This window comes from Typopeltis vanoorti, chromosome 1 (genome assembly GCF_054136105.1).
Source record: "Typopeltis vanoorti isolate ZY-2024b chromosome 1, IOZ_Tvanoo_1.0, whole genome shotgun sequence".
Lineage (NCBI taxonomy): Eukaryota > Metazoa > Arthropoda > Arachnida > Uropygi > Thelyphonidae > Typopeltis > Typopeltis vanoorti.
The window spans coordinates 10,138,479-10,282,657 of record NC_143549.1 but is presented as its reverse complement, the minus strand read 5'-3'; the positions used below and the strand labels follow the sequence as shown (position 1 = coordinate 10,282,657).

The following is a 144,179-nucleotide window of genomic DNA, read 5'->3' as shown; positions in this document are numbered from 1 at the left end:
AACTAACTTCAATCGAATGCTTTCTTTTTTTTGATTTATACGAAGGGAGGATCTTACTTTTGGCAGAAATTTATCCAACGTCCACCCGCTCAAATATTTTAATAAAACCCATTGTTAAGTACACAATGCTCAGTGATAGTTATTATTTTTTTCACCAACTTTCATCAAAACATATCCTCTTGTATTTATACAAGAGGATATGTTTTGATGAAAGTTGAATTCTAATGAACCATCCTAGTCCCTTCTAGGATGGTTCATTAGAAGTTATCATTCAATAATTCTCATGCGGCGGCCACAAGGTTTTTCGTTAGTTGTTGGTGTTTCATACCTCACACATGCAGATCAGAAGAACACGTTTAATTCTTGAGATAAAATAAATGAGAAAGCATACACTGACCTTCGAATCTTAGTTGCTTCAGCCGTAATTCGGAACATTTTATTCCTCCAAAGTTAACAAGTTAAATGAAGAATTACGGAGGCACCCTTATTTTGATGGCTGTTTTTTCTAGTTTTGTTTAAGAGTACCCCTTTTATAATATCGTTGGCTTTTTACTCAATTTTAGGGTATTTCTGATGCTTTAAAGACAGAATTTTTGTACATATTTTTACGATGTTTCTGGTCGTCATCTTGTTCAGAGGCATTCGGCGTATGGCGATACATTTATATTACTGTTGAAGTATGACTGAAAGGATGATGGGGGTTGGATTGCGGGTGAGGCAACGGGTATGTGAGTTTAAAGCACGGGTTTTTTAAGGGTGGGCTGAAAATTCTTTTCGAAGAATGCGAAATTTTGGGGGGAAAGGAGAAGGATAAAAGATAATGGAACAAGATTAGGGGGTTGGAGTAACGGGGTGTGAGCCGTTTCGGCAGTGTGTCGTCCTCGGAGCTCGTGGGAAAAGTGGAGCCTATGTCATGTCAGCTTGGTGATTTTGTCTTGAGTGTATTTGTGTTGTATTCCAGTGGTCAGAATCGTGACCTAATTTTTATGTTTTGAAGCTTCCAACTCTCGGAGATATATAGGATCGTTTATTGAGTTGTCACATTTTATGGTTTCCAATATTCTAAGCATTGTTTCGTTTTCCTGTATGTCTATTATTATGGCTTTGTCGATTTATGGGGCGTGTTTCTGTTCAAAAGCGTGGACTGCTATTTCTGTTTTTCCTGTATTTTATATTCTCTTTTTCTTTTGGTTATTATGTTTCTTATTGTTTAAATGTTCTGAAATGTACTCCCACCCAAAATCTTGTTCCATTATATTCTATCCTGCTCCTTCCCCCCCCCCCCCCCAAATTATATTTTTCACCTTCTCCCCAAAGAATTCTCATCCCACCCTTAAAAAAACCCTTAAAATTCACATACATGTTGCCTCACCCGCAATCCAACACCCCCACACCATCCTTTCAGTCATACTTCAACAGTAATATAAATGTGTATCACCATACGCCGAATGCCGCTCAATAAGAAGACAACCAGCAACATCCTACAAAGGTATGTACAAAATTACTCTTTTCATATATTCTTCTTGTATCTGTCTTTAAGACATCAGTAATGCCCTGAAATTTGAATAAAAAGCCAATGACATTATAAAACCTCCTAAACAAAAATAGTAAAATACCCATCAAAATTAACATTCATTTAAAGGAGAAACATGGACATTTTCCAGAAATAATATCTACCAAAAAATAAATAAATAATAAAAATAAAAAGACACGCTAGAAAATTATTATTATTATTATTATTATTATTATTATTATTATTATTATTATTATTATTATTATAAAAACCTCCATGGAGTCAAAGACTCATCGTGGGAGGTCCACTGTTATACACACAGTTTATCATACTGTGCCTTAAATATATTCACTGTCTCTGCACTCACCACACTCTCGGGCAAAGCATTCCAATCACTCACCACTCTCCATGCAAAAAACCTGCTACTATGCAAGTTTTTTGCATAAAGAGTGGTGAGTGATTGGAATGCTCACACCCTCCCTATACAGCTTCCAGGGATGACCTCTTGTTCTTCTGCTATCTCACGCATTCTGTGCAAAACCTCCCCCTCCTCCTTCTATCCACCAATTTCTGCAAATTGCATTTTGTCAATCTATCTTCATACTCTACATTCCAGAGACCAGAAACCACCTTAGTCAATCGGCTCTGAACTTTTTCCAACGCAATTTCATCTTTTTGAAAACCAAGTGATCAGATTTGTGCAGAGTAATCTATATGTGGTCTGATCAAAGCCTTATACAAAGGAACCATAACATCCTTACTTCTACAAGTCAATGTCTTCCACATCATTCCCATTATCCACTGTGTTGTCTTCACGATTTTAGTAACATGTCCCCGAAATTTTAAGTCTTTGTCTACAATCACTCCCAGATCTCTCATTTCCTCTACCTCTTCCAAGATATTCGCACCGATTGTGTACTTTACATCCTATCTCTGCTTCCCAAATTTCAAAACCTTACACTTTGAGACATTGAATTGACATCCCCACTCATTTACCTATTCAGCCAGTGTATTCAATTCTACAGCTACAGCAATAATACTGCAAAGCTACAGCATCCACACTACTCCTGATAGCTCTCCCCAACTTTTCATCATCTGCAAACAACTGCGCATCACCATTCAGACCTCTTCAAATATCATTTACATATTTGGAGACCCAAAACATGGACCCAAAACAGACCCTTGAGGTACACCACTAGTAACTGTCCTCTTCTGGGATATCGCTCCTCCATAGAACAACTCGCTGATACCTATCAGACAGCCAATCTCCAATCCAGCGAACCAATCTACTGTTCATCCCCATCAGTTTCAATTTAATTACCAGCTTGTCATGTGGCAATTTATCAAACGCCTTTGTAAAATCTAAATATACCACTGTCTATGCAACACCGTTATCCAACGCATTTGTCACTTTATTATAAAAAGTAAGCAGGTTGCTAAAGCACGATCTTCCTTTAGTAAATCCATGCTGGCCGCCAAAGAGTATTTTTTAGTTGTCAGCCCAATTCTGAATCTTAGTCCTAACTAATTTCTCTAATACCTTGACCACAACTCCAGACACACACAGACTAGTCTATAAATCCTTATGAATTGGGAGGTGATATATATATCACCTCCCTTATGAATTGGAACAATTTTACCCTCTTTCCATTCTTTTGGAACTTGACCCAGTGAGAGACTCATGTTGTAAAGAAATACAAAAGCTGTTGTTAAATCCCTGGCACATTCCCTCAAGATACGTGGAGAAATAGCATCACGTCCCGCGGCCTTATTTACATCAAGTCTATTCAATTCCTCATATACCTCCTATTCACTTACTAATAGTTCCTCCCCTCCTCCTTTCCCACTGCTTTCAAGTTCTGCATGATGCCAATGCCACATTCACAAGAATAAAATACCTTTAGAAATTGATCACTAAATATCTCAACTATGTCTTCCGCTGTGGTTATCATTCCTCCGTTTTCACCAGTCAATCCCATCTTACCATAGTCATCCTTTCTTCTACTAGCAACATATTGAAAAAACTCCTTAGGATTTTTTTGGCCGCTTTAGCTAATACTGCATTTTTGCTACCCTTATCAAGCTAGTTACCTCCCTCGTCTGCTCTTTGTACTTCTCATGCAACTGGTTGTTATAAGTATTCATTTTGTGTTTCTTCCATAATAACCTCTTCTTCCAGATTGCATACCTTATCTCTTGATTCATCCATTTTACACCCACTATATTTACTCTTCACTCTTGGAATACACTCTGATATTGCCTCCACCAAATAGTTTTTGAATATGGCCCAAGTAGCATTGATATCCTTTCCATCCAGTTCCTCTTTCCAATTTATTATCGCAAGCTGTTTCCTGAGCTTTTCGTAATTACCAGTCTTATAATTTCACATAAATCCCTTTCTAACAGACGTCCTCGAATGACTGGTCACCCTGCACGTGATCACCTCGTGGTCACTCTCACCAACTGGTGGAAGATTTGATACCTCATTTATAATAACATCATCTGATGAGATGATCAAACCCAATGCTCTTGATCCTCGTGTACCCTCCGTTACATGCTGTCTAAGGTAATTATCTTTCAAAAACTCCAAAAATTCATTTTCTTTACCCCCAGATGCAGTCTTTTGCTTCCAGTCTATATTACTATAATTAAAGTCGCCCATAATGATAACTTGTTTTTTGCTAGCTACGCCAATTTGCCTATACATTTCCTTCTCATTACCCTCCATATTACCAGGTCTATAGCAACAACTAAATATTTCATCCTGTTTACTTCTGCCTCAGACCATACTGCCTCAAAACCGTGACCACTATTTGCGCCATACAAATCTACCTTATATGGGCACAACTCATCTGCTACCATTAACAGTACTCCTCCTCCCTTTCGTCCCTGTCTATTTTCATGAAAAATATCATATCCGTTCATCTTTATTCCTGTTAGGATGACATCGTCATCTAACCACGTCTCACTTATACCAACAATTTTGGGGAGAACAGACTCAAGCAAAGCAACAATTTCGTTCCCCTTATTTCGAATACTTCTATCGTTAGTGAATAAACATAAGAAATCATTACTGGTAGAAGCAGTAATGATTCATAGGACTTGTAGAAGTCCTACGAACGTCACTCCTACGATGTGACTTTCCTTAGTCACTTCCTCTATATTACCACCAATTCTACAACTTTCCTCACCTAAACTCTTCTCACCCATCCCATGCCACCTCAATCTGCGTTTTTTCGCTTACACATTCATCAATTCAACATACGCATGTTTCATAAAGTTTCTCCCGGTGTACCCTGTTCTCTGTTCGTGTTGCATTGTACCTCCACTCTCTCATTTACTTCATTCATAATATTCATCTCCCCATTTGCAAGTGAACAAATACCTCTCCCTACGCTACTTTTTTGCTCTTTCATATCACTTCGCACCACCTCAGATATATACAGTCATTACCTCTCCTGCCAATAACAATCTCTCCAGCAGCCTCACACCAAAACCATTTAAATGCAGCCCATCTTCTTTATACATTTCCATCCGTCCCTCAAATTCCTCCCACACATTCACAAAATGCACTCCATTCTCCTCACATAACTGCGCTAACATGTCATTCATAATCTTTGTTCGCCTCCTCAATTCATTTCCTACCACACTGTTATCTTTTACGCTCCTTAATAATTGTCCAAATCCAAATCATTTGTTCCTACTACAAACACCAACTCTTGTGCTCTCTTATTCTTCATGTCCAACGCTTCAATCACTCTCTCTCCATTCTACCACCAGGAAACCAAACCTAATGCATCTTCTCATTCACCAGACCTCTAATAATGGAATCTACACAGACAGCCACTCTCGAATCATTTGATATATCTTTCTCATGGCCATCTTTCCTTCTGCTCTTTTTCACTCTTCCATGTATGAAGAGTGAAAAAGAGCAGAAGGAAATCTCTTGCCACATCATCATCAACTCTGCTTTCATGTCCGCACGCAACATATATTCCTCTCTGACATTTTCATGTAGTTTCATATTATGTCTGGATATTTTTCGCGCAGCATCTACAGCAGTCCTCACACTGATGTTCTGACGAGGATATTCAAGGATAATGAACTGACCCGTTTTCCTTCTCTTGAAGAACATTCTGATCCTGTAATGGACGCTGCTTATCATGTATTTTAGGAATGTTTGGCACAACAGTAGTAGGCCTGGATGTATCCCAAGACATCGCCATCATCATGGATCTACTGTCTTGATGTGAAGAACTGGCCCAAGGTGAAACTGCATCTCCAGGTAATAAGAGTGAGACACCAGGTTCGATATCTTTTATCACACTTTGTGCAGCTTGAAAAGAAGTAGATAATTCAGGTGATACAGAACAAGGAACTAATATTTGGCTATCTGTACTTAGCCCTGATTCTATGTTATTTGAGTGAGTTTCAAATAACTCAACAGTATTAAGAATAGGCCTCGTATTCATTACTGGGACTGTTGAGTTATTTGAAACTCAACAGTCCCAGTAATGAATACGAGTCAATCTTGGAGCAAACTGTCAAATGATGTTGTAACCGCCTGTGATTCCACAATTTCTATTATCGTATCTTCACTTTGTTGTATTCATGTTTGGCGTTGTTCATATACAAATCCATTCTTCACCTCAGATTCACTACGCATCTAAAAACTTGTTTCAATTCCTTCTACAGTGCCATACGAATCATTTGCTATCATCGATAATCCTAATTAATTTCCATCGCAATTAGGTAATATACTAACGACATTTACTGTCTCACTCTTCACTCTCGCTTCTTCTAACAATCGTTTCATATTTTAGGTCTCTTATACGGAATTTATCGTTTGTTAAATAGTTTGTGCATACAAGAACTACAAACACTTTTTCTTTTCTTTATTTTTCTGTTATTGAGTTGCTTGCGGTATATTTTTAAATGTTGCATCGTGAAAACATGATGAAAACAGGGCAGCGGTGAGCTAACCGTTCACCACTGCCGTGGTTTATGACAGAGTCACCATACTAAATAACAACCTTCTTTTTACAATCAAGTTCACTTACCAGATATTTGTTATTACGCACAGACTTACCTGATTCCGTGCTTTGTTATTTTCCACTTTGCTGCTGAAGTTTATATATATATATAAATATATATAAACTTCAGCAGGTTGAATTATTTTCAATACTCTCTACAATATCGTTCTCAGTGGAGAACACCTTCTTGTTCACTCCTTCGCTGTCCTTATTAGAGTCTCGTTTTTTCTGCATTTTTGGCGCCATTTTACCTGCATTTAATATTACAATATCAAAATAAAAAAATGTGTTAATAAAGGCACTAAATATTCGAATGACACTGTAATATACTCTAATATACTATAAAACAGTAATTTTCGAAGGAAAAAAATACAACAAACAGATAAAAATCAGCAATTTTATACGAGCGTGTAAGAAAAAAAAGTATATATACAGTATATATATATATATATGAAATCGATATAACAAACTATTGACTGAGAGACGTTAATCACTAAATTTCTGTGGGTTCAACAGTTGAAAATTGGGAAGAGGACAAAACCAAAGCGAGAAACCAAAACCTCACGAAAAAAACCCATCACGGAAGTACGGCATTTTCTGGAATGTTCAGATACCTCTCGGAGTTAAGTATTCGTAGCAACACAAACAGAGGTCCGAGGTCAAACCAGGAAAGACAGGACTATACCATCACATCGCAACCTCCGAATTTCATAGTTGCGAAATTCCCGGTGATCATCTCTTATGAGACGGTCACCGGAAATTTCACACACCCTTACCTCTCCATCTGCTCGAAAGAAGATGGTACAGCGTTATTCGTCTCTTCTTGACACAGCTTCCAGGATTCCAGTCTTCCACGTCTCGCTCTTTGTACTGGTAAGGACCACGCTGCATGTTGGTTCGGGTAATCTTGTGCTTTCATATTGCGGTCCCACATTACAAATCCACGTTGTGAGTCTCGGTGCTGAATATTTTTGTGCGGATTCCTGTTCGGAAACTAACAATAACAAAAGTCGCGCTAAAAAAGGAAGTCCCAATAATTTAATAAATTATGAGAACTTCTAGGTCGAGAGTATATATACGAACGTATAGTCTCTCTACATATGTATAGTCTGAATAATATTTATTTCATTATCAATTATATACAAATATTTCACCAACATTATCACCTATAAAAGTGTTGCGTTGGTGTTTACACGCCTATCACCTTCGAATGCTTCGCAGAGTTTACTTTGCTGTTAATCAAACAGACAGCACAAAATATATATCAACACCTCATTAACGTATGAATTTTTATTTATAAAATGTTCAAAACATTTCTATCAACATTTTGCAAGAAACGCTTGAGAAATGAATGTTTGCCCTTAAAACTATTCAAAGTTACTAGCGTGCTTAAATTTATAAGAAATGGGCTGCAGCATGTGTTGTCCTAAGGAAACTATGTTAAAACGCACCTACGCAGGAACGGGAATATTCATTTGATAATTGAAATTTAGGCTTCAATCCGATATCCTGCAGCATTCGCAGTAGTAAATACTGCAGGAATCGAGCGAAATGATTATACACGAAACCCTCCGTGTTTTAAGGGGTTCTAAATTACCACTAGATCCTGAGAAATTCGCTCGGTTTGTTTGCAGCTGAATTAACCGGGATCAGGCGGAGGTTCGTGGACATTTGTTTCTCGTAGAAATTCTGGTGCTTCATCCCTCCAAACAGGCACAAGCACCAGAAGCCCAAAACCAACATACAAAAGTAAGAAAGATAAGAAAGGCGTATCAATAAACGATCCTATTCCGTCGGAGATCCTCTCTCTTTATATTCCTGTTTTGATGCGATTTACCTGTAAGCATGAGACAGAACAGAAGTGGAGTCTCTCGATGCATTCATTCTGGTATATTGAAGTTATCATTTTGCTCGCTTGATTCACGTTGGGTCTCCGCACACATCGCCTCAGTTCAATGAAAATAAATATACACATATCCGGTTTAATTTAATAAGGTATACAATGGCCTATAATTTTGGTGCAATTTTGCAATAAGAAATGAACAATTCAGGTACCTTACAGTTTTAGTAGTTTAGCAAATTGCAGTTCTGGGTACATTACTATTAGAAATCAAAATTCATTGGAACGTTAGCAGCTTAAAGCAGAAGACGATCAACAATAGCACCAACAACAATGCAATGCAAGAAACTATAGTTTAATAAGAAGCAATGCCTTCAATTACTGCGTCATGATTACGAAACTGAAGGAAGCCACTATAAATACTCTCAGCAGAGGAATTTTTCCAATCCGGCGGACTACGAAGACATAGAAATATACTGGATGAATTAAGAAGTTCTATAAATCTTTAATTTCTCAATGCACCTTATATGTTTCGAAAGAATACATTCAGAAGCTCATTGATATGGAGAATTATATTGGTCATAGTTAGAATCTGGGAGGGTGAAGGTGGGATTTCATCCATGGTTCAATGGCTTCGCAGTGCAGCGATTAATTCGACATTCACTGTGAATGGCTGAATTACCCTGCATTGTAGTTTGGGCGACAGGTCGGTGAAAACTGGACACAGTGACCCTCACGATCGATTGGATTTCGGCACATGTGGGACGGAAGGAGAAATGTGTAATGACCAACTTCGTCCGGAGGAGAGGAAACAGAGGCGGGCACAAGTTGGAGGAATCCAGTTGGGGAAGTCGCTGGACTGAATGAGATGGAAAGGCAAGAGTAGTTGGGATTACGTCGTGGAATTGTTTGGTGTATTAAGTCGGTTACATTCGTGTAACTGTCTGTTTACTGGAGAGTTGCATTTCGAATTCGTTTGCTTTGGGAGGAGGGGAGGGAAAAATAAAAATTCAATTATCAATTTAATAAGAACGACTGGTCATTCCGATTTGGCATCATGATTCAATTTATGTTATTAATTCGCTTTAATTTTGGCATTCCCTTTATTGTTATTCAACCAATTCAAAAATTATTCAGGGTTCCGCAGTTGTAGGGTCCTCTTTTTAAGAACGTTTGGCTAATACATGACGCTTTGTGTTAAAATGGAAATAATTTGAAATGAATTGAGAATTTTGGGAGGACAAGACCTTCTTCCTTATAACAGCAACTTATTGTTTGATGCTTTATGCAAAGACCCTTTGAGTTCATTCTGTTAATTTAAGTTCATTCTTTCATTCTGTTAATAATAATTTTTATTACAGATGATATATACATTAAATACTTGTGATTACACATGATACAACATCGCATACATTTGTTTACATATGATACATGCATTACATCCATTTGATTACATGTGATACATAATTGATTACATATTTTTCTTTAAAAAAATTCAATCCTTTATTTTTTAAATTAAGATTATGATTAATATTGCGATTGCATATTTACAACATAAGATTATCGATTTACAACAGGTTTAATTCTTTTTTTTTTTTTTGTAACAATGGAAATCGTACAGGTTTTTTTTCTTTCTTTCCTTATTTCCCCCCGTATAATGTATTAATAATAATTTTTATTTTATTTTTTTTATTGATCTCTCAATTATTTATATATAAACAATTATCATCTTGAGTAACATTCAGTATATTATTTTACAAGGTTCAGCACGAAGTGTTGCATAAAATGAAATTTCCATAATAATGATGATAACATAGTTTTTTTGCGATCTTTTAAAATAACAATACTTTACAATTATATAGTTCGGATAATAATAATTTTTTTTAATAATAATAGTTTATCTCTCAAATAATTACTTGAATAAACTAAAATTTAGGCAACAATGCAACTTTTTCTTGCGAAATGGTTCAGTAAAAATTATAATTTCTCTTAATATCATTATCATTTGCAGAATTTCTCATTGACACTAGTAAAAAGCGTGTATTATTACCATTAATAATAATCATAGTAACACTTCACACTTAATAACTCACAAATTAAACAATATTACTTATGTTGCAGGTTACATAATAATATTTTAATTTCAATATGTAATTTAAATATATAATTTTAAATTTAAATATATAACTGAAGTGTTACTATCACATTTTCTGTTCACTACTAGAATTCATTACAGAATGTTAAATGAATAATGTTAGGTAAATTCTACTACTGGGATGTAACTCAACTGTATCCTCGAAGCTCTGTAACTGGCTTATCTGAGTATGACACTGGTTATATATATATATATATATATATATAACCAGTGTCATCCTAAATTATTGTGATCAGACCTTTTGAGATCATATTCATTTGATCTCCCAAACACCTGTCTACTCCAAAACAGCAATATTATTGATTTGGTTGCTGTGTTGGCAGTAGGCAGGTGTTTGGGAGGTCAAATGAATATGATCTCAAAGGTCTGATCAAAGTGAAATTGCCGATATATCCTGCGTTGCATCTGTCTTGATGGTTCACATTTTTTTTTATTGTGGGCTTCTTTTTGAGCTAATTAGGAGGCTCTTTATTTCAGAGTGGCAGCCTTTCTATGTCTTCTGAGCTTTTAATTTGTATCGGCTTTGAAGTATGTGACTTCCTTATGAATATCTTGGCATCTCTGGTCCACAAAAATTGGTAATTTGTTTCCAATTTTGCTTTTCTCGCTTCGTACAACAGATTCTGGTTGAATGGTGTTAAATATTTGGATAGGAAGATTGGTGTATTATCTTGCTGTGCGTTCAAGTCCTTGGCAACTGTTTTTTTCTGCCTGCTGGCTTTTATGAGATTGTCTCTTGTGGAATTGCTCATAAAGTGAATTATGACTGGTGCAGGTCGTGACAAACCTTGGTTATTGCTCTTCCTTGGAATCGATTTACGGTCTGAATGTCGATAAGCTGTAGGGGGATATCAATTGCATGGCCTAATTTTAAAACCACGTCTCTGCGGTTTTCTGTAGGTGCAGTTTCAGGAAGACCGTTTATGACAAGTTCTTCTTTATGTTGTTGCTGATTTAAACGTACGTATTGCAGTTTTAGAGAATGAAGTTCTTGACGGAGTTCGGATGTCTCTTTCATCAAATTGTGTTGCCTGTCATTTAGTGCGTTAATGCTCATTCTAATGTCTTTTACCGTTTGCAACACTTCTATCACTGCTAAATTATTATGTTTTACCAAATCTTCATATTCGCTAGATTTTTTTGTTATTTGTTCATTCTGTTTATTAAAGAGTTCTTGCACAAGGTCTACTAAGCTGCCTTTTATGGTCTCTAGACCGTTTCCTATTAGTTTATTTAAAGAGTTGAAATTATAGGACTCAACTGCATTTTTTTGTCTGTTCAGTTCGTTGTCTGATTTTTCCTCTGATATCATTGGCTGCCTCGTAGGTGGCTGCTTTAGGTGCGTTTCTTTGATCTTCCTACAGAGTACGCACTTCCATTCCTCGCTTGTTACATTGGATTTATATTTATGTTGCCCGGTTGTTTCTGAAAGGCCGGCACATTTTAAGTGTAGAATCCTACTGCATTTCGTACAAGTTATATTATTTCCGTTAGACGATAAATCCTCCAGGCATTTGATACACTTCATGATCACCTTTCTTACCTTAGGCAGATTGGCGTGATTGTAAAGATGCCGACGTCCTTTGTTCTTCGCTCGTTGTTGACCACGGTCCTCTCTGTTCACTTTTCAACACTTCAAAATTTGGTTTCTTCTTAGGGGATCTCGTTGAATTTTATATCGCTGTCTTCGGCGTGATAAGCAGGGTTATTTGGGAACACTTTCAACTAAAAACAGGAGTTGGAACAACTTTAAAACTATAAAAAAAAATGGAGCAGCGATATCACCGTGCACCCGTTCGTATGCCTACATAGCGCCCTCTCTATAATAATAATTTTTTTTTTAATTGATCTCTCAAATATTTTACATATATGCAATTATCATCTTGAGTAACATTCAGTATATTATTTTACAGTGCTACATAATATGAGATTTCAATAATAATGATGATAACATAGTTTGTTTGCAGTAATAATTTGCAATTATATAGTTCAGAGTTAAACAAGTTATATTATATTACATGTTGTAATTTACTTATTTTTTCAAGGTTTGAGAAAGCGTGATTATACAACAGTATTTACACATATGCAGTTAAAATATTATATTTCCTAATTCTCATAAACATAAAATGTAATTAATTATTTACATAAATTTTTAATAATAAGAATAATTTATTGCATTATTTTTTTCATGTTAAATAGTAATGTTATATTAATGATATTATCGCAATTTTTTTTTATCATACTGTGCAGTGGCATAAGTGTTTCACCTTAAATATTTTGTGTTTTGTCCGTGCTTCCTGCATAAGAGTGGGTTGTTCCCAGAATATCAGTTTTACCATTTTATCTTGCAACCATTGTTACCTGTTAAGTATACGCAGTATGCGTATGATATGATTGCATATCTTAAAATGTTTTCACATAATGCTTTATAGATTAGTATTTTTATGTGGGTTTGGGCAATGTCTTTTAATCTGTATAGTTTGCTTCCTATTATCCTAAGATTGGTAAGTAGGTAGTTTGTGTGGCTATTCCAACTTTGATCAGCATCGAAGTGAAGTCCGAGATAGCGTGTTGTTTTCACCTGTGTGATGGTTGTGATTTTGGGTTCTGCGCTTTGTGTATAGGAGGATGAATGTTGGATAGTGAGATATTTAGTTTCTATGGGCAGGGTTTGGGGGTTTTTGAATACCATTAGCTTTGTTTTCCCTGGGATTATATATATGCCGTTTTCGGTTAACCAGTTAGTGATATGATTGATGTCGTGTTGAATATTTTTGTAAGCGATATTTGCATTGTTGTGAATGGATACTATGGCCGTGTCGTCTGTGTACTGGAAGATTTTACTTTTTAGGGGAGTTGGCTTATGTCGTGTGTGTATATGTTAAATAGAATGGGAGATAGGACAGCTCCTTGCGGTAATCCACAGGTTACATGTACCTCTTTGCTGTGTGCTGATCCTATGCGTGTGATGTGCTTTCTGTTTTTCGTGTATGCTTTAAACCACTGGAGTAGTTTAAAGCATACACGACCTCCAATTCCAATATGCGTTAGTTTCGTTAACAAGATTTTGTGTGTTAATGTGTCAAATGCTTTTGTTAGGTCAATGAATACCACTAATGTTATTCTGTTTTTATCCAATGCAGCATTTTTTAGATCTGTGAAATCTTCCAGGAGTGTTGCCGTTCCTTTATTTTTTTGAAAGCCATATTGTGTTTTGGGTATGATTTGAAACTTTTCAACGTATGTGCAGAGTTTCTGATGCACGATGCGCTCCATGATTTGGTTGATTACAGACAGCATGGAGATGGGTCTGTAATTACTTATAATGTTTCTTTTTCCCTGTTTGTGTATGGGTGTGATTAATGCAGTCTTCAGTGTTTCAGTTATGTGTCCCGTTTCGAAGATTTTATTTAACAGTTTTTGAATAACTGGAAGTAGGTTGGTAGAGTGTTTCTTGATGTCTTTTGGTTTGATTCCGTCTATCCCCGCTCCTTTGTTAGGGTTAATTTGTTGAATTGCCAGTGATAGTTCTTCTTTTATTACTGTGGGGAATTACATCGACTGGGTTGCTCGTGAACCTAGTGGAGAATGTTCGTTTGTGTGAGGAAAGGTTGTTTTTTGTAGCTTTTGGATAGAGTTCACGAAGTGCTGATTAAATTTGTTTGCCAGTTGTTTGAGGGATTTGTGTTCGCAGGGAAAGCTGTTTTTTATAGTTTCTGAGGCAGTGGTTCTGTGTCTTTGTCCAGCATTTCATTAATCAGGTGCAAGGTTTCCTTTATGTCATTCTGAGCTGTTGTAAATTTGTTGCTGTAATAGTTTCTTTTTGCCGTTCTTATCTGTGTTGTTAGGAGATTCCGTTTTCTTTGGTATTCAGCTTTTAAAGCGATATTGTTCGGCGACTTCTTAAGTTGTTTCCATAGGGTATCTTTTCTTTGTATGTCTTTTAGTATGTTGTCTGTTATCCATCATGGATTTTGTTTCGTTTGGGGGCGTATTTTTATTTTTGATAATGCTTTGTTATATATTTTGTTAAATGCAAATTTAAGATTATTATATATAGCTTCAGCAGAGTCTAAAGATGCTATCTGCATCCAGTCTGTTTTTCTGATTTCATCGTTTACTGTTGTTTCGTTTAAATGCTATAATACTGTTTTGTAGTCAGTGATTTGTATGGGTTCTAGTTCAGTGTGTAACTGCAATGCTGTGAAATAATGGTCTGCCAGTTTGCATGTTATGACGGCTGCTGTGTAGCTGTTTGGAGGGGCCCTTATATTTATATGATCGATGCAGAATGAGGTTGTTGTGTTATATGTTGTGTAATAATAATAATAATAATAATAATAATAATAGAGAAAAATAAATAATTTATGCCTCATATTTGCACTTAATGACGGTTTCTTAATTAGTTGACCCTCTTTTGAATACCGTGTTGAACTATTTCAATCTTTATAAACACATATGCAGAGCTATATTTCTGCACAGGTGCACGAGGATGTAGTTGGAACCCCAGGAAAAATTAGGGCGAATATAAGAACGACAAACAATGAGAGATGAACCCCTGACACTCTAGCATCTCGGAATCATCACTCGGTGAAAGTGTAAGTACGGTCCTGAGTACACGTACAATTCATCGAGAGGAAAATTCATCGCTGAAAAAATTCGCTGGAAGCGTTATTCGCTAGAAAACTGAAATGAATTGCTTTGATACCGATATATGAAAAGTACAAGATAATTTTCACAAAATGTAGTTTTTTATGTATGTAAGTATTATTTGGTTACATTTCAACGGGATTTTCATAATATTTCTATTCTTAGACAAGTAAAGTAATAGATTATTGATCGGTGAGTTTCCTAATTTCTGTTTCGCATGAAAAAGTTTGTAAATATTTTTTATTACTTCATTACTGCAGGTTCTGCTGATGGAATAATAATATTTACAAAACTGAAATAGCTATACGGAGAAAGGTCATCACAATTAAGAATATTTATTCTGTGAACGGTTCGCTGTAATTCTGCGCACTAACACACCTATCCAGATGTGATATATATGCGAGGGTGGCCTGAAAAGTTCTCGGACTAACAATGAAAAAACGAATTTATAATTTCAAAATTATTTTTAGTTTACAACGTAATCTCCGCTAAGAGTAATAGATTTATTCCAGCGCTGCCCTAGCACCATTATCCCGTACCTGTTGTAGTTCTCAGTAAGATCTGCAAAATACCCCTCTACAGCTGCAATCAATTCTTTTTCGAAGAAAAACTCTGACCAGCGAGGAAGTGTTTTAATTTTGGAAAGAAAAAGAAGTCAGTGGAAGCCAAATCTGGAGAATGGGGTGGACTGTCCAACAATTCTTAGTGCAGATCGCTTAATTTTCACATTGCCAAAACATCTTTCTGGGCAGATGCATTGTTCTGATGAAAGATCATTTTTTCATCTGCAAACCGGGTCTTTTCTCATGACTTTTATCGTCTAGTCTGGTTAAAAGATCGGAATAATATTCCCCTAATATTCGTATTAGGGGAATATTATTAGGGGAATAACAAATGTACTTTTGAAGATACTTAATAAACAAAATGCCTTTAGCATCCGAAAACACCGAGGCCTGATCTTTGTTGCTGATGGAAAATCGACTTTGTTTCTTGGGCGCTGAACAACCGGCTTCTGTCTACTGTTTTAACTGCTATTTGGATTCTGGTGTGTATTAGTGAATCCAAGACTCATCCATAGTAACAAATCGAAGCACAAAATCAGTTTTATTCTTGTTAAAATGCTCCCAACACTTTTAAGAGATTTTCGTGCTAGTGCGTTTATGAGCTGCTGTGAGCAACCGTGTCACCCATCTTGTGCAAAGCTTTTTCATTTGCAATTATTCATGCAAAATATATCCAACACTTTCTTTTGAAATGCTTGTAATCTCAACAATTTCACGCACTTTGACTCACTGGTCATCCAATGCCAAATCGTGTACTTGATGATTTCTGGTGTTGTTAGAATTTTTGGACGTCCATCACGTGGATCATCTTCAAGGCTGGTACGGCCATGTTTAAACTCGGCAGCCCATTTCTTAATTGTTGACGAAGGAGAAGAATGCCCATAAACTTTAATGAACTTGAAATGAATTTCTTTTGCCATTAATCCTTCTTTTAGAAAGTATATTATAACAGCATGATACTCAAATTTATCCATTTTGAAGGGATACATACAGCACTTTTGCTTGAGACAGCTGAATTAAACAAACCATTTGATAAAATAACTTGCAATATCATATGGATGCTTTTAACAAATGTACCAACTTAGGAAAAAATAAACTTACCGATAGATTTGATATCTATGGTCGAGTCAGAGAAGGTTTCAGAACACCCTCGTATAATCAAAATTTTGTTATTATTATTATTATTTGACACCTCCAGGAAGACTTTTAAATTTTTTTGAAAGAATTATATTTTTTTAAAAATAATTCTCATGTGGGTAATTTTTTTCGTGATATATATCTGCGATCAAATTTCGTGCGATTAATTTTCCCACACGGTTAATTTTCCCGCGATGAATTGTCGGCGACGAACTCTCCGGACATGTGGTCCTGCACATATGTAGTTTTTATTATTTTATTTCTTCCTGAAATGATATACTCCAATGAAGTGTAAGTTTAAAATGTGTATGTTTGTTCATCGTCGCGTTTTTTAACTTTCGCTACAGCAGTTATAAAGGGTTTCAGGGACCTCAGCTGAAAGTAATCACTCATAGGTTAAGCAATTGGGTTAGGATATGTGAACAGTCTTAGTAAGTAATCACTCATTTCCAGGTTGATAAGAAGGAGATTCCATTGAACGGAATGTGTTTATTGTAGGTGTTTACTGCAAATCTTAGCTAATCTGCCTGCTGTGTCCGCAGTTTTTAAAAATAATGATCAGAAGTAATATCTTTTGTTCGAGTTCAGTATATATACGACAAATAAAGTAGTTATGAATATCTTCATACAAAAGTATTGCTCTGATTTTTCAAGAGATTCGCGAACCGATGAATCTCATGCTAAGAGCAAAATGTGCTGTCTTCAGAAGAGAGCAGAGTGAAATCCAGAGGTTTCGAGACACTGTTCAGAGAAATGGAGACGTTCTGAGACGTTGTTTAGAGACGTGGAGATGATCTGTCATCAATCGTTCAGGAAAACTTCCAGGAAAATACTAACAGGGACAGAAAGATGTTAAAATGGATAGCTCGTACAATCGGCATAAATCATCCGTAGTGACTTCAAGAGTGCTAATAGCGCCATGGTGAGCACTAACACTAATCAAGTTTCCAATCTGATAACAGGGTGCTGATGTAGAGGCAGCCTCGTGAACACTTTTTACCACCGTGTGATGTACCCACACTAAAGTTTGTTATTGGAGGAGTAATGGTGTGGAGTGCATCTGGCTGACTTGGAGTGGGACCACTGGTCGTTGTCCGTGGTTCCATGAAGGCAGCTCAATAACTTGATATTCTGGATTTATCAGGTTAGGAGCTTTGGAGCTTTTATGGAACGAATCTATGCTTCCATCACATACGATTAAGCTGCAGCTGTTATGAAATGGTATGAAGAAACGGGTGCCAAACGAATGCCCTGGCCTGTGAGGGTTTAGATCTCAATCCCATTGACCAACTATGGGACGAATTCGAGCGTCTATTGAGTTCCAGAGTAGCACGTCCTCGATCGTCCACTGAAATCGGTGCTGCTTTGATGGAGGATTAGAGAAAAATTCCACCTGGTGTCTATCGTGGAAATTGGTGGAAAACCTTCCTCATATGGTGCTGGGGTTGATCGAGGCAAAGTCGTACATATTTCGATATTAGCTTTCGCTTGATAGTATGATTTGTAAATTTTCAAAATGTCCCAAAAATTATTGGAAGATAGTGTATATCTACGGTGCATTTCTGCAGTAGTGATGCTCGAACGTCGGTTCTTTTCTGCAGGATGCAATGATGGAAAGTGACGCATAACAACCCCAGTGGGTGTCCGATATCTCGGATTATTTGATCGCTGAATCAGGACTGCTAACCCGAATGAGTTACAACATCAACTCGCGTCAGCTACACGTATCTACTTCCAGTGTGCACAGGAAGTGGCCTGTATTGTGACGGTAGTCTGTGCACACCTATCCCCACTACAACGGAGAAAACATAAGGGGCTCACTGACAATCTGTGCACAGACAATTTGGTTTCAATCTTCTGGATTGAAGACTGTAACCAAAATCGGATCCCGCTAAGCATCGACATTATTCAATCAAAAGCATTAAGTCTGTTTGCAATCTTGGAAGAAAGAGCTATCAATTTGGAAAAGGATAATTTCAGGCTAGTGCTGGATGGTTTGAGCGATTCAAAAAGAGAAATAGCCTACATAATGTTCTCATCACATGACAGGCGAAGCTGCAAGTGCCGATAACGGTGGCGCAACAGATTTTTCAGATATTTCGAATTATCTGTAAGAAGGAGGCTATTGTGACCAACAAATATTTAATGATGATGATACTGGCATCTCTTTTTGAATCGATTGATGTCCACGAATTTTCTGGCCAAATCAAAAAATCTCGGCCTTGTTATAAAGTCGAATGAAGTTGCTGCTAGCAAAATGCGAGCCGTTTGGAAGCACATTCTCCCACTTTGTGTAAAGGATTTTAGCGGCTTTTCAAATGAATGTCAGTTAATTAAATCTCATTCAGAGAAAGTGAGTGATTCCGATCTGATAAATTTAGATAACCAGTGGGAAAATTCTTGAAGAATATGAAGAAAATTTAATTTAATTTTACGCAATTAAATTAAATTACACTTTACGCAATCACTCAAAAACTTGGAATATGGGAATACGACTGAACAGACAGATACATCGAAATCTGGTTTTAGAGTTGCTGTGTGTGTGTGTGTGTGTGTGTGTGTGTGTGTGTGTGTGTGTGTGTGTGTGTGTGTGTGTGTGTGTGTGTGTGTGTGTGTGTGTGTGTGTGTGAATATTATAATGAAAGCGGGGCTCAACACCCGCTGAGGCAGAAGTTCCAGTCTTTAATTATACTACCTTTTAATTATAATAATGCACTTCAGGAGAAACTCACGCTCTCCAGTATAAACGAAATCTACAGAACTCTAATACAACAGTCTATCCAAAAACACTTCATTGGATAATCCGGTATCGATACAATAAACGATATTTCACTCGGACTAGCCATGTTGTGTTAGAGCCACCTACAAACCTGACTCCGACATTCAGTGGAGAAGGTTGCTCCATTCTCTTCTTACCCTTGTTATATTACGCAAATTCAATCAGGATCTTTCGGAAAACTGTCTCTTGCCATCGGCCAAAAACAGTCCGGAATATCTGTACAGAATGCCCTGTTAATAGCAAATTAAAGCGTTCGTCTAGGGCAGGGGTCGGCAAAGTGATCGATATCTACCCCTGGGGGGTCGATGTGGCTGTCCAATGGAGTCGATTAATATCCAGGGGTCAAAAGGAAGTCAATGAACACCGAAAACGATTTTGAGTAACACCTCGAAAACATGCAACGCCAACTAGCTAATCGGCTGAGCCAACGAGGGAGAATCACATGCTTTCCCGATGAAGACATCTAGAACAGAGACTATCATGCCTAATACGCATTTATCGCCGATAGCTATCGGAGTGGTGTTCATTGATCTGATAACTTAGAATTTACCATGTAATTTTTTTAAAGTTATAGTGCCAATAATGGTGGCGCTGATAGTAAGAAGTGCCGAAAATATTCGCAAGAGTATTTAAAATTTGGATTTACACAATCATTTACCAATGAAACTATTAAAAGGGTGAAGGAATTATTATTTTTAAATTGAGAAATTTTATAATTGATATGATTTATTTAATATATTGGGGTCGATGATGGATCAAGGATTCCATGAAAGGGTCGATTGTCTAAAACATTTGCCGACCCCTGGTCTAGGGAATCGGCAGCCTTAACTTGCAGTTGTCTTCTTTCAGAAGAGAAACATGGTTATGGTGTGTACGAATAGCCAGAAAAACCCATTCGATCTGCAACTATTCATTTGTTTATCACTCGTAAAGCAGTGATATGCAGTTTTAATCTTCAACACACAACAGCAGATGTCTTAGCATTTTCACTGAGAGACGCAGCTGTCCTTGCAGTTTTTAATGGGTGAGAAGCCTTTAACATAAAGGCAACACAACACACAGATCTTTTGCTCCATGACAGGGCTCAACCGGACGAACTTCCAGGTGTGCAGGGAGACAGCAACACAGTCTACTTTTCAACTTAGAAGTAACGTCATTGTCCATCACAAAACGGGAAAGGAAAGAAATTTGCTGCTATTTAAAGGAATACTGTGAATTGTAAATTTTCGACCTGGTTCCGAATGGTTAGCGTATCCGCTCTCCTTCTAAAAAGTTGCGGATTCGAATTCCACCTTGGCATAGATGTTTGTGAGTGCCTTTGAAAATACTAGTGGCAGTGGGCGGCGGTAGTTGACATTGGTGTAGATGGTGAAGGTAGTTGAGGTTAGTGAAGTGTGTGCCATCATTCGATAGGTCTTTTCTCTCCCTGGAGGTGTTATATAATAAAAAATTGGAATTTTAGCTATAGTAACTGCTATTTTAATTTTTAATAATATCTTATAATAACTAACGATCTTATGTACTTTTAATAATATGTTATTTAACAAATATCTATCTGCCTGTCTATGACTTTGTGTTCTACATTTGTGAATCGGATCCTTCTATTTGGACAGTTCGGTATATCTTACGATTTTAAAATTGATAATGGGCCCATTTTGAGATTTAGGAAAATTGTCACTTTTTTGATCTAATCCAGTTTACTGCCAAGTCCCTCCATGCTACGTTCAGAGAGAAATACTCTTTTCAATGACGGAGAAGAAAATAATCATTTCTCTGTATTCCCTTGTAAACAGGTTCAACAATTCCTCTGTAGGCATGTTCAACTTTCCTCAAACTTTTTATTGAAATTTAGAGCGAGGTAGACTTCGATGATTTTAGATTTACTAGAACCTCAACTCTGAAACTATTTCTGTCCCCATTCTTTGCCATATGACAGTAGTGCATACTTTGGCTATTTTCTCAGCTTGTCTACACAACGCTTGGAAAGAAATCAGCGGATACCATAGTATGAAGAACAACATCCCTAACGCCCTCTTAATACAATAGGCGTCAGGAATGACTGCAACAATCCTACGGAACATCCCTTGACCTCAGCCGAAGCTGAAATTCATCACACAGATGGTCACAGGATTGAGATCAGTGTTTTTTAGAGACAACTCAAGTGTAGTAACCTTCAGTCCACAAACCAAGCAGTTAAAGCAGAAGCCTTACGACATGGTGTGTTTTCTTGCTGGCGCTTTCGAAGAAACCTCATAATGAAGGAAGCACGCCATTCTCCAGAATGTTCAGATATCTCTCGGAGTTCAGTATTCGTGGCGCCACAAACATGTATCACAAGTCAAACCAGGAGAGATAGGATCATATCATCTCTCCGCAGCTCCGAAATTCATTCGGAGATGTTTTGTAGATTCACTAAACTGGGCTTTTTTCTTTTGAGCTTATTCCGTTCCCATTTTGTGTGATCTATCCAAATCCTCTATCCAAATCTTAATTTACGATAGACTTCAGATGGTCATCTCTGCTTCCACTCTTGCCATTAACATTGTTCCTATGGGGGTGCGGGATATTTAGTACCACGCTGGCCAGACGGATTAGTGCCTTCTATCATAGCACATTCATACGTGTATATGCCTGGAAGGTCGCAGCATTGTTAAGACAGAGAAGAATTGTTAGGCAAGCGATTCAATGCACCATTCATTGCCCACAACTATATATATATATAAACCACGATACAAAATGAAAATGATACAAAATAATTACTAATATTTAACAATATGAATAAGAAGTTACTTCACCTATAAGCAGCTCTTAACCTTATATGAATAACAAATTTGCCCAGCTATCGAATACTGTTCTTACATTTGGAGTGGGACTCCTAAAAGCTCCCTCAAATTGCTTGACTCAATACAGTGCATTTAGACTCATAAATGACCCATCTCTCACCAGCTCGCCCCCATCACTTTCACATAGATATTGGACTTGGCAATCTGTATATTGTATAAATATTACCATGGGAAATGTTCATTTGAAACAGCATAAATAATTCCCTACTCTGTACTAAGACCATGGGAACACGTACAGTTGCTGCCCAACATCCTTTCACAGTAAACCTTGAAACACAATATCCTTTTAATCCTCCTACATCCCTGCTAATGTTGTACTATGGAACAGACTTCCCCTGATGTATTTCCCAATGAATACAATATACGGTTTTAAAACAAATGGAAACAAATTGCTACTTTCCCAATACACTAATCATATGCTGTACTAACGTACTATAGGTTGACCAGCCAACCTCTCGTATATGGGCCCCAACATTAAAAAAAAAGAAACAATATGCGTTCACATCTAAAGCATTCTGCAAGAGGACATTTAATGATAGCACGAAGCGCAGACTCACCCAAAAATTATTCCTTTTCCCTGAAAAAATGCCCAATAGGGTCCACCACGACTTTTGCTACAACAAGAAGTAGGAGAAACATTATTGCGAAAAGCCGGTTGGAATTGCTTACAGCCGAATCATATAAATAGCGTACCCTGCACCGAGGGGTATATAACACGAGGACGAGGATAAGATGAGTGGAAGTATTATTGAAGATCATGATGAAGTCCTCTTATATGCCTTGCAGCAACATCCATTGATATAATCATCTCAGATGTGAAAACTACTTCTTCCGATATTCAGCATAAGTCAGAACTTTCAGTCCTCAATCAACGCGCTTTCGCAACTGCTGTACCTATTTACCATAACACAAATCTCTTGGCATAGACAATTTACTACTGAATATTACCCGTCTTTCGGAACAGCTTGTACATATCCTCAACAGAATACATGTCGACGACGCTGCCAGTGACTTCACACATAATAACATGACAACATCTGTTATTAAGTTTATCTAGAAGACGAAAGATGTTACTAAATTAGAAAACTGACAAATCAACTCCATTGTGCACCGATTGAAAAATAATGGTAAACGCCATGCTAAAAGCCTATCTATTAGGTAATTGATAGGCTCCAGACCAATTCAGTTCCAATCTGACCTCATAAGGGAACAGATAAGCATAGCCAACAAGATCAGTGAAACCTCCTGTCTCTTGCAACACTAAACCAAGAATAAGTTTTGGCCTCGTTGAACATCCCCTAACAATTCGACTGCTTGAATGCTAACATGTGGTTAGTATATAGCAGTGTCTGCCAACCTTTTTGAAGTAGCGGACCACCTCTAGCGAAAGCCAATATGTCGCGGACCCACAGTAGCTAATTAATTCACCGCGACCCCCATAAAATCCAAAATGGACTTTTTTTTCTACTTTGTATTTTATGTAAAATATCATCAAGATGATATTTTACATATCATAAATTTGAAGTAATAAATTATAATTTTACAACACTAAATGAGTCATATATGACAATGCAATAGTTATAATGGAGATGTTCGGAAGAATATGAACATATCAATTAGGTCAGGTGTGCCATAAGATAAAGTTTAATGAAAATATACTATATTGCGAACCCCCTTTGAATTACTTGCTGACCCACGGCGATCCGCTGACCACAGGTTGGGAAACACTGGTATATAGCGACAACTGCTAAAATATAATTTTGGCCAAGGCATCATTCATTCAACCCATGAAGACGTTATATATTTAAATGTCAGCCTGTTTCATAACTTTACATTGAAGTAACGTTATAAAACAGGGATGCCCACTTGTTCATTCTCTTCATACAATACCCACAGAATCCTTTCTGCACAAGATTAAACATGTTGCTTATTGAATCAGGTCCAGAACGTTCGTACCAAGCGATAACCCTATCAGCATGTGCTGATTATGTTACACGTATAGCCCGCAAAGAGGAGATTTTCTCTAACTTCATACGAACAATATCAATTCGAGCTGTGTTATCAATGTAAGCCAGTGTTTTTCATACTGCTTATGTTTGTGTGTACGATAGCGAATTTGGTATTGGTGGAAAAATTGCTGACCATTTCTTCAAAGAGTCAAAGAACTTGAAGTTTATATTGTCTGACTGGATATGTTCGCCTATGTTTGAGATGTCCATTATACAGTTTTTAAGTGATTTCTAATCTTGTTCTTAAGGATGTGAAGAGTTAGTGTTTTATATTGGTAGGCTGTGTAAGTTAGGTTCACTTGTAATTATATAAACTCGAGTGTTTTCATTCTTTCTGATAAATATCTGTGAATCTCCTGTCCACAGGAACTTCTAATTTTCTCTGTTTTTGTTTTCTTTGCTTGTTGTAAAAGATTTTTGAAGTATAGAGTCCAGTGTTCCGTTATATAGATTGGTGTTGGGACTTCCTTGTCATTTAGGATCGATGTTGTCGGCCTTATTTTCTTGCTTGCTGCAAGAATGGAGTCTCTCAGATTTCTGTTGGTAAAATGATTGGTGGCGGTCTCTCTTTGTTTTTTTTTTTTGTTGTCCTCGGTTAATTGAGGTTGCGGTTTGAATCGCGATTTTGCTGCTGATCAGTTGCATTATGTTGCTTATGTCTTCTGTATTTTCTTTTGCTATTCCCTCATTTTGAAGTTCTTTATTTCTTTCTTATTGTAGCATGTGCTCCATTTGACACTTGAGTGTGTTTACCTCTTTTCGCAGTTCTTCATTCTCGCGCTTGAGTGTTTCTTGTGTTTTTATTGCTACGGTTAATTTTGTCTTTATTTCCAAATCACCAAATCACCGAATTTGATGATTTAAACGTCCCTGTCTTCAGTGTGACTAGTAGAATTAAATAGCAGCACTTTCGAATTATAAACATCAGTTAAAAACCACTTTAAACCTATAAAACCAGGAGCAGCGATATCAACGTACGTACGTCTGTCTACTTTAATAATAATAAACTCTCTGTCTAAATGCATAGAAATCGATTTTCGTATTGGCTAATCTTTCCACAAAAGATTATTATTTTTAAAAAACATCTATCTGCCTTTCTATGTCTTTGCCTCTACATTTATGAACCCGTTTCTTGTATTTGAATAGTTTGGTATGCCCCTCAGTTTAAAAATTGATAATCGACCCATTTTGAGATATGTGAAGGGTATCACTCTATTAAGCTAAACCAGTTTATTTCCATCTTCCTTCATGCTTCTATCACAAAGAAATATTTTTTTCAATGATGGAGAAGAAGGTAATCATTTTCTTGTATTCCTCTGTAGGCAGGTTCAAAAATTCCACTTTATACAGGTTCAACTTTCTGAAACATTTTATTGAAAATCAGAGCGAAGTAGACCTCGTTGCTTTTAGATTTACTAGACTCACAACGCTGAAACTACTTCCTTCCCACTCTTTGCTATAGACTAGTAGTGCATATTTTGGCTATTTTCTCAGCTTGTCTACGCAATGCTTGGGAAGAAATCAGAGGAACCATAGTGAGAAGAACAAACAGCCATGTCGCCCACCTTCTTAAACTGCAGGATCTCCTTTCGATCAGATGACTGCATCAATCCCAAGGAACATATTTTAAACAAACCTACGATATCAATCAACGGGAATTTTCGACCATTCTTTTCTATAGGCATGTAACGAGGTTCTGGACAGTTTTGGGGAAGATGTCCCTTGACCTCACTCGAAGCTCGAGTTTATCCCACAGATGGTCACAGGATTGTGTTCTTAAGAGAGAAGTCAAGTGTAGTGACCTTCAATCCTCAATCCACGCAGTTATAGCAGAAGCCTTACGACACGGTGTGCTGTCTTGCTCTCACTTCCGCCGAAACCACATAATGTAGGAAGTACGGCATTTTCCAGAATGTTCAGATACCTCTCGCAGTTAAGTACTCGTAGCACCACAAACAGAGGTCCGAGTTCAAACCAGGAAAGACAGGAATATACCATCACATCGCAACCTCCGAATTTTATAGTTGCGTCTATGAACGTTAGTAAGAGACGTCTGAGGGAATTTCACACACCCTTACCCCTCCATCTGCTCAAAAGAAGGTGATGCAGCGTTATTTATTTCTTCATGAAAACACTTGCAGGATTCCAGTCTTCCACACGCTCTTTGCTGTGGTAATCTTGGGCTTGCATATCGTGGTCCCACATTAGAAATCCACGTTCTGTGCCTCGGTGCTGAATATTTTTGTGCGGATTCCTGTTCGGAAACTAACAATAACAAAAGTCGAGCTAAAAAAGGAATTCCCAATAATTTAATAAATTATGCTAACTTCTAGGTCGAGAGTATATATACGAACGTATAGTCTCTCGACATATATATGGTCTGAATAATATTTATTTCATTATAAATTATACATAAATATTTCACCAACATTATCACCTATAAAAGTGCTGCGTGGGTATTTACACGCCTATTACCTTCGAATGCTTCGCAGAGTTTAATTCGCTGTTTATCAAGCAGACAGCACAAAATGTATATCAACACCTCATTAACGTATGAATTTTTATTTATAAAATGTTCAAAACATTTCTATCAACATTTTGCAAGAAACGCTTGAGAAATGAATGTTTGCCCTTAAAACTATTCAAAGTTACTAGCGTGCTTAAATTTATAAGAAATGGGCTGCAGCATGTGTTGTCTTATGGAAACTATGTTAAAACGCACCTACGCAGGATCGGGAATATTCAATTGATAATTGACTGACAAATGCAAACGAATGTTTGGCTTCAATCCGAGATCGAAGAAAAATTCTAAATAAGAGTATGTCATGTGAAATCTCATTTTCCCTTCGGAATTGATGTTGATAAGTTCAGAAACCATAATAGTTGGAAACAGGCAGACATAATTGTAAGTTACAGTGCACTTACCCCCGTGTGGCATCCTCATATGGAATAATGTCACGATTGTCAGTTGGAAATCAATGACAATAATTTATTCTTAGATTTCCATTGGAAAAGAGACAAACGTAATTCCTTTGCACGGAGATAAAGGATCTCCTCGAGCACTTCACTTAAAATTCTAAAATTTCCAGATATATATACAGAACTATGTCTAGTTCTGGGAGCTCGATTCCTGCAGCATTGGCATTAGCAAATGCTGCAGGAATCGAGCGAAATGATTATACACGAAACACACCGTGTTTTAAGTATTCTAAATTACCACTAGATCCTGAGAAATTCGCTCGGTTTGTTTGCAGGTGAATTAACCGGGATCATGCGGAGGTGCCTGGACATTTTGTTCTCGTAGAAAATCTAGTGCTTCATCCCTCCATACAGGCACAAGCACCAGAAGCCCAAAACCAATATACAAAAGTAAGAGAGATAAGAAAGGTGTATCAATAAACGAATCTATTCTATCGGACATCCTCTCTCTTTATATTCCTGTTTTGATGCGATTTACCTGTAAGCATGAGACAGAACAGAAATGGAGTCTCTCGATGCATTCATTCTGGTATATTGAAGTTATCATTTTGCTCGCTTGATTCACGTTGGGTCTCCGCATACATCGCCTTAGCTCAATGAAAATAAATATACACATATCCGGTTTAATTTAATAAGGTATACAATGGCCTAAAATTTTGGCGCAATTTTCAATAAGAAATGGACAATTCGGGTATCTTAGAGTTTTAGTAGTTTAGCAAATTGCAGTTCTGCGTACATTGCTATCAGAAATGAAAATTCATTGGAACGTTATCAGCTTGAAGCAGAAGACGATCAACAATAGCACCAACAACAATGCAATGCAAGAAACTATAGTCCAAAAAGAAGTAACGCCTCCAATTATTGCGTCATGAATACGAAACTGAAGGAAGTCACTATAAATACTCTCAACAGAGGCATTTTTCCTATCCGGCGGACTACGAAGACATAGAAATATACTGGGTGAATTAAGAAGTTCTATAAATCTTTAATTTCTCAATGCACCTTATATGTTTCGAAAGAATACATTCAGAAGCTCATTGATATGGAGCTTCTGAATGTATTCTGAATATTGGTCATAGTTGAATCTGGGAGGGTGAAGGTGGGATTTCATCCATGGTTCAATGGCTTCGCAGTGCAGCGCTTAATCCGACATTCATTGTGAATGGCTGAATTACCCTGCATTGTAGTTTGGGTGACAGGTCGGTGAAAACTGGCCACAGTGACCCTCACGATCGATTGGATTTCGGCACATGTGGGACGGATGGAGAAATGTGTAACGACCAACTTCGTCCGGAGGAGAGGAAACAGAGGAGGGCACAAGTTGGAGGAATCCAGTTGGGGAAGACGCTGGACTGAATCAGATGGAAAGGCAAAAGAAGTTGGGATTACGTTGTGGAATTGTTTGGTGTATTAAGGCAGTTACATTCGTGTAACTGTCTGTTTACTGGAGAGTTGCATTTCCAATTCGTTTGCTTTGGGAGGAGGGGAGGGAAAAATAATAATTCAATTATCAATTTAATAAGGACAACTGGTCATTTCCATTTGTCACCATGATTCAATTTCTGTTATTAATTAGCTTTAATTTTGGCATTCCCTTTATGTTTATTCAATCAATTTAATAATTATTCAGAGTTCCGCAGTTGTAGGTTCCTCTTTATAAGGACGTTTGGCTAATAGATGGCGCTTTGTGTTAAAATGAAAATAATTTGAAAATAATTCAGAATTTTGGGAGGACAAGGCCTTCTTCCTTATAACAGGAACTTATTGTTATTACTATTATTATTATTATTATTATTATTATTATTATTATATCGGGTCATTGCATAAAGCATCAAACAACAAGTTCAAGTTCCTGACTCATATTTGCAGTTAATGACAGTTTCTCAATTAGTTGTTCCTTTTTTTTTTATTAAAATAAGATTCTAAATGCCGTTTTGAACTATTTCAATCTTTATAAACACATATGCAGAGCTATATTTCTGCACAAGTGCGCGAGGATTTAGGTGGAACTCCAGGAAAAATTAGGGCGAATATAAGAACGACAAACAATGAGAGATAGGGCCGGACACTCTAGCGTCTCGGAAACCTCACTCCTCGGTAAAAGTTTAAGTACGGTCCTGGTTCACGGACAATTCATCGCTGAAAAAATTCGCTGGAAGCATTATTCGCTAGAAAACTGAGAATTGCTTTGATACCGATATATGAAAAGTACAAGATAATTTTCACAAAATGCAGTTTTTTATGTATTTATGATTTGTTTACATTTTAATAGGATTTTCATAATATTTCTATTCTTATACAAGTAAAGTAATAGATTATTGATTGGTGAGTTTCCTAATTTCTGTTTCGCATTAAAAAGTTGTAAATATTTTTTATTACTTACATACCGCAGGTTCTGCTGATGGAATAATAATATTTACAAAACTGAAATAGCTATACGGAGAAAGGTCATCACAATTAAGAATATTTATTCTGTGAACGGTTCGCTGTAATTCTGCGCACTAACACACCTATCCAGATGTGATATATATGCGAGGGTGGCCTGAAAAGTTCTCGGCCTAACAATGAAAAAACGAATTTATAATTTCAAAATTATTTTTAGTTTACAACTTATCTCCCTTAAGACTAATAGATTCATTCCAGCGCTGCCCCAGCACCATTATCCTGTCCATATTGTAGTTCTCAGTAAGATCTGCAAAATACCCCTCTACAGCTGCAATCACCTATTGATTCGAAGAAAAACTCTGACCAGCGTGGAAAAGTTTTAGTTTTGGTAAGAAACAGAAGTCAGAGGGAGCCAAATCTGGAGAATAGGGTAGACGATCAAACAATTCATAGTGCAGATCCCGTAATTTTCCAATTGCCAAAACACTTTTCTGGGCAGATGCGTTGTCCTGATGAAAGATAATTTTTTCATTTGCAAACCGGGTCTTTTCTCATGACTTTTTTCGTGTAGTCTGGTTAAAAGATCGGAATAATATTCCCCTATTATTCGTTTACCCTTCTGAAGAAACTTAATAAACAAAATGCCTTCAGCATCCCAAAACACCGATGCCTGACCATTGTTGCTGATGGAAAACCGACTTTGTCTGCTTTGGCGCTGAACAACCGGTTCTGTTGACTGTTTTAACTGCTATTTGGATTCAGATTTGTAATAGTCAATCCAAGCCTTATCCATAGTAAAAAACTCGAAGCACAAAATCAGTTTTATTCTTGTTAAAATGCTCCCAACACTTTTAAGAGATTTTCGTGCTAGTGTGTTTATGAGCCACTGGGAGCAAGCGTGTCACCCATCTTGTGCAAAGCTTTTTCATTTGCAATTCTTCATGCAAAATATATCCAACACGTTCTTTTGAAATGCTTGTAGTCTCAGCAATTTCACGCACTTTGACTCACTGGTCATCCAATGCCATATCGTGTACTTGATGATTTCTGGTGTTGTTACACTTTTTGGACGTCCATCACGTGGATCATCTTCAAGGCTGGTACGGCCGTGTTTAAACTCGGCAGTCCATTTCTTAATTGTTGTCGAAGGAGAAGAATGCCCATAAACTTTAATGAACTTGAAATGAATTTCTTTTGACATTAATCCTTCTTTTACAAAGTTTATTATAACAGCACGATACTCAAATTTATCCATTTTGAAGGGATACATACAGCACTTTTGCTTGAGACAGCTGAATTAAACAAACTATTTGATAAAATAACTTGCAATATCACATGGATGCTTTTGACAAATGTACCAACTTAGGAAAAAATAAACTTACCGATAGTTTTGAAATCTATGGTCGAGGCAGAGAAGGTTTCCGAACCCCCTCGTATAATCGAAATTTTATTATTATTATTTGACGCCTCCACGGAGTCCAAGTACTCATCGAAGGAAGGCACCTGCTCTACAGCTCTGTTTAGAACATTCAATCACGAACTGACTGCAACTACACCAACGACATCTACCGCCGAATATAACGCGTATTTCCAATAACAAAAAAAAAAAAAAAAGCAATGCTCATGGTCGTGTTCGAACCCGCATACTTTGATTGGAGAGCAGATATGCAATCCACTTAGCCAACCAAGCCATCTATTACTTACTTTTATTAAAAAATATGTCTTAAAATTTTTTAAATATATATTTTTTTAAATTTTATAAAAAAATATGTTTAAAATATTTTTTATAGGAAATATATATTTTTTTAATTTTATAAAAAAATATGTTTCAAATATTTTTTATAGGAAATATTTCTTTTTTTCACATATATCCGTGATAAAAATTTTCAATAAGCTAAATATAATTGAAAAATATTAAATAATGTATAAAATATTTCTTAAATCTTTTAAAAATATATTTCTTAATTCTTTAATTTTTTTTATTTAAAAAAATTTCTTAATTTTTTATAATATTTAAAATTTTAAAAATTTTTTTTAAAAAAATTATATTTTTTTAAAAATATTTCTCATATGGGTAATTTTTTTCCTCATATAACCGCGATTAATTTTGGTGCGATTAATTTTCCACACGGTTAATTTTCCCGCGATGAATTGTTGGCGATGAACTGTCCGGACATGTGGTCCTGCACAGATGCAGTTTTTATTATTTTATTGCTTCCTGAAATGATATACTCCAATGAAGTGTAAGTTTAAAATGTGTATGTTTGTTCATCGTCGCGTTTTTTAACTTTCGCTACAGCAGTTATAAAGGGTTTCAGGGACCTCAGCTGAAAGTAATCACTCATAGGTTAAGCAATTGGGTAAGGATATGTGAACAGTCTTAGTAAGTAATAACTCATTTCCATGATGATAAGCAGGGGATTCCATTGAACGGAATGTGTTTATTGTAGGTGTTTACTGCAAATCTTAGCTAATCTGCGTGCTGATGTCCGCCATTTTTGAAAATTATGATCAGAAATAATATCTTTTGTTCGAGTTCAATATGTATACGATAAATAAAGTAGTAATGAATATTTTGATACAAAAGCATTGCTCTGATTTTTCAGGAGATTCGGCAAACCGATGAATCTCATGCTAAGGGCAGAAAGTGCTGTCATCAGAAGGGAGCAGAGAGAAATGGAGACGTTTTGTGACCCTGTTCAGAGAAATGGAAATGTTCTGTCATCAGTCGTGCAGGAAAACATCCAGGAAAATACTAACAGAGACAGAAAGGTGTTAAAATGGATGGCTCGCAAAAACCGGCTACAATCGGCACAAACCATTCGTAGTGAGTTCAAGAACGCTAATAGCGTCATGGTGAGCACTAATACTGTACGAAAAGAACTCCATTTACTGAGTTTCCACTGAAGAGTAGCAGCACATGACCCGAACATCACAACAACAACAAACCAGCTGACTGGTCTGGCTTGCTGCAAAGACTCTGTAAACATTTAACCAGTAGGAAACGATACTCCTGGCGATGAATCAAGCTTCCAATCTGATATCACGGCGCTGATGTTGAGGCAGCCTCGTGCACACTTGTTACCACCGTGTGATTTACCCACACTAAAGTTTGGTATTGGAGGAGTAATGGTGTGGAGCGCATCTGGCTGGCTTGGAGTGGACCACTGGTCGTTGTCCGTGGTTCCATGAAGGCAGCTCAATAACTTGATATTCTGGATTGATCAGGTGCTGCCTACAATTTCGAGCTTTTATGGAACGAATCTATGCTCCTGTCATATGCCATTAAGCTGCAGCTGTTATGGAATGGTATGAAGAGATGGGTGCCAAACGAGTGTCCTGGCCTGTGCAGAGGTTTGATCTCAATCCCATTGACCATGTTCAACAATATCCCTGTATACAGGTTCAACTTTCTGAAACATTTTATTGAAATTCAGAGCGAAGTATACCTCGATGATTTTAGATTTACTAGACTCACAACGCTGAAACTACTTCCTTCCCCACTCTTTGTAACAGAAGAGTAGAGCATACTTTGGCTATTTTCTCAGCTTGTCTACACAATGCTTAGTAAGAAATCAGCGGAACAATAGTGAGAAGAACAAACAGCCATGTCGCCCACCTTCTTAAACTGCAGGATCTCCTTTCGCTGAGATGACTGCAGCAATCTCAATCAACATATTTTCAACAAACTTACGATAGCGATCAACGGGAATTTTCGACCATTCTTTTCTATAGGTATGTAACGAGGTTCTAGACTGTTTTGGGGCAGATGTCCCTTTACCTCACCCGAAGCTCCAGTTCATACCACAGATGTTCACAGGATTGAGATCAGTGCTCTTTAGAGAGAAGTCAAGTGTAGTGACCTTCAGTCCACAAACTACGCATTTATAGCAGAACCCTTATATAGCATTTATAGCAGAAGCCTGGTGTGTTGTCTTGCTGTCACTTTATTATTTTATTGCTGACTGAAATCATGTACTGAAATCAGGGGTATGTTTAAAATATTTATGTTTGTTCATCTTTGCGTTTTGTAACTTTGGTTACAGCAGTTATAAAGGGTTTTCAAGGATTTCAGCTGAAAGCAGTCGCTTATATGTTAAGCAATTGGGTTAGGATATGTGAACAGTCTTCGTAAGTAATCGATTATTTACAGGGTGACAAGTCAGGGATTCCATGGAAAGATATGTGTTTGTTGTACTGTTAACTGCAAACCTTAGCTATTCTGTCTGATTATATCCGCTATTTTTGAAAATTATGAACCAAAAATAATATCTCTCTTTAGAGTTCAATATAAACAGCAAGTATAGTAGTGATGAATCTTGATACACCTATGCATGACAATTCATCCGTTCGCCCAGTCAGGAGGTTGTGAGAAGGGGTGAATCTCATGCAAAGGGCAGAAAGTACTGTCTTCAGAAGAGAGCAATATTTGGCTTTTATAATAAGGAAGTTCCTATAATTACTATCGCTTGTTTAATTGCCATTCATCTTTTTCTGTTGCAACTGTATTTCAACAACAGGTATTTCCGAAAATCTCTGTTATTTGAAGTTATGGGCCATTCCAGATTTGTTAATAGGCTAAAAACAGGTGTAATTATAATAGAAAGCAATATTTCATCGTAGCAGTTGAATACAGGTGGAAATGGCAAAGCGACGTGGACTCGGTGACTTCGAGAGAGGTGTCATCGTGGTGTGTCACATTGGTGGCATGTCCATACGTGCCATTGCCGTTCAACTGGATCATCAAAAATCAACGGTTGCCTATGTGATCAATAAATGGAAACGTTTTGGCTTCACTTGTGCAGGAAAACATCCAGGACGGCTGCCGAAAACGACTGACGGGGACAGAAAGGTGTTAAAATGGATTGTACGGAAAAACCGGCTGCAATCGGCACTAACCATCCGTAGTGAGTTCAAGAGCGCCAATAATACCATGGTGAGTACTAATACTGTACGAAGAAAACTCCATTTGGTTTCCACTGAAGAGTAGCAGCACATGATCCGAACATCACAATAGCGAAAAAGGCGACTGGTAGGGCTTGGTGCAAAGAGCGTGTGAACTGAACCAGTGGGAAACGATACTCCGGGCGATGAATCAAGTTTCCAGTCTGATAGCAGGGTGCTGATGTAGAGGCAGCCTGGTTAACACGTGTTACCACCGTGTGATGTACCCACACTAAAGTTTGGTGGTGAAGGAGTAATGGTGTGGGATGCATTTGGCTGGCTTGGAGTGGGACCGCTGCTCGTTGTCCATGGTTCCATGAAGTATCTTGATATTCTGAATAATCAGGTGCTGCCTACTTTGTGGAGTTTTTATGGAAAGGATCCATGTTACTGTAGAGGCGACAGTCCTGCAAGCCACAAAGCTGCAGCTGTTATGGAATTTTATGAAGATATGGATATTAAACGAGTGCCCTAACCTGTGCCTTCTTGATCTCAACTCCATCCTCCACCTGTGGGACGAATTGGAGCGTCTGTTGAGGTTCAGAACACCACGTCCTCGATCTATCGCTGATGGAGGATTGGAAACAAATTCCACCTGATATCTGCTGTGGAAATTGGTGGAAAGCTTTCCTCAAAGGTTATTAGCAAAATGTATATTAGCTTTCGCTGCTGGTATCATTTGTAAATTGCTAAAGTGTACCGAAAATTATTGGTAGGTAGTTTATATCTATGGCAGTCGCTGTGGTTGGTTTTCTGTTAGTGATGCCAGAATGTCTGTGCTTTTCTGCAGGTTGCAATGGAGAAAAGTCACGCGTTACAACCGCAGTGGGTGTCCGCTATCTCTAATTATTTGATCGCTGAAACAGGACTGCTAACCTGAATGAGCTACGATCTCACCTGGAGTCGGCTACACTAGGTATCTGCTACCACTATGTACAGGAAGTGGTCTGTATTGTGATCACTAAATTATGTGCTTCCATTCCCACTACAAAGGAGAAAACATTTGAATTTGGCGGCCAGTCTCCAGATCAACTGAATTATTTTGTACTGAACTGTAAACTGAATCCGGATTATGATTTGCTCTACAAAGCAATGGCAGGCGTAATCTGATCTGAAGAGAACCAGGGCACGTTATCGTCTCTTATATTATCGTGAAAGGGACATTTCTGGTTGACGTAAGTGATGGTTTGGTGATGCATTTCATTTCGTTTGGTGGACACACCGACATGTATGTGTTTTCTAGCAGAGACATGAATGCTACAACTTATAAAGACGAAGTCCTGGACTCCTACGCTCGTCCGCATGCGAATGCGATAAGCGAAAACATTTCTCCTACAAGTGGATAATGCTCGTTTTTATTTAAAGTCCAGCCAGTTATCTCCCAGATAACTGGTTGGACCACTTTAAATCTCTATTTTAAAATCTTGAGGGACCTAAAAGAGCTTTGCAGATGCTTTTCTTTACCAACTGAGCTCCAGGACACAAAACAGTATGAAATATCGTTGAAATTGGTGTGTGTGGGGAGTAACCACTTTCCTTATTGCAGCACCTGAATAATCTCATTTTTACCCTTAGCTTTTGACTATTGTCTTCAAGTATCAATTTTTTTTTTTTTTTGCTGAATTCATTCTTTATTTAGTTTCTGTGGAATTGATAGAATGTTTAGAGAATATATGAGAGTGTGTGTTCATTTAGTGCTGCGCTCAATAGTCGCAACACGCTCTCTGTGCCGTTGGCGCGCTCTTTAAAGATGTACAGATAGCGCAGCGGATCAAATTCTTAAGAGTTCTGGTACTTTTACACCGCCCAGTAGGCGAGGCAGTGTGATCTCCGAGAAACTAGCACCTAGAAGCTGTGAATGGTAATTGTGTCAACCAATCCAAATGTCATTTGTTGTGAGCTGACGTTTTTTTTTCTCAGTTTCATCTGTTTTGCTTGCGTGAAGTGTGAACTGACATGGTGGCAAGTTTTTATATATAATATGGACACGTTTTTAATATATACTTTTCCATAGCCATGAAACCCATGGGTGACGTCGCTGCTTTTTAAGCTGAAACCACTTGGGTTTAAGAAATGAAATATACGCAATGTGAACAATGTTTAACCCTTTCAGCACACGTGACATGATTGATTTTCTTAACAAACTCATAAGCAAAGAGCAAAGTCGATGGTTTCGCTTATGAGCGTTCGCGATTAGTTTAGCCAGCATATTATTTTATAATTATATAATTCAATTGGATATTAGATCCAGCATTGTTTCAAAGCCGAATGTAGAAACTGTGAAAGTGTCGTATGCAATTTGACCAAGCAGCTTACGGAAATATACCCGCCGGCATTTACGAGTTGCCCTAGAGCAGACCACGTAGAAGACATGATCGCTTACCCAAGAGTCCATGTATTCGCAAGGAACTCGTGAATGCCGGTGAGGGAAATGCCGGTGGGGGAATTCCCGTAAGCTGTCTGGTCAAACTGCATACGACACTTTCACAGTTTCTACATTTGGCTTTGAAATAATGCTGGATTTCATAACCACTTGACTTATATAATTTTGCATCGCCAAACGGAAGCATTTTGACTATTTATTTTAGTTTATCATTTTAGAATTTTTCTACTTACAATCAAAACTCAGAAGGCTTACTTGTAAGTGGTACATTAAGAGGATCTGACTCGTTTTATTAGATTACACGAAAAATTAAAGTGAAGTTAAAATGTTGATCATATAAACAGCTACTGTTTTCGACAAATCCATTGACCAGAATACATCCCACCATACGATTATTTCGTTCATGAAATACAATTATTGAAGTTATTAAAGAAATGGCATTAATCCGAGCACATCACATGCAGGCCCTTAACCCAGACAATCAATCTGTGCACATTTGGTTTAGTACTAATAATTTAGATTGAGTTCATTGGTGTCATCCTTTCGTAGGGATTATAATTCTCTTCACACTGTTTAGCTATCAGTCATTGCTAGGGGTCAGTTGCAGTTTCTTTACTTACTGTGTAGCACTTCTATTGCTATATTATCGTTGTCTCAAACCTTTCCACGTTTCATCGTTTCTGTTCCCAACATCTTATACTTCATTATTAGATGGTGGATCTAGTGTGGTATTTCATTCTGTGATTATACGAGGTTCATTCATTCACGCAATATGTTCTAATCAATAATCATTAATCATTACTAGATATAACTGTTAATCACGTTAGTTATATTATTTTCTTCAATTAAAATCTCATCAGGGTGTTCTTCCCATCTAACGATCTTATCCTCTTCAGTTAACAGCAATTCAACTTTATGCCTTATATTATTTACATACTGCTTTTCTTCTGTTCATATATTCTATGTTGGGGTTTTCCAATTGTCGTTATGTTCAACGTCTTTTTTTTTTTTTTTTGCTTCCTCTGCTTTATTTTCCCTTGCAGATCGCTTAAAAACTAGCGAATAGCAAGCACCAAAACTGGTCTTATTATATGCCATTTTAAAAGATTTCTACATGCTTTTCATTGAAATGAAAACTTTCTACTTTCTCACCTTTGTAACTTCTCATTTCCTAAAACATCAAATAGATTTCTATCGTAATAGGAAGGATTTTCTTATTTTCATTAATTTTTAATTTAGAGCAATCATATTGATTCCTACCATTCTGATTTCTATTTTTTTTTCAATCCTATGTAGTTTTAATTTAAATTTGAATGTTAGGTTGCAACTTGACCATCGAAGTTTCATCTCCTAAAATTACAGCTGATTGCAGTGTAATCAATTTGGGTTTTGGTTTGCCATCTGGTGATAACCATGCCATTTTATGCATACTTTTATGTTTATATACTGTAAGCTTCCTCAAATCACAAAATTATTCTTTTTTCAAACTGTTCCCAGCAGATTGCAATTTTTATTCTTCAGCCACGTGCTTCGTAAGTTCCTGCCCTCTAATGATAATTTTTTCCAACTTTAGCATTCATATCAGCATTAATAATATTCATATCACTCTTCAGTACTTGTTTCACTCATGTCTCAAAGTTTATTATTATTATTATTATTATTATTATTATTATTTTATTCACACAATTAATACACAATCAAAACAAAATTTAAACAACATTATTTAAACAATGTTGTTTAAATAATGTTGTTTAAATTCAGAACAATTCAGATTCTACCCAAGAATATAAGAATAGTCCGTCAGGTAGCATCGTAAAATATGGACTGTTCCAAGTAATGCTGTTTTTTGTAGGTCATATGGGGTCACTTCGTTGATGTTTAATTGCTGTAAATAGTTGGATAGCTTCTTTCAAATTGCATCAAGTGCACCGATAACTATTGGGATAGCTTTAGTGTTTTCATCGAAGTTGGCAGACTGTGGCCACAGTCTGCCAACTTCGATTGCCAGATCTCGATATTTAATAATATTTTCCAGTTGTTTGTTGTTGATGTTGTTATCACTGGGTACTGCAATATCGATAATCCAAACCTGTCGATGTTCGATAATTGTGATGTCAGGTCTATCGTGTTCCAAATTATAAAAATGAAGTAAAAAAGGGAACAAAAAAGATGAAACGTGAAAAGGTTTGAGACAACGATAATATAGCAATCGAAGTGTTACATAGAAACAAAGAAACTGCAACTGATCCCTAGCAATGAGACCGAAAACATACCTAAACAGCGGGAAGAAGCGATGAGAATTATAATCCCTACGAAAGGATGACACCAATGAACTCAATCTAAATTATTAGTACTAAACCAAATGTGCACAGATTGTCTGGGTTAAGGACCTGCATGTGATGTGCTCGGATTAATGCCATTTCTTTAATAACTTCAATAATTGAATTTCATGAACTAAATAATCGTATTGCGGGATGTTAAATGGTTTTGACATTTTAACTTCACTCTAATTTTTCGTGTGAAGTAATAAAACAAGTCAGTATCTATCCTCTTAATATATGACTTAGAACTGAGCTCTCAGAGTTATTAGTATAATCAGAAAAATTATAAAATAATATGCTGACGAAACTTATCGTGTGCTCTCATAAGCGAAACCATCACCCTGGCTCTTTCCTTATGAGTGTGTTTAGAAAATCAATAATGTCACGTGTGCTTGAAGGGTTAATCATTGTTCACATTACGGATACAGTATTTCATTTCTTAAACCCAAGAGATTTCTGCTTAAAAAGCAGAAATGACTTGGGTTTAAGAAATGAAATACTGTATTTTTAATGAAAAGATTTTTAAGTTTCCCCTAGCTCTTTCCTACTTTGTTTATGTTAAGAAAATTGATGACGTCACGTGCGCTGTAGAGGTATACATTGTTTACATTGTTTATATCCATTTATTAAAAACAACAGGTTGGTTCTTAAGGAGCAGTGACGTCACTCAAAGGAGCAGTGACGTCACTCAAAGGAGCAATGACGTCACTCATCGTGACTGAATCAGGTGCACCAAGGAAGGGTATAAATAGACCAACCGAAGCTTTCTTTGCCCGACGGAACTCGTTTCTCGACCTCAAGATGCGGTCCAAGGAATAGAATGACACCACTCGAAAGCATTTGTCTGAAGCAGAAACATGAACCGAGATCAGAGTGTGGCGGTGGTTGAATACATACAGCCTTCCAACGTCATTGCACTTCACGGCCATTCCGTGATTTCTTTTCTCAAAGTGATCCGGGTAAGTGCAGTGGTCGATATAGCCCCAACCAAAGATGGAGTGAAACAAGGGATTGCGAAATTTTACGTAAATTCGCAGTCAATCGTTCATCGGTATGGGATGAAATCATGAAAATATCGTCACCTGTTCCTCATTTTAACTATCCAACTGCCCACTGATGAAATATGGTCATAAACTGCATGTTTCATACGTTTGCCGGTAACTAAGGGGAATCAGATTTTCTGAATGACCACACGTGCTAATTGTTTGGAAACAGTTCTTTTCACGGTAAGTTTCTTGAGGATATTGAAAACAGTTCTAAGGTATCATCCATTGGACGGGGAATGGTGGTTGGGTTGCGAAGATGCCGCGGGCAGTGATTCAGATTGAGGAATGACCTTTAAGATGACAGCTGTGTGTGCTGTACACTCCACCAATTATTTGGTGACTTGCGCCGCTTACGCTGGAGATATCGATGATACGAATTCGTAGTATCTCGATATTTTGTTATTTTTATTGGTGGTTCTGGATTACTACGAAGTGGCAGCTTTGAAGGATACTCGAATACGAAGAGAACCTCTTACAGAGTGAAAAGAAAGCACAGCTCTCTTTTCCCTTGTAAGGTGGTTCAAGAGTGGGTGGTACTTAATGAGTATCATCCGGGTGGGTGTTCGGAACACTGTTGTGTTTTCGGTGGGAAAATTATTTACAGCAATAAAATGAGCAAATTTCACTGCTGTGTTTCGATTTTAAATATATCTTAGAAGAACATCCTTTTTGGTTTAGGTGTTTATCAGAACTTTCCAGACCCCCCCCCCACCTTTTATATACGTGATATATAACGAAAAGGAAAGAAATCGGTTTGGAATCTTTAAGAGGTCAGAGCGCAATGAAAGGCGATTAAGTCGTCTGTGTTTAACTTCCTGGGAAGTTATCGCTGTGGTAGTAATATTCGCATTTCATTGCGCTCTGACTTCTTAAAGATTCCAAATACTCGGATGTAAGACACAACAGTAGTTGCGTTTTACATCCGAAATCATTCCACCTTTTCTTGGAATAGGTTGATGATTTAAATATAAGGTTTTGCAATTTGGATCTCAAAAAAAGTGAAATTGTGTAAATTGCAATATACGTGCTATTACAGGAGGTGGAGGAAGTGAGGGATCTTGGAATATTGAAGTATAAAGAATTGAAGTTCAAGAGACATATCGTAAAGGTGACAAAAACCTCACAAAGAAATGCTGGTAAACTAAGACGAAGAGAGCGGTATACTAACCAGAGCTTTGTATAACGCAGGTGACCATATCGATGCGCAGTAATCCAGATGTGCATCGATTTGGTCACCTCCGTTCGTAGGTGAGGAGCAAGCTATGTAAAACGTTCAGAGGCGAATAACAAAAGCAATATCGGGATTGCGAAAAGAAATTACAGACGCTAGTCAATTGGTGGAAGAGTGTGTGTGTGTGTGTGGGGGGGGGTATGATTGAAAAATAAATTCCATTCACCAACCCCACAAGAATGCGTGATGACATTTTTGCATGGAGAGTGGTTGGTGAGGTGAATTTACGGAAGATTATTGAGTGCGCAAACATCGAACCAATTTAAAATCAGGTGTATGATAAACTTTATTGCTGCATTTATTTCTACTGCCCTCGGTGAGTCCTCACTCCAGGAGGTGTTTGTATCATAATTATTATGCTACTATATGAGGTAAGGATAACATTACAGCATATTGTCGATTTAACACAAGACTTCGAGATGGTAAACCACCTCCGCTTCCTTTTCAGATCTCTGAATACTGATTCATGTCTTCGTCGATAGACAACGTTTACTAAATATTTCATTGACATGGTATTGCATCTCACCTATAACCTAAAAACAGATTTAGGTTATATTTCAGATTTTCTATATTTTGCTAAAGGTGAGATGCATACCTGTAAAAAATATAGAAAATCTGAAAAACGTCATAATAGTAAGCTATATGACGTAACAAATGATATCGATTTGCTGACGTGTTCCTCATTCCAGTAAAATACATTTTCATCATCAGTTCTGTTATTTCATAACAATGCTGAAAATGAAATACACACTTAACATCGGATTATTCTCAAAGCGGTCCTGAAAGACAACTTGACATAAAAGACAACTCACCATATGAATATCTATGGTAAGTGCCTTCTTGTGTCAAGTTGTCTTTCAGGACCGCTTTGGGAATTGTATTGAGGAAATTGTATTGTACATTGTCTTGAGGAAACCATTCGATTTCCTCAATACAATGTATTGCACTGGTATCGATGTTGGGTAAGTTCAATTAACAAAATGTTAATTATAATATTAAGGAACCCATTTCTATTCCTTAATATTGTAGTGATGGCATAACATTTTGCTAAATGAACTAACCAAACATCGATAATGTATTGTAATTAATATTGACGGTTGAATCTTCAAGGGATGTTTCAGATTATATGTATACCACAGTAAGAAGCATCAGAATAAAGAGGAAGGAATTTCACTGGTTAATCACTAAAACGTGCAGGCATTACGGAATTTTGGCTGTCACTAGAGAATTTATCTCCAAGGACAGAATGTCAGTAGAGATACATCCTCTGGTATCAACCAAAACTCCGTAAACTATGAAAAATAGAATTGCATTTCACACGCGAATTAGTTTCACTACTGTTTAAATGAAACCAGCCAGGACTTGAATAAATGAGACTTGATAATATTAAATTGTGTTAGTGCTATTTCTCAACAAGCGATATTTTCAATTCGCATGCAACCGCTGCCACATCGAGTCACGCCATCAAGTGTTCAGATTTATTCATTGAGAAAGCGCATTCCTGAACATAAGGGCTATTAAAATATAAATTTATACAAATTCCTGAGTGACACTTAGAATTATTTCTCATAATAATATGCTATATTATTATTATTATTATTATTATTATTATTATTATTATTATTATTATATTACGCTAAGATACGCTATAACAACGTGTGCTTTCTGTGCACCCTACAAATTAAATCGATTAATGTAGCTACAGTACAAAATGACAAAACTGATCCTTTGGGAACAAAGAGAAAATCACGACCTTATAAACATTGCAATGTCAGAACACAAAATACTGACAGCAAAACATTTATGTCACTATGCAACCTTACTAAAACATTATTTCGATGCCAACTACAGGACAGTTAGAAATACATACCGTATAACAAGACCTCAGACTACTAATTATATCACATATAAATACAATAATCACTACGGAAAGGCCACGCGAAACTTCTACATCCCAGACATGATAAACAAATAACCTTTTCAATTCAGAAACCTTACAAACTACAATAGCCTGAAAAGAGCTCTAAGGACATACTACGAACAAGAAACACGCACCCAAAATACCATACAAACTTAATGAAACACAATATATTCGCTCAGGCTTCCAGTTCAGCGACGCATCAGAACATTCCAATTTATTGTGTGTGTGTGTGTGTGTGTGTGTGTGTGTGGTGTGTGTGTGTGGTGTGTGGTGTACGGTGTGCGGTGTGTGCGGTGTGTGTGTGCGTGTGTATGGTGTGTGGTGTGTGTGTGTGTGTGTGGTGTGTGTGTGTGTGTGTGGTGTGTGTGTGTGATGTGTGTGTGGTGTGAGGTGTGTGTGCTGTGTGGTGTGTGTGTGTGGTGTGGTGCGTGTGTGTGGTGTGGTGTGTGTGTGTGTGGTATGCGTGTCGTGTGTGTGTGGTGTGCGTGTGTGGTGTGTGTGTGGTGTGTGTGTAGTGTGTGTGTGTGTGTTGTGTGGTGTGTGTGTGAGTGTATGTGTGGTGTGTGTTTGGTGTGTGATATGTGTGTGATGTGAGTGTGGTGTGTGTGGTGTGTAGTGTGTGTGTGTGTGACGTGTGCTGTGTGTGTGTGGTGTATGTGTGTGTGGGGTGTGGGGTGTGGTGTATGTGGTGTGTGGTGTGTGTGTGGCGTGTGTGGTGTGTGTGTGTGTGTGGTGTGTGTTGTGTGTGTGTGTGTGGTGTATGGTACGTGTGTGTGGCATGTGGTGTGTGTGTGAATGGTGTGTGGTGTATGTGAGTGGTGTGTGGTGTATGTGAGTGGTGTGTGGTGCATGTGTGGGGTGAGGTGTGTGGTGTGTGTGTGTGTGTGTGTGTGGTGTGTGGTGTGTGTGTGTGTGGTGTGTGTGTGTGTGTGTGTGGTGTACGTGTGTGTGTGGTGTGTGGTGTGTGTGTGTGTGTGGTGTGTGTGTGTGTGTGGTGTGTGTGTGTGGTGTATGTGTGTGTGTGTGGTGTATTTGATGTGTGTGGTGTGTGTGAGTGGTGTGTGGTGCATGTGTGGTGTGAGGTGTGTGTGGTGTGTGTATGTGGTGTGTGTGTGTGTGGTGTGTGAGTGTGGTGTGTGTGTGTGGGGTGTGGTATGTGTGTGTGGCGTGTGGTCTGTGTGTGAATGGTGTGTGGTGTGTGGTGTGTGGAGTGTGGTTTTTGTGTGGAGTGTGGTTTGTGTGGTGTGTGGTATGGTGTGTGTGTGGGGTGTGGGATGTGTGGGGTGTGAGGTGTGTGGTATTGTGGTGTATGGTGTGTGGTGTCTGTGTGTGGTGTGTGTGGTATGTGTGTGGTAGGCGGTGTGTGTGTGGTGTGTGGTGTGTGTGTGTGGCATGTGGTGTGTGTATGGGGTGTGGTGTGTGGTGTATGTGTGGTGTGTGTGTGTGTGTGTGTGTGTGGTGTGTAGTGTGTTTCTGTGTGTGTGTGTGGTGTGTTGTGTATGTGTGTGGTGTGTGTGTGGTGTGTGTGTGGTGTGTGTGTGTGGTGTGTGTTGTGTTTGTGTGTGGTGTGTGTTTGGTGTCTGTGTGTGGTGTGTGGTGTTCGTGGGTGGTATGTGATGTGTGTGATGTGTGTGTGGTGTGTGTGTTGTGTTTGTGTGTGGTGTGTTTGGTGTCTGTGTGTGGTGTGTGGTGTTCGTGTGTGGTGTGTGGTGTGTGTGTGTGGTTGGTGTGTGGTGTGTGTGTCTTTGGTATGTGGTCTGTGTGTGTGTTGCGTGTGGTGTTTATGGTGTGGTGTTTGTGTGTGTGTGTGGTGTTTGGTGTGTGATGTGTGTGTTGTATGGTGTGTGGTGTGTGTGTTTGGTGTGTGGTGTGTGGCGTGTGTGCGTGGTGTGTGGTGTGTGGTGTGTGTGTGTGTGGTGTGTGTGTGTGTGGTGTGTGTGTGTCATGTGTGGTGTGTGTGTGTGTTGTATGGTGTGTGTGTGTGTGTGGTGTGTGTGTAGTGTGTGTGATGTGTGTGTTTCGTGTATGTGTGGTGTGTGTGTGTGTGTCTGTGGTGCGTGTATGTGTGTGTGTGTGTGTGTGTGTGTGTGTGTGTGTGTGTGTGTGTGTGTGTGTGTGTTCAGCACTTTGTGCTACATAATATTTAGATTGCATATGTGTAAATACTGTTGTAAAATCACACCTTTTCATACTTAAAAAAAAATGTTAAACCACAACATATAATATTATACAACTTATGTAACTCTGAACAATATAATTGTAAATTATTATTATGATTGTTATACAAAAAAAAACTGTTATCATTATTACTATTAAAATCTCATTATATGTAGCACAAAGTGCTAAAATTGTAAAATAATATACTGAATAGATGATCATTGTACATATGTAAATACTTGAAAGAATAATAAAAAAAAATTATTATTATTATTATTATCCCACTCTCTTCATAAAAGCTAACCCAAGCTTCGAAGTAGGTGGGATTAACTTGTCTCACTTATCTACAAGTAATCCTTTAAGCAAATGCAGAAATTTTTATGAATAATCACTCTTGTATGAATTAAGAGATACCGCCAGGGATTCAGGGACTCATTGAGGGAGGCCATATACTACACGCACCAGCTATTATACTTATTCTTGAATCCATTCACACTGCTTGCATGCACAACATTAAATGGCAATCCATTCCCATCACCCACCACGCCCTGAGAGAAAAATCTAGCCCTCCTGCCCTTCTTAGCGGCATTCATTCTCAGCTACCAAGGATGCTCTATTGTTTGCTAGTGTCTAGAGTACAAATTCTCAATTTGTCCATAGAGTCCTAAATTGACCGATCAACAACAATGTATCCAATATATTGGACGCATTGTAGTTACTCAATATATCCCAAATGAATGATGACAGCTAGCTATATGACCCAACAAACAACATAGACTTCATTAAATGTTCATGATTTCTCTTGTTTCAAAAATCTGGTTCATCCGTGAAGGCGTTCATTGTTGAATTCGATTTCATTTTCAGTATTTACACGTAAAACCATTAAAATACGTGGGATGAACTGGAGCTTCGCGTGAGGTCAAGGGACGTCTACCCCACAAAAGTCTAAGACCTCATTACATCCTTCATCAATTATACATGCCGGCAGGAAAGAATGGTCCAAAATTCCCGTTGATCGTACGCTTGTTGAAGATATGTCCCGTAGGATTGAAGCAGTCATCGCAGTGAAAGGGGGAGTCCTACATCTTATTAAAGTGGGCCCAGGGATGTTGTTCTTCACACAATAGTGTCCGCCGCTGATTTATTTCCAAGGACTCTATGGACAAGCTGAGAAAATAGCAAAAGTATACACTTCGATCATAAAGCAAAGAGTGGGGAAGGAAGTCGCTGAAGCGACTTCCTTCCCCACTCTTTCTAGTAAATCTAAAATCATCGAGGTCTAGTTTTTTGAGTTTTCTTTGAAATGATTACTCTTTCCTCATACATGGGACAGTTGTTTTTTTAAAATGAATAACGTCTTCTCCTACATTGAAAAGAGTATTTCTTTGTGAACGAATCATGAAGGAGCACGGAAAAATAGTACTTTTGTTTAGTAAAGTGATCCTCTTCATATATCTCAAAATGGACCCTTCATCAATTATAAAAACGTGGGGTAACCAAAACTGTTTAAATACAAGAAGCCGTCTCATAACTGCAGAACACAAAGAGATGACAGGCAGATAGATATTTGTTCTATTTTATTAAAAATAATCTTCTGTACAAATATTAGCCGATATGAAAATCGATTTCTATGCATTTCAATAGACAGAGAGTTTACATATTCATTGATTGTTAAATAAAACATGTTATTACAAGGTGCATATGAACAAAAGTTATTATGAGATAATATTACAAATGACATGAAAATAACAGTTACTATAGATAATATTCCAATTTATATTAAGGTAACAGTTACATTATCGTTATTCACATTATTTCATTAAATAGCAGGGTGCTTTCTTTCGTTCTCGTTTTTGTGATGGGCAATGACGCTACTTCTAAGCTGAAAAGTTGATTGTGATGCTGTCTCCCTTCTCAGCCAGAAGTTCCTTCGGTTGAGTTCTGTCATGGAGCAAAAGATCTGGAGTGTTGCTCTGCCTGTAGTGAAGGAGCTGGTCGTTTTCCTTTCTCATTAAAAATATTGTGACATCTGCTGCTGTGTGTTGAAGATAATAACTTCAGTGATAATATCAATTCTTTACGAGTGATAAATAAACAGTTGCAGATCGAATAGGTTTTTCCTGCTATTCGTACACACCATTACCATGTTTCTCTTCTGAAAAAAGACAACTGCTAGTTAAGGCTGCCTGTTCCCTAGACAAACGGATTAATTTGCTATTAACAGGGCATTCAATGTAGATATACCTGACTGTTCTTGGCCGATGGCAAGAGACAGTTTTCCAAAAGATCCTGTTTGAATTTGTGTAATATAACAGGAGTAAGAAGACAGTGGAGCAACATTCGCCACTGAATGTCAGAGTCAGGTTTGGAGGTGGCTCTAATAGAACATGGTAGTTCCGAGTGAAATGTCGTTTAATGTATTGATACCGGATTGTCCAATGCGGTGTTTGGATGGACTGTTGTATAAGAGTCCTGTATATGTTGTTTGCACAGTTGAGCGTAAGTCTTTCCTATGCATTGCTGGTTTGTAATAAAAAGTTAGCCTCTGGATCTTCTGAAACCTCAGTCCGTCTTCCATATCTCACACACAGCCTCTCTAAAAGTAGATTTCATTTGTTCAGCAGTGTTCCAAGTGTATTGCGCAAATTGAGAAGTAACGTTCGTAGAAAGAATATCACCCAATACCCTCAGCCTCGCTAGCTCCATGGAGGAAAGAAAAATTCTCTCTAGATGATGGGGGGTCTGGGATTCCTTACGTTACGTTGTGAAAGATAAGTTCCATGAGGACTTTAGGATAGCTTCGAAGGACATCTAGAAATTTGATTATCTCATTGGCTCAGGTGCTGTTGACGTATAAGAGGGAGTGTTTCCTAGATAAATTCCCAAGTAATTGTTTTCATCTGCAGATGCCTAGATATAGGGAATCAGTTCGGTTTTTCCATTCTTCACGCGACAGTCTTGTGGTTTGATATGCATTTAATTTGGCATCTGAGGCCGCTTTATATTGTCCGTACGCTGTTTGTATGTTACAGAAATTCTCCTCTTTTCAGGTTATAACTGTGACATAATCAGCACATGCTCACAGGGTTATCGCTTGGTACGAAATTTCTGGGCTTGATGCCCTACCTAACACGTCTATTCTGTGCAGAAAAGGCTTTATAGCTATGTGTGAAGGGGATCAGCAAGTGGACATCCTTGTTTAATAACTTTACTGTATGGCATTCACATATAATATCTTAATGACCTGAATGATGCCTTGATCAAAATCAATGTTAAAAGTTGTTACTAAATGCTAACCATATGTTGGCATTCCAGCAGTTGAATAGGTAGGGATGTTCAGTGAGGTCGAAAGCTTTTTCTTGGTCTTGTGTTACAAGACCCATTGTTTCACTTTTGGTATCAGCTATGCTTATCCTTTCCCTTATGAGGTGCAGATTGCGATTGAATTGCTCTGTTGCCTCTATATTATTTCGTTCAGCACGGGTTTGAATTCATTTAAACAATGAGGGCCTTGAGGATAAGTTAATAGCAGATGTTGACATGTATGTGCGAATTCACCGGTAGTGACGTCGATGTATATTCTGTTGAAAATAGGTTCAAGCTGTTCCCAGAAAGAAGAATGCTAATATTCAGTAGTAAATTGTGTATGGCAGATGATTTATCTAATGGTAAAGAGGTACAGGCAGTTGCTAAATCGGGTAGCGTGATGGGAAGTTCTGTTTTATGTTGCACATCGGGTTAATGTGTTTTCATATCTGAGACGATAAAATCAGGGGCGTCAATCGATGTGGCTACAATACAAGCCAGTCTGGCTGTCCGAGTGGTTACAGTATCCTCTCCCCAGACAAGAGGATACGGGTTCGAATACCGCCGTGGGCATAGATGTTTGTGATTGTCTGTGGAAATACTAGTGGTGGTGGTGGTGGTCGGCGATAGATGACATTGGTGTAGTTGTGATCAGTTGGTGAATTGTGTGTCTGGAGACAGTGTTGTAGAGTAGATGTCCTCCCTCGTTGAGTACTTGGACTCCCTGTAGCTGACAAATGATGATGATGATGACTTTTTTTTTTTTTTGATATGATAATATTTTTTATTGATCTGCTAAGATATTTACACATACAATAAACATCTTGAGTGACATTGCAACTTATAATTTTACAGAATTCAGCACAAAGTGCTACATTTTCTACATTGGATTTCAATTAAAATGTATAAAAATACTTTTTTTCCTCTATATCATGTATTTACATGTTCTTCTAATATTTACAATAAAGATTATACAGAATTTTTGAATATAGAATATACATAATAATAACAATAATAATAATTATAATAATTTATTTATTTATTTATTTATTTATTTATTTTATTTATTATTTTTTTCATGTCTCATTAATTATTTACTTGCAAGTATCTGAATAACAGATACTTACAAGTAAATAATTTTCTTCCTCGAAGCTTAGCAGAGCTTATCCGAGGAAGATAATAGATGATAGATTGTGGTGGTTTCATGGTTATGTTCTTATACTGGTCACGAGCCAGGTGTTGATTTTACTGTTTGTTGGTACGTGCTTGGATGACTCCAACTGCTATTACAGTTTAACTTTTTTTTTTCTTTTTCTTTTCTTTTTTTTTTGTGCAAATAGGGTTGTATTTAGACATAGTGTGTTTGTTTCTTTGTGTTCTTGTTAGTGATGGTTTTTGATAGGGGGTTTGTCATAGGGTTGTGCGTGGGAGGAGAGAGAAACAGGAATTGTTCTAATTTTCATTCTCGCTATAATATTTATATAGCGCCTGTTTCAGCTCTCCGTAAGTTCCTAGGTTTCTGTTGTCGAGCGGCAGTTTGTTTATCATGTGAGGTACGTAGACTGTGGTCTTGTTATTTGATATGTTGTTCTGGTTACTCTATATCTTGGGCTGTAGTAATGTTTTAACATGACTGTGTAGTGGCGTAAGTGTTTCACCTTAAATATTTTCTGTTTTGTCCATGCTTCCTCCATAAGTGTGGGTGTTGTTCCCAGAAGATCAATTTTACCATTTTATCTTGCAACCATTGTAGCCTGTTAAGTCTGTAGTCTGCGCAGAATGCGTATGATGTGATTGCATATCTTAAAATGTTTTCACATAATGCTTTATAGATTAGTATTTTTTATGTGGGTTGGGGCAATGTCTTTTAATCTGTATAGTTTGTTTGCGATTATCCTAAGCTTGGTATGTCGGTAGTTTGTATGGCTATTCCAACTTTGATCAGCACCGAAGTGAAGTCCGAGATAGCGTGTTGTTTTCACCTGTGCGATGGTTGTGATTTTAGGTTCTGCGCTTTCTGTATAGGAGGATAAATGTTGGACAGTGAGATATTTAGTTTCTATGGGCAGGGTTTGGGGGGTTTTGAATACCGAGAGCTTTTGTTTTTCCAGGGTTTATATATATGCCGTTTTCGGTTAACCAGTTAGTGATTTGATTGATGTCGTGTTGCATATTTGTGTAAGCGATATTTGCATTGTTGTGAATGGATACTATGGCCGTGTCGTCTGCGTACTGGAACGTTTTACTTTTTAGGGGGAGTTGGCTTATGTCGTGTGTGTATATGTTAAATAGAATGGAATATAGCACAGCTCCTTGTGGTAGTACTCCATAGGTTACATGTACCTCTTTGCTGTATGCTGATACTATACGTGTGATGTGCTTTCTGCTTTTCGTGTATGCTTTAAACCACTGGAGTAGACGACCTCCAATTCGGATTTGGGTAAGTTTCGTTAACAAGGTTTTATGTGTTAATGTGTCAAATGCTTTTGTTAGGTCAATGAATACCACTAATGTTATTCTGTTTTTATCCAATGCAGCGTTTATTAGATGTATGAAATCTTCCAGGAGTGTTGCTGTTCCTTTATTTTTTTGAAAGCCATATTGTGTTTTGGGTATGATTTGAAATTTTTCAACGTATGTGGAGAGTTTCTGATGCACGATGCGTTCCATGATTTGGTTGATAACAGACAGCGTGGGAATGGGTCTGTACTTACTTATAATGTTTATTTTTCCCTCTTTGTGTATGGGTGTGATTAATGCAGTCTTCAGTGTTTCAGGTATGTGTCCCGATTCGAAGATTTTATTTACCACTTTTTGTATAACTGTAAGTAGGTCGGTTGAGTGTTTATTGATGTCTTTTGGTCTGATTCTGTCTATCTCTGGTCCTTTGTTTGGGTTATTTTGTTGAATTGCCAGTGATAGCTCTTCTTTTGTTGCTGTGGGGAACCACATCGACTGGGTTGTTTGTGGACCTAGTGGCGAACGTTCGTTTGTGTGAGGAAAGGTTGTTTCTTGTAGTTTTTGGACAGAGTTCACGAAGTGCTGATTAAAGCTGTTTGCCAACTATTTGAGGGTTTTTGGGTCGCAGGAAAAGCTGTGTTTTATTGTTACTGAGGCAGTGGTTCTGTGTATATTGTCCAGCATTTCATTAATCAGGTGCCAGGTTTCCTTTATGTCATTCTGACCTGTTGTTAATTTGTTGCTGTAATAATTTCTTTTTGCCCTATTAATCTGTGTTGTTAGGAGATTCCGTTTTCCTTTGTATTCAGCTTTTAAAGCGATATTGTTCGGCGACTTCTTAAGTTATTTCCATAGGACATCTTTTCTTTGTATGTCTGTTAGTATGTTGTCTGTTATCCATGGATTTTGTTTCGTTTGGGGACGAATGTTTATTTTTGTTAATGCTTTGTAATATATTTTGTTAAATTTCAGTTTAAGATTATTATATACAGCTTCAGCAGTGTCTAAAGATACAATCTGCATCCAGTCTGTTTTTCTGATTTCATCGTTTACTATTGTTTCGTTTAGAATGCTATAATACCGTTTTGTAGTCTCAGTGAGTTTTATGGGTTCTGGTTCAGTGTGTAACTGTAATGCTGTGAAATAATGGTCTGCCAGTTTGCATGTTATGACGGCTGCTGTGTGGCTATTTGGAGGAGCCCTTATGTTTATATGATCAATGCAGGATGAGGTTGTTGTGTTTCCGACTATCTCTTCTCGTGTATACGACTGTATGGATGGGGTTATGTTATACGCCGATAATAGGTCTAGGTATTGTTTTTTGTTGTTATTTATGTTCCTAATGTTTATATTAATGTCTCCTATTATTATCAAGTATTCTGAGATGCCTACTTCCGTGGCTGAAAGCCATCTGTTTAGTTCTTCTAGAAATTTTGTGGCGCTTAGGTTTGGTGGTCTGTATATTGCGTTTAATTTCAGGGAGTTTTCCTGTTTGATGTTTTTAATTTCGATGCATATGTTTTCTGCGTATTCTAATTTATAATTTATTTCTGTTACTTCTAGTTTATGTTTGGTAAATATTATTATACCACCGCCTCGTTTTGTTTGTCTGCAGTGTTTGTGTTGTTGGAAGTGTGGCATTTGGTAGGAGGATGCCTCTTCGTTTGTCGTAGATACTTCAGTCAGTATTAAAATGTCTATTTCGTCTATATCGTCCTTCAGATAAGGTCAGCCAGTATTTTTGAATGCTTCTGATGTTGATGTGGAGAATAGATGGTCCTTTTTTGGGGATTGTCAGTTGTTTCCATTCTGATATTGATTTCATAATAATAATAATAATAATAATAATAATAATAATAATAATAATAATAATAATAATAATAATAATAATAATAATAATATAAAAGGATTTCATCATGATCTTAAATATTGCTTCCACTCATCTTCTCTGCTTTCTCGCGTTATAATACACTTGGTGCAGATCTACTTTACATGATCCGACTTTAAGCGATCTCAATTTTCGCAATAATACTTCCACTATTTCTTGTTATAGGCAATGTGGCGGAGGACCTTTTTTGACGTTTTCCCAGGGAAAAGAAATAATCTCTGTTTCGTGGTCTCATTAGAATTCCTCTTGCAGAGTGCTCTAGATTTGAATTCAAATTGGCTTCTATGAAATAGCATTCCTGAGAGCTATTCCCTAAATATAATAGGGCAGTGTGGCAAATAATAGGGGAATGTGCCCTACTTCCCATTCAGAAATTGTTTCGCGAGTAGCGATATGGTGTCTGTAGCATTTGGGATATTCTGTGTCCTGTAGTAAGCCGTTACTTAAGATCCAGTTGATTCATCCTTTGAGTGGAGTGTTTCTAGAAATGCTTGGAAGGATGAAATCAAGAGTTGATGTATTAGATGGAAGATATGTGATGCTGTTTATAAAAGGTACTTTATGCATAGAAGCATAGTAACTATCTAGCACTAGTAAAATGTCCTGGTAGGATCACATTTAGCTCTCCAGGAGAACAGTTTTTCAGGTGGGTGTAGGTTGTCTGATGGTATCAGTCAGCTCGGAGTTATTGATTATACCCTGCAGAGGCTGAGCTATTGACAGTCGATGTTCCTGGCATTGGTGTCTGTCCACTACAGTATCCAGAGTGCACTTGAAAATCCCCACCAGTATGAGGTGGTCCTCATTACCTTCGTTGAGGCCATTTTGAAGGAACTCCAGTACTTGACCTGCAAGCTGGTTATCCTCGGATATATATATACATTAAGAATGCGTAATCGTTTCCCATACTGAGTTTTAATGATTGCATAAATTGCACAACCTGGGAAAGTACTGATGATCCGTAATTTTAAGGAACTTTTTGATTGATTCCAACAGTGACTCCTGACCCATGACGTCGAATGGCATATCAATGGTGAATAGTAAATGGCTAGTTCTGGAGTGAAGATTTTTATGTGGAGTGGAAATTAGTTTCCTGCGGCATAACTATTTCTGGCCGCTGGGCAAAGATATGCTGTTAAAATAAAAGCTAAAAAACCCATTGACCTGAGAAAAAAGAGCATGTTTCGTCATGGTGTAGCACATCCTCTTGCATTTAATGAGAGTAAGGTGACTTGGAGAGCTTCTGGCGAAATGTTTGTACTTGAAATGTTGTCTTTTCCTGGGAATGTTTGCGCCAATTTTTGTTTCATGTTTCTTGTTTTCTAATATGCTGGTGCCGGTGGACTTGTAAGCTGATGTTTCATCCTTAAATAAATATGGGCAGATTTTCTTAAATTACATTCTTCATGGCACTAAATCAGTGCACAATCACAGTGATGTAGACAGTGTAAGCTATTCTATCTATTTCTGTATTTATTATTTTAGGTATAGACCCAATTTCATTGTCGCCAAAGTGCATTAAAGCCTGTTTTCAAACACTCTCGATGTGGGCAAATGCACTGCGCGTATTTTGATAGATTTGGTAATTTATTTCCTGGGGGAATTTTGATGGTGTTACTGTCGTGAGAGAAAGCGCGCTACGTGAGAGCCTCACATGGCAATGTGTTTAACTTCTTTTTTGAAATTCATGTTTTGGGGAACGATCTACTGTTGAAATACATCTGCTCGGTTCCAACAACTTTTCAAATGTGGGTTATATCTTACTGTAGAATATGATGTACAAGCGATTCTAAATATTGCTGTAATGAGGGTAGTTTCGATTGATAAATGATTTTCACATGATACGCAGTTGTTTTTGTGAATTTGTGAATTTTATAGCGCGATTGATAGGCGTTTCCTCTTAAATAGTATAAAACTCGTATTAACTCAGAAAAAATCGTGCAGAAATCAACTTAAAGCAGGAGGGAACTCGACTAGACTGCTCCCTTTCACAAACTCCTGTATTTAGAGAGAGAGAGAGAGAGAGAGAGAAAATGGCAATTAATTTAACTATTAAGGTGGCAGTTGCTCGACTCGGTGGAAACGACTCTTCTCTGTGTGAGTTCAGTTTTCTGTTTTATCTGAAGGGATGGAATGTGTGTTTGAAACCGGATAACTATCATCACTAGAAAACGACTAAGAAAAGTTATTTATTTCCTAGACGGGATTAAATCCTACTTCGTCATTAGAGTCTGAACCAAAGAATAGATTATATTTTCCAATATTCCAATGGGTGAAGATATCAGATTAAACAGATTTTTCCTGATGTCCTCTGGCAATGTATTTTTAAGCAAAAAAGTTAACGATTTTATTCGATTTATAAATTTCGACTTTAACTTTAATACAAAAGGAAACAAATTTGTCCTGATGTTTTATTATTATTATTATTATTTATTTATTTTTTATCGGAATTGGAGGTCGTCTACGCCAGTGGTTTAAAGCATACCCGAAAAACAGAAAGCACACCACACGTATAGGATCAGCATACAGCAAAGAGGTACATGTAACCTGTGGAGTACCACAAGGAGCTGTCCTATCTCCCATTCTATTTAACATATACACACACGACATAAGCCAACTCCCCCTAAAAAGTGAAATCTTCCAGTACGCAGACGACACGGCCATAGTATCCATTCACAACAATGCAAATGTCGCTTACACAAATATGCAACACGACATCAATCAAATCACTAACTGGTTAACCGAAAACGGCATATATATAAAACCAGGGAAAACAAAGCTATTGGTATTCAAAAACCCCCAAACCCTGCCCATAGAAACTAAATATCTCACTATCCAACATTCATCCTCCTATACACAAAGCGTAGAACCTAAAATCACAACCATCACACAGGTGAAAACAACACGCTATCTCGGACTTCACTTCGATGCTGATCAAAGTTGGAATAGCCACACAAACTACCTACATACCAATCTTAGGATATTAGCAAGCAAACTATACAGATTAAGAGATATTGCCCTAACCCACATAAAAATACTAATCTATAAAGCATTATGTGAAAACATTTTAAGATACGCAATCACATCATATGCATTCTGCGCAGACTACAGGCTTAGCAGGTTACAATGGTTGCAAGATAGAATGGTAAAACTGATATTCTGGGAACAACCCACACTTATGCAGGAAGCACGGACAAAACACAAAATATTTAAGGTGAAACACTTATGCCACTACACAGTCATGTTAAAACATTACTACAGCCCAACATATAGAGTAACCAGTACAACATATGAAATAACAAGACCACAGTCAACAAACTACATAACATATAAGTACAACAATCACCACTGCAAAGCCACCCCGAAACTTCTATGTACCTGACATGATAAACAAACTGCCGTTCGACAATAGAAACCTAGGAACATACAGAGAGCTGAAACAGGCGCTGTATGAATATTAGAGCGAGAATGAAAATTAGAGCAATTCCTGTTTCTCTCCCCCCCCACACGCGCACACACATAAACCTACGACAACCCCTCCCCTCAAAAAACTATCACTACAAGAACACAAAGAAACAAACAAACTATGTCTAAATCCAACCCTATTTGCACAAAAAAAAAAAAAGTTAAACTGTAATAGCAGTCAAAGTCTTCTAAGCACGTACCAACAAACAGTAAAATCAACACCTGGCTTGCGACCAGTATAGGAACATAGCCATGAAACCACCACCCTCTGTCATCTATTATCTTCCTCAGATAAGCTCTGCTAAGCTTTGAGGAAGAAAATTATTAACTTGCAAGTATCTGTTAATCACAATTGTAACATGTTATAAATATTATATATATATAATTATTACAGCATCTATGTATGCAATTTATCTGAGACATAAAAAAAAATAATAATAATAACAATAATAATAATAAATAAATAAATAAATTATTATTGTTATTGGTATTATTATTATGTATATTCTATATTCAGAATTCTGTATAATCTTATTTTAAATAAAGTCACACTTGTAAATGAAAAAAAAAATTATTATTATTATTATTATTATTATTATTATTATTGTGCTTACAATACATACTAAGGATTAGCTAATGGCATCTTATCTGTGATTTACAGTAAATCGATTGTCGTATGTAAGCACAAAATTTAGCCTCTTTACTTATTTTGAATAATATTCAAGTTGAATTGTATATAGATATTAATATAAATATCATCGTCGAAGTTACCCTTCTAATTTAGAATATTAACGAAGCCGCTGACAACTTTCCGTCAATTGTAGTGTATACAATTAGATGAGTTGTAAAAATGCTTTGCAAGAAAAAACAAGTTTTCAATCGTTTTGGTAAAGGCTTCAAGAAGAATATGATATGCTCTTTGAATGTGCTTTAACCTAGAGAAAATCTTTCTACATGCAGATCACGTGCTTTATGGAATTTGTAAGAAGTCAGACAGCAATGAAAAATAAATCTAGAAAAAGAAGAAATATTACCTTTCCGTTTAGCTTCTCTTTCGGCCCTCTTTTCTTTCCTTCTCTGCAGTCGCAGTGTTTAATCTCTTCGTGGGAAGTTATTTATCTCCGTGGTCGCAATATTCGCATTATTTTTCTGCTTACTAGAGAGACTAAATGTTTGTTCTGCTGAAACATTGCATTTTACCACTGAGTTCATTCCCTTTTCTTTGGGAATGAACTAAGAAAAAAAATCAAAGAATTCTTGAAATACTCGTATTTGCCATGGGCTGCTCCTGTTGTCGCAGTTTGCTGGCTGATTTTGATCGCAGTTTTTTTTTTTTTTTGAATGCAGGCTTGTTTCCATGCAGCAGAATAGATGGAGTAAGAAATATTGAAGTGGTGAAATAACATGATGCATAAATTTTTATCACAGTGAAGTCAGGAGTAGATTTCTTGTTTATGCCCACCAAATTATTCTTCACGATTCTTGTGATTTCTTTCTGTCAGAAGACTAGCGACAGCATGGAGTGAGCAGTTCTTGATAAAATCACAAAAGACAGTCTCATAAAAGTCAGAGCCATGGTCAAAAGCAATGTATCGAAAACCTTCGTAAACAGCTAGAGTTTGCATTTCTTCATAGATACTTCATGGGAAGGCTGTTCCACAGAATTGAGGTCGGTGGAATGAAAGATGACTGAAAGTAGAATGTTCGGTGAGTATGAAGTTCGACTGTAGAGGGATGTGAGCAGCTTTTGACCGAATTCCTGTAGATCTGGCAGAAATGAGAAGCATAATGGATGCTACTTCTGCAGAAGGATGGCCATAGAAATATCGGTAGAAGCGATAGAATGCAGCAACCGATCTCTATTGGGGAGCGAATTAAGAAGTCTGTGAGAGAAGTGTCATTAATCAACCGAATTGCTCTTTTCTGAAGAGAATCAAGAAAGTTTAGGAGATGTTGGGTTGCAGCACCCCAAATAACAGCAGTAGTCTAATATTGCAGATTAGGGATTTACACAGAGTAAGTAATTGATCAGCAGAAAAAGAACCGTCTTGAGCGGAAAAGGATGCCAAATTTTTTTGGAAGATGATGATGATTGCACTGAAGTGATATGATTGTGTCAGGAAAGGTCTGAAGTGACAGTTCGTCACATGAGAGAGATTTGGTCTTGACTGTTGAGCAGAGCATTATCAAAAGTAAGTGAAAGAGATTTGAGTTCATTTTTTTTTGCGTGAGTTTCTTTTCAAGCAAAAATGTGTTTTGGATGCATTGCAGTTAACTAGGTTGCATTCGCTCCAATCAACGATAATGTAGAGATTAGTGTTTAGGTCACTTATTGTAGATGATCTTGAAGCTTGAGATGTTTGAGCATTGCAAGACTCGTCATATACTGTAAGTAGGACGATTGGAGTGTGCATCCCTCACCCAAACTATGAATAGATCATTGCTTACTGCAAAAATCTCTCGTTCTCTTCAGTTTGGTCAGTAAAAATGAAGATCGGGAGTCAGTTAGAGGCAAGGAAGATCAGATCGCACAAGCGCCTTCTTTAGTTATATAATTGCATTTAAGCTGTGCTCGATGTAGTGAAACTGTGCGTTCCGCTTTAGCCAGACCACCGATTTGGGATGTGTCAGAGTGATGATGCATGTGATTGAATGTAGTATTAATTCCACAAATTTCGTTGAAATTAACATAGAAATTTTTGAAAGATGCAAGGAAACAACAGGCTGAATGGGGGTGGGGGGGAGTATCTGCTGTATATGGTGCACTAACTTACCTACTGAATAAAGGCTTTCAACAGCATAGTTACTGCCGGTGGATAAAAAGAAGTCATTAATGTGATAATCAAGAGCACTATATAATACTAAATGACATTTTTAAACGTTGCATGAAGACAATAGTTCACACTCATGCGAAACCGAATATTTAATGATAAGAAGTGATATAAACTTAAACACTGCGAATATAAATCATAAGAATAAGCATAATCAGAGAATTAATTCATAGTACTATACCTGCATACTAGAATAGAATCATTGCGATGTTCTGCATCTCAATCTTCACTCCCGATCTTCACTTTTACTGACCAAACTGAAAAGAGGGAGAGATTTTTGCAGTAAGCAATGATCTATTAATAGTTCTCGTGAGGGATGTACGCTCCACTCGTCCTACTTACAGTGTTTGTTTTATGAAACAATTGAATGACTAGAACCGAGATTTAAGTAAAAAGGTTTTAATATAAACACACTACTAGTTTCGACCTGTAACAGCCTTCTTCAGGTGACATTATAAAAGAAAAAACACTAAACATTGAGGGTTAAAAGACTATGAACAACATAGACAGTCTTTATACATAATTAGCATCAAAAATGTTGTAGTTGTATTTGAAGCTGTTCTTTCGTTTGTTGCATTGTTGGGAGAGTGCGTGCTTGCTGCATCACGTGAACGCCAGTACATGATTACAGCTGAATGACTATCTGGGAGGTTGTAGCTTAAGTTGTTATTTAGATGAACAGGATTGAAGATGATTTCTCTAGATTCCACATTTTTCTCTCTATTTCGTCACCGCAACGGAAGATGTTAGTAGATTTTTCCCAGCAGACTTTGTGACTTTGGTTATCATCATTAGGATTAGCCGAGAAACGGATATGACTTGATAATGCACTCTCTCACTCTCTCTTGTAAGTAATGTCTCTCATGTGTTCTTCCATACGCATTTCAACAGATTTGTCTGTCTGCCCGAAATAAGGAATATCGCAGTCACATAATATTTTATATACACCAGGGTATTTGAGTTGATGATGACAAGGTTTTATAATATATATATATATATATATATATATATATATATATATATATATATGGAGGAGACAGATTGACCTCTGCACAAAATGATCCCAAACCTGGCATCTGATCTACGAGATTCTGGAATGTTATCCCAAAACCTTTGAAACCCTAAAGCATATTTGACACATAAACCGTATTCAAGGTTTTATTTGGAAGATGAGCATGGAGTGAGCATGATGTTAACCTAAAACTAAGTTTTATATACCTGAGTCATTTTCATGTCCATGATCTCAGAACTTTTGTGTCTCTTCTTTTCATATTCTCTTGCAAAACACGATTGAAATGTTTTTATTGTTGAATTGTTTCTAACGCTTCTGAATTCGAACTACAATGCATTCTATTGTAAAAACAGTGATGCGTATTTCGGAATGGTATCACAATCATTAAACGACCATTGGTTTTATAAATGACTGTAAAAAAGTTCGGTGAGACTTATCGAATGCAAGGTAAGTATTAGAGATCCATCATCTTCCTAATTTACGACAACATATTTCTTCACCTTCTACTGGGGGGGGGCATATTGTTGTTTAGTTTTGTGTTTATGTTGTTTCTAATAATATTTCGATAAAATGCTTTGCACTGTTAAATGGATAAATGGGCCCACAATGATCACTTGCTGAACTGAACTTGTAATTTGCAATTTTTGTTTTATAAAACTTTTAAGAGGTTCTTAGACTTTGTGTAACGGTTTCTCTTTTGAATCACGCCTTTACACATTTTTCAAGAATGTTCGCTTAGCCCTGTTTTTCCTTCCTCAATCCCTGGAAAAAATATCAGTCTGGTAAGTTTAAGAGAGTAAGTGATATGTCTCCATCTTCTGCCTATTCACGAAATTCTGAATTTTACATTCCTTCAACTTCATTACAGCCAATATTCCACACAAGATAGTGCTGTTCATTATCTGCTTCCGAGCTGTTTAGAAAACTGCTTGTTTCTCTCGTAATGTACAGATGAACAAATATAACGGTGGTCTAATCAAAGCTTTGATCATTATAAACAACATGACCACTAAGTTTATGATGCAATGCTTTGTGTTATTTTATGTAATTTTGGAATACTTCCTTTGAACTGCAATTCTATATCCACCAATATTTGTCCCTCTTTCTCCACCTCTCTCTTTACTAATGTGAAATATATTTCCTAACTTGAATTTATAAACTAGTAGACTTCCACTTGTCTACCTACATAGCCAGTCTACTTAAATCACTCAGAAATATCAGCGTCCAGAATTTTCATCATCTGCAAACAGTTCAATCTCTTCTTGCAAAGCACTGAAATGTATTATTAACAAACAGGTTAAACAGCAGCATTTTCACACTGAACACAGTGGATCTCCACTAATAATTTCTCTCTTCAGAGAGAGCTCCTCTATACAACCCCTTCCATAGATATCAGAGAGAACATAACATAACATAACATCATTGGCCAGAAGGGTGAAGCAAGATGCTTTTATTCCGCGTTGTCTGATAGGGAGGATGAATTGAAGGAAAGATTTATGAGCTGAGAGCTCGCCCTGGGGGGTGCCACGGAGATTAGTCATTGTTGCAAGTATTTAGGATGGCTTTTGGCCTCTTGTATTTGAAGAGGTCAGTCTCTTCGTAGTTTGCTGCTTGTTTAACTAGATCGTTGGGGTGTGTAGAGATCTTTGAGAAGAAATTTCTGCTGTAGTTAATAGGAAGAAGATGTAACGGATGTTTGTATCCCTATGCAGTTGCACGTTCCTTACAGACCACGGTGCGTCCAATATCATGCGTAAACACCTATTTTGCACTCTCTGCAGCCTGAGGATGTTGGTGTTGGATGTGTGGCTCCAGGCTGGAGATGCATATCTCATCATGGGGCGGATCGTCAGCAGGTAGAGGAGCACTTTGATTCTGGTATTCAGTCTACTTTTTCTATTTATTAGCGGGTAAAGTTGTGTAATGGTTTTAGATGCTTTCGTACATAAGGCTTTGGTGTGTGGGTTGAACGTTAATCTTTTGTCCACAATCACTACAAGATATTTTGTTTCTGTTTGCCAGGGGATTTTGGTGTTGAAAAGATAAAGGTCCCCCATGAGAGTTGCCATTTTTCTGGTGAAAAGTATTGCTACACTGTTTTAGGGATTCACTTGTAATCTCCATTTGGAGAACCAATGTTCTAGTTGTAGCAGGTTTTCTTGCAACTTTTTAGTGACAAGATGAGGTCGTAGAGATCTGGCAAGAACTGCTGTGTCATCCGCATAAAGTGCTAAGATGGATGACATCGGGTTGTGTGGGATGTCTGCCATATATATTGAGAATAAGATCGGAGCCAGTAGGGAACCTTGAGGAACTCCCGCAGAGATCCGTCGCTGAGTTGAAACTGTACCATTTATTTTGACTTGTATGTGTCTGTCCTGGACATAAGATTTAATTAGGTGGACGATTCTTGATGGTATGCCTGCTGAAATGAGTTTGTGTAGTAATCCCAAGTGCCATATCTTGTCAAAAGCTTTCGCTATGTCAAGGAAGACTGCTCCAGTGTGCTGGTGCCAATTGTATCCGGTGATGATATACTCAATTATCCTATAAATTTGTTGAGTAGTACTGTGATGTTGTCTAAAGCCAAATTGTTCCTTAGGAATGATATTTAACCGATTTACTGAGGCTTGGAGTTTAGAGAGAATGATTTTTTCGGCAATTTTGCCTAAGTTTGAGATTAGGCTGATTGGTCGATAGCTTTCAGGTAGGTGTGGATCTTTACCTGGTTTATGCACTGGGACCACATCTGCGACTTTCCAATAGCTGGGGAAATAGTTAAATCGGAACATGGCGTTGATTATGGTGAGATATACGACAGCTCTTCGGGGCAGCAGTTTTATTATTCTATTTGATATGCCATCTGGGCCTCCTCATATATATATATATATATATATATATATATATATATATATATATATATATATATATATATATATATATATATATATATATATATATATATATACACAGGGTGTTCGGGATAAATTTGACATATTTATAATTAATTATATTTTTCCGTAAGTTACATGTATTAACACACACTTCTCTTCATTTAAAAGTTTGGACCCTTCTTCATTCACATACAAGATGTCAGAAAGGATGGATAGCTGGAACCCACCTGAATCATGGAAGAGAATAACTTGTATCATGATGATTCGTGCCCGCCATCAAAATAAGGATATTACGACTGCTGCACAATGCTCCCTGAATACAGTAAAAACAATCAGGCATGAACTAGAGACTTGCAATGGTGACTACGAGGATGTAGCAAGAAGAAAGATCCCTAGCAGACGATCTGATTGCGTTCGTACAGCAGAATTCCTCGCAAATCTGCAGGAACAGGTGTTGAAGAACCCTGGCATTGGAATTCGGGCTTTGTTCGTGGAGTTGCTAACTGTAGTCAAGCCCTGGATAACAAGGGTAGGCAATGGTAGGCCGTATGTATGGCAGCAGGATTCGGCCCCTTGCCACACCTCTGGGAAAAGTCAAAAATGGTTGTCTGAAAATTTCTACGACTTCACCAGTCCAAATGTTTGGCCTCCAAACTCCCCAGACCTTAACCCCATGGATTATTTTGTATGGGGCGCAGTTGAAAAAGACACCAATCGCACTTCCAGTAATACAAAAGCCCAGTTAATGGATAAAATTAAAACAGTTTTTGCGGCCCTTCCCAGGGAGACTGTAGCATCAGCTTGTTCGAGGTTCCGAAGCAGAATTGAAGCTGTGATCGATGCTAATGGTGGTTATTTTGAGTAAATCTTGTTGATAGTATTGTAATTAACTCTGCCTGTAATGTTTTTTTGTCAATTCATTAAATTTAATAGATACAAAGAAGATTTTCTTTTTCCTTACGAAACTGTCAAATTTATCCCGAACACCCTGTATATATATATATATTATGAGGAGGACAGATATATACTTTTTCAAGAGATTGAGGAAAGAAAAACAGGGCCAAGCATATATTCTTGAAAAATGTGTAAAGGTATGATTCATAAGATAATCGAAACTTACACATTTTCGACTTTCCAAGATATCACTCTCAATAATCGCCAACTAAATGCTGCACACATTTTTCAGTTTCTACATTAATTGTAATTTGTATCCAATAATTAATTTATTGGATATTTCTATTTTTTTTTAAATTAAATTTGCAATTAGGAAAACTTTGATGTGACTTTGGAACCAGTCTGTTATGTGGTTGTTCTTCAAATGGCTTTACAAAATCTGGAAATATCGCTGTATATGAATTATCCTTATTCACGAACTTAGTCACATTATTAATGGAAGCAGCTTCAGGTGTACACATGCAAACTAGTAGACAAACAGTAAAGATTAACAAAGGTGATAACCACTATGTAGTTATACAATAGAGACTGATGGGTTTTTTTTTTTTTTTTTAAATATTTCTAATTGCGCGTTGCATTCTTGAGCACGTTGTCGTGTTCACGAATTTGCGTACACTTGCATGACAAATGGTGGCTAGGATAATCAGACAAGTCGATACTTGGGTTTATATTTAGATGTTTGGGATCTAATGCCATTTCTGAGGATTCCCAAATTTTCTCTCGGTTATGTCATGGCAACCGTCTGCTAGTTCCGATTTATCACATAAAACTTGATGTCTCATTGCCGAAGCGTCCTGTGGGTAAGCTGAAGAGTGAAAGGTGATGACAGAGCTGAGGCCTCACTCCCACGGTATTCAATAACTGGGACGACTCAACGCGTTGTCCAATAGATTTTTCTGTCTATCCATTCTAAGATGACCAGCAATTGCCCCATAGCCGATGGCCCAAGTCGAGGTTTCGTGGATTCAAGTAGTGATTGCATTTTAAGGGATGAATACTGTTTCGATTTTATGTTTTTTTAAGTATTTTTCTCAGTTTCACGGAAATAGTTCTTAATACATGGAAGATTTGATGAAGCATCTGTTTTCCTCCGAAATAGAGATATCTCTAATCTCGTGTCGGTTGAGTCGTCTGGAGATAGTGTGGTCATTATAGCCAGTGTTTTTTTTTTTAATATTGAAGTTCTCCAGCTAATTCATCCTTACCAGCACCGAGTCCTCAGGCTGTTGCTCCTAGTGTGGAAATAATACCTGAATTTCGTGGTCTACAATGAGGAAACATTTAATTTACCCGATTTCTCAGTAGAAGGTCCAGAAATGGAGGGAACAATTAGATTTTGAAAAGAAGAAGAAGGTAGCTCATCCTTATCCTTATAAGGACTGGCTTAAAGGGGCGAAGCAAGAATGCTTTTCATCTTCCCCGTTATCTGTAGAGGACAGTGTAGGGATAAGGTGTTATTGAGCTATTAAAGCTCTGATCATGGCAGGAGGGTAACAGCAATAGCCGAGCCTCAGTTAGAACTTCATTGGCTACAGCATTGCCATCCATTACCCTCCAAGGGTCTATATAATTTTCAACCTCTCACGTTTTCATGGTTCCAGGCTAAGAATATATCATCGATATACCTTTTCCATAATTTTGGTTTATGAACATGATATTTTAGAAAGCTTTGATGCAGTAAATCTGTTTACCAACGTTTCTTCTGATAATCTCCTTATATTCCTACGAGATAATTTCTCAAAGAAGCTTGTGGCACCTCAAACATTGCACCTTAAAAACGCAATATGAAAGCATTAGTGGGGGGGGGGTACTAGAAGAAAACCACCATAAACCAAAATTTTTCTTACTTGCAGTTAAATCACGAGAGATTGAAGATTTAATTGATGACAACATGTTTTACTTACCAAATTAAATCGTCAGTTTCTCGTGAATCACACTTGTAAGCTCCTTTCATGTAAGATAAATTTCTTGATCAGTGCAAACGAAATAAAACTGCAAGTCATTCGTTGATTCGTATTTCATTTACGAGTACATTAGGTTTTCATCTCTCCTACTTCGTTTATTCTTCTTTTGCAATTGTGTAAGAAACATTTTTGTATAATAGAACGTTATTTATTTATTTATTCATTTGTTTATTTTTTTGTGGTTTCTTTTCTTTTCTTAATTTCTTTCAGGTGGTCCTGCATGCGAATATATATGTTCGTGAGGAATGAATGTGTGTGTGTTTTCCTCAGTAACTTATACTCTTGTTTGTGTGTATTGTCAGTTTTAAATTTATTTCCTTTGGCTTGCTGTTATTTGTTTTTTTTTTCCTTTTTTTAATTGTATTCTGCGATTTTAGGCTCGCCTTCAATACAAATAATTCGCAATAACTGTTTTTCGTACAAAACTGTGCAATGTCAGGATTCATTGTCAGTTGATGTATATTTAACTCAGAAATGTACATTTAGTACTAATATCTGAATAAATTGTCCAATGACCACTTATTCTGAAAGGCCTATTCGGATTCAGATCAGTAATATTAATCTTATCATACAAAATCTCTTTAACTTGCAGACCGAGAAGGACTAATGCCTTCTTTCGATTTTGCATCACTCAGTTTCTTAAGCGCTCACTTTAATTAAATGGCATAATTTTGTCCACCACATTCTTCACTAAGCACGGCATAAAACTGCATTCACATGGCGGACCTAGTAGTAATAACACCAATACCTATCATAGTTCATATCCTTTCGAACTGTCTTACAGAATTGTCTTCACAGTTCCCACGATCCTTGTCGTGCCAAGTAGGCAGTTGGACTGAATGGAAATCCTCTCCTGTGTTCGTCTCGTAATTCGTATTAATTGCCTTGTAGTAACATTAGCGACTAGTTATTTCGTCTTCATGACGATCTTAGGAATGGTTTTCTTTTGTGAATTTCGTAGAAAATATGAGAAGTTTTACAGATATTAAACTTTTTAAATATTTTATTTAATTTTATGAATATTATAAATCTTCCTGCTTACAAAAAGAATCACAATAATACCTGTTAATCGTGTGATTAAGTAGTTTTAATCTTGTGATTTATATAACTGGCTCGTAACATTCCCGTAATTCAGACAGTTTTGAGTGACTGACGGCGGTGATTGGCACGCAGACTGGAGGCGTGTCAGGAATCCACTTTCCATCGAAGCAATGGTACAGATAACCACCAGTTGTGCTGTTGACAGTGTGGCACACAGGACAGCTGACCTGGCACCAGGTAGTGGTATCGTATTCAGATGACACGCAGATATACCGCACTACACCAAGTTGGAGCTCCAAATCACAAGTGGGTTTTGCTTCATGAAAGAAATTACCAATTACAATATTAGTCACTTAATTATTGGAAGATTCTTTGAAATTATGTTTAACATTTATAAATAAGTGACGAAAAGTAGAGTGGCAACAGCAATATAATGAATCTACAACAGGTTGCAGATTCATTATTTTACTTTCGCATATGAGAAGGTAATAAGACTGGCAAAGTAACTGCCATATTGAAGATCTTTTAGCGATGCCTTTTAGTATGATAGTGGAGTTCGGGTTATCTGGCGGGGGGAGGTTGCAGCGTGTGGAGAATGTAAAGGTGATCGCTAACAACCTTATAAAAACACAAACTGGAGCAGGCTACTTACACATGAAATGACGTAATAACTTTATATGACAGCCATAAATTCTATTTTATAGAAATATAGAGATAGATAACAAAACACTCAAGAAACAAGAGACACGCAATAAATAATCCATGCGTAAAGCACGATATCCTAATAGTGTTGCGAGAAAAGACATTCTATAACAGATAATAAAAAAGTCGCCCAACAACACTCCCAAACAAATATTATTCTAAAACAAAACAAGCAAACTAACAATTAAAATTACTACTCCTTTTAGGAATTCTGGAATACTCTGCCGACATGAAATAAAAATGGTGTACACTTAATGAGCTATTAACCGGAAAAAAGAAAATCAGACCACAAGAATTTTCATCAAAACTTCTGTTGAAGGATTAACCAGAAGGAATACGAAGATTCATTTACCTATGCCGTCAAAAAAATCCCACCACTTAAATAGGTTGCTTTTCTAATTAGTCTTAACACAAAGCTATTAACCCAAAGTCAACACCAAACAATGTACTTCCTCTTGTATCCAAATCGGAAATGAAAGAAGATCTCTCACAATTAAAGAGAAAGACGAGTCCAGGAAAAGACGATGACACACAAGCCTTCGTGTGTCTGATTTTGAAGAAGTTATTCCTGAAACTACAACTAAATCCTCAAATCTTACATACTAAACTTGTGAACATGACATTCCACACCTGCGTTATTCCCAAACAACTAAAAACGCGATAGTTACAAGCATGGAAAAAAATGAAGTTCACAACTACAGACCAAATTGCTAACTTACCTCTCGTTTCTAAACTTCATGAAAAGTGATACACACAAGACCACAAAACTACTCAAAGAAATATAACATCTTCTCCGAAAGGCAGTTCGATTTCCAGGAAACAAAGAGCACAACAGCAGATGACATTATAAACGAACTAAATAAAGTTCTTGATAAAAACAAATTTGCTATCCTCATATTTCTTGATCTTATCCAAAGTTTTTGACACACTTCACTGTGAAATATTGCTAACCAAACTACACTCAATCGGAATAAAAGGTACATTGCATAGCTAGTTTAGGAATTATTTCACAGACAAACCAAAATAACAAAAATAGGCACACGTTACAGACGTGGAATACAAATACAGCACGGGGTCAGTAAAGAAACAGTATTATTACCCACACTGTTCAACATACACATAAATGACATTGAAAACTTGGCCTTACGAAGTCAAAGATATCAATTCGCAAAGGACACAGCACTTCTAACAGTCCAACAGACATAAACACAGCACTCTCAAAAGCACAGCATGAACTAAACAAAATAACTGGCTACTTCCATAACAGTTCGATTAAGGTAAACAACACAAAAACGCAAATGCTAATAACAAAGGACCGAAGAAGTATGCACCCTGCATTACTCACGATATATAGTCACCCATACCATTGTATTACCTATGCCAAGGATCTGAAATCACACTCCTAACACACGTTAATACCTCGGTTTATACATTGACAACAACCTTAAATGGACTAAACATATAGATTATCCAAATGACGAACTACGCACTATTACTACAAAACTCTTCCAAACAAAACATATGATGCAAACCCACTTAAAAAACTAAAAACCCATATATATCGTGGAATTTGGGAAGCAATACTATTTCAACAACGCTTACCGTAATAACAGAGAAACGTATCGCATAACCAGACCAAACAAAACCATATATATATAAGAAGGAGTTACAACAATCTGCATGGAGCCACTGTGAAGGAGCATCTTATACCCGCATTACTCAACAACCTGTCATATAAGGTAAAACATCCGAACTGTTATAGAACATTAAGAGCCGAATTCTGGAAATTTTATCGGCACAATTAAACCTACAATAGCTTCGGAGTCAGTGGATTAATCCTCGTCTCATAAATCACCATCCATTTACTGTGAATATTAACCACAGTAACAAATATTAACAAAAATGAAAAGAAAAACGTTTAATTAATATTTTATTCCACTGCCTTCAGAAAAGCTAAAACCATCTTTGAAGTCAGTAGATTACTCATCTTCATCAATTATCATCCATTTACTGCGAATATTAGAACCCAACCCACTTTCTTAACTATATCATTCTTACATTATCCTATGTACAAAAGATAGCCAAGTGCACACGCATATACATGCTAGCTTCGAAGTCAGGGGATGACACCACCTCATTAATCATCATTCATTTACAGTGGATATTAACACCCAACTCACCGACATAAATATATCATTTCTTTAGATATTATCCTGTGCAAACAACACACACACACACACACACACACACACACACACACACACACACACACACACACACACACACACACACACACACACACACACACACACACACACACACACACACACACACACACACACACACACACACACGCACGCACGCACGCACACGCGCGCACACACACACACACACACACACACACACACACACACACACACACACACACACACACACACACACACACACACACACACACAAAATACTTAATGACTTAAATAAAGTTCGTCTTTTATAATCTCTGTATCTTTATTTAGAAAGAACAAAAATGAAACAAATATTACATCAATTTAATACTAACATTAAAATTACTTATTTTAATATGTGAATATTATATGTATAATGTAATAATTGAGCATTGTTATGCCAAATCCATTAATTCAATAATATTTCCGTGTAAAATGTAGTAATATAATAACATTTCATCTTAAAATATCATTAACGGAATCACTGACGTTCTGTTTAAATGTTTTTGTTTGTCTTTATTTTCTTAATACCTTCGTGATCTCACCAAAAAACAAATATCCTTCTTTATCTTATCCTGCAGTTTATAGAATCCCCTGCTCTTGTGGCTTATGTTATTATGGACAAACTGGTCGATCTGCTCAAATTCGTCATGAAGAACATCACGAATACATTTCATTTAAAGAACCAATAAATCCGGTTTAGCAAGACGAACTTTATCTACCAACTCAGGTTTCAGTGGAACAAAAGCAAAATGTTACACAATAGTTATTTTCATCTGGAAAAACTGCTAGAAAGTTTTCCGATTAGAAAGGTGTTGAAAGACTGCTAGAAATTAACGTGTTAATTTCTTCAGAATCACAACCCGATTCTGAAGATAAACGATCGCCTAAAACTTTCTCGATTTTGAGTTCTACTAACTAATTATAACTCATCACTCATGTGTTCCTTAATTTGTATTAATTTTGTGTTTATATTTAAAACTAATTTAATAACTAAATTATTTTATTGTAATTTATTTTGGATATCTATTATTGCAGATGGAGCTATTCTCGTGCATCAACTAGTGCAGATAATACCATACCCTTTCAATTGAATGGCTATTCTCCTTTTTTGTGTATTTTCCTGCAATTGTAATGAAAATGCTATGAAACCTAGCCGAAAAGTTTACAAATAAACAAATTAAATTAAACGTAAGTGATTCTAGTAATAATGTTTTATAATGAATTCTTTGTCTTAGAATCTCGATTTTTAGAAAATAACAATGATATTACGATGTAACATATGAAACCATTATGTAATAAATTAGAGTCCGCGCGGTTAGCCGAGTGGTTTCTCGCTCCGCAGGACACTCCTTTCTCGCTCCGAGAAAGGAGTGTCCTGCGTTCGATTCTCGTCGCTGACGTGAGAAACTTAGAATCTTTCTCAGACATAGCCAAGTTAGCCGGTCTTGGGAGTGGACTGCAGGATTTTTCTCCCCCGTTTTACTGGGGTTTTTCCTCCCGCAAAGCAGGCAAACCGGTCTTGAGAACTCAACGCTTCACTGACAATTACACATGGTTGGGATAACGACCCCAACTCGTGAGTTAGTTAACCAACCCAAAAATGGGAGGCCAAGGCCCCACATGGAGCTGTGGTGCCGAAGAAGAAGAAAAAGATGAACGTAATAAATTTAATGTAACGAAAATAATAATTATTGCAATCATAACCAGACCTCCATGAAATCAAGCGATTCACTGTGTAACAGTGGAACTTCCCACCTTAAATACATTCACTATCTCCACATTCACAACTTTTCAGGCAATGCATTCACTGACTCGCCACTCTTCATGCAAAAAATCCTCTCCTCACTCCCTTGCTCACACTCTCCTTATAGAGCCTCCAGGAAGGACCTCTTGTTTTCCCTTTGTTCTTCCTCATTATATGTAAAACATTATCACAGTAACTGGTAAAAAAAACTTTAATAGCTTATGTCTCAATCATACATACTCCCCCCCCCCTCTTCCTCCTCCTAACCACGTCTCTGCAATTTACATTTTCTCAATCTGTCTTCATACTCTACATTTCAAAGACCAGAAACCACCTTAGTCAATCGTCTCTGGATCATTTCCAGCATCTCCTCATTCTTTGGAAAACCAGGTGAACATATATGCAAAATACATGTTCACCAGACTTTGATTAGGCCCATATGCGGCCTAATTAAAGTCTTATATAGTTGTAATTATAAACATCATGCTATAAACATTATGACACTGATAGTATGATGTCATTGCCATAATCCTTTGTGTGTCTTCGCGATTCTAGCAACATGTCTCCGAAATATTAGGTTCATATTCACAATCACTTCCGGATTTCTCATCTCCAGCACTTCCACTAAGGTATTGCTACCAACTCTATACCACGCATTCTATCTTTATTTCCCAAAATTTAAAACTTTAAACTTTGCAATATTGAACAGGCAACCCTAATCAGTTTCCCATTTAGCCAGCTCATTCAAGTCCTCTTGCAAACATCGGCTTTATTTCTGACTGTTCTCCCTAATTCTGCAGTATCTGCAAACAACTGAATATCCCATTCAGACACCTCCCGATATCATTAATATACAATTGAACAGCAACGGCCCCAAACCAGACCACAGGGGGTACTCCACTAACAACTGTCCTCTTCTGGGATATCGCTCCTCCATATACAACTTGCTGAATCCTCTCAGACAGCCAATCCCTTATCTAACTTCCTAGCCTACAATCCAATCCCATGCTTTCCAGTTTAATCACCAGTTCATCACTCGCAATCTATCAAACGCATTTGCACAAACTAAATACACCACTGTGTATGCATCACCCATTTCCAATGGATTAGTCACCTTGTAATAATAAGTAAGCACATTATTAATACACGATTTTCCTTTACTAAATTCATGCTGATCATCAAACAAAATAATGATGTTATCAACCCAGTTCTGAATCTGGGTCCTGCCTAACTTCTTCAATATTTTAACTACACACACACACACACACACACACACACACACACACACACACACACACACACACACACACACACACACACACACACACACACACACACACACACACACACACACACACACACACACACACACAGAGAGAGAGAGAGAGAGAGAGAGAGAGAGAGAGAGAGTGGTGCATAATTCGAAGCTTTAGTCTTGTCACCTTCACCAGTACAAGACTCATTTCAGAAAAGTATGTCAAACACGTTAATTATCTGGACCATTCCTTCAAAACAAGTGGTGATGTATCATCAAGCGTTATTGCTTTATTAACCTAAGGTTTATCAGTTCCTCATATATTTCCTATTCACTGATCACAAATAAATAATCAATCAATCAATAATAAATAATAAATGTACTAAAAATCATTAGAGGGCGCAGTGGTAGCAAACAACCTATTCTTTTAAAATTATTATTATTATTATTATTATTATTGGTTACCTATATAAACTAATACCAACAATTACACCATGTACTAGAGAAGAAATATTCGGGAATAATATCACTGCCTCCTGTCTAGATCGTATAAACGTCCGCGCACTACCAAATAGTTACACTGTATCAGTCATAAAGTGCAAAGTAGCAAACCATCACTTCAGCGCTCTAAATCTACACACCAAGAAAATATCCATGCAATGTCCCACAGAAGAAAAGCGACAGAAAACTATAATAGACGAAGAAATAGTCAACCACGAAATAAGAAAAACAGACTGGGAACACCTGGCATCAGATTCAGCAGATATTTTATACAACAACATTAAACTCACACTGGAGGAAATATATAAGAAAGCTACAAAGAAAGTCCGAATTCGATTAAAAACAACACAAAATCCTTGGATAACACAAAATTTAATCCTAGAAATACACAGAAAGGACGCTTTATGGAAAGAATTAAAGCGATATCCAAATAACACAGCTTTAACAACTGAATATAAGATAACAAAGAATCTCCTTACAACACAAATCAGAAATGCAAAAAGAAGCTACTACAGGGACAAACTAACCTCTGCACAAAACAACATGAAACAAACCTGGCATCAATGAGATGCTAGATTTTGTTCCCAATACCACCGCCTCCGGAACCATAAAACACAGCTTCACGAAAGAAGCAAAACCTATACAATAACTAGCAAATGACTTTAACCAATACTTTGCAGACTCCAACCAAGAACTACACAGAAATATTCCCCGAATCACAAAACGAGACCCTCCACTTGGACCACAATCAAAACAGACATTATGGTTCCCAACCATAAAAGAAGCAGAACTTCTCTCAGCAATACATCAAATCAAACCAAAGGCCCAGGAATAGATGGTATCAGACCTAAATATATAAAGCAACATGCAATTAGTTTAAGTTCTATCCTACTAAAACTAATAAATAAAATATTTAAAACAGGACAGATCCCAAGTATGCTAAAGACCGTTATAGTCACACCCATATACAAACAAGGAAAAAGAAATTTAATCAGCAATTACAGACCCATAGCAATGTTACCAATTATCAATCAAATTATGGAGCCGATCATACTGAAGAATCTCACAGCATACACTGAGATCTTTAATATTATCCCCAAAACACAATATGGTTTTAAGAAAAATAAGGAAACAACATCTCTCTTGGAAAACTTTACAGACGTAATTAATACCGCATTAGACAAAAACAAAATTACCATCGAAGTCTTTATACATCTAACTAAAGCATTCGATACATTTACACATCAAACCTTGTTAGAAAAGCTGAGGCATGTTGGAATAGACGGGCCTCTTCACAGGTGGTTTACAAACTACCTTCAAAATAAAAAGCATATCACACGTATCGGATCAAACCAAAGCGGAGAGCTACCAGTAACCTGTGGAGTACCACAGGGAGCTGTACTCTCCCCAACCCTATTCAACATTTACACGCACGATATTAATCAGTTACCACTCAAAGGTAAGATATTCCAGTACGCAGACAATACAGCAATAATATCCATCCATAATAACGCAAGTTTAGCCCAAACAAATATGCAACATGACATAAATCTGATCATAGACTGGTTCACGAAGAACTCTATACACCTAAACTCAGAAAAGACAAAATTGATTATATTCAGAAATCCACTGACTCGACCAGTTGATAACAAATATAAAACCTTCCAACATCCACTTTCCAACATAAAAATCACACAGAACAGCAAAACCACTACAATCATTCAGTTTGAAACAATACGATACCTTGGAATTTACTTCGATGCAGATATGAACTGGGATAGCCACATAAACCATCTACATAACAAACTCGGAACAATAAGTGCCAAAATCTACAGGTTAAAAGACATAGTTCCCATACGCCTAAAAACACTAATATACAAAGCACTATGTCAAAATATACTAAGATACGCTATAACAACGTATGCTTTCTTTGCACCCTAAAAATTAAATAGATTAATGTCGCAACAGTACAAAATGACAAAACTGATCTTTTGGGAACAAAGAGAAAATCACGACCTTATAAATATTGCAACGGCAGAACACAAAATACTGACAGCAAGACATTTATGTCACTATGCAGCCTTGCTAAAACATTATTTCGATGCCAACTACAGGACAGTTAGAAATACATACCGTATAACAAGACCTCAGACTACTAAATATATCACATATAAATACAATAATAACTACGGAAAGGCCACGCGAAACTTCTACATCCCAGACATAGTAAACAAATTACCTTTTGAATACAGAAACCTTACAAACTACAATAGCCTGAAAAGAACTCTAATGACAATGAACAAGAAATACGCACTCAAAATACCATACAAACTTAATGAAACACAATATATTCGCTCAGGCTTCCAGTTCAGCGACGCATCAATACATTCCAAGTTATCGTGCGTGTGCGTGCGTGTGCGTGCGTGTGAGTGTTCGCGCGCGAATTTCTCAATCATAGATTTCGTAGCTACAGAAAAAAAAAAACCAACTGATGTCATCCTTAGATAAGCTTACATATAAGCTTTGAGGATGAAAGCAAAGAAATTAGTTCTCATCCAAGATGTATCATATGTAACCAAATGCATGTAATGTACGTATCACATGAAAACCAACGTATGCAACGTATGTATTATAAGTAAACCAATGTACATAATGTAAATATCACAAGTAAACAAATGTAAGTAATGTATATAATAACTGTAACAAATGTATGCAATGTAAAAAAAAATTCTTTCAAATGTAAATCATGAGTTTACACCGTATGTTTTTGAGAATAAGGAAACATAATATTTAGATTGCATATGTGTAAATACTGTTGTATAGTCACAGCTTTTCAAACTTGAAAAAAAAATAGTAAACCACAACGTGTAATATTATACAACTTATATAACTCTGACCAATATAATTATAAATTATTATTATGATTGTTATATAAAAAAACTGTTATCATTACTATTTAAATCTCATTATATGTAGCACAAAGTGCTGAACCTTTTAAAATAATATACTGAATAGATGATCATTGTACATATGTAAATATTTGAAAATAAAAAATTATTATATACACAAAGGATATCTAGTATAGAACATTGATCAATCCGTTATCTAAAACACAACTTAACCTAAATTCATATTTGAGTAACTTACGTGTTGAGATATTTCCCGCAGCATTCAAGTTAGTAACATTGCCATTGATTTCAGCTTCACTGCTTTGCTTTTTAAAATATGTTTTCCTAAATGAAATAAAGAAAAAATAAATATATAATAAAATATAGAAAGAATATTTAAATAATAAAGGAAGAATAATGTAATGTAATTGCCATTACCAGCCATCTTTACATAGATTAATTGGAAAAAGAATGTTTTGTATTACGAAGAAAAAATAATTCTTTATTTAACGCAAAACTGTATAACATTTAGTCAGTATTGTAATCATTTACTTTAACTATTAAATTCTTGTAAAATCATTGAATCGACATGTGGAACTTCTCTTGTTACTTTAGTATTGCGAAATTTGACTCATTGACTGAATCTCAAAAGCTCCTACGAAGAATAATAAAAAAAAAAAAAACTCATTTTAATGTGGTATGTAATTAGCAGATGAGATAAATTTCGGCGGTAGTGTAGCTCAGTGGATGTGGCGTTTGCACACCACGGCTTTTAACCGCATGAAGGAATACTTGCTTTCGATTCTAGTCGGCAATTAGACGAAATTTTTCTAAGCCTTTTTTCGACTGGTTCCCGAGTTAGTCGATCTCTAGCATGGGCAAGCGGGTTTTTCCTGCCGGAAACTCTGGTTTTTCTTCCCTTAACCTCAAATAAATCGACCATAGAATCTACGTTATTTCAGACATTAAATATATTGTGTTCGGGTTAAGGACCACGAGATGGCGGAACGTGTTGAGTCATCTCTCTTCACTGTGTACCGCTTAATTAGTGATAGCCTTGGGCAAGCTATCTCTCTGATTGAGTACCGGTGGAGATTGAACTGCCCACTCGGTCTCAAAAAGTTAGATAGGGCTAAATGACCTCGCCTAATCTACGTATAGGGGAATAAAAAGGCGTTAGCTGATTTAAATTTAAATTCTTCTTTTCGTTAAGTTCTATAAACAAATAGGCTTATCCATAATTATTCTTTGTACTGGAATAATGCGCTTCTTCATCTTATCGACTCCTAACCCTAACAGGTTTTTCTTCCAGGCAACAGGTTTTTATTCAATTTTTATCCTGTCTGTTCCAAAAATATGGCAGGTTGGAAAAAGTTTGCTTCCAAGCCATGGAATAGATGACCGAAGGGTACGACAGTTGAAATGACGATGAAAGATGGTGTGAGTTCTGCAGGACAAGCTCTTAGTATAATTGGAGGAATGCCATCAGGATGCAAACACTTTTTGGTGCCGTGAATTTTTACGATGTTCTGGCGAAATTTCAGAGGAGATTGAATGGTCCGTGGAACAGTGGGCTTTGATCTCCTACCATTGGAGAGGAGGAAATGCAAACCTATGCCAACACATCTCCCATAACTTGAGCAGATGTCACCATTGTTCCATCATGATGGAACACGCGAAAGTGGACAAGCGAAAGGGCACAAGTCGCGTTCTACGTTTTTGGCGAAAGACCAAAAAGCTCGACTGCTATTTGGGCAAGAGATAAGCTTAGTGAATTTGGTCCTTACCAAATCGTCTTTGGATTTGTTGATTTTTTCAACTTTTTCGTGCTCTACTGTAATCGAAGGGAGTGGCTGGAGTTTTGACTGGAGTGATTGGGCATATAAACATAGAATTACCTATTCACAATCACCACTAATCCTATCCACAGCTTTGCAGTCGATAGTGCTCTACGCTTATTCGACAAACCATGTAGTACTCTAACAACCAAGGCTACAAGATAACCTAAAACTAGTGACTTAAATATACAGGGTGTTCGGGATAAATTTGACAGTTTCGTAAGGAAAAAGAAAATCTTCTTTGTATCTATTAAATTTAATGAATTGACAAAAAAACATTACAGGCAGAGTTAATTACAATACTATCAACAAGATTTACTCAAAATAACCACCATTAGCATCGATCACAGCTTCAATTCTGCTTCGGAACCTCGAACAAGCTGATGCTACAGTCTCCCTGGGAAGGGCCGCAAAAACTGTTTTAATTTTATCCATTAACTGGGCTTTTGTATTACTGGAAGTGCGATTGGTGTCTTTTTCAACTGCGCCCCATACAAAATAATCCATGGGGTTAAGGTCTGGGGAGTTTGGAGGCCAAACATTTGGACTGGTGAAGTCGTAGAAATTTTCAGACAACCATTTTTGACTTTTCCCAGAGGTGTGGCAAGGGGCCGAATCCTGCTGCCATACATACGGCCTACCATTGGCTACCCTTGTTATCCAGGGCTTGACTACAGTTAGCAACTCCACGAACAAAGCCCGAATTCCAATGCCAGGGTTCTTCAACACCTGTTCCTGCAGATTTGCGAGGAATTCTGCTGTACGAACGCAATCAGATCGTCTGCTAGGGATCTTTCTTCTTGCTACATCCTCGTAGTCACCATTGCAAGTCTCTAGTTCATGCCTGATTGTTTTTACTGTATTCAGGGAGCATTGGGCAGCAGTCGTAATATCCTTATTTTGATGGCGGGCACGAATCATCATGATACAAGTTATTCTCTTCCATGATTCAGGTGGGTTCCAGCTATCCATCCTTTCTGACATCTTGTATATGAATGAAGAAGGGTCCAAACTTTTAAATGAAGAGAAGTGTGTGTTAATACATGTAACTTACGGAAAAATATAATTAATTATAAATATGTCAAATTTATCCCGAACACCCTGTACCCTTACCCTTACTCACTTTTACTTCTAGTCTTTCCTGGCATAAACACATCACATCGATAGCCCCCTCAGCATCCCAAAACTTGGCATTCTCTTTCGTTCAAGAAGCTATTTTACACCTAACCAACTCTTCACTATATAAAATCCCAAATCTGCCCATGTTTATAATATTGCTCACATGTTTCGGGTGGTTCAGCTACAACTTCCCTTAAACCTTTGACGACTTCCACAAGAGCAATTAGGCTCGTGAATGATCCCTCTCTTACAGACTCACTTCAACCTCTATTTCACGGGCGCCATGTTTCAGCACTGCGTCTATTCTACAGTTCCTTCCATGGTCACTGCTCCAGTGAATTGGAAACTATTATTCCTTCACTTTCCGTTACACCTGTAAATACAAGAGTAGCTCCCATCCAGCATCCTTTTTGTAGTGAAATTGCAAACACACTGAACTTTCTTCTCTTCCTCTGCTTTTATTGCATCCATCTCTGTCCTTTGGAATAGCCTTCCTTATGAAGTATTCTCCAAAACAATTACAACTTGCAGCTCGAAAAATAAAATAAAAAAACATCAATAGATTTCTATCTCGGTCTTCATCTGCACCCCACTCGCGGATATGCTTATAGGTCTCTGGACCTCTCGTGTATAGGATCAATAATTGCAAACACACTGAACTTGCTTCTCTTCCTCTGCAGGTAGGGCCAGCTATTCTAACCCCAGTATCTGCAGAGAAGAATATTTTTCTCCCGCTTCCATGGACTGATTACTGCTCTGCTTCAGTTCTTCTGACCACAGTACCTGCTCTCACCTAATGGCAGAAATGAATCTCTCAGGAGTGAGTGTATTTGCGAATTTATTCACCACTCCGCTCAGAACTCCTTATCCAAAGCCTTGTTCGCTAACAATCATATATATATATATATATATACTGAATTTGGCTCGGACTACTTATCCAAAGCCTTTTTCGCTAACAATTGTATCAAATTGTATGTGTGTGTGTGTGTGTGTGTGTATGTATATATATATATATATATATATATATATATATATATATATATATATATATATATATATATATATATATATATATATATATATATATATATCAGTGGCGTCCCATCCCTATTTCGGTTGGGTGTGCTGTTCATGTGGGTTATACAACACGTGCTACAAATTTCACGTCAATTTCACTGTATGCATAGGCGTGCATCTGCAGAAAATTTTCCAGAGGGGGAACAAATCTTGGAGACAAATAATTACATCAGTATCAATATATTTTTATAACTATTGGTTTAATTTAATAATTACACCAATAAACGTCTTTTAGCATTTTTGATGTAATTATTTATTGATGTAACTATAAATACAGTACATTATTTTACATCATTTTAATGATCTTTAATTCTTGGAGAAAAAAAGGTATTCAGAATTAATACAGTTTTTAGCACAACTTCATATATACAAAAAAAACCCGGCATATTTTATTAAAAATCAACTAATTAATTAATCTCAAAATTCTATACTAAATTATTTCACTTTAAAAGCAAAAATCATAATACTAAACAAGTAAAATAATATCAAATAACATACACTTACCTTTTAAAAATGTATTTTTCTATTTAAATTTGATTCACTATAAATTTACAATTTACACTTCACTCAGTGACTCACTAGACACAATGGGCAAACGAACTGGTCTCGCTGTTCACGAATCAGAAAAAGATGAACCAAAAACAGGAACACATGTTTTATTTTATGGGTATCCTGCCATGGGCTGAAACAGGCCAACTCATAATAAAATTTTAAGACAGACAAAGCTTACATATAAGGTTATAAGATAAGGGAGGAGAATGCTATAGTTAGTTGGTATATTTGAAATACTCAAAGATGAAAATATGTGAACCATCATTTATAACACGTTAGAATAAGAAATGAAAAGAAAGAATAAGTGTGAGTAGAAATACTTTCATTAACGGTAAACGAATTATTAATAATTAACATTTGTGATATATGTGTCCTGTAAGTTTCTGAGAAGAGCAAATAGCACGATCCTATAAAGTCTAGACATGAATAAGTGAATTTATGATGGCATAATTAAAAATCAACTTACGAGGAGACAGAGAATGGCAGGAATAAACATGGTTTGATGGAGCAGCAAATAATTTCATAAAATTTGTTGCATATGTTATGTGTAATTCTTTGGTTTGTGTATATTTCGCTCCATTTTCCAAGAAATTTCTTTTGTTTACTGAGACTCTGTATACATAACATCAGATCCTTATTGGAATGATCTAAGCTGTCGAGAATCCTACATTCATCAGTTTTATTTTTTATTTTATTTATTTATTTTTTTTTTAGTATCAGCGGTTCTTCTGTCTTATCAATCTCACATATGCTGGTATTTCGTTGTAGATCAACAACGTCTTATAATACACAGAATATTCATTTTTATTCGGGAATAAAATGAATATTCTGTGTATTATAGCAGTCACAGCAGCTAGATGCTGAGTGAGTTCAAAATTTAAGCTCATTTAGTCACGCCTTCTCAGCATTTTGAAAATAATACACAGCTAAGAATTTGACAAGCTGCGCCCTCTTTACATCTTTTCGAATGGCTCAAAGGTGTATGCATATTGAAAGCACACCCGGGCTTTCAACGATGTGACGCAATGTTTACTGCGAAAAGCGCCTTCTTCATGAAGCACTAATACTTTATTATCCTCGTGAAGAGGACAATGAAGCATTAGTGCAGTATATTGTGTTGAATTTTAGGAATCGTCCGCGAAGTTTGCAAACAATTGGGTGAGTCTTTAATTGGAATAAATGCAAAAATATAATATCGGTGATACTGATATTTCGTGGATGAGCACCGCACACCCGGAATATTCGCCCCTGATAAAACCAAGTTTATATTTATATACATATAAAATTGATTGGTATCTTTAACACACACACACACACACACACACACACACACACACACACACACACACACACACACACACACACATATATATATATATATATATATTGCAAACACACTGAACTTGCTACACTTCCTCTGCAGGTACTGGGGCCAGCTCGTCTGACCATAGTACTTGCAGAAAATAATATTTTTTCTCGCTTCCATGGACTGATTACTGCTCTGCTTCTGCTCTTCTGACCATAGTACCTGTTCTCACCTAATAACAGAAATGATTCTCTCTGGAGTGAACGCATCTATTCACCACTCCACTCCACTCAGAACTGATTGATTCACTCGGCTGATATACATTTAAAAAAAATTGAATGACTAGAAACCGAGAAAAATGAAAAACGTTAATAGCAAGACTAGTTTTAGCTTTTACAGCATTCTTCAGGTGCACATTAAAAAAGAAATAACCGGCAAAACATAAAGGAAATAAGTAAACATCATGGAAAGATGCCATCCGCATGCATACCCCAACAATGAAGCCAACGAGAGAACAGTTTTGAATGCGCAGACTTCCACGTTTCAACATTGAATATATATATATATATATATACACACTAACTTTTCAATGTTTACAATTATTTACTCCAGGTTTTACTGGTTATTTCTTTTTTAATGTGTACCTGAAGAAGGCTGACACAAGCTGAAACTAGTCGTGCTAATAAACTTTGTTTTCATTTTTCTCGGTTTCTAGTCATTCAATTATATATATATATATATTTCATTTGGCTGATATACATTTAAAAACAATTGACCATATATTGACTATATATATATATATATATATATATATATATATATATATATATAGTGGTGAATAAATGCGCTCACTTCAGAGAGAATCATTTCTGTCATTAGGTGAGAGCAGGTACTGTTGTCAGAAGAGGTGAAACAGAGCAGTAATCGGTCCATGGAAGCGAGACACAGACATCCCGAAGGTCATCCGATTGACGCTCTAGTAATGCGACTGGTTGCGAACTGGGAATGAACGAAAATTGGTCATCATAGAACATTATAAATGATATATAATATCAACGATACAAGACACAGGACAAGGTTTGAGGGAGTGTAAATACAAAAGCTTGAGTACCAAGCAGTTTCAATCTTGCCGTGATGGTAACTTGGATTATTATTTCTCCAAACAATAAATCTACCTTTCACTACAGATCGTGGCCGTATTTCAAGTAAGATCTGTTGAAGCGAATATTTTTTCTATATATATATATATAGAAAAAAAAAATAAAAATATATATATATATGTATCAGTTACAACCTGAAATCCCACTTGGGATTTCTGGTTGTAGCAGAATAACACGTCATAGATGTTATCTATCAGTGTTATACGTTTTCTAAAAATGAAGAAACAGAATAGAGTAGAGGGGGGCTACGAAATCTGGTCTAGAATTCCGTATAGCAAATTCATCCTTGATGTAAAGAACGAGTAAATAGTAAGCATGTCAGAGCAGAATTACTAACAGCCTAGCATGGTTAAAAATGTCACCTACGTGTATGCACTGAGGCAACAACAAGAAAGTTAACTGAGCAGAACGAAGCGCCATTAACAGACTTCTTAACAACAAAGAACTGGTTCATTCAACAATATATATATATTATAATCCACATGAATTAAATCATGCTAATCTAATAAACCACTTGCCTTCTAATTAGTTCCATGACATTTTGCATGTAGGTTGGTTTGTACGACGGATCTGAAAAAAAAAAAAAAAACGAATGAAAGAATGTTCTCTTTCTTTCTCTCACTATTCTCTTCAAGTGATCCTGAAGACAAATGTTAGGAATTAGCCTTACCAAATACGAACATGCAAATTTATTTATAGTGAATCTGACTAAATGGATTTTATTTTCTTAGATGTTTAGCTGCTTAAACATTCAGATGCATTAATTTTTCAGGAATTCCTCGTCAATTTTCACGCATGTTTAATTAAATTTACTTAATCGAAATTAATATTTTCTTATTTAAATTTTATCATCAGTATTCGTAATAAACTATTCGCTTTAATTTTCTGTCAACAGTTCATTGTGACTCTTCTGAAATTTTGTTTCGAATAGAAACCTTTCAGTTTCTGAAATTTATTTCATCAAAATGTTATGTAATGTGAATGATTGTGCTACATCCTATTTATTCTTCAATTCTTAAACCGTGTTATGAATTTCATTGTCCACGTTCCTTAATAACGTATTTGTGGTTGGATAGAAAGGATCTGATACGTGCTTATGCATTGTGCTAAAAAAAAAAAAAACAGAACATATTTTCAGTGTATGTTGGGGTCAGATAAGTTGTGAAAGTGCGAGAGAATTCTAATGGTAACATTCTTCGTACTAGAATAATTAATTTAATTTTTTCTTTTTTTAAGATAGTAATGGCTATCAATATTCTGCGCTGTACAGTTTCTTGCTAGATAAACTTCTCATTTTTTCAGTTGTGGATTCCCGATAAAATGTTAAATTAGCAATAAAAGAATTACTAAGAAAATTAAAATAAAATATCAAATTACCTTTGTAAATGTTGGCTTAAATTATCAAAGATGATTTTTTTTTCTTTTCTGTTTTCTTTCTTTCTTTTTTTTCCTCTTATAAAACATTTGAATTTAATAATAAGAGCTTATAAAAGAAAAGTTACACATTAACGCACAAGCATAATTACATACGCTAATAGCTAATTGAATGTTATCAGAATAGGCATTCATCTACTAAGTCGGTGAAACCCGATTCTGAAACGTAATGGCTAAAAGAATATCTCATGATACCATTAAAGAATGAAAAGTCATTAAAAGATTTATTTATTAACGATTTAATTTAAAGCAGTTCTGAAATGTGTGACTCACCAGGACTCTCGCATTTGTCACCTGTATATTCGGGCCGACACACGCATTTCCCGTGTTCGGTGCACGTTCCTCCATTGCTACATTCAGGAATGCAGTCTGGAAAATATGCAAACTAAAATTCACATCTCAATATGAAAAATATATTAAAAGTTCTTCTTGATATAATATTTTAAACCTTTCTATTTTATAAATTTTATCCGTTAAATGAATTGATTGATTCATATGAGAATAGCCGACCAAAACAAGCATAGGATTAAATACTTGTAATGCAGTAAATATGATACAGTGTTAAACTTTCTCATCTCTCTGTATCATTGAGTGCTTCACTATTATTATCATTATCATTATTATTATTAGTAGTAGTAGTGGTATAAGACACAGAACCACAACACCTAGTAGAATCCTTCAACCAAAACGGTGTAAACAACATGGCATTCATCAAGCCCAATACCAAATCAACCAACCACAGTCAGCAGCAGCAAACGATATTCTTTCCATCCGTTTCCAAACCCGAACTGAAAGTTTCTCACTCCCAACTAAACCCTAAATCTAGCCAAGGAATAGATAACACCATGCTAAGAGATCTTCTAACACATTTTAACCGGTACTTTTCAAACTGATAACTGGAAAGCTCGATAAGGGTATTATCCCCCAGCAAATTTAAAATAGCAGCAATTACACCTCTCTACAAACAGTGTAAAAATGACAGTAACCTACAAACCCATTACCAATTTACCCATAATTTCAAAAGCACTAGAAAAAAATATTGCACATTCGACTACAAAATTTCTTACGAAAAGATAAAATATTCTCACAAAAGCAATAAGGATTCCAAGAAACTAAAAAAATCACAACCACGTTACGGAACTCATATACAAAGCTTTAGGTAAAAAATAAATTCGCCATCCTCATACTATTAGATCTGAAGAAAAAAAAAACGCAGTCGGTCACCAAATATTATTAGACAAATTAATTCGGGTAAAGCTGTACTCTTGTCTAGGAATTACCTGTCAAACAGCATTCAAGTAACAAAATAGTTTCCAATAGAATACAAGTATTCAAACCAAATTCGGAGTCCCACAAAGAGCAATATTATTATCCTCTCTTTTAAACATATACATAAATGATACCTACAGAGCCAGATATCTACGTATACAGACGATACCGCACTACTAACAATCCACAAAGACACGAACATCGCCCTCCGCAGAGCAAAACAGATCTGAATGCATTAACGAGATAATTTCCCAGCAATTCAATCATATTAAACAATACTAAAATCCAAATGTTAATTATTGGAAAACTAAGCGTCCCGTATCCAGTACCAATTATATCGCACAGTTACGTGCACCATTGTGTTATCAATGCCAGCAATTGCCCTTAAACCTCACCTGTAACACATGCTGAATACCTGGACCTTCAAGCGACAGTCACCTTAAGTGGGCCAAACGGATCGAATATCATCAAAAAAAAAAAACTTCCCATTATTGCAACCAAACTGTTTGAAATAAAGAACACGATACCCATCAGCACTAAATTTTTTTCCCCATAACATCTGTCAATCAATGCTATGATATGGCATAACAGTCTCCAAGAACACAGCAAACGTCGCCTGTCGAAATTAGAATCCTTGCATAAAAGAATAATTTCCACGGTGCTTTGGAGAGTCAATGCCCATGACGAAGTCTTTAATGACCTCACGCTCAATTTTAAGCTAATCAGACCTGAGATACTTCGTAATCATATTAAAACTACTTCAATAATGATTATCCTAAACACAGAACTGCATAACGAGGTCTACCATGACTCTCCGCACCAGCAGGCGCTTCAACAATAGATACGCATTTGATACCTGCTGTGATCAATTATCCTCCGCATGACTTAAAACACCTAACCAATTATCGAACTCAGAAATACGAACTATGGGATATGTACCATTAGCAAAAACAGACCCGTAGAATTGAAAGGCTACAGAGGAACATTTGTTTACGAGACTAAAGGTAAAACACACGCACGTATACACAAAAACACCTACAGTAAAGAAACAATACTCCCACTCTCTTCGCAAAAGCAGCTTCGAAGCTGGTTGTATTTTAAAGTCACACTAAAATCCTATTACTACTGTACAGTTAATTTCCTTCGAATTAAATTAACTGTACTACTGTACAGTTAATTTAATTCGCCTCCTTAACCGATATCATCTACAGAACATTGTCCCTGTACGGATTTTAAAGATATTATTTACTCCTTCGATAATTAGCTACAGCCATAGTTACATATATTCCACTCTCTTTGTGCATATCATGAAAATATTTTTATCTTAGTCCACATCGATCAATATTCCTTATACAGTAACAAAAATCAGTTTTGCACTGTAAAAGACAGTACTTCTGTTATTACATCCTATACTACAGTGCTTCCCAAACTTGTGGATGTCAGGGCCCCCTTTGGAAAAATTAAAATATTTCACGGCCCTCCTCAAACAAAAATCGTAATATAGACATATATTATTATAATATTTATCGTGTTTATATTCAATACGAAACATACACAGCGAATATTGCAAAAATCAAATGCAAATATTACATTTTTAGCATCTCACAGACACATTTGACATGGGACATTATCTCATATTTTTATATAGATAGATATCTTGTTATTTTACATTTGCAGTACAAGCACATGAAAAGTAAAATTATTAGTAATAATGAAAAAATTAAAAACATAAAAGAAGTTTAATAACAATTTTATATGATGGATGTGCTTCAATACTGCTACACAAAAAGTCAATATCAGGTGAAATATTTGAAACTGCAATTCTTAGATTTCTGCTTTGAAATGAAACTTATATGAGTAAGTATATATTTAATAATATTCATTAAGTGCCGAAATACGCAGGAAGCAAAATTTGTGAACCAACATCAATGTGTAATTTTTTTCCATTAAAATATAAAAAATAAGAAAAGAGAAATAATAAATAATAAAAATGAAATACGTTTTTTTAAGATAAAAAAATCTACTTAGTCTTAAAACATTTTGAATTTGTTTTCATTATTTCACGCCCCCCCCCCCCCCTCAACAAAAACCTACGGTCCCCAAGGGGGCCGCGGCCCACAGTTTGGGAAGCGTTGCTATACTAAACTGAAAATATAATATATGAATTGTATTTAAAAAATCTAATTTTTCTGAATTGAATATATATAATTACACACTATATATCTATATTTATTGTGACTTTATAACACATTTATAACCAGCTTCGAAGCTGCTTTTGCGAAGAGAGTGGGAGTATTTTATTTGTCCGCTTAAGAACCATCAAAAGTGTGCAAAGATATCTACATGCATAAGGCACTAAAGAAGAACAGAGATCTGCAAGTTATTCAGCTGTGTCAGGCAAACTGCAGACAAGACTACCCGCAAAAGAACAAACAGGTAGATTATTATGTTTGTAGACGAACGCTAGGAGTATCAGAAACAAAGGGAAGATCAATATGTTGCGACCTCAGATTGTAGTTATGTGAGACCTATCAGAATCAGACCTACTAACTGGTACTGAGTGTCAAGGATACAGTATTTTTAGGAAGGATAGAGAGGAGAGGAGGGGGCGTGCTGCTAGTGATATCGGATGACTTGAATCCAGTTAGAGTTGACACCTATCAATCTAGTACTACCACTAACAGTATTTCATGTGGCAGTGAGTTTGAAGCCATCTGGTGTGAGGTGCAATCTAACAAGATCAATTACATAGTGGGGTGTTGAACTGGTGGATCGATTGCTAGTGATGAAGAATTGCGTCGCCAAATAGAGACGATTGGCGCAAAAAAAAAAAAAATCATAATTGGAGACTTTAATTATCCAAATATTGATTGGGTGGCAGAAGATTCTCATGAGGAGAATGAAAATGCATTTATTGAGCTGTTGCGGGACAAATTCCTCAAGCAGCATGTGACAGAAGGAACTCGAGGTCAAAGAGTGTTAGATTTGATTACAGTGTCAGAGGGCGTTTCAGTTAAAGACGCAACTATTCTGCCTCCGGTTGGTGACATTGATCATGCGCTACTCACTTGGGAAGTGAATAAGTTTATGAATGTTTTATTCAGAAAGGTTACATGTTAAACTACAAAGAAGAAAATTATGACCAACTGAGGAGTATACTGAGTTCAGAGAAATGGATGGGAATAATATCGACAGTGAATGGGAGGCATTTACACAATACTTAAATGATGCGATATCAGAGTCCCGAAAGTTCGAAGAATAAATAGGGTAGGAGTCAAATGGATGTGTAATTTCATTAAACAAGAGATTCATACGAAAATGACGATATGGAAAGAATATCGTGTGCATAAGGATGACGTCCATTATGAACTTAAGCAGCAGGCTAGAATAGTCACAACTGCTGTATGGAAAGCAAAGTCTGATTATGAAAAGAAACTGGCTCTGCGTACTAAAGACAACCCACAAGAATTCTATCAAATGCTGCAAGTAAAAGAAAGAATGAATATGAAAGACTAACTCTTCTAAATCCAGATAGCGTGAGGGTTACAGATGCAGAAGAGGTTGTTCAGTTAACGAGTGCCCATTTCGTTAAAAGCTATCAACCTGGTGAAGGCAACATTCAGCTCACTGTTACCTCTTTACTAGATGAAGAAATTCAGGTGTATGAGGACGAGGTATTAGAGCTGTTGCACAAAGTGAATAAAAATTCAGCAACAGAGACTGATGGGATATCAGCACGTGTGCTAAAAGGGCGTTCAGCTGAACTAGCTATTCTTTTGACCAGGCTGTTTAATATGAGCCTCATAAGAGGGAAGACGAATCGATAGAATTATTTTGGGTTCTCTTTAGCACGCAGAGTCAGTTTCTTTGCATACGCAGGAATGGAAAGAATGTATGGTAATTCCATTGCATCAGGTTGGTGGAAAGACCGATGTATCCAACTATCGTCTCGTTAGTATCGCAAGAGTGGTGGTGGTGGTGAAGATTTTGAATAAATTGGTCAGGGCTTGCTTTCAGAAATGGGTTGACAGTGAATCTATGCTTTGCAATGAACAACATGGGTTTACGAAGGGAAGGTCATGCTTTAGCAGCTTGCTCACATTCTATAACATTGTTACCATTGAACTAGACAAGGGGAACGACTACATCATGATACTCTTGGATTTTGCTAAGGCGTTTGACAGAATACAGCGTGGTAGATAAACTGTTGCATATATATTGGAGAATATGCGTTTGGATTAGAGAATGTTAGTGTGGATAAGAGGATGGCTGACTGACAGATATCAAATAGTTGTCTACTGAGGGAATGGGAGTCTGCAAGATTTAAGGTAACCAGTGGTATATCACAAGGGATCAGTACTTGGCACCCTGTTATTCAATCTGTACATTAATGATATTGGGAAATTTGACAAGCGACATACAACTAATTGCCGATGATGCAAAGATAGGTAGGGTACTCAGGAATGCAGTACTTGCAGAATGATTTGAATAGGCTGGAAATGTGGGCATGGGAAAAACGGGTGTCAGTTCAATGTCAGTAAATGTAAAGTAATTCACTTTGCATGTTTATCTATCCAATGTCGTATTATATTGGTGGGATTAGGCTAGAAGAATCTAATGAGGCTAGGGATCTTGGAGTGTTAATAGATAGGAAGTTGAAGTTCAGCGACCATGTTGCAAATACAACTCAAAAGATAATTGCAATGCTGAAATGAATGTTTCCGTTGTGATTCTGATATATTGGAGAGAGTACGAAGGAGAGTGTTAAAAATGATATCAGGATTGTGGAATACTGATTACGAAGACAGATTGAGAATTTGTAGACTTCGAACACTAGCAGACAGGAAAAAATAGGGAGATATGATTGAGATTTACAAACTTCTGAAAAATTGTGCGATATATGCGGCGATTTTCGGAAACTAAAGTTTTCAGAAAAAAACTGAAAATGACATCGCTATTCGCTATCGGTACTTTTGACATCGAGAACAATTTCTTTGTGTTCATCGTCAAAGTCATCTACCCAAATAGCGTCATCTTCTTTCCCATTAATCAAGCAAAAATTAACAGTAATTTACAAGACTTGATATACATAATGAACAATCCTTCACAAATGATAATGAGAAGAAAAAGCAGAGCACGAAACAGACAGTAATGGTAGGACAGTAGAGATAGAGCAGCTACGAAGAAGTGCATATGATTGGTGCGGTATTAACGAAAGATCGCGCGAACCAAAGACAAAGGCAGGCCAAGAGTTGAGTTGAAATGCTAATTCTCTTCAACCGAATTCCATAATATCTGACACATAATATATAATTCATACATAATATATAATTTATTGAGAAATATATACGTTTAAAATAATTCTTTTTTTCTTAATAATGGTTCCATGCGTTAATAATGCATAGCTGAAAATTGCCGCGTACCCCCGGGGGTATGCGTACCACATTTTGAGAAACACTGTCTTAGCCTAAGGCATCAGTTTTTCAGAAAATACCGAATAACAGTAATAATTCCATATCAAATCGGACCTCACATCAAATCAAATCATACAACACACAAGTAATTATAATAATGCAGCTAATAAAGAAAACCAACTTTCCTTCAGTTCTATTTACGACACCAAATAAACAAGCTTCCATACCGAATGAAGACTAACTTCATATGTTGCCCTGAAGAGCGCCTTGGTCCCTGTACGCAACACGCGGCATTAACAATGCCAAACATTAATGTAGCCACATGCCAAAAGAAAAAAAAGTAATCTAATTATATTCTTATTCATCTTCACACAAGCCATGCATCGGCCTTCGAAATATGTGTACGAAATGGCAAACATACGGCTTATATATTGTACTTACTATTATTACAACTATAATTACGTACCGTATTTTCCGGTGTATAAGACGCACCCAAGAAATTTAATACAATTTTATGGAAAAAACCTAAATTTTAAAGTATGATTTTAAAAAAAATTGATAAAATAATAGGTAATTTTTAATAGTAAACTGACCTTTCAGAAACCTGCAAAATCCATGTCACTGTCATCTGACTCTTCTCTATCATCATTCATTTCTTATAATATAGAAATAATTTTGTCTTCATATTCTTTTGGCATTTTTTGACTAATTTTTGTTTTTTGTACGCATACAAAGTCCACTGCGTTTCATGAAACGGTAACACCATGACGCACACCACCTTTAAAATCTTCAATGTTACGCTCACAGGCTACATTGACTGCATGTGTACGAATCATTTTTGTTGAAATGGCAATGCCATTTTGCCGATTTTCTTGCACCCATTTCAAAACTTCGGTTCTCTAGTTCTGGCCACTTCGCAATTTTTCCACGTTCCGCGCGTTTTTCTTTACGCAAATTGTATAAATTCTCCTTCTGACCACGCCAAGTTCTTGGCCAATGACGCGCTAGAAGTCACGTGAAGGTCACGCATCAATTTGATTGCACCATTAACCGCTTACAAAGATCTTGGAACATAAAAGGGAGTGCGTATGACTTTGAAAAGAGGTAAAAAAGTGCGTCTTGTACACCGGAAAATACGGTATATTTCAAAAAATAAAATGAAATGCCCTCTGCACTGTGTAATAAATGTATCAGAAACGTAACAATTATAGGACTTAACGTTAATTATATCGGAAATCTGTACATATGATAACAATAATTAATAATAGTATTAAACCTATAAACCAAAGGATATTCATAACAGCCAAACAATGGCTTCGAAAGGTGTGAACAACTTGTTAAATGCGCCACTACGATTATTCTACCTACTGCATGTATAGGTATATATATATGTAGTCAGATTTTGTTTTCAAAATATGGAAAACGAAAGTTGAGTATTTTTCACAAATCGCTGTTGTGGACTGGAAATAAATTTTGGTGAAGTTACCGTTCTTTGCTTTGAGACCATTTCAAAACGATTTGCATGTGTAATATGACGTATTTTGATTGTTGAATTATCCGCTTATATGGACATATTACAGACTCTCTTGTGCAAATAAACAGCATGCGTTTGTTCACTTAGCCGGCTACCTCACTTCCAAACAATACTGTACTTGAACAAACAAACCAACACCGTTTCCAGTTATGTTATTGCAAAGGTGCGCATATTCAATTGTAAAAATTATATTCCATGTTTCTGGGAACAATTATTGTTAACTAGACTATTAATAGTAATATTAGATCTAACCTAAACGTTGATCGACATCGCTGTCACTTGAGATTCAAAGTTAAGGGAGTATATGATATTAACCATCTACTCGTGTTTAATCGATTATCAGTCGGATTATTGAAGATTTGGATAAATGAAAAACGAAATGCTCCGCGGAGTTGCTATTCGTTCAGGCATAAAATGGACAAAATTTCAACGCCACGTCTCTTTAATTAAGCTTGATTACCAAGAAATTAAAAGAAAGGCTTTGATGCACTTTGGTCACAACATAAATGTCTCCGCAAAAGTCTAAAATGAAAAAGCGTTGAAAATCACAGCGCTACGACAACTGGCCGAATATAAATTAACTCACCCAAAGATTGACACTGGGGTCCTATGAATCCTGTTTTGCATCTGCACTCGTGTGAATTCGTAGACGTCGAGACACACGTCCCTCCGTTTTGACACTCAGGACTGCATACTACAAAAGATAAAAAGAAAAGAAAAAAAAAAATATATATATATATATGTGTGTGTGTGTGTGTGTGTGCGCGCACGCACACTTTTCTGTGTGTCAACAGTCGAATTAGATACAAAAGGTTCCTGCTGAGAATCCTTTATCCGTAATTAAATTTTTACAAAAATTCATAACCATGAGTTGTTCAGTTTAATTTTTTTTTTTTTTTTGCAGCCAGGCTTACTTAATGGGATCTGTTTTAGAAACGCTTGGCAATCTAAGGTATATCTAAGGCAGTCTAACAAAGTATAATTAGCCGAAAGGGTACCAACAAGTGTTGTCTGTTCCGTTCAATTCTGCGAAGAATCGAAATCTCTTAATTTTCATCTTCCAAATTATTCTTCCTGTGATTAAATAAGGGCAGTATTTGAAACGTAAAAAGGTATTATTATTATTATTATTATTATTATTACGGAAAATTCCAAGGAGTTCTTAGACTCATCGAGGGAGGCCCTAAATATCATGTCAAAAACTATCCAACATTTGCAGTATCTTTCATACTTAAAGTCACGGCACGTACAACAGACTCTGGCAACCTATTCCATTCATTCACCACCCTCCAAGCAAAAAACCTAGTTCTAACACCCTTACTAACTACACTCTTGCTCAGTTTCCATGGATCGCCCCTTGTTGTTCTCCCACCACCACACCGGTTCTGAAAACTTTCCTCTGAATTAATCTTATAGAAACCCTTCAGTAATATGAATGTCTCAATCATACCACCCCTTTACCGCCTATTAATCAGTTTCTGTAACCCACAATTCTTCAACCTATTCTCGTACGGTTCGTTCCATAGACCTGCCATCATTTTGGTCACTCGCCTCTGGATCCTCTCTACCTCCTCCCCATCAAGAAAAACCCAGGGACCCAGATCTGGGCACAGTAGTCAAGATGGAGTCTTATCAAGTCTCGATAAAGAGGAACAATAACCAGTTTGTCTCTGCTCATCAAAGTATTCTTCAGTACCAAGCAATCAGATTAACTGCTTTAGTCATTTGCAGTATGCCCTCTAAATTTTAACTACCAATCTACCTTCCACGTCTCTGGCTTCGTCAGTTTTCTGGAGGACAGTTCCACCAATGTTGTATACAGCTGGTAATCTTTTTATCCCAAAATACATAACCTTACTATTTGCCACAAACTGACTTTGCCATTCTCCTTTACCGGTCTGCCAGTTTATTCAAATCATCTTGCAAAATTTTGACTTAATGTGTAATAACTATTGCTCAGACCAACATTGTGTGATCGGCAAATAACTGGGCAGTTCCACTCAGATTCCTTACAAATGTCGGTAATGTACACAATGAACAGTAGCGGTCCTAGAACCGAATCATGCGGCACGCCACTAGTCCTGAATAAACTACTGTCTGATATCTCTCCATCAACCACCCTCCTATTCATCTCACCAGCCCTATGTCCATCCCCATGTGCTGCAGTTTGCTGATTAGAATTCCATGTGGCATTCTGTCAAAGGACTTTGCAAAGTCCAGCAGTATCACTGTAAACCCATTTCCCTTATCCAGTTCGACGGTCACTGTGTTATAAAACGTGAGCAAGTTACTGAGGCATGATCTACCCTTCACAAAAGCATGCTTCCACCCATACGGTATCCCATTTTCATGTAACCCTTCCTGTATTTTTCTCTTGATCAACTTCTCCAATACTTTGACAACTCCTGATTTGGTGATCGGTCGGTAATTTTCTCATCATTCATGGAGCCTCCTTCCTGCAGTGGAACTATTTACCCTTTATCTTTTCACCCCTTCAAAACTGACCCAGAACTGAGATTTGTTTAAACAATATGATCAAAGGCACTGACAATTCCCTCTCCGTTTCACACACACAGCATTATGCAATGATATACTTTGGATGATGCTATCGAATTGGGTTGACAACAATGGTATTTATTGTGATGGACGGTATGGATTTACTAAAGGGAGGTCATGTTTTAGTAATCTACTTACAATAATGTGACTGCTTCATTGGACAAAGGAGATGGATACACAGTAGTATACTTAGACTATGCCGGATTTTGATAGATTACTGCATGATAAGTTGATAGTCAAACTAGAGCGGATGGGGTTGGCTATTAGACTAGGGCATTTATTCGGAGATTGGCTATCTGATGGATATCAGCAAGTTGTGTATGGAGAGCAATATCCTGGAAGAGGAAAGTCACTAGTGATGTTCCTCGGTGATCTATTTTAAGGCCATATCTGTTTAAACTGTATGTTAATGATGTAGGTGAAGATTTGGATGGGGAATATTGATATTCAGTTGTTTGCAAATGATGCTAAGTTGGTAGGAATTATGAGGACTAGAACAGCTGTTCGGCCTTATAAGAAAATTTGAATGGATTGAGTGAATCGGAATGACATTTAGAACCTTCAGTGGGTATCCCCGTTGAATGTTGTAAAATGTAATGTAAGGTTTTAAAATTTGGAATCAAAGATGGCACGTAGAATTTATGCTTGATGGGGATATATTGTTGGAGGTGGAGGAAATAAGAGATCTTGGGTGATGGGGCTAATGATCTGAAATTTAGAGGACACATTGCCAAAATTGTGAGTTCAGCACAACAAATTTTGGGAATGATGCGGAGGACACTGACTTATAGAATTAAGGAGATTCTTGTTCCAGTTTATAAGGCTCTGATTAGGCCACATATGGAATACTGTGCACAGGTTTAGTCACCTGGTTTTCTAAAGGACGATGAGATGTTGGAAAGGATCAAGAGGAGGAAGAATAAATATTACAGAGACGTACAAGTTGTAAGGGGTTGCTATAGGATTAACATTGAAGGGATTTATCATAAAATGGTGCGAGATTCGGTGAACAAGAGGTCAACCTTGGAAACTGTATACGAAGGGTGTGAGCAAGGGAGTGTTTTGAGAAGCAGGGTTTTTCATGCAGAGTCGTGAATGATTGGAATGCACTGCCAGAGAGTGTGGTGTCTGCAGACAATTTGGATTACTTTAAGGCAAGGTATGGTGAACTATGAGTATGACAAAGGACCTCTTAGATAAGTTGTTGACTCCATGGCGTCTTGAGAAAATATTTTTTTTTTTAAAGAGTTTATTATGTCTCGGTATAAATTACATACAATAAGAATATTTACAATATTTACAATAAGGATTATACAGAATTTTTGAATTTAGAATATACATAATAATAATAATAATAATAATAATAATAATAATAATAATAATAATAATAATAATAATAATAATAATAATAATTATTATTATTATTATTATTATTATTATTATTATTATTATTATTATTATTATTATTATTATTATTATTATTATTATTATTTATTTTATTTATTTATTTATTTATTTATTATTATTTTTTTATGTCTCACATGAATTGCATACATAGTTGCTGTAGTAATTATATGAATATAATATTTATAACGCATTACAAGTGTGTATAACAGATACTTGCAAGTTAATAATTTTCTTCCTCGAAGCTTAGCAGAGCGTACCTGAGGAAGTAAATCGATGATAGATGGTGGTGGTTTCATGGTTATGTTCCTGTAATGGTCACAAGCCAGGTGTTGATTTTACTGTTTGTTGGTACGTTCTTGGAAGACTTCGACTGCTATTACAGTTTAACTTTTTATCTTCTTTTTTTTGTACAAATAGGGGTGGGTTTAGACATGGTGTGTTTGTTTCTTTGTGTTCTTGTAGTGATAGTTTTTGAGAGGGGGGGTTGTCATATGTTTGTGTATGTGTGTGCATGTGTGGTGGGGGAGAGAGAAACAGGAATTGCTCTAATTTTCATTCTCGCAATAATATTTATATACCGCCTGTTTCAGCTCTCTGTTTGCTCCTAGGTTTCTGTTGTCGAACGGCAGTTAGTTTATCATGTCAGGTACGTAGAAGTTTCGGGTGGCTTTGCCGTGCTGATTGTTGTACTTATATGTTATGTAGTTTGTTGACTGTGGTCTTGTTATTTGATATGTTGTTCTGGTTACTCTATATGTTGGGGTGTAGTAGTGTTTTAACATGACTGTGTAGTGGCGTAATTGTTTCACCTTAAATATTTTGTGTTTTGTCCATGCTTCCTGCATAAGAGTGGGTTGTTCCCAGAATATCAGTTTTATCATTTTATCTTGCAACCATTATAGCCTGTTAAGTCTGTAGTCTGCGCAGAATGCGTATGATGTAATTGCATATCTCAAAATGTTTTCACATAATGCTTTATAGATTAGTATTTTTATGTGGGTTGGGGCAATGTCTTTTAATCTGTATAGTTTGCTTGCTATTATCCTAAGCTTGGTATGTAGGTAGTTTGTATGGCTATTCCAACTTTGATCAACATCGAAGTGAAGTCCAAGATAGCGTGTTGTTTTCACCTGTGTGAAAGTTGTGATTTTAGGTTCTGCACTTTGTGTATAGGAGGATGAATGTTTGATAGTGAGATATTTAGTTTCTATGGGCAGGGTTTGGGGGTTTTTGAATATCATTAGCTTTGTTTTTCCAGGGTTTATATATATGCCGTTTTCGGTTAACCAGTTAGTGATTTGATTGATGTCGTGTTGCATATTTTTGTAAGCGATTTTTGCAGTGTTGTGAATGGATACTATGGCAGTGTCGTCTGCATACTGGAAGATTTTACTTTTTAGGGGGAGTTTGTTGCTTATGTCATGTGTGTACATGTTAAATAGAATGGGAGATAGGACAGCTCCTTGCGGTACTCCACAGGTTACATGTACTTCTTTGCTGTGTGCTGATCCTATACTTGTGATGTGCTTTCTGTTTTTCGTGTATGCTTTAAACCACTGGAGTAGACGACCTCCAATTCCGATATGGTAAGTTTCGTTAACAAGGTTTTCAGTGTTAGTGTGTCAAATGCTTTTGTTAGGTCAATGAATACCACTAATATTATTCTGTTTTTATCCAATGCAGCGTTTATTAGATCTGTGAAATCTTCCAGGAGTGTTGCTGTTCCTTTATTTTTTTGAAAGCGATATTGTGTTTTGGGTACGATATGAAATTTTTCAACGTATGTGGAGAGTATCTGATGTACAATGCGCTCCATGATTTGGTTGATTACAGGCAGCGTGGCGATAGGTCTGTAATTACTTATTATGTTTCTTTTTCCCTGTTTGTGTATGGGTGTGATTAATGCAGTCTTCAGTGTTTCAGGTATGTGTCCCGTTTCGAAGATTTTATTTAACATTTTTTGTATAACTGGAAGTAGGTCGGTTGTGTGTTTCTTGATGTCTTTTGGTCAGATTCCGTCTATCTCCGGTCCTTTGTTAGGATTAATTTGTTGAATTGCCAGTGATAGTTCTTCTTTTGTTACTGTGGGGGAACCACATCGACTGGGTTGCTCGTGGACCTAGTGGAGAATGTTCGTTTGTGTGAAGAAAGGTTGTTTCTTGTAGCTTTTGGACATAGTTCACGAAATGCTGATTAAAATTGTTTGCCAACTGTTTGAGGGATTTGGGATCGCAGGGAAAGCTGGCTGTGTTTTATTGTTTCTGAGGCAGTGGTTCTGTGTATATTGTCCAGCATTTCATTAATCAAGTGCCAGGTTTCCTTTATGTCGTTCTGTGCTGTTGTTAATTTGTTGCTGTAATAGTTTCTTTTTGCCGTTCGAATCTGTGTTGTTAGGAGATTCCGTTTTCTTTTGTATTCAGCTTTTAAAGCGATATTGTTCGGCGACTTCTTAAGTTGTTTCCATAGGGCATCTTTTATTTGTATGTCCGTTAGTATGTTGTCTGTTATCCATGGATTTTGTTTCGTTTGGGGGTGGGGATTTTTATTTTTGTTAATGCTTTGTTGTATATTTTGTTAAATTTCAGTTTAAGATTATTATATACAGCTTCGGCAGAGTCTAAAGATGCTATCTGCATCCAGTCTGTTTTTCTGATTTCATCGTTCACTATTGCTTCGTTTACAATGCTATGATACTGTTTTATAGTCTCCGTGATTTTTATGGGTTCTGGTTATAATAATAATAATAATAATAATAATAATAATAATAATAATAATAATAATAATAATAATAATAATAATAATAAAATGTGCCTTAAATTTAACCAGAATGAAGAGAATATGGGATTCGGACGCATATATCTCGAGTTGGTACGAATCCATAAATCCAGAATAGATTTTATCTTACGAAAGATTGGCTGTACAAGTTTTCATCAAAAAAATTTAACCTTCCACTTTTTTGACTGTTAAATTCATTTATACTTCAAAATTAAAATAAAGAAACGAAAGTAGAGAATTTGTATTCCATGATATAAAAGTTTCTGTATTTTTTTAATTCTCATATTCGAATGAAATACTAAAGATTAAAAAACAAAAGTTTTGATATATTGACAGAATGCCGCCATTATTGTGTCACCCAAGGGGTGACACAAAAATGGGCATGCGCTTGGGGTGACACAAAATTTTGTGCCGCCATTTTGCTGGCCCTGCTCAGAGGAATGTGTACTGTGCAAGTACGTTTGAAATGAAATCACTAATAATTAGAAATAAAACTTACAAGGAGTTTCACAACGACTTCCGGTGAATACGGGATAACAGTCACACGTGCCACGGTCATTGCACACTCCATTGTTCAAACACGAAGAATTACATTCTGGAAAAAAAATTAAATAAATAAGTAAATTAGCAAACTGAACAAAAACTAATTTTCAAAGGTGAATTACTTCAGTTAACATCATTGCTAATATCTTGTCAAATTTTATTCCGAACTATTCTATCAATTCTCAACATTCCTCTGTACTCAGATCTTATATTTCTGTCTTCCTACATGGTCACCTACATCTTGAACTTTTCTAATCTTTCTTTAGTCCATCTAAGATTAAGATTAAGTTACAAAGTGGTAATATTATCATACTATTACCACTTTGTAATATTAGCAATGACAATTTCCTTCCCGATATCTTTATTTTAACATGATTCTGCTACCGAAACTATCTGTTTGCTCTTCTCAGAACTGTCAGAGCTGTAGTCTCTCGTCTACTTTCTATTCTTAACTCAGTTCTGAGGTCCGTGTCTAAGTTAATTTTGGGATGATAACTGTAATGTACACTCTAGTCGACTCTTTGGGATTATTTCGTTCTTTTTATACCCTAAATATGTCTTATTTTCTTTTATATTCCCACATTCTCTCTTCATAAGCATCGTTTCTTTTTTTCCTTCCATTTTTTTCTTGCCTTCCTTTTACGTCAGTTTTCATTTCATTTATTTTTCTTGATTATTGTTCAGACTTCATTCTCATTATATGTTCAAGCTTCTTCAAGCGAGAATTCGCGTGCATTTCTTCAACAGTTTCTAGTCGAATTCCTTAAAACTTTAATTTTCATTGTTTGTATTCCACTCATCTTTCTTTTTTTGTTAGTCTGAGTATTTCTGCTGCACAACTCCAAATTGGGAAAAACCAAAAATCGCTTCTCTTATTCAAAACCTTGCACTTCCGTGGTCTACTGTGCTCCCAGAATAGACCACTGACGATGTTTAAGAATTCCAGACATTTCAAGTTTTCTGCTCTTGTGGACTTGTCACTGAGTGTAACAGCATTAACCTTTAAATATTCTCTTAGCTTTAAACCAACGCTGCTCACTCGTCCTGCTATTAATAAGTAATATATAAAATACAGTCGTTCTGTTAGACACTGTTCTAATTACCTAGTTTTTTCTGTAGCTTTTCTTCTGAATATGTTCAAATCATCTGCAAACACAGCTGTCTCTCCTTTCTGATGTCATTAATCGCATCTAGGAGACATTTCATCACCACATTGAACAGCAATAGATATCAGTTCATTACTATGTGTAAAACACTACTAATTGACAAACTGCATCTTAACAAACTCTTAGGTTTAGCATTCATATATTTAACCTTGATTCTTCCTTATTTTTCTGTCTATCTTTTTCAAACTTTCTTAGAGTTTCCCCTAAGACTCCAATGGCTTTTCTAAATCAACAAGCGGCATAAATTTCTCTCTTATTTCATAAAAATTTATCCGATGGCACCCGGAGATAGCAAAAGGGGTTTGTTTAGTATTTCGTCCATTTCCATATTTAATTTGGCATTTTCGCTAACAATTGTGCCTAAAGAGCTGAACGGTTTTTCTTTTTCCTTTGGTTCAGTTCTCCATTGAGAATTCGCTCCAAATTTTCAGTATTCATGCCTATTAATATACTAATATTATCATATTCATACCTATTATTAAATTGATTTGGTCTTTTTATTGGTAAATTTTATGTCAAATTTGTTATGCCTCCAAAATGTTTACATAAACAGAATATCACATATACAAAATAATCTGCAATGAGGTGAAAAAGTAAGTTTTATATCTCTGATTCTAATATCATGTTTAATGCCACTTTCTAAATGCGATCCATATAGATGATGAATAAGAATAGAGACAGAGTGCTTGATTTTACATTAAGCACACTACGCGTATTTCTTAGGATATATCGCGACGTTCTTACTAGACTGATGTTTCTAGTTATATATTCGCGATATATCTTAGGATATATCGCAACGTTCTTGCTAGAGCTGCTAAACTGATGTTTCTTAACAGAAAAATCAGTTTAGCAGCTATATTTTATTAACATTCACGTAACAAGAACATTTATTTGACAAGAATACTAATTGAAGCAGAATACTTTGGGAAGCGTTCATTTAACAGGAGCTGCATAAAAATATAATTCACTGTTTCACTTTTTATATTAGTCCTACGCAAGAAATCTGGTAATTCAGTACATCCGGTTCCCAGCATGAAAATGAGTTAGACCATTTTTAAACTGTAAAGACTTTAAAACTTTTTATTACAAAAAGGCTTAAAAACGGTTTTAACAATTGAACATGTGAAAGGTATGCAGTCAACTGATTGAAAAAAAAACATTAATCAAATGGCATTCTTGCCTTAAGGCGTCATCCAGGATTGATTGTAAAGTATGTGAAAAAAAAAAAACTCTTATTAGGACTTCATATTAAGCAATGCCTTATGAACCTTTATTTATAGAACTGAACGTTTCAAGGTGTATACTCCGATGGCATGAATGAAACAAAAATTAATGACATGAATGAAAATTTCGCAGTTTTCGAAAAGCTAATGCATTGCGTTTAAAAAATAGGTTACTTTTATTTGATCGGAATTTATTACCTTGTTAGGAAGTTAAGCTTGTAATATCCTTGAGAAACTGAAAATATAAAATGTCAGCAACAAATATTTATGCCAACTGATGTCAGTGTTATGCCAAAAGAATATATCAATCATATGTTAAAAAATTTGAGGGCACAAATACAAGAATATCTTCATCGCGATTAGCTAATTATTTTTAAACTCCGCTAATGGCATTCCACCAATTCGGAATACGCTGAAAATGTAAGAGTTTCTCTGTGTGCAGTAGTCTTAAGGAAACACTTAAATAACTTACTAGCATACGAGCAGCGAGGTCCACTGTGTCCTGGCGTGCACCTGCATGTCCAAGAGCCATTACCAATGACTTCGTAAGATCCCTCCATGCGAATTACTGCTGCGCATGGTCCTTCATTGTAGCACTGATACGGGCAGCCTGAAAAAGAACAATCAGCACCAAATAATCCTCTTATACAAGAATTCTGTCTTGCGCAGTTTGTGCAGTGTGTGTGTGTGTGTGTTTTCCAAATAGGAATTAACATGATCTAACATGTCTAAATAACCAGATATTTGTTAAAATCTACTTTAAAGCATCATTATAAAGAATAAATTCTAAGATACCTGAGGAAAATTTTTAAAAAATAATAAGAAGAAGAAGAATCAGGAAGGAATCAGTTAAAAGTCAAAGACTCACCTTCACATCTTTCTCCAATACGCTTTCCATGACACTGGCACACGTTTCCAGGGGTGCAAATTTCTCCGGGCTCGCATTCAGGAGTGCACACTAAAAACAGACAATTTTCTTAGGTAATTACAAAGGACGCTGAGGAAAAGAAAACACTTCGATAATATATTACAGAATAACTAGCGAAATCATTAGAGCAGCATCACAAATTTACTATAACCGTGTGTCTATCCACTGACACATTTAAACTCATTCGTACATAGCGTCCCATGTTAATTAATCCACATGTTCTTAAGGTGCTGTCGTGTTCCAGCGGCGTGTTATTATTTTACTTATTTCTTAAAATCAAAATATTTTATACACGAAAGGGTGCTTAGAATGTCTGTTGTTGTAGGTACTCACAATTCTAACAGATTTTAGTTTCTTATATCGGGCAAAACTGAAAACAAAGAAGATACTTGTTAATATTTCATCTGAATTCTTTTAGACTCTGTATTTCTAAGGAAATCATTATGAAAAAGTTGCTCCGAATGAGGGCACGAAACGTTTCCTATCGCACTGACCTGGAGCGTTTCCAAAACGCTCGCACGTCAGTGCAGATTGGTTGGTTGGTTTATAGTTTATTTGGCACAAAAACTACAAAGGTCATATTGTGCCATACTAAAGGTTACAACATTAGAATTTACAGAAAATTTAAAAACAATATGTCCATACAAGAATCTAGTTTCATAAAGCAGCATCTCTAGGTAAACAGAACTGTGCAGAGGGCACAGCAGCACACAAGGTCAGAGGGTATTACAGTAGTACAAAAATAGTTACCAATATAAGTTAATACATAATATATGAAGCACTAAGCCAAGGAATGCAGTATCTACATATATGTAAAATTGTAACAGATGCCTTTATAGCAGCACAAAAATTGGCAAAAAGGGATTATTACACAATATGCATGGATGAAAATTAATTTAGCAAATTGCAGTAGAAACGGAATTTAGGATACATAAACAGAATGACTAGGAAGTACACAAATAGGTAAGATGTCTTACAGAACTACATGATTATTCGAAAAATAAAGTAGTAAATAAGATGCATACACAAAATGTATGTTAGGTGATGCAGTATATACATATAAACAAAATTACTGCAGAGGTTTCAGCAGTACATAAATAGATAACTATAGGTTAACACACGTATATACAAAGCAAGTCAAGGAAAGCAGTGTCTACATCTAGTAAGATTCCAACAAACATTATTATACTAATACTTAAACAGTCAGAATGGAATTATTATACAGCATTGATACATAAAATTTAAGTTTAGCATTATGGTATTTATATATTAACAAAATTACAGCAGGGTGATACAAATATACAAGATCAAGGCCCATGGTAATACATAATTAGTCAGATTTGACCTAATGAATAATACATAGGTATAAAAGTTAAGTTAAGCAAAAAAACGTATTTACATATAAACAAATTTATGGTCAAATATGTTTGTATAAATTAATTCTTTCTAAAAAATTAAAAACATCATGCAATTTGCCTGAGTCTGCTAGCATTTCCCTGAGTGTATATGGCTTGGTTAGGTAGGTGAAAATTTCATTCCTCTCTCGTGTAAATGTTTGACAATCTACCAGAATATGATGAATAGTGAGATGTGTGCTGCATTTTTCACATATGGGAGGGTCATCAGCTCTCAATAAATGAGAATGCGTAAGGTGACTGTGACCTATGCGGAACCTAGCAAGGACAACCTCCACCCTTCTCTTTGTACGTTGACTAGAATGCCAGTGCTTAATTTCAGGTTTAATGTTATATAATTTGTTTGTTGATGTTTCTTGCCATGTTAACTCCCACTGAGCAATTAACTTTGATCTTATAAGTTGTCTGTAGTCTGTATATGGAACTGTCAAATGGTATGTGGAGAAGGTATGGGCTGATTTAGCAGCTGCATCTGCAGCCTCATTTCCTTTGATTCCGATGTGGCTGGAAATCCAGCAGAACTGAACAGCGAAATTAAGGATTTTCATTTTGTGAAGCAGGTGTAGCACTTCATAAAGTACTGGATGAGGATTATACATAGGAGAGGAGATAGCCTGTAAAGAGCTCAATGCGTCTGTATAAATTATACACTTTTGGTAGCAGTTTTCTTTTATATGCATAAGTGCAAGCTGAATGGCATGTAACTCTGCTGTATAATTACGGCAGTCAGGTGGGATCTGATTTGAGATAATAATGTCAGGAAACACAGCAGCACAGCCAACAGTGTTTCCAGAACCATTAGTGTTAGTTCTTGAATCATCAGTATAGATGAGTAAGAAATCAGCGTGTGCTGCTCTGTGTGCATTAAACAATTGCAGGTAAATGGATGATGGGGTATAAGATTTCTGTAGCTGACAAAGTGAGAGGTTGCAAGATAGTGTGCAAACCTGCCAATGAGGAATGCTGTTATGTTTAGTGTAGCTAATGTTGTCAACATTTATACCAACAGCTTGCACAATTTCTTTAACATGCATACCAAAAGGATATATAGCAGTTTGATGTGTATGATATTGAGCTTCCCAATGCAGAGAGAAGATATTATTCCATGTAGAGTGATCTGGGAGAGATTTTATTTTTAGGGCGTAATTAAGACACAACTGTTTCCGTCGAAGTAATAGAGCCGGTTCATTTGCTTCTACATAGAGACTTGGAGTGGGTGAGGTGCGAAATGCACCAATAACTATGTACCCTGATAACGGATGGAATCCAACCATCGTAGGTTACTCTGTCTTGCCGAACCATAGACTTGGGACCCATAATCCGGCTTTGAACGTATAAGTGCACTATAAAGACGGAGCAATGAAGCTCGATCAGCACCCCACCCAGTAGAGGATAGAGTGCGAAGGAGGTTCAAAGTTCTTTCGCACTTTTCTCTTAGTTGATGAATGTGTGCTAGAAATGTGAATTTTCTGTCAAAAATGAGTCCCAAGAACTTGGTTTCTGTAGCTACTGGAATAACAGTAGGTCCCGTTCTTAGTTCAGGATCTGGGTGATGAGTACGTTTTCGACAGAAGTGTACACAGACATTTTGTTCTGTTGAAAACCTAAACACATTATTAAGAGCCCACAGAGAGACATGATCAATTGCTTGCTGAAGTTGTCTTTCAATTACCCTCATGTTACGTGAGTGACAGTAGATTGTGAAGTCATCGACATATAGAGCATTGTCTAGAGTGGGAGGAAACTTTCTATGATTGAGTTGATTTTAATAGCAAAAAGGGTTATACTTAATACAGAGCCTTAAGTATAACCCAACCAGATTAGATGCCATCTAATCCGGTTGATTTTCTATTTTTTGATAACTTTGTTGCTTTGTTTACTTCTTCCAATTATTTTGGTTCTATAATCAGTACTGATTTTTCATTATTATTTTCTGTTATTAAATTTGGGTCATACCATAAATCCTTATAATGTTCTATTCATTGTTTTCATTGTATTATGTTGATTTGTGCTGAATCTCTTTCTTTGTTGTTTAATTTTCTTAATATTTTGTCGGCTATATCTTGTTATCCATGTATCTCTTCAATTTTATTGAAGAGATAAATCTATCCCAAGTGAACTTACTATACTATGGTTTTAGCTATATTTCTTCTGTTTCCATTGCATGTTTTTAAACGAGTGATTTGTATGGCATTTATTTTTATTTTATTGCGTTTCCTATATCTGTGTTCCAGATTTTTAATCTTTTTCTTTTTAATGTTATATTTTTCTTTCCGATGACTTCAGAATCTGCTTTATCGATTATCATATTTAACGTTTTCCTTTCTTCATCTGTATCTTCACCGATTGGGCTTCCTTTAGGTAATTAAAAAAAAACAAGAAATAGAACACGTATACTTCGTATACGTGTTCTATTTCTTGTTTTTTTTTTTACTTCTCACTTACTTCCTTTCTTCATTTCGATAGTATTTCTGTTTTAGAGATACTAAATAATGATCTGAAAAAATTCCGCTTTCTCTGTAAACATGTACACATGTGATGTACATGTGTATATATACTCTCGCATGTGATGCTAGTTTCTACTTGTTAATGATATAATCAATTATAAATCTTCCAAGTATATTTCGTTACATTTTTTTTTTTTTTGAAAAACAAAATTAGTTATTTTCAGATTATTGAAAGTACAGAAGTCTAATATTTTTTGACCGTTTTTATTGATGCACGTTTCTTCATACTTTCCTAAGGCATTTGGAATGGGATTATTTCCAACTCAAGCAATAAGACCTGTTATTAATATATAGTCATTTTATTAAATTTATTTATCTGTTTTTGTAGTTCCTCATACAATTGTGGGAATCCTCTATCCTGTATTCTCAGGGGAATATACTTCTATGATATCTAAGTAGCTTCTATTTGTTTTAAATTTAACTGTTAGAATTCGATCATTTGCGAAATTGTACTTTCGTATTCTTTTTTTCCATTTATTAGTGAAAAAATGGCCACACCACTAGAATCTCTGATATGTTGGTCCACTTCACTATAGAGCATAGTAAAACAATCTATATATTTTGTTTCCCTTAATAATGTTAATAATCACTATTAACCGAGGCCCATAAAAAAAACAAAGAGAGGCCACCGTCACCAATCATCGCCTGTTTTACCATCAGAAGTCAGAGAGACCGGATTCTTGTAACAAACAAGAAAACAAGGCCCACAACATCGATACTAAATGACAAGAAATTCCCAACACCAATCTGTATATCTGAACACTGGACTAAATACTTTAAAAATCTTTTATACCAAACAACGAAAACAAAAACAGAGAAAAACTAGTTCCTGTGAACTAAGGATACACAGATATTTATGAGAATGAAAACTCGAATTTATACAACTGCAAGGGAATCCGACCTACACAGCCCACCATTATAAAACATTAACTCTACACATCCTTAAGAAAAATATTGAAAATCACCTTAAAAACTATACAATGGAGATCTCAATTCTAGGCGAACATATCCAAACAGATAATACTACTTCAAGGTCTTTGACTCTTTGAAGAAATGGGCAGACAACATTTCCACAATACCGACTTCACTATCATACACACAAACATAAGAAGTATAAAGAAAGACTGACTTACATTGAAAACACTGCTTAACTACACCTTGACAAACATAGATGCACTAATTCTGACCGAAGTTGCAATAAACGACAGAAATTTACGCATAAAACATTAATAATTGTCAAACCTATAACATATGTAAATTTTGGAAATCACAAATAGCGACAAACATAGGTTCAAATACACAATAAACACAATATACAGACACCGGATAATAACAATCCACTCAGCTATGGCTCAGCCGCATCGAACCCCGTACAACACATAAGCTTATACTAATAGGAGACATTAATATAAATACTCTTGACCAAGCTTCTTCAACCACTAACACATACCTTGATATACTAAGCCAGTACAACATAAATCCTACCATTAATTTCCCAACAAGAGAAGAAATACTCAAAAACTCACTAACAAACATGCATTGATCATATTAACATACGGGCCCATCCATACATATACATCATCAGTAATTAACGTCAAAATTGCCGATCACTACTTTATCTCAACTTCTTTTTATTATGTTACCTACCCCCCCCCCCCCAACCTCCACAAAAGTAGACAAAACTCAATCATACTAAAGAGCATTGTCGAAAACCAAGTAAAAAATACAGACTGGAATTCCCTACTTAAACGATCCTGTAGCATTATACGAGAATTTTCAACTAAAGTTCGCAGAAATATACAAAAATACAACAACAAAGCCTACACAAACGAGGCGACAAACAGACAACAATCCATGGATAAATGACGACATACTAAATACTATTACTGAAAAAGAAAATCTATGGAAAAAACTAAAAAATCACCCAGTAACACACATTTACAAACCTTATATAAAAATAGTAACTCGAAAAACTTCAACACGAGATTTTATTGCAAAAAGTTTCGGTCAGGACACAAACCAAGAGGAACTAGCAGACTCATTCAACCATGCTTTCACAAATAACATCACACAACTCAAAAAAGACAAACTACCAACGATCAACAAAAACCTACCGACACAAAGTCAACAACAAACAATGTATTTTCCACTGATAACAAAACAGGAACTGAAAGAAACAATCTTACAACTAAAACCAAAGACCACTCCAGGAATAGACAAAATAAGACTCACAGACCTTATAAAACACTTTGAACAAATAAATCCAATACTTTTGAAACTCGTGAACATAATATTCAACACAGGCATTATTCCACAACAAATAAAAACTGCAATCATTATGCCAATTTACAAACACGGTAATAGAAACGATACTCAGAACTACAGACCAATAGCTACCCTACCAGTCATTTCAAAAATTCCAGAAAGAATAAAACACACCAGACTACAGAACTATTTACAAAAGTACATCATCTCACAAAATTAATAAAATTTCAGAAAACAAAAAGCACCATCGCGTTATTAGAAGACATTGCCGACGCAATAAACAAAGCTCTCGACAAAAACAAGTACGCCGTCCTTACACTGCTGGACCTAACCAAAGCATTTGACACACTTGAACATGACATACTACTCACCAAACTATACTCAACAGGTATAAGAGGAACACTGCATACATGGTTCAAGAACTACCTCTCAAACAGAACACAAGTAACAAAAATAGGTACATGTCACAGTCGGAGTATACAAGTAAAACACGGTGTACCTCAAGGTGCCATATTATCACCCACTCTATTCAACATATACATTAACGATGTCCATAATATGGCCATAAGAGGATACATATTTAAGTTCGCAGATGACACCTCGCTACTAGCAATCCACACAGACATCAACGCGGCTCTCTCTCCTAAGCACAACAAGACCTAAATCAAATCATAACATACTTCTACCAAAACGCAATTGTAATCAACGCACAAAAACACAGATGTTGATAATACACATCCCAAGAATCATGCGTCTCGCACCACTATCGATAAGCTGTCACACATACCGCTGCATTAACAACAGAAATACCTGCCAATGTTCCGAAATCAAACCTGTAACACACGCAAAATACCTTGGCCTCTACGGAGATTACCACCTTAAATGGACGAAACATATGCAATACCTATATACCAAACTCCGGATCATCACAGCGAACTCTTCCAAGTAAAAGACATTATTCCATCTAACATAAAAAACGCCTATATCATATCTGCGAATCCCTTCTCAGATACGATGTAAAATATCGCAAGAAATAAGTTTTGTTTAACGGGTTTTCGCTAATTATTTTACAATTAGAATTTTTTCCAGAATAATAAAATAAAGGAATTGTAAAGATGTATATGCTGCTAAAAGTGCACCTGCACTAAAGAAATGTTACTAAGAGCTTAAAAAGAAATAAGTTAGATTAGCGCCGAGCGCCAAAACGATCGTAAGGTCAAACGGCCTGCGATGACGTAGGTTCATTCATTGCTCGTGGCTAATCCTGGAATGTTCCGAATTGAGAACAAAGAACTGTGATTTGAATAAAAGGGCAATACAGCACGTGGTTCGGGATTTTTTCGACTTGTAACTGACCTTTCCTGGACTTTAGAGCAGCACCTACGAGGGCTCCTTCCGGAATAGAAGGATGATAGTTTTCTCGCCGCCGATGCTGGATGTACTTCTGCCTCCCGCTCGCTCTAGGCTGCGGATTGCCACGGCAGAACTCCAGTGCATAATTCGAAGGAAGACTATCGAGGATTTGACCTGATAGAAGTGGCCACGTGTATCATTAAGGAATCGAACTTTCCTCTCGGAAAATTGTTAACAAGTACGTTGTTTGTTTTCAACGTTAACAAGAACGTTGAAAACAAAATGCACCATATATTCTGTGATAAGTAAGAGTGAGTAATTTTGCTAGTAAAGGTGTTATAATCTATGATGTTCAAATAGTGAGTTAAAGTGCGATATATGGTGCATTTTGTTTAAGTTGGTATTTCATCATTCTTTCTATGCTTTGTACATGTCTTTGAAGTCAAAACAAATAGGTTTTGGTTTTTCAATTGCCTGATTCTAATTCCTAAGCCAATGCACTATCCCGAAAATAAATAACGAACCTGCAGGAGTAACTTATAACAGCGAACCACGACTTGCATTTTTTGGATATTTGTGTAGAAGTGTAAGATTACATTTTGTCTTCTTCTCGCCCTGACTGTTAACATAAATTAGATCAATTAAGTGGCGCAGTCGGAATTAAAATAAATTACTTAATTGATTTGTGTACGATTGCTAAGGGATTTCCACGCCAGATAGATCTTAAACACGAGGTCTCTCTAGCAGCAGAATAAAAGGGTGGGGGAAAGAAGTAATACTAAGTAAGGAAGTAAGGAATTAGATAGAAAGATAGACGACACGGAAAATATTACAACGGTATAACAGTCTATGAAACACATCAATCCGCCACCTAACAACATCAGAAATATTATACAGGGAAAATTGTTTCAATAGTGATTTCACACATTATACACGATAACCAATATCCGATCAGCATATATATAGTGATACACAGAATCCTGAACAACCTACCAAGATTTAAAACACATAGATAATTACAGAACATTAAAAAACGAACTCTGGAAAATATACCAACAAAGTTAATATACCATTAACACTAATATACACATCACAACTCACCAGCATCCAATGCCTACATCCCATCCGTAAACAGTAACATCAACGTAAATAGTGAAGACTAATCCCACTCTCTTCATAAAAGCTAAACCCAAGCTTCGAAGTAGGTGGGATTAACTTGCCTCATTCATCTACACGTAATCCTCATAATCAAGGAGTGCAGATTATGTAACAAAACAGTCAGTATGGTGTATAGCAATAATGAAGATATTGATAACATTATTCAGATTAGCTCTGCAAAGCTTCGAGGAAGAAGCCACCCAAAGAAACAAGTAAATATTATAATCGATTTAATAAAAAAACGAATCATTGTAAATTTAAATGAATCATTGTAAATATGAATGTGAAAACAGGTGTAAAACACATTGTTAATATCATTATTTATGTTATTTAAATAAGATATTTTCCAAGCATTCTGTACTGAAAAGAAAATTACATAGATAGACAGATAATCGTGTAATCTATCCTGTGCAACTGAACTATAACTGATTATAAACTATTACTAAAATCGTTATTACTACTAATAATGCACTAATTGTACTATATGACTTGCGCACTGTACAAAGTATGAGATAAATTGAAATCTGAATTGAACCGCAAGTGAAAAATTGTAGTATTATCTTTAAATTGTATGTATAATTAAATGGTATGTATGTAATTTATTTGACAGATAATAAAGTATTAATTGACATTTAAAAAAAAATATTATTATTATAATGAGGGGGTATTTATTGTATGAAAAACGTATGTGAAGTACAGACGTTGGTTGGTAAAATAGATCAACTTCGATGGTGTGCGGAATATTAATGAAATGAATTTCTAGGTTCTAAATTGCTTCTTATTCTTTAAGACTTTGGACGATAACGTTTTATTGAAATATTCCTCTCTTGTTAAAGTTGGAGTGAAACGTTTGGTTAAAACATTCCAGTGTACATTTAACATTCAATGAGTCGGTTTGGCATAAGTTAAAAATGAAAACATTCACATTAATATTCTAGATTACTTCCAAGAAGAGCTTACCAGGAGTTTCGCACGTACTTCCAGTGTACCCCGCTTTACATGCGCAGGTCAGTTGCTCGGTACACTGCCCTCCATTTTGGCACTTTGGATTACAAGCTAGAAGTAAAGAGCGAAATAGTGTTATAAACATACATATGCATATAACTATTACTGTTACTATCATAATCAATATTATTAGTAATTTCCCTTTTATTCTACCTATGAATACGTGTTATATGTTGATGGAAAAAGAATTTTTTAGATTCGCGCCTGAACTCTCTGAGAAGTTCCGTTCACACTGAGAACAATTCCCACTTTTAGATCGATAGGATCATTGTGTGCCTCTCCCCAAACAATAATACTTAGTGTTACGGATGCATCGTCATGTTGTCGTACAGGGAGGAGCAGATGCGAGCTCAGTGAGTAATGGTTGCCCTTTGTAATGGTTATACAACTTGAATAATCACTGCAACAGATTTTACATGATAATCAGCAATAAGGTTTATCCAAATACGCGTAGAACGTTGAAAACATTGGCGCTGTCCTGAATGGGAAGCGTAAAGAAAAGGAAATATTTCAGCTGTTTAGGTGCACTTTTTAGGGAAGATGTTAAATTAAAAATGAAAAAAGAAAAATTAATAAAACTGATGTAATGGGAACTCGAACACCTATTTTTAATTCTAGTCGATGACTTGAAGAAGTTTTTTAACCATTTCTTTGACTGGCTCCGTAGTTAGTCAATATCTGGCATAAAAAAGCGGATTTTTCTCAAGAAAACTAGTATATTAGTATTCTAAACTCAATAAAATAGACCGTAGAACCCACAGCATCTCAGATAATATTATATTGTGTTAAGATTAGGAACCAAAAGATGGCGACACTTGTCAATCGTCTCCTCATCGGATGCCGCTTATGCTTGGTGATAGCTTTGGGCAAGTTATCTTTGATTGGCTAAAGGTGGAGACTGAACTTCTCTTAGTTCCCAAAACATGGACAGGCTAGCTGTTTTAGCCTATCTATGTTTTGAAAAACTAATTCCTGTTTAGGGAATAAAAGGCGTTAGCTGATTCGTTTAATGTGAAAAATGCGTGTATATTTTCCATTCGCTAGATTATCTTAGTGGTGACGATATGTTTCTCTCAGAAGAAATCGAGCTTAAACAATATTTTTATTCTTTTTTTTTACAGTAGTGGTAGTTTTTCTCTCATTACATCATTTCTTGATATGCTCTGCTTAGATTATATGAAACTAACAATTTGGATTTTATTAAAATTTATAATAGATTTCAATTCAAGGCATAGTGCGAAAACGTTTTCTGCTGAATCTGACAGTTTCAACCCGGTTTGAACATGTATTGATCATAATCCATTCTAAATAAAAATTTCATTAAACTGCAACTCCAACCAGAACCAAGACAATAATTGCATAATTGCGATTTTTGTTTTTCAATTTTTCCATCTGCCAATAGAACAGACATAAGGATCTAACATTCTTATGTCTGTTCTTTAAATCGTTCATTCAGTTTGTAGAAAAAAACAACAACAACACAGACGTTGTAATATCTACATACTTCTTGATTCTTTTTCGCTGGCATTTTTCAGAACGAAAAGAGAAAAAAAAATTAAGTTAACATTAATATCTTATTACGTTTTATTTATTGATGGAGCTCAAATTTTAAATGAACTCTCTGGAATATATCATACGAAAATTCACAAGGACTGGCGATATACTTACTTCTCTTCTCGCATCGCGAACCTATAAATCCTTTGGGGCATTGACACTGATGCTGACTGTCGCAAATTCCTCCATTTTGGCATTCGGGATCACACACTACAAAATAAATAAGTAAATATATAATATGTGATGAACGTTTTGTGTGTCTTATATGAGGAGAGTGGTCTTAACACTGCGCATCCCTTCAGAGAAGTTAGCAGTGACATTATTCTTAAAACGGAAACACTGGCGAACCAAATGGTTCACTTCTACACTCAAAAAATAGACGAGACTTAAATATACTTGGAAGCGGGCAGACATTCCAGGTGTGCATTATGGGGTAGATTAATTCACTTCTTATTAAGAACCTGCCAATTGTTCGAAAACTTCTTTTTGGTTTCTTCAAGTGGATTTTGATAATGAGATATGTTCCGTGGCTTCTTACGATCCTATTTTATAATGGGTGTAACAGACCATTGGACTGATTACGTAATTAAATGAGTCTTGATGGATGGGATGGGATGGGAACGGTTACAAATTAGGCTTATTCAGTTCCGCATGTGTATAATGTTAACTTAATGAGGTTTATGTCTTGATATGACGGATGGCTGCTGCTTCACGGAACATAACTTATTATGTCTTATTCTGGGAGGGATTGCCCTTAATTGTATTTCAGTATGTCTCACGAGGAATAAGAAATAATTAATGTTTACAAAGGCTTCTAGATTTAATTAGAACTGCTAACGCAGGTGGCATAAATGATAACTTACCAGTGGTTTCACAAGAAGGTCCCGTATATCCTGACGTGCATTGGCAAACTAATTCTTCAGTGCAGTTTCCTCCATTTTCACACGTGGGGTAGCAAGCTGTAAACAAAAATTCGCAATTTCTGAACTAAATGAAATCGTTTGAATACAAAATCTGTCTAGTAAATAAAGTGGTCCACTACTTTAATAACAGTTTAGAGTAAAAGTGTTTTTTTTAAAAAAAAATTGCACACACGTGAGCATATACACGCACACGCTAGTATCAGAGTCGAAAGCAGTTGGACATTAAATTTCTGAATATCAAGAATAAAATATGAGCATTATCTTTTAAACCTACGTATCTCTCAATCAGGTTTGATAGAGGTTTCACTTTTCACAAACATCCTACTGGCTGATACAATCGATTTTTTTAATCATTTTCCTCCTAGTGTACTAAAATTATTCGAATTTGTCATAAATTGAGGTTACTTGAGTTGTCGAAACGAGCTGTAGAAGAAGTAGAACCGCAATTTGATCTCCTATTTCCCCTACTGCAGGAAATTATTTTATGGAATATTTTGAAAAACGTATATTCGTATTTTGAACGTAGAAACTCGGTCGGTATAGACGAAGCCCTTTGGTCGGAAAGACGTGGGTTCGATTCCCGTCTATGACGTGAGGAACCTTTATCTGTTCTCTTTGAACTAAAGGTGAATTAGCCAGTCTCATACGGAAGTAGGGTATTTCTCGTCACGCAGAACAGAAATTTGATATTATCATTCCATAATCTTTGGCTATTTTATTTAAATTTAAAATATCTTTCGCCTCAGCCAAAATCGAGAGCTGATTTCGTTTGCGAACCTGAGGAGAACATGCAGCGATATAGTACTCACTATATCGAGAAATAAGAGAGGACTCTATATTGGATTCATAGCATTGAAATTCCATGGCTGCCCCACACTGCACTGAAAACTGACAAAGACTATGTTTAAGGCATTGATTATGGAAAAGCTTGCTATTTCCTTTCTTTGGCATTGCAAGGCTTGTGAAGTGAAGAAATGGAATGGTATCTATTGTCACTCCTATACGTTATATATATAGGACATAGACCTGTAGCACACTAGTGCCCTGTGTGGGCAAGAGGAATAGCAGAAAGGAGTCTGTTCACATTTTGTTTGAACAGCTGAGGGTTCTAATCTATGAGGAAGGCAGAGTTGGGGGAGACTGCTCCAAAGGGCAGAAGTAAATGGGGTGAAGAGGGCAGTGAAGTTCGCTCAGCATGTTTCAAGATGGTCTGTAAAAGGGTTAGTAGTGGCTTTTGTTTTAGTGATTTTGTTGGCGAGTGGAAGAATAATAGTGGCCGATTCAGCAAAGCACAACCAGGAAAGTACCTCTAGAAGAAGCAGAAACTGAATATCTGTGTGAGAGAGGGATTGAAGTGGATATGGGTGAGAGAGGGATCATTAATTAGCTGGATTACCCTCTTCTAGACAGAATCGGGCAACCTTAGAGAGGATTTTGGAGCATTATCCCAAATATAGGAGCAATATTCCATGGCTGGGCGGATTTGGTTTCTTCAAGAGGACAACGATGAGTATGTCTGCTATTGCAAAAAAGGTAGAATCCATCAGTGTCATTAATGATTTGGTCTCCTGAGCTTTGCTGGATACTGAATCCCTTGTCCATTATTTTTGAGGGAACTGGAGGAAAGGTAATGGGACATTAGATAGGTTTTCATTTAGTTCGCTTTTTTCAGTGTAAAGCACTGAAAGTAATGTATTCCTGTTTTTATTTCAAAAATCACTTCAAATTAAATGCGGAACTGAAATTGGAGAAACATCACAAGAAGATTCTTTCTCAAAAATATAACTGCCACAAAATAATTTATCTGAATCATTATGTTTATAGGAACGAAATTAATCAAAATGGGTATGCAGCGTTACTTTTGTTCTGCAGTTTTAGGGATAGAAGAAATGAGATTATTGCATATGATAGGTATTTTTAAGTTAAAAATCAAAGTCAAAGAAGCCTGCCTGTTTGGCCAGGTGGCCAGCGTATCTGATCTCCCACCAAAAGGCTGCAGGTTCGAATCCCATTGTGGGCATGGATATTTTTGATTCCCTGTGAAAATACTAGTGGCGATGGTGTATATGATGATGGTAGTTGCGGTTTCATTGTAGGTGGTGGTTGAGTGTGGAGACAGAGTTGTTGAGTAGGTGCCCTTTCTCGATGAGTCTTTGGACTCCCTGGAGGTGTCACGTAATAATAAAATTAAATGAAACTGAATGAAGCAAAATTTTGTCGAGTTGCCAAGCAAAACGCAATTATCCGCAGTATGTTTGGGCGAAGGTTTAGTAAAGAAATGGTGGTGGATGTTTTGGTGGAGAGGATTAATGAGCATTTTGCTGGATAAGTAGAAATATTGTGTTAAGTAACTGCATACGGTAAATATATTGGTGTTGTTTACAACATGATTAGATGAAACAGAAATGCGAAGCTATTTTAAGTTGTCAACATTGAAATGCTCAAAGAAGACAACGTTGCTATCTGTATATGGACTGTAGACCATCGAAAGCAAGCAGTAAAAGAAATTATAAAGTGGTCATTAGAAGTTGTAGAGTAATAAATACAGAAACTAACTTAAAAGAACAAGTCAGAGAATTTTTGCTCTGAACAGATTATAAAAGATAGGTGGTCTAAGTTCATCACTCGTAGATATGGTATGTCACAGCTAACGCATCAAGTACCATTAAACCAACTTATCTAACGGCACAAGTTCCATGCTGCTCGCAAACAGAAGGGTTATTCAGATTCTAGTGCCGGTAGTCCAAGTTGTAGTGTCTACTAAGAGAGGTGGTTTTCAAAAAGAATTATAGTCTGCGATTGGTAACAGGGATATAAAATATTGTTCTGTACCGATCGGATTTATTATGCTATCAGAGGTTTTATGTTGGCTTTTCATTTTGCGTTTATATATGCGCGTGTATGTAATATATAAACGATATATCGTCCTATGGAAATTAATATGAGATAGAAATGTTTAAGTAAATTTGGAAAGGACAATAATAAAGATTAAAGTAAGTAATATAACAGAATATTTCTAAATCCAAATACAATATAAACTTACTTCTAATTTCACAACGGTCACCTGTATATCCAGGCAGGCACCAACATTTGTTTCCCTTGTAGCAAATACCTCCATTTTGACACTCTGGATAGCAAACTAAAAAAAAAAAATTAATAAAATTATAAAACTCTTTCTTAATGAAGCCCATCAGAATCAACTGAAACGAAATTAATGGCAAAATTTGGTTAGCATCAGGATCATCATCGCTGAAGGCGTTAAGCCTGTCATGTCATTCTGTGACATAGAGAGCTGTCAGTTCAACTTTCTCGGTATTTTCAGCTCTGGTGGAATTCATAGTTAAAATATGATCGAAGTTTCATGCATACTTAAATTTGATTTGCTTATTACGCATTTATTAATTTTTGTTGCATAATTCTCTTTCATAATTCTCCCACCCATCAAAGAAATTTTTCATTTAAGAATGAATTATTATAGATGCTGCTAGAAATCAGATCACAGAAACTGAATATGAGAAGATGAAGAAAAGAGATTAAGATGCTATCATCTCATTTCACGTGTCTGCAATCATGTGATTGCAAAGCATCCGACTAAAACACAAAGTTACTATCTTTATATATATATATATTTATATATATATATCATTATTGCTGTTTTCTTTTAGCGATAAGCAGCCATTTTCGTAAACTAATACACTAAAACATTTCATTTTAAAACATCTGCAATTATAGCATATGACAGCATAGTGTACTTGAGTTGTCTGGAGTTAACAAGGAGACAGTTAACACGGAGAATATATATATATATATATATATATATTCTCCGAATATATATATATATATATATATATATATATATGTTGTTGTTGTTGTTTCACGGGATCTTCATAGAGTTTAAGGACTCTTTCATTGAATCCATTCCATGGAACTGCACAAATCGCATTCCTTCAATTTCGCGTTTTTATTCTAATTTAATTTTGATTCACTGTCATCTATTATTATGTGATATAACAGACAAGATGGAAATTGCTGTAATTTGTTGAAGGAAATTGGGAAATTTATACAATGACCTTAAACACTCTTCGGAACTCAGTTATTATTTGGATTCATTTCAAGTAACTTTCACAAATTTTGCCCCTAGAAACGGACTCAGTACAACAATGAAGCCTACTCGACAGATTTAATGAGTTGAAATCCTAATAAAATTTCTCCAGTTAAACAATAATATATAAAAATAATCCAAAATGCTCTTAATAGTCAAGCAAATAGTACCTAATACAATTGCCAGGACATCTATCAAATGGAAAATAATTGAAATAAATTATTAATATTGATGGACCAATGGTATATACTTACCCTTGTTTTGGCAAAAGGATCCTTTGAATCGAATAGGGCATCGACATTTGTGTCTCTTGTTACAGATTCCTCCATTTCGACACTCTGGAAGGCAGACTGAAATTAATTTTAAAAAAAACATGGAATCAATTTAATGGAGTTAAAGTGCCCTCAATCATTATTGCTGTTTTCTTTTAGCGATAAGCAGCCATTTTCGTAAACTAATACACTAAAACATTTCATTTTAAAACATCTGCAATTATGGCATATGACAGCATAGCGTACTTGAGTTGTCTGGAGTTAACACGGAGACAGTTAAAGACCATTTTTTGAATATTATTCTGATAGCCCATTAATGAGAAGTTTGTGAAGCTACCATCGATGGCCAAAAAGGAACTTGATCCATAAATTTTCAAATCGAATTTGAGCAAATTCCTTTTTGCCCATCTCGTTAATGGGCTGCCCCATAGAGCCCATTAACGAGAGATTAACGGTGGGAGACTGTTCTAGAGAGCAGCAGTGGAACGGTTGATTGAACGAAGAAGTGGAGAAATTTGTTCTCTGGATTTCAGTATATATATATATATATATATATATATATATATGAACAAGCTTTAATGACTGATACTGAGAGATAAAAAGATGACCTGATATATTTGAAAAGATACTACTAGTACACTAGTTTCTTTGAATTGATCAACATCTTCAGGTATCACAATCAAATAAATAGAAAAATTAGAAATAGAAAGTAGAATAAAAGCTATCCTTATCCCGCTCACCTTACTAACGTACTGCAAGCTTGCAACCTTTCATGAGTGGGAACCAACATAAAAAAATATATATATATTAGTACGGAGTGTTGAAGGCAGAATAGGAGTTAGGTGTGGACAGATCTTTCCATTACTTTAGAAAAACAAATGAGATGAAAGAAATTAGAGGGCAGTTTAAAAGATTAATTCCCTTCTTAGGAATATGTTGTGTAATTAGTAATAAATAATTCGCAATAAATAAATAGTGAAGGTCTAGTATATTGTTCATGGCTGGAATGTTTTATAAGAAGAATGACTGTCCAGCGGAAAAACTTTAGGTGAGAGAGGATTTCAGAGGATTCCTCAGACTAATTAACGGTATTTATTTTAAAATAATAATAATAATAAAATAAAATAAAAAATTCGCCATGTCTTAAATTACTTCTCGAGTTTTACACAAAAGAAGCAGTAACACTGTATTCATCTTTATTGTTATACAATAAAGTACAACTGATTATACAACTTTTACAAGTTGTATAATCAGTATTCTACTTGTATTCTACTTGTGTAATTTTCTTTTTTCGTCTTTCATTCACATGTTCTAGTATTGATTCAGTCATCCAGGGTTTTTCCTCATTGTATTTAATTTTTGGAATAACCTCGTTTGTTGTCTTATATATTTCACTTCTAAAATTTGACCACCTGTTTTCAATTTCCCTGGTGTTGCAACGTATATTGTCTTCTGTTTTATATCCTACATGATTTTATTTTTTCGTAATTTCTGAGTTAAACACCAGTATGTTGTCAGGAATATTCAAAGCTCTCAAGTCAACTCTTTCAGTATGATTGTCTTTAGAAATGTTTTTTAGTTTAATTTTTAAAGTGGAACTAACACGTTTATAGTCTGAACCTGTATCAGCACATGGGTATGTTTTAATGTTGGTAATATTATTTTTATAACTATTATTTATTATTATGAAGTCTATTTGATTTTTTATTGAGTTATCTGGGTTTGTCCAAGTATATAGTCTGCACTTCGGATGTTGAAAGAAAGTATTCATTAAAAGTAGGTTATTTTTAATGCAGAATTGTATCAATCTCTCACCTATTTCATTTCTTTCGCCTAATCCAAATTTTCCAACAACTAAATTTTCTTCTCCCTCCCCAACCTTTGCATTCAAGTCACCCATCTCTGTGAGAACTCATTTGATTTTACATATTCTTTAGATGTTTGAAAGTTATTATAAAAATCTTCTATTTCTTCATCATTGTCAGTCATCGTAGGGACATAAACATGCATAATAATGGTTTAAAAGGCTTCGTGGCTAATTTAAGAAGTATTATTCTTTCATTTATTGGCCAAAGCCCCATTATACATTTAAAGATGTCTTTCTCAATCATATTCATGCTTCTCTCCACCACAATATACAAATGTAAAGCCATCTTTTTCAAGTCTTCCCTTGTTAGGCCATCTGTCTGTCTGTTTGCATTCTCGTTTTCAAGAAATTCTTCAACTGTGTGTTCCCAAAAGATTTCACAAGTTGGGAAACCATATTCCCTATGCATACTCCAGTGTGCATCTTTTGTAACCGATTCATGCCTTTCTTTATAGTCTATGTGCAGAGTGTTTATTATCCTCTTTATCTCTGCACGTATCTTTTGAATCTGCGCTTTCAATGCTTTCCGTTACTGTGTTTTTTATGAGTAGCAAGTATTCAGACCTTCTGTCTCTTTCTTGATGCGCCCTGCTGAAGCCATAAGTTAAGCGACTGCCAGATTTCCCTTCAATATCCTTCAAATATTGACCATGGAGTGTTTTTCACAACTATCTGACCTACTTTGCTTCTACTTTTTCTCCTTATATTACTTTCATCAATTTACTAGATTCACGTCTTTTTCTTTGAGAGCTTTAATTAGCATCGTTCTTCTTCAACGCTTTCTTATTCTTCTATTTTCTCGACATGTAAAAAAAGTTCACTTTTCGTCTTTTGGAATTTTTTCAAAACAATTTTGATTAATAATTGAATCGTTTTCTTCTGGAACTTCGACAACAACCCTTTTTTTAAAATGAAGCTAATATTTTTATAAATATTCACTAATTAGAGTTACGTCCAGTGAACAACTGAAATTACTGAGGGGTAATTACTTGCTTTTTCTCGGTTTTCCAAAATCAGAAATGTCTTTCGGGTTGTCATCCATTATTTAATTGCCCCTGTTTGTTCTTGGTTGTTGATCCCGCACTTATGCAATTCATCCTTCCCTGTCGCGCTCACTCCATATCCTCCAGATCTTCATGCCTTTGAACATATTTCATCCAGTTCGGGTTTTCTTCATGTTCTTTTGGATTATCCCAAAGAACTTGAATGCTTCTTCTCAGTTCAAGCGTTCAGTTCTGTCTGGAGATTTCCGAAAAATGTCTTCGCTAAACTGATGTTTGTTAATTCCGAATTCAACGTTTTATCTGCAATGAGTTATTCTGTCGTCTGTTCCTTTTGATGCTTCTAATCTTTTAAGGTTGCATCGCTTTACAAAGCTGCACTTAATCAATTTATTATTATTGTGAGACCGTAATCATATTTGCTATCATCATCATCATCATGAATCATGGGCTCACTGCCCGTTGATGTCCGATGCCAGTTTCACTATTTTCTTCCACCTTTCTTTGTCCAGTGCACAGTGTCGCAGTTTTTGTACACCCATTCCACACCAGTCTTTTATATCGTCTATCCATTCTCTGTATGGTCTACCTCTTCTGTTTAAACCATCCAAAATACCAAACATGAATGTCTTTATCTTCCGGTCCTCACTCATTCTACAGATGTGTCCAAATAATTGCAGCTTCCGTGTTGTAATCTTCTGCATTAGATTCTGTTTTGGTTGTATCTTATGATAGAGCTCTTCATTGGTGATTTTCTGTACCCATCCTATTCTTAGAATCTTCCTGTAACAAGTTCTTTCAAATGACAAAATTCTTTTTCTTGATTCCTTATTTATTACCCACGTTTCAGATCCGTACAGTACACCGCTGAAGATGCATGTTTCCAATACTCTTAGTTTTGTTTGCAGACTGATCACTTTACTTTTCCAGATGTTATCCATGGCCTTCAGATTTGTTCTTCCCTTTGCAATCCTGATCTTTATTTCTTTTTTACAGTACAAGTCATATGTCAGTTTACTTCCCAAATATGTGAATTGTTCTACATTTTCTATATCAGTTCCATCGACTTGTATCTTTTGTTTCAAGTCGATTGAACTGATATAGAAAATGTAGAACAATTCACATATTTGCTATGCTTGCTATTATTATTATTATTATTATTATTTATTCATATAATTGTGAATTCTGAATTGTAAATTATTCACATAATTCTAAATAAATTATACACAGCCAAAACATTTAAACAACATTATTTAAAAAACTAATATTATTTAAACAACAATTTGACCGATGATAGGACCAATTCGGATTCTACCCAATTACTACGCTGCCTGACTAAGTAAGAATAATCCGTCAGGTAGCGTCGTAATATATAGACTGTTCCAAGTGATGCTGTTTTTTGTAGGTCATATTGTTGATGTTTAATTGCTGTAAATGGTTGGATAACTTCTTTGAAATTGTGCCAAATGCACCGATAACTGTTGGGATAACTTTAGTGTGTTTAAGCCACAGTCGGCCAACTTCGATTGCCAGATCTCTTTATTTAGTAATTTTTTGTAATTACTGTTTTTCCAGTTCTTTGTTATTAATATTGTTTCCACCGGGTACTGCGATATCGATAATCCAAACCTGTCGATGTTCGATAATTATGATGTCAGGTCTATTGTGTTCCAAATGCCGATCAGTTTGTATTCGAAAGTCCCAGAGTATTTTTGCTTTTACGTTTTCCAATACCGTCTCTATTTTATGCTACAACCAGTTATCAGTAGGAGGAAAGCCATATTTTTCTCATACATGCCAATGAACTATTTTGGCCACTTGATCATGGCGGTATTTATAGTCAGTTTGAGCTATTTTGCTGCAGGCACTGATTAGATGTTCAACAGTCTCATCTTTCTGATCACATAATCTGCATTTGATGTTCAATTATTTACAAAAAAAAAAAAAAACTCCTATATCACACTATCTGAGATTCCCTACTCAGATCTATGCAAACACATCAAGTAGCCACCCAACAAAATTAGAAATATTACATAGGAAAATTGTGTCAGCAGAATCTGCCTCATTCAACTACACGTAATCCTGATAATCAAAGACCGCAAACTATGTAAGAAAACAGTAAGTAGTGTATAATAATAATGAAGATACTGATATTAAAAAATATGTATATGTAAATATTCTGTATAACAATAAGCTATGATATTGATATTGAAAAAAATTATGTACATTTACATTAAAAAAAAAAACGGTGAGCTCAATGTTGCGTTCACCAGATTAATAGCTTTTAACGAAATGGGCACTCAATAACTGAACAACCACTTCTGCATTTTTAACCCTCACGCCGTCTGGATTTAGAAGAGTTATTCTTCCATGTTCATTCTTTCCTTTACTTGCAGCATATCGATAGAATTCTTGTGGGTTGTCTTTAGCACGAAGAGCCAGTTTCTTTTCATAATCAGACTTTGCTTTCCGTACAACAGTTGTGACTATTCTAGCCTGCTGCTTATAACGTTCATAACGGACGTCATCCTTATGTAAACGGTATTCCTTCCACATCGTCTTTTCTTACGAATCTATGTAAGAAAGTCAAATGGATGTGACTCCTACTCTATTTATTCTTCGAACTCTAAAACGCATTCTGATATCACATCGTTTAAGTATTGTTTAAATGCTTCCCATGCACTGTCGATATTCTTCCCGTCCATCAATCAATCCCATTCCACTAAACTCATTTGGTCATAATTTCCTACTTTGTAGTTCAACATGTAACCTTTTCTGAAGGGAACATTCATAAACTTAGTCACTTCCCAAGTGAGTACCGCATGATCACTGTCACCAACCAGAAGCAGAATAGTTATGTCTTTAACTGAAACTTGAAAATACAAAATTACAGCTTTAATCTAAGATATCATTAAGAAAGTAAATGCGAACATTTCCTTTTCTTTAAGATTCCACAATGTCCTACAAAATGTTGTTTCTTTTAATCAAGGGGAGATGAGCCTTAGCGACTACTATTATAATTATTACAATTTGTTTTAGGGAGGATTTAGATTTGATTTTTGCTAAACTTTGTTGAATTTTGTTCTTGGCTTAAAATTTAAAGAGAAGATTGGAATCGACGCATATAACTAGAAGAAATTTTTTATCAATTTTTTTAATATTTCAAATACATTTACTTTCTTAGCGTCTAAACACTAAATACTGCACATTTAGTGTACGTATTTTAGTTTATAATAGTTTGGTTAAAGTTAATTTTAGTAAAAGTTACGTGGAATAGAAATTCTGAATTTTTGGTTGGCAGATAATTTTCATATTAAAGTGGGAGTGGCTTAAACGGAATGATTTAATAAATGTTAGCGAAGCGTTACGTAATGTATGGTAACACACCACAGTGAATGTGATTGAAGGCGTTATTTTCAAATCGCATGGTTTCTTTTCAAGTACGGACCCTCAAGCTGGAAAAATCATAAGCTGTGTCCTAAATAATAACTTACCAGGAATTTCGCATGCACTTCCTTTATATTTTGGTTTGCAGTGGCATGTTAATTCATCAGTACAGATTCCTCCATTGAGACACTTAGGATAGCAGACTAAAGAAAAAGAAAAGGAAAATCGGTTAACATACTGCTCAAGAAATAGTTTTGAAAAGCATGTGATGTGTGATTGAAACATACCGTCCTGAAGTTTATTTTCCAGTGAATAAAACTGTTTAGAACAGCGTAGTTACTGCATGATGTGTCTCAAAAATTTAGCTTGTCAAAGTTATTTGTTCTTCAATCGTTCTTACAGAGAAATGAAAGTGGGATTGAAGTGGTTCTGCTGTTTTAAAGAAGCAGTTATATTATAAAAAATAGGATATGAAATCAGGTCATTAAAACATTGCCATTATGATCGAGTTTCCTAATGTGTGCGTGCGCGTGTGTGTGTGTGTGTGTGTGTGTGTCGCACTCTGGCTGATTAAAACTTGCTACTCCTCTGCCCAAAGTGGTTATCTTAGACCTTATAGAGCCGAACAAATTTAAGAAAAGCACATACCTACAGAGCACTGCGCTTCTAAGAGTTTAAAAATATATTTCTAAAAAATGAGATGATGAAACTTAAAAGATAACTTCGAAATTTATTACGAAATTATAGTTTAGCAGAGAAGTGATCACTTTTATGTGGGGACAGCTTTCGATAGTAATTTTTAATTCATAATATCTCATTCGTTAGGTTGCTATATTTGTACGTCAATTGTTGTTTATATAAATTTCCGATATATTATTTTATACTTTTCTGTATAATGTTGGCTTTCTTACTCTGGAATTTATTTTCATGAAAATAATGAATTTAAATCACTCACCGTTTAAAGCCGAGCCATTTTTAGACTGGATTTCAAAAACACTAAATAAAAATAAAAATAAAAAAAGATTTAAAATGCAGAATTAATAGTCATTAAATAACAGAATTTACTAATATTCCATACAAGACAATGAATGGCGGATAATCTTAGTTTTTAGGCCATAACTAACTGCGAATTAACCTAACAATATTCCAAACAAAGACATTCCTTCTAACGGGAAAATCGGGCACGAACACGACACAATTTACTACAAGATATACTAGTGGTGGTGGCAGTGTGTGTTGATATTATGTAGTTGGAGACTGCTTTGTGGTGGAGTAGTATCCCTTCCCACAATGAGTCCTTGAACGTCTTAGAGGTATCACGTAATAATGATAATAATAATATAGTTTTTGTATTTTCTATTTATTTTTACAAAGTCTGGAAACCCTGCTCTAGAGTCCAATCATGGATCTTTTTTTCAAGCCACTTCAGACCTCCAATAAGCGGGGAGGTGGTCTCACATCAGACAATGAAATATAACTCCGCCCAATCACAAACATCCATGCGGGAGTAGAACCAGAAACCAGTTGGAGAGCGGATTTGAGTTAGAGTTTACTATATATACAGGTACATCATCGATTTGCCGGAAAACGGATGGTCTGGCACATCGTTTAGTCTGGATAAAATCATGGAGTGCACTTTAACTTCCTGTGACCACATGATTAGTTATCTGGACAGCCATAGTTGCATGTGCGAATGGGCCATTTCACGATAGCGGTGGTGTCAAGCATAGTCAATATCTACTCGCACGATATCATTCATGCTAATATTTAAGCATTTATACACATCTATACGCAACGCCAGCTACTGTCCAACACTACCACTAGTACTTTTTTTTTTGTCTGTAAATTGTATGTCTGTTGTCGTTGCCGATTTGCCTGTACTCAGGATGCAAAATACGATTTTCGGGATATAAAAACTCTGTTGCCTCATTATGAGGTCGAAGCGTGGGAGTGTAGAAATCCGATCCTATGAAACTTTCACTGCCTCATCGTACATGAAGTCCAATTGCTTTCTGATTCCCATAAGTGATATCTTTCGGAATAAGTTGATTCTTAAAATCTTAACAGTTGAGTTCCTATATTTTTAGAGTACACACAGTCATTTACTACTGAAGCTTTACACTCATTGAAACACAAACTTTCTTTCACTAGTCTTCATAAAAATAAAACGTGGGGTCTCATAAAATCTTAAATCTCATAAACTCATAAAATAATTGAGCATTTTTATATGACTAAAGTAGGAAGAATCTCGATAAGTCAAACTCTAAGAAAAACTTGCATCGTAAGGGCATTTCAGTAGAGTATAGCAAACAAACCAGTTTGAAACACCTGATATCGGGTGATTAATATCGGATTCCGTTTTATCGAACAAAATTCAGAATTTAACAAAATAATTTCGTTGAAAAATGTAGAAGGTAATGTATAAACACTCACACTGAAAATGAGTTAGACAATGCAATCTCACACGGAAATAAAGATCGTCCTCCCAGAAACGCCAAATTAGAATTTACGGTATACGACGCATACAAATCATATAACTGATAAATACTCGCGCAAATATGAGCGAACATTAATATTTTTGTATTTATGTTTTTACCTAGTTCCGATATGACAATTCAACATAAAATATAACACTGAGAACATTGTTACTTACTTACTGTCAGGCTCAATAGTTTCCATCTGGAAACATGGTAAGAACAAAACAAAAATTCTTAATTTGATTACTGAAGCCATCCTTATGGTCTGATATCACGGAAATATGTGACTAAGACAGTTCTCCTGGTTTTTGGCTTCCTAGTTCTGATAGCGACAACTTGAGGGCGTTCTTAACGATAGGCACAAAAAATCGTATTTTTTTTATTATTTTATAGATAAAATGTTGCAGATGAATTGCTGTCTAAATCTGAAGGACTTTTCACTTCCTGAAAGCGCAGGAAGTCTCAATTCCGAGTGCTTGATGATTTAGACATGTCTTAACACGATGCAAATTGTGAAGGTTATTGATATTCAAACACTGTTTCTTCGATATTCGGCATATCTGAACGTCTGTAAAAATGTTAAAGTGATCACAGAGTTCAGCGAAAATTCAAGTGAAATCTATCAGCGCATTAATTAACCCGTATTGAGGAAACTTTTAATATGCCTAAAGCCAGAATGAATCCCACACAAATTATAGTGGATTGTTTTAGCGTAGTCCTTGGTTTCGTCCTTATTACAAGGGACTCAAAAATCTCACTTGTAAAAAAGTAAGAGAATCACAAGTATCAACAGCATTTGAAACATTTCCTTATAGCAACCAACCAGTAATATGCACTGCTGTGATTTATTCAAAATAGTCAACGAACATGTTGTGAATGGCTGTGCTTCTGCTTTCTTGCAGACCGATTTCGGGTGCTTTGAGAAAGATTAATGCTATCATTCGTACTCGGAACAGAAGGGTCTAAGTAAACCTACAGACATTTCTCTCATCTTATCGTAACATATGGTGAGATTTCCATTGGTTTTCAAAGAAACCGATGCTTTTCTTTTGGTATCATGAAAATTGGCTGAAGTTAACACATTTGTTGATTGCTGTTGAACCACGCTCCTATTATTCTGTTATTAGTCTATAGCATGCTCTTCGATGCATCGCTATTCGATACATTTTTCGATTTGTCCGTGGTACACTTCGAGTAAACACTCGAGTATTCCATAGGGCTGTTTTTATGCTTAACGTGTAGAACTAAGGATTATATTATAATGAAATAGTTGAACATTTTTTTTACTTTACATTTCTTATGAATTATGAGTGTAAAAAAGGGAAATAAAGTTGTAATTTCCTCGTTATCAGAAGGGCATTAAGTTTGTCGGCTGGAAATAAGTCTAAATAGGATCTATTTCTCATACTCGATTTGATGACAGTTCAGAATTGGGGGTTCTTTAGATACCTCGAGCTCTTCATTAGCAAGACTATGGTCTCGTATTGCAGGGTGCTCATGTAATGCTTCAGTTTGTATCTCTTAATATCTCTACATAATGAGAGCTCATCATAATATTAATTATGAAATTAAAATAAGCAAAGAATTCGAATTCACGATTAGAATTCTCTTTCAATCTATATGGTGAAAATAAAAACACTTTTGGACTTCTTTTTAAAAACAAAGTGAACGCATACATTAATACCTCTAACAGTGTGTGTGTGTGGGGGGAAATCATTTAAAATTGTATTAAGGGGATATCTTGAGTATATCTCTTGATATGCGAAGATATCTCTTGACAAGAAATATCTTGTCTCCCTTATCTCTTTACAAGAGATAAGAGAGATATCTTGGGTATCTTTGAAGCAGCGAAGTGACCTTCTCGAGATAAAGGGCGAAAAACATGGGCATTCGAAAACATTGAAGGAAGAATTGTAAAAATATGGTTGCGTTATAAGTTTAATACTGACCAGACATTTAGCATTCACTTTAAATAATTTTATGGAATATAAATGCTGTTTCAGGTCATCCAATAAATTCGTCACTACCAAAGTCAAATGAAGATGGATTATCTCTTGTTTTCCCGCTGCTTCACTTCCTTCTTTTTCTCGTGACTTGTCCTGGTACAAGACAGGAAAATTGCTCAACTTTCTGTATGTGTGGAAAGGAAATCCGAACGCGATAGCGCTCGTGTTGAAACGAGGAAACCAGGCTTCCTCATTTTCGACAAGTAAAACGTTTCAGTGATTTAAAGGAAATTTGAATTGGTGCATATTTAAAACCCCTTTTGTTTGAAACCTAACTAACAGTTTGTATAAAATAACAACTGAAAATTAAATGTATATTTATTTCCTTGATTCATTGATAAATACCTTTCTGGATCACGTTTGAGGTAATATAGCCATATAAGGGATGTTTTTATTTTCACTTGGCCGTTCACGTTTTTGTCACGCCTCCGTTTCGAAATATAAAATATGTATCTTTCTAGTTCATCAATACTTTTATGTAATGATGAAGTTTCTATGTGAAATGCATACTTCACACACAGAAAGAACAAGTATTCTGCTCAGTACGAATAATGAGTTTTCTGATTTTTCTTCATCAGTAAAAAACAGATGTTATTCAACCACAGGTGTTACGCTATTAGAGCCGACTGTGAACGCAGCAAAATAAAACTGCAATTTAATGATTACTTTTTATATGGTATATTACTTTCTTCTTAGCAAGGTGAGCAAGATTATTCCATAAAATGTCTCTAAAATGTTCCGTGTATTCTAGGTTTACAACCCTTCATTAATAAGAAGATAAACAAAAATTACGATCACAATTGTTCTTGTGGATAACTGAAGAAAGAACTAAATTAAATTAAATATAGAAAACTATAGTTTTTGTTTTAACCACTATATCTGATATGAATTATCTTTGACTTGTATGATCGTATAAGGAAAGACGTGACCTCACAAAGTGGGAATATTCTGGATAATTAGATTGCTCTTTTTACCGTTTAGAATAAATAGAGGAATCCTATCATTAGAACAGTGAAATTAGAACAGGATTACACTGTTATCGTTTGGCCAATGGGTAAAACAATAATAGTCTTTAATATACAGCGTAGTAAAAAAATTATGCAGATACCCCAATTTTCTTGAGTGTTGAGCACAACTCTTAAAGATAGCAAGAAATGTAGTACGCTAAATGCCTGTAGAAATTTCAAATTTGAGAGACAGAGAACGAGATTTATTATCAATTGACCAGAAAATTAATGTCCTAGACGAACATATACGACTGCTGAACTTTTAGAGAATTTGACATGAACTTTGAAATCGCTGATGAACACTTCCTGTTATACATCAGCGGTTTTTTAAACTACAATTAAAAAAAAAACGATAAGAAAGTATCCTACGTCAGGCCTTAAATGAACAACCGATAACAGATTAATGATATTTGATGTAATTCGCGAGAGAATAATGAGAGTTGTTTTTATCTAAAATCATTCGTGATAGAGAATAGACGAATAAAGTCAAAACATGGGGGATTGGTCAATCGTGGATTGAAATCAATATTGTTCGTTTCTTAGACAAAAGAAGAAAAAAGAAAGTTAATTTGTGCCTGCTAAAACTCTCATGATGATAGGTGAAGAATTTTAAAGAAATTTATAAAGATAATGTCAAGAAATGCGACATACAGATTACCTAAAGTTTTCTGTAACCTTATCTGTTTTTTTTTTCCTTTTTAATTACATGCTCGGATTACAACCAGAAGTAAAAGCCACAAGAATGACAAGGTGGTTTCAGTACTTTGAGAATGAGGAAAACTTGATTTATGCATATCAACATGGAATGAAAGAAGTTTGCTTCAAAAACGCAAACTACAAAATATCGAACACGAAATGGAGGAAATGATCTTTGACATCCGTAAATTATTTTTAGTAAATTTAAGAAATTAAATAAAGATATATCTCAGAAAATGCAAAGAAGTAAAGGAAATATGGTTTTCTAGAATCAATACATCGGAGCCATAGATTATATCCATGAGTTTACTATATACAACAAGCAAAATATCATAGGAAAGAATTAGAACAAAGAGCTCAAATATATAAAAAATGAAAATTGGGATCAGTTTTCGAAGAGTCTGATAGCAAATATTGTGGAAAGTGTATTAAATACTTGTATTCAGACAACAGGGAAGATCTAAAAATTAACAAGGAGAACGAAACAGACGGCTCTCCCAGTTTTAACTGAAGAAATAAGAAAATCACTTAGAAATTAAAGGAAAAATTATCAATATTTATAGGAAACTTAGAAAAGACTTATCTATATTGAAATGATTTAAGGCTAATAAAAGAGTATACGTGAACCGACAATCGACTATAAAGATAAATAATCCACTGTCACAAGGATAAATACAATAAAAGGAGCCCGAGGCTGGAATGTGTATTATCATCGTTGCTGTTTGGGATCTAGTTGGAAGGGATCGTGCATATCAGTTGGTCAGCGAAACAAAAATTATTATTATTATTATTATTGTGTGTGTGTGTGTGTGTGTGTGTGTGTGTGTGTGTGTGTGTGTGTGTGTGTGTGTGTGTGTGTGTGTGTGTGTGTGTGTGTGTGTGTGTGTGTGTGTGTGCGTACGTGCGTACGTGCGTACGTGCTGTATCACTAGATACATCAACATCTACGCCCCGGCATATGCAACATTAAGACCAGCATTCTTCCAGTCGCTCAACACATACTTGTACGGCGCCCATCACGTCATCTTGATGGAGAACTTTAACTGTGTGGCGGACCCGGCCTACGACAAAGTAGGGGGCAATCCCAACACAGGCACAGCTGGCTATAGGCATCTGGAAATCCACCTTAGGAATCTCCAGCTGACAGACATCTGGAGGGTTCACAACGCCTATCCGGAACAGTTCAACATGGTACGAACATTTCTTCAACATCCTTCGTACTGATGTTTCAGATGTGGGGATCAATAACAACGTGATCCTCTTCGGCCACCTCTCCAAACATCGAGGCTATCCGTCGAGAAAGGACCTGGCATGGAGGATTGCGTACGGACACCTTCCAGTCAACATCAACATCTGGTGGTTCCACAACACCCGGAACCCCCTTTGTGACTTCTGCTGGAGCCCGGACACCGTAGAGCACGCTTTCTACCGGTGTCCCATTTCCATCTTCATCTGGAGGAGGCTAAGCGACGTATTCCGCATTCCCCTCCTACTGCAGGAGCAAGTCATCTTCCTGCAGTTCTCTCCTCCAGCTAACAACAAGCAGAAGTTAATGGTATTTATAATGAATGAGCTCAAATACCACATCTGGAAGGAAAGAAAAAATTTTCTAATCCTACTAATCCTCCCAATCTGTTGGATCTCTCCCGGATCGTATTTTACATGTTCTACGGTTCCTTAAGGAGATTTTTACATCTTAAAAAGGAGGCTCTGGGTGACACCGCATTTAAGAACAAGTGGTGTTCACCTCCAATCCTGTGTAATGTCAGAAACAACACCATCAAGTTCTGCCTGCTGCTGCTTTAAGATCTCCATCTGCAGCAGCAGCAGCAGCAGTAGCTCCACTTCTAGTCATTTCCTTGGTCTCTGCATCCCCCCCTGAAGTCTGGTTTGTTCCTTGGTCTCCCACGGAGGTAGTTCGGAGGAAAAACTCAGGCAGCGCAGGCCTACTCGAGGTGGGCTGCCCTGAAAGGTCACCTGGGCACCGGCTATACGTGGTCTTTTCGATCTTGTGAGCCAGGAAGTTTGGCAGGGTGAAAGATTATCATCTGATAGCGTGGAGCTAGAAAGATGTGAGATATTAGCTGAGGACTACATTTCCTTTTCCCTACTCCCGCCTCCCCACCCGCCCTTCCCATCCTATTCGCCCTCCTCTCCTTTTCCCCTTTCCCATCCCCCTTATTTCCCCCACCTTAACCTCTCTGCCACTTCTCTTCCCTTCTTTCTCTTTTCTACACGGGGCACTCTGACCCCGCTATCTTTCAGTAGGCTAATGATGAGTTCCCCCTTTACTTTCATCCAGCCTCAAAAAAGGCTGAAACCGGTCTGGGTAGTGACCTCCCACCATAATGTAATAACAGCATACATTTCCTAGGAAATGTGTTTTTACATTATGGAAAATACCAAGATTAGCGATCAGAACTTTCCCCACCTTTGCAACGAGTTGCCTGAGATTGTACTACGTACTAGGACTACTTGCATTAGCTCACGCTAGTGGCCGCCGATACTTTTATAGTTTGCTATATTCTGCATGAAACTCTCTGATTCCAATCTTTGAGTTTCTTATTCGGTTTTAAAACAATGTGGGATTTAATATCCTCTTAATTTGAACAATATATTCGTTCAGGCTTCCAGTTCAACGACGCATCAATACATTCCAAGTTATTGTGTGTGCGTGCGTGCGTGTGTGTGAGTACGCGCGCGCAAATTTCTCAATTATAGATTTCGTAGTTTCCCAGCAAAAAAAAAAAAAAACAATAATTAATAACCAACTGGTGTCATCTTCAGATAAGCTTGCATATAAGCTTCGAGGATGAAAGCAGAGAAATTATTTCTCATCCATGATATATCATATGTAACCAAATGATTGTAATGTACGTATCACATGAAAACAAATGTATGTAATGTAACAAAATAACTGTAACAAAGGTATGCAATATAGAGTGATTATATCCATTGATATTGTATATATAGAGTGTAAAATTGCAAAGAAACATCTGTAATAATCATCATTATGAATTATAATAATATATGTTGTAATCAGTTATTGTTATTATTATTATTTAAAAAAACACTTTATGTACGAGAAAGCATTTGTTATGCATAATTGTCTTTATATAATGCATGTAATTTATCTGAGAAATAATAAAATATTAAAAAAAATTAATTATGGTTAAAGACTTGCTAAGTATACACATGGAACAAATCAACAAAAAAATTGAAAAGTATGAACGTTACATACAGTTCAATAACGAGACCTCTGAAACAATGTTAGGAACCGTGCGAGAAATGAAGATTTCTCGCACGGTAATTAACGGTAGCAATAAAAACACAAGAAACACTCAAGCGCGAGAATGAAGAACTGCGAAAAGAGGTAAACACACTCAAGTGTCAAATGGAGCACATGCTACAAAAAGAAAGAAAGAAAGAACTTCATGTAAAGGATCAAAAATTATTCAATTATGTGATGAAGTGCTTACATTTCAGATTCCTATTGTGGGCATAAACGAATCCAATCAAAGGCTATTTTTCAAATTAAGAAAGGCAACAGATCGTTACCATATTTCGAAAAATTGCGATGTTCTCTGTTAGATCCCTTTCTCTATTTCATTCCTTTTTTTTTGCTACCATTACCTTTCATAAAATCTTTGCACAGTGACACACTGTGTGTGTGTGTGTGTGTGTGTGTGTGTGTGTGTGTGTGTGTGTGTGTGTGTGTGTGTGTGTGTGTGTGTGTGTGTGTGTGTGTGTGTGTGTGTGTGTGTGTGTGTGTGTGTGTGTGTGTGTGTGTGTGTGTGTGTGTGTGTGTGTGTGTGTAAATTATGCACAAGATAAAGGAAAGGATACCGAATAGTAAATTTATCAATGGAGTTGAGTAATAATTGCTGAGGAATTAATTATCTCTTAATCCACTGAATACTGAGGAGAATTGCGTGATTAAAGAAATGACGCAATTTGAGCCCGAACTACATCCTCCTAAAAGCAGTTCCTTCTTAAAGAACGGCACCACTATTTTGTAGTTGAATATATACTTGACCTTCAAGTTTCGCCCTGTGCGCGTTCTTCTCAAGGCGAGCAAGACATCGCTGATGTTTATTAAGTACGAGCAGGATGCAGCCTCGTGTCGTTAGCTGCAATTGGCAAGACAGGAAGTTATTTTATTGAAAACATTTAAATCTCGTGCATGAACAGAATAGGATGTCAGTGTTACCAAACGGAATGACTTCCTCGATCTCCTTTTAAAGGGATAACCCCATGATTCTGATTATTCTTGAAGAGTTCAGTCTGTCTTATATATCGCATTTCTTTCAGTAAGAGAAAAAAAAATTAATGAGAATGTATTTAAAAACCGGCCGGTGTCATTTTCATTTCCATTTCGCGCTGACATCCAGATTTCTATTTCTATTGAAGTGCTCGTGTTCTATTTCTATTTCTATTGAAGTGCTCGTGTTCTATTTCTATTTCTATTGAAGTGCTCGAGCTCTCAGGGCTCACACACACAGGTGCAAGAACTTCTCACACTTAACGCTAAATATAACTTGACGCAGCAACCCTCAAATGTGGCAAGTCCCTGAATGTCTGGAGACGACTACATATTAATAATAGTAATAAGAAGAAACAAGAGACAAAACTAAAAGTATATGGAAATTTCATGCAAAAGAGTTTACTTGAGCAGCTGTTGCCCCTCCTACAGATCTGGTAAAATTGAGAAAGGGGACTTAATGGATGGTAGTTTTGCTGAAGAGAGGCCATAGAAATATCTGTTGAAGGAATAGAATTCAGGTTAATCTTTAATGAGATGTTATTAATCAGCAGTGTTTTCTTTTTTCTTAACAGCATCATAGATTTTTAGGTAAGTCTTAGATTCATAATCCCAAACATTAAATCAGTGTTTCAAAGTTGGTACAGGATTCCATGCTTTTTGGAAGCAGATGCATGTTGAGCTGAGTATCAGAAAAAGTACTGTAAGTTAAGAAGTTCTTAGGTTTTTTTTTTTTTTTTTTGAAGGAGAACTAGTTTACAAGCATTGAAGTTCAATTGGTTATTTTCACTTCAATGGAAACTTCACTTTCACTTTTACTTTCGCTCGAGGAAGAAATGAGAAATGCCTCCCAAAATTCCTCCCAAACTATTATTATTACATTAGTTATTCACTAAAACAAAATCGGTAAGAGGCAAAGAGTGTTATTAAAATTCTTAACTGAAATCGAATATAGAAAAAGTTTGTAAAATTCTACTCAAGATAAATATTCTATATATATATATATATATATATATATATATATATATATATATATATATATATATATATATATATATATATATATATATATATATGTGTGTGTGTGTGTGTGTGTAAATATTTTAGCAATGTACAAAAATATTATTATTATTATTATTATTTATCAAACAAAAATTAATACCAAAAGAAACGACCTATCAGTTTGAGCATGCTAAAACCCTTTGCCTCGAAATCACTAATACCACCAATAGACAGCATCCCATACAGGCCACCAAACCTAAACATGATAAAATTCTTGCACGAACTCAATTGCTGGCTTTCAGGCCAAGAAATATGCTCAACCGAATACCTAATGATAATTGGCGACATAAGCATAAAAATTGCAAACGAAAACCAGAACAACACTGTACAATACCTAGACACACTATCCATGTATAATCTAATACCAACAATAACATCATGTACTAGAGAAGAAATATTCGGAAATACTATCACTGCCTCCTGTCTAGATCATATAAACGTCCGAGCACCACCAAACGGTTACACTGCATCAGTCATAAAGTGCAAAGTAGCAGACCGTTACTTCACCGCTCTAAACCTGCACACCAAGAAAATAGCCATGCAATGTCCCACAGAAGAAAAGCGACAGAAAACAATAATAGACGAAGAAATAGTCAACCACGAAATAAGAAAAACAGACTGGGAACACCTGGCATCAGATTCAGCAGATATCTTATACAACAACATTAAACTCACACTGGAGGAAATATATAAGAAAGCTACAAAGAAAGTTAGAATTCGTTCAAAAACAACACAACATCATTGGATAATACAAAACTTAATCCTAGAAATACACAGAAAGGACGCTTTATGGAAAGAATTAAAGCGATATCCAAATAACACAGCTTTAAAAACCGAATATAAGATAACAAGGAATCGCCTTACAACACAAATCATAAATGCAAAAAGAAACTACTACAGAGACAAACTAACCTCCGCACAAAACAACATGAAACAAACCTGGCATCTGATTAATGAGATGCTAGATTCTATTCCCAACACCACTGCCTGCGAAACCATAAAACACAGCTTCATGAAAGACGCAAAACCTATCCAACAACTAGCAAATGACTTTAACCAATACTTTGCAGACTCCATCCAAGAACTTCACAGAAATATTCCCCCAATCACAAAACGAGACCCTCCACTTGGACTGCGATCAAAACAGACATTATGGTTCCCAACCATATAAGAAGCAGAACTTCTCTCTGCAAAACATCAAATCAAACCAAACAAAGACCCAGGAATTGATGGTATAAGACCTAAAGATATAAAGCAACATGCAACTAGTTTAAGTCCTATCCTACTAAAATTAATAAATAAAATATTTAAAACAGGACAGATACCAAGTATGCCAAAGACCGCCATAATCACACCGATATACAAACATGAAAAAAGAAATTTAATCAGCAATTACAGACCCATAGCAATATTACCAATTATCAATCAAATTATGGAGCGGATCATACTGAACAACAGTTTTGGAGACTGAGTGGGCAGTTCCATCTCCATCGGTAGCTAATCAGAAATAGCTGGCACATGTCTATCACGAATTAATAGCAGCCACCGATGAAGAGACTGGGAAACAAGTACTGCCATCTCTTGGTACCTAACCCTAACAAGATATGTTGTTGTCTGAAATAATGAGGGTAATACGGTCTATTTTCTTGAGTTTACGGGCGAAAAATCCGAGTTTCCGGGAGTAAACACCTGCAAGCCCGTGCCAGAGATCGACTAACTGGAGAACCGGTCGAAGATAGGCTTAGAAAAAGTTCCTTCAGTCAGCGACAAGACTGGAACCTAGGTCTAACTTCGCAATAATGATTATAATAATTTATAACATATGATACATACATGACATAATTATCATTATACATGATACAACATTACATACATTTATTTATTCATTTTTTATTTTTTATTTTATTTTTTATTATTATTTGTTTTATCTTGGATGAGATTAGGTGTATTTTTCAGCTTTCATCCTCGAAGCTTATTTGTGAGCTTATGTGTAGTCACGGGTGTGGGGATTCAGATGTCGCTAGACATTGGTGTGCTGAGCATTTCGAAGGTGAATTTCCAAATGTCTGTAGCCGGATGTTCCTAATGTTGGGTTCCTCACTACTTTATCTATGACCGGGTCTGCCACACAGTTGAAGTCACCCATCATGACGATGTGATGGGCGCCATAGAGGTAGTTGTTGAGGGTCTGGAAGAACGCTGGTCTTAAAGGTGCGTAAGCCGGGGAGTATATGTTGAGAAACCGGGTGGTACAGCCAGTCTATGGCGAGAATTCTTCCTTCCGCATCCCTTTGGATGTTGTGAAAATCTCCTAGGGGGGTTAGCATAAGTATCCCAACTCCGGCACTGAATGGTGTTGGGCCGAAGTTCCAATAGGATGCGAGGGAGTAATTTTGACTATGTTCCTGCATGTCTCTGTAATGATAAAAATGGATTTCCCAGGAACAATAGTCTGATGTTGTAGGCTAGCATCAGTATCCACACCGCCTCCTGCTTGGGTGGTGATCGGAGGCCTCTGATGTTAAGAGAGGCGATACAAAAGACTGTTGGCGTCATTGGTTGTTTATATCCGGTCTAGATCTTCTATTTTTAGATCACTAACGAGTCTAATCAGTGATTCAATACGTAGGCGGGGAGGCGGAATACCCGGCTCCTGCAGGCTTGGGCTTGATTCAAGTGTCGAACACGAGTTCGCAAGGACTTCGAACTCGTGACTATTGTTCTTTATCTTGAAGCTTGTTAACATGCGTTCGGAGGTATTATATGTAGAGGTGTTAAATTGCGACGTAGAATATTTTTTTATTCTCTCCGTAACGTTGTCTTCTCTTGAAAGGGGGGAGGGGAGTGGGAATCGATCTCCATCTCTGATTTTGAAGTGTCTGTCGCCTTCCTTGTTTTGGATTTCCGTTTTTTGTCCTTTTTTGGAGCCGATTCCTCTTTGCGTTTTGCCGCCTTTGATGTTTCTGGTGGTGGGGGCGGCATGTCAGTTATTTCCCCCTTTTCAAGGAGCATGTTTTCTGCAGGGGACGGGTTGTTTGGAGCAGTATTGTCCTCGGTTTTACCGGCTGGTGTTGCTGCCGGTAAGACGACGGCTTCGACGGAAGTTTTCTGTTTGGTGATTTCCGGTTCCGTCTTTGTTGTTTCAGGCTGTTCTACTGTTACCGGTGCTGCCGTCACCGCTGATGTTGTCGCGACAGAAGTAGCTACGGGGATGGCAGTCGTAGCTGCTTTCTTTATCTTTCCTGAAGATTTTCTCCCCGGTAGTTTTGAGGAGTTGTGGGAAGTCACCTTGTCCTTTAGTCATGGTAGCAGATTGATTCAGTGTTTCGATGGGTGCCCCTGCTCTTTCTGCGAATGTGCGTAACGGGCAGCTGGTGGTCCGATGTTCAGGATTGTTACATTTGCGGCACTGGCTGGATATTTGTCCTTCACTAACACAATTAAAGCATTTGGCTAGGGGGCACTCTTTGCTCAGATGTTCGACCGAGTCACAACGCAAGCAGTGCCTTTGAACTCAGGGGTAGTTAACCATTAAACGTGCTGTACCGATGTTTACTAAGTTGGGCACCAGTAAACTTCACATCCATCGTGAAGGTTATCTCCCCGGAGAACAAAGTGAGATCTTGTTTGGATATGCTCCGTTTAATGTTGCTCACCTTTCCCCACTTAGCAAAGACTTGTACCAGCAGGTCTTCACTGGCTTGGATGTACTCCATAGGGAACCTATCAATTTTGAGTGTCCTCACTTGGCTCGCCATGACTGATGTTATATGGTTCCCTTGTACAGAGAAACCCTCTAAAAGATTATCTCTAGAATCGACGTCTTTCACTACTACGAGGTACTTTCCACCCCCATATGGAGTGAAGGAATAGATGTTCTGCGTCCCAATGGTCTCCTTGAGGATCTTGGTTAGTACTCCAGGTTCCACCAAACCTGGCACCTCAATTTCTAGTATTCTCGTCCTGGGGGGACGAGAACACTAGGAATAAAAAATAAGCGGAAAAAGAATAAACTCTACTTCAACCGACTTAGAGTGTTAGTGGGTTAATAAATGAGCCGGGAAGGCTAATAATCCCGTTCTAGTGGGGAACACAAAGTACCTCCACTAGTGCCAGCAAGCTAGTAACAATTATTAGCAAAACGAACACTAAATAAATAACAACAACAACAAAAAATAGAAATATGACACTTGCGAAAGGAAAACATCAAACCTGAAAGGAAACCTGCAACACCACAACGTAGTTGGTGAGAGAGTAAAGGAAACTCATCATTGGCCTATAGAAAAAAGAGTTTAGATTGCCCCTCAAGTGAAGGGAAAGTAGGGAGAGGCAGTGACAGTCGGGGAGGGGGGCAAAGGAAAAGGAGAGGTAAGGAATGTGGTGGGAAGGGCTGGTGGGGGTGAGAAGAAGAAAATAGGCCTCAGGTAATAATTCGATCGGCCTGGGATGTCATACACTTAGGTGCTGTTGATGACGTATTTCATCCCCACTTTGTTTCTGTTGTTGATAACTCTGGCCAGAATTTTGTAGTTTATGTTAGTGAGACTAATTGGCCGCAAATTCTTGATTAGGGATAGGTCCTTATTGGCCTTGGGGATGAATACCGTATCGCACTCCACAAACTCGCCTGACACGCTTCCGGTCGTGAGGAAGCTGTTAAAAAGTGCCAGTGGAGCTGGGAGGATGAAGTCCCATGCCTCACGATAGAACTCTGCTCCCTAGTCCGTCTGGACCAGGAGCTTTCTTGGCTCGGCATTGCTTAAAGGCTGTTGTTATTTCGGTCGTCGTGAAGGGGAAATCCAACCCTGCTTGGACGTGTGCAGGGACTGTTAGAATGGTCCAGGAGCAGAAGTCCAGAGAGGCTCTGTAGTGCTTCTGGAAGGCTCGCAGGATGTCAGAAGTGTTGTTGAAGATGTTGCGGCCTTCCTTGATGGACAGGATGGTTCTCTCCTCTCTGAGTTTTGTGAAGAGCCTGTTATAAAAGGCAGCCGACGGCCTGTCTTCCGAGCACAGATGTGTTCTTATTTTAAAGTTCCTTTGCTCCGCTTACCTTTGCTTTTCGGCGTCTATTTCGCCGTTAATTTCCCGGATGATGTTGTCACATGGTGTTCCTTGGCGTTGGCTGGCTATGAACCAACTCCTTTCTTTGTAGAGATCTCGGAGCCGAGATCTGTGAAGGTAGGCACGTTCTTGGCCCCATTCAATAATTATGTTCTTGATGGTGGATTTGAACTCCGCCCAGGTGTACCAATCCCAGCCCGCCTGCGTCCAGGTGGAACAGAGATGTTGTAGCTGGGCTGAGAAACGGGACGGGAAGTGTGAGGTTAATTTCCAGGGGAACGGACCAATTTCCACTTTTTCTAGATGGTGGTACCTGAGCGCTGTAAGTTTATGGTCCGAGATGTTGTTGGTGATGTTAACGTGCCTTCCCGTCTCGACTCTTGAAAGAAGCGATGGCGATAGGTAAACCCGGTCAAGCCGAGTACCAACACCCTGGCCGAACCATGTGTAGTCATGGGTGTGGGGATTCAGATGTCG

At 36.4% G+C, this 144,179-nt stretch overlaps 1 protein-coding gene across 1 annotated transcript; it reads right to left on the bottom strand.

The window, feature by feature from the left end:
* Nucleotides 1–67,648: 67,648 nt before the first annotated feature.
* Nucleotides 67,649–129,910, bottom strand: LOC150109780 (uncharacterized). Its single transcript, XM_090410148.1, has 16 exons — nucleotides 129,786–129,910; nucleotides 128,088–128,128; nucleotides 127,240–127,335; nucleotides 120,860–120,955; nucleotides 119,547–119,642; nucleotides 116,444–116,539; nucleotides 115,695–115,790; nucleotides 113,982–114,077; nucleotides 104,264–104,353; nucleotides 103,868–104,005; nucleotides 100,963–101,058; nucleotides 94,312–94,419; nucleotides 85,782–85,877; nucleotides 84,593–84,644; nucleotides 77,282–77,367; nucleotides 67,649–68,020 (listed from the first exon to the last, which is right to left on the bottom strand). Exons 1-16 carry the CDS (start codon nucleotides 129,863–129,865, stop codon nucleotides 67,764–67,766), a joined length of 1,620 nt encoding a protein of 539 aa, XP_090266274.1. The 5' UTR covers nucleotides 129,866–129,910; the 3' UTR covers nucleotides 67,649–67,763.
* Between the last annotated feature and the right edge of the window lie 14,269 nt (nucleotides 129,911–144,179).

Excerpts from the sequence above, each read along its gene's own strand:
- LOC150109780 (XM_090410148.1), bottom strand. The coding sequence starts at position 129,865 with ATGGCTTCAGTAATCAAATTAAGAATTTTTGTTTTGTTCTTACCATGT. Across the intron at positions 120,956-127,239 it reads AAGTGCATGCGAAATTCCTG|TCTGCCTTCCAGAGTGTCGA; the intron begins GTAAGTTATTAT and ends AATTAATTTCAG. Across the intron at positions 85,878-94,311 it reads ACCCCAGTGTCAATCTTTGG|ACTGCATTCCTGAATGTAGC; the intron begins GTGAGTTAATTT and ends CATATTTTCCAG.